General features: G+C 54.7%; 5 protein-coding genes across 6 annotated transcripts in view; 2 read left to right on the top strand and 3 right to left on the bottom strand.

The window, feature by feature from the left end:
• Positions 1-7,820: 7,820 nt before the first annotated feature.
• Positions 7,821-72,318, bottom strand: GAK (cyclin G associated kinase; the record flags this gene model as incomplete). Of its 2 annotated transcripts, XM_080697140.1 has the most annotated exons (28): positions 7,821-7,922; positions 8,072-8,248; positions 9,008-9,156; positions 9,495-9,713; positions 18,383-18,499; positions 20,223-20,345; positions 20,727-20,897; positions 21,256-21,714; positions 22,409-22,555; positions 23,663-23,856; positions 31,942-32,021; positions 32,291-32,408; positions 32,662-32,856; positions 35,392-35,525; positions 36,463-36,585; positions 37,261-37,409; positions 37,983-38,032; positions 42,691-42,814; positions 44,138-44,228; positions 45,974-46,086; positions 46,462-46,597; positions 48,858-48,947; positions 53,470-53,595; positions 58,909-59,051; positions 62,239-62,353; positions 63,628-63,687; positions 64,842-64,903; positions 72,174-72,318. In XM_080697140.1, 28 exons carry the CDS (start codon positions 72,316-72,318, stop codon positions 7,821-7,823), a joined length of 3,912 nt encoding a protein of 1,303 aa, XP_080553266.1. The 2 variants fall into 2 exon arrangements, with proteins under 2 accessions (XP_080553266.1, XP_080553267.1); XM_080697141.1 differs by lacking the exons at positions 62,239-62,353; positions 63,628-63,687; positions 64,842-64,903.
• Positions 72,319-78,071: 5,753 nt separating this feature from the next.
• Positions 78,072-88,196, top strand: TMEM175 (transmembrane protein 175). The gene is made up of 8 exons (XM_080697804.1): positions 78,072-78,130; positions 81,023-81,074; positions 81,405-81,440; positions 81,879-81,962; positions 82,320-82,484; positions 85,156-85,234; positions 85,453-85,588; positions 87,425-88,196. Exons 1-8 carry the CDS (start codon positions 78,087-78,089, stop codon positions 88,104-88,106), a joined length of 1,278 nt encoding a protein of 425 aa, XP_080553930.1. The 5' UTR covers positions 78,072-78,086; the 3' UTR covers positions 88,107-88,196.
• A 1,831-nt stretch (positions 88,197-90,027) lies between these two features.
• DGKQ (diacylglycerol kinase theta) lies at positions 90,028-102,293 on the bottom strand (the record flags this gene model as incomplete). Its single annotated transcript, XM_080697301.1, has 23 exons — positions 90,028-90,123; positions 90,345-90,497; positions 90,574-90,685; positions 90,771-90,917; positions 91,001-91,101; positions 91,398-91,573; positions 91,820-91,968; positions 92,211-92,362; positions 93,948-94,063; positions 94,460-94,498; positions 94,776-94,926; positions 95,140-95,201; positions 95,347-95,401; positions 95,521-95,611; positions 95,692-95,933; positions 96,076-96,176; positions 96,257-96,331; positions 96,411-96,564; positions 96,767-96,892; positions 96,970-97,055; positions 97,296-97,395; positions 99,723-99,802; positions 102,044-102,293. The coding sequence occupies 23 exons, from the start codon at positions 102,291-102,293 to the stop codon at positions 90,028-90,030; spliced, it is 2,814 nt and encodes a 937-aa protein (XP_080553427.1).
• A 17,072-nt stretch (positions 102,294-119,365) lies between these two features.
• The window catches only part of IDUA (alpha-L-iduronidase), a gene marked incomplete at both ends in the record, with an annotated part of 13,911 nt that continues 3,838 nt past the window's right edge, over positions 119,366-129,438 (top strand). Inside the window, 2 exons of the mRNA XM_080697300.1 lie at positions 119,366-119,511; positions 120,015-120,155. Of these exons, the coding sequence (XP_080553426.1) occupies positions 119,366-119,511; positions 120,015-120,155 (287 nt within the window). The remainder of the gene's footprint in view (positions 119,512-120,014; positions 120,156-129,438) is intronic.
• Positions 121,041-123,813, bottom strand: SLC26A1 (solute carrier family 26 member 1; the record flags this gene model as incomplete). Its single annotated transcript, XM_080697139.1, has 2 exons — positions 121,041-122,576; positions 123,223-123,813. 2 exons carry the CDS (start codon positions 123,811-123,813, stop codon positions 121,041-121,043), a joined length of 2,127 nt encoding a protein of 708 aa, XP_080553265.1.

The raw sequence follows: 129,438 nt of genomic DNA, 5'->3' as shown, positions 1-129,438 counted from the left end.
CCAGACACAGGGGATGCACATGTGGGACTCCACGTGCAGTGTCCGGAGCACACTCACAAGACAGAGCCCAAATGAGGGTTCTGGGCTGAAGAGGACGTGGGGTGACTGCTGGTGGGGATGATCCCTGAGGGAGGTGAAAGAAGGTTCTGGAAACAGACAGAGTAGCTGCACCTTGTGAATACACGTGGCACCTCTGGGTCCTGCACTTTCGTATGCCCCATACGCTTTGCAGAATTCACCTCAGTGAGGAGAAAATCCCCAGGGCCTGTCCTGGGAAAGGACTTGAGGGATCTGTTAAGCACACTATGTGCTGCCCTGGCTGAAATGTACAAAACTTTATTCTCTAACAAAAAAAGGGGGAGCTGGGCAAGGGCAGGGCGGCGGAGGACGCGGGGCGGGCAGCTCCGCCAGTGTGGCTCATGCAGCAGCACCCACCTGGCCGGGCCTCGAGGCGATGCCTGCCCAGCACCAAGAGCCATGGCGTGGGCCCAGCCGGCCCTGGCTGTGGAGAGGTCCAGCAGCTCTTGGGCCTTGGCCTCCCAAAGGACAGGGAGCTCTCCACTTGGCTCCTGGCCTCTCAGGAGCAGTGTCCACTGTCCACCAGATGCAAGGGCCAGCATCTCCCCTGCCCACCAGGTCGCAGTCAGGCCCCTGTCCCTGGTGCCCAGGGCCATGCCCTCCCTGGATCCTGAGGCCCCAGGGCCCACAACAGCCGGGCCACAGGCCAGGACTCAGCCACCTTAGGGGTAAGCAGTGGCTGGAGCCTGGCAGCCACTGGGTCAAGACCAGGCTCCCTGCCCCCGCCACCCACAGGGAGCACAGTGCCACCCTCTTTCACAGGAAGGACAGTAGGACCAGAGCCCTGTGGACCCCACTGCAGACCCCTCTGCCAACTGGCATGGCTCCCTGCGGACCTCGCGCTGCTGCCTCCTCCCACACAGGCCCCAGAAGGAAGGACTGGTGGTTCTAAAGGTGAACCCCTGCTCTTGACATGCAACTCCCCCAGCCTCATCCCTCATCTGTCCTCCAGCAAGCTCCTTGACCACCCCCACAATCCCTGCTGAGGACGTGGCCACAGGGTGGAGTGGGCTGTGCGGTCCATGGGACTGAGGAGGGTGCCAAGGACAGGGCTACTGAGCTGAGGAGGGGCCATGGAGCCAAGGAGTGGTCGTGGTGCTGAAGAGGGTCTCTATGGGGTTCAGAAAGGGGCTATGGTGTTGAGGTCTTTGAACTGAGGAGGGGCTCTGGGGTTGGAGAGGGGCCATGGAACTGAGGAGGCTCCCTACAGGATCGGGAGAGGGCTATGGATTAAGGAGGGGGCTACGGGATTGAGAATGAGTCTTTGAATTAGGGGGCACTATGTGGCTGAGGAGGGCCATGGGGCTGAGGAGGGTTTCTATGGTGTTAAAGAGGGGACCATGGGACTGAAGAGAAGTCATGGGGCTGAGGAGGCCGTGGGGCTGAGGAGGGTCTTTGGACTGAGGAGCGTTGTCGGGCCAAGGAGGGCTGTGGAGTTGAGGAGGGCCGTGGAGCTGAGGAGGGTCTTGGGCTGAGGAGGCCCATGGGGCTGAAGAAGCATCAGTAGGGAAATAATCAGGGAAAGGGCACAGGCTGGCTCCAGGTGGCCCAGGGATGGTAGGGTCTCAGGAAGCAGAGGTCAGGGCCACAGTCACCATGACAACAGACAAGCCTGGGAAGCCATGGGGCCTCCCAGAGCTGCAGAGGAAGGTCAGATTGTAGGGGACTCTGAGTCCCACTCAAGCTCGTCTTCAGGAGGTATAGCTCTCAAGCCCTCTCTGCTGTGACCTGGGGAACCTTTGAGGGGCTGCTTTCCAGACCGCCCAGTGCCAGGGTGAGCTGTTGGTATGACTGATTCCTACCATGCCCTGTGTAGATTCTGTGGCCAGCGTTCCAGGACCCTGAGACACTCAAAACGCCTCCTCCCTCTCCTTTGGCCAGCCCGCCCGGCCCCTCCCCACCCTATCTAAGCCCTTGGGAGGATAGAGCCGGGAAGAGCTGGGGTGGGGATGTTTTAGGTCCAGACACCCACCTTGGCAGACAGAGCCTCGGGCTCAGTTGAGTGGAAAGAGGAGGAGCTGGAAGTCTATAGGGCCTGTTCCGGTTTCCCAGGCCCAGACATCCTGTCTCAGCACTTCCAGGGTAACCCGTGGGCCGTCGGCACCCGGTGCTGCCTCTGCAGCCTTTGTGGTCTGGGGCAGGAGGTGCTGGTCAGCATTTCACAGGAGACTGAAAGACAGATGGCCTCCAGCAGGGCTGGAAGCCAGGAGGAATGCAGCAGAGGGCAACACGGGGCCAGCACGCTGCAGCCTGGCTCTGGGCTTCCCAGGCGCCCTAGCGCACCAGCGTGTGGCTTCACTTGAGATCAGCCTGCAACATGTGTGCGTTAGCTCAGCCGTTTGCTGAGCCCTGTCCCCGAGGAGAGGCCCGCAGTTTTCTCGCTGGTCCCTGAGGAGGCCCGTCTGAGTCTGCTCCAGGTGTGGTTCTTACGGATGAAGCTCGGTAGACACTTGTGTGAAGTGTGGGGAAATGTTTTTATTTCTCCCAAGCAAACATCTTAGTGTGTAATTTAGTCACATAAATATTTAGCTATTTATTTATTGGTACCAGGGATTGAGCCCAGGAGCATTCTACCTCCAAGCTACACTCCCAGTCTTTTTTTATTTTGAAATAGGGTCTCAGTAAGTTGCTGAGGCCAATCTTGAACTTGCAATCCTTTCAGTGTGGGATTACAGGTGTGCACCACTGTGCTCTGCTTATTTTTGAAAATGCCAAGCTGTTTTCTAAGTGGACGGAACCATTCTGTTTTCTTACCAGTGTCTTAGGGTCCCAATGGCTCCTCATCTTGCCAATACTCGGCGTAGACAGTCTTTTTCCTTTTCCTTTTGGTGATGGGGATGAAGCCCAAGGCCTTACACTTTCTAGGCAAGTGCTCAAGCACTGAGCTAACTCCCTAGCCCTTTTTACTGAGTCAGTGGTCCAGGCTGGCCTTGAATTTGTGAACCTCCTGCCTCAGACTCGTTGGGATCGTGGGCATACCTATGCATAGTCGACACTCTCATCTTTACTATTTCCTTTCTTCAGTTTATCTTGGGTTTAATTTACTCTTGATCTTGGCCTTCTTTCTAATGTAACTAATGCTATACACTTCTCTCAAGCTTCACTGTCTCCCACAGATTTTGACACATCGATGTTCATTTTCCTTCAGTTCAAAATATGTCTACTTTCTCTGTGCACCTCCCCTCCAGGGGCTGTGTGCTAAACGAAGGTGGTAGGTAACTTTCAGGGCCCCACCACGGCCACCTCCAAGCCGGACATGCTGGTACCCAAGGTGCCTGTCAATCTGCCACCTCAGGGGCTGCCACTGCTGCCAAGGGGAAGGAGTGTGGGAGTTCAGGCCTGGGTGGCTGCGAGCCCGGTGGCAGAGGGCTGCCCAGGGCTCCAGAAGGTGGTGAAGGCCCGGCCTGCACACACCTGCTGCACCCTCAGGATTCCTGCTGACCCTGCACCTCGGGACACTCCTTCAGATTCCTTCCCCAGGGGTACCCAGCACCCCACCCAGGCCCCCGGCCTGCCCTGCATGCCTCTGCAGAGACGGGCTCCTCAGTGAGTGCTGCGCCCTGCCCAGCCCCTCCCACCTGAAGCTCCCACCCACCCTGCCGTCTAGGGAACCCTAACATGCTGGGCTCCCCCAATCAGTCCCTTTACCACCAGGGTTTATTTCTGAAGGTCTGAACCTGCACAGGATGGAAGGAAAACACAGCATGGTGGAATGGATTTGAGGAGCTTTGGTGAGCGAACTTGCCTGCAGACTCATCGTCACCCAGCACAGCCGTCCACCCTGGAGACAGCTTGCATTTGCCGGAACCATACATAAGATGGCCAAGCAGCCCACTCTCCCCTTCGAGGCGGCATCCACTGAGTTAATCGAGATCAGTTCAGTGGCGTGTGGCAGCTGTCCTTCACCACTGCTCAGGCCTCGAGTGTGGTTGTCCGTCTACCCCCTGGGCGCAGTGGGTAGCTGACCCAAGCCAGGGACAAATCTGCATGTTCCCACCTTGGTAAGCTCCAGCAGGGGGTGGCAGGGTCTACTGCAAATCTGGATTCATGCAGCTGTCTGCGTGGTCTCAGAGGTGATGTGGCACCTCACGCGGTGTCCATCTGACCAGTGATGTTGGCCATCTTGCAGAAGTCCCTGAGACAGCAGTCTGCCTCAGCAGTCCCTCCAGGCGTTCAGTGTGGGCAGCCCATCTGTGCAGGAGAACTTGACCAGATGAGCCTGTGCTCACCAGGAGACCCCAGCAAGGCCACGGCTCGGGCCAAGTACGGACTGGGGACAGGACCCACACCCCAGGGTGTTCCCTGTGCAACGGTGTCTGTGCCCATGCACCTCCTCCATGTGCGTGTGCCTTCTACACACAGGAGCCCACACCTCTCTGCAGACGGGTGGGGAGAAGGCGTCTTGATGGCAGTGTGTCTCAGCGTAATCACAGTTACTCCTGGGCTTGAGTCTGCTTGGATGGGGCCCCTCCCGTGCTCCCTTTACCTGGACAGGTTACTGTCCTGGACATGCCACCCAGTGGCTCAGGCTGGCCTTGGCTTCCCCAGGGCGGGGAGGGCAACAGGGCGCTGGCCCATCCTGCAGGTGTGCGAGGCAGCAGGTGGTGGGAAAGGCACCCAACTTTTAAAATGGAGGGATTCACACTTGTCATCCTAGCATTTGGGAGGCTAAGAAAGGAGCATCATGGTTTGCAGACAGCCTCAGCTACTTAACGAGACCCTTTGCAACACAGTGAGACCTTGTTTCAAAGTAAAGAAAAAAAAATAGGGCTAGGGATGTGGCTCAGAGGTAGAATGCCCCTGGGTTCCATCCCCCCCCCCAAAAAAAGGCGGAAGGACTTAGGGTTAATTTGGTCTGGAAGAGGGAAGGGATTCGAGTAGTTGGCAGGAGAGGTCCTAGGAGAAGCCAGGTAGTAAAGGCGCTGGAGTCAAGGCCTGCCCCATCCCCAAGACAGTAGGGACTCAGAGAGGCTACTGCCCTAGCCCACATGTCCAGGACATAGTCCTGCCCTATGTCCCACCCGGCTGACCCCATGGACTCTCAGGTCTCAGTGTGTTGGAAGATCCAGGCCTAGGAGACCTGCACTGGGGCCCTGTGCCAAACGCCAGCCCCACAGAGGTCCAGGCTCCCTGGCTCCCGCCAAGTGCCCCGGGCCCCATTGAGCCAAGCTGGATCCAGAATGACCTTGATGGGAACATCTTGGCACCTATTTAGGTTGCTCATTATTTTTAAAAGAGCTTAATGCTAAAAATAGCAGTGATGCATAACAAATGGGAGTCGTTATTCTCTAAATCAGAGGGCAAATGACAGAATCAGGCCTGCAGCCTCCATGGTCTGCTCAGGGCCTGATGAGGGGTTCAGTGTGGGAAGGAACTTTCAGAGTTCAGGCCTGTGGGGGGCAGGGGCCCTGAGCAGCTCCTAAGGTGGCCACAGAGTGACATGGGACCACTCCAGGGTGTTCAAGGCAGAGGTGGCAGAAACTTCCGGTAACAAGCCCATCCCCTGCTCTCAGGGGCCCTGGCCCCGTCCATGGTGGAATCCTGGCATCCACTGAGATCGGGGCCCACCTGGCATCTACTCTGAGCCCTGCACCAGGTTTTCTTTGTGAGGGACACAGGGGAAATGGGGGTCTGTCACTAAAGCCCCATCCTTAGTCCAGAGCCCCACCACAGGCTTTGAGCTGACACAGAATGTGGGTGCCAGGGACACCCAGTGTGCACAGGGGCTGTCCTGTGCCCCCTACACCTCAAGGGCTGGCTTCCTCCAGCACTGGGCCTACCACGGACAACCCAAAGAGGCAACAGGGGAGCAGAACAGTGGTCTGAGGGGCTGCCCCCCCAGCCGCCAGCCTGCCACGCCTCAGCAGGACTCCCTGACCCCCAGCTGTCCTTGGCCTCTGCGCTTCCACCAGCTGCCAATCCACAGGCCACAGGCCACCGAACACACGAGGTGCCAGGCTATTTCCTAGCTGTCAGCTCCCAACACTTCTAGGTAAAGACAACCCCTGGGACACGTTCTGCGGGACTCCTGACACATGTTTCCTCACACACTTGGTTGTAACAAGGTGGGGGGCAGCCCCTGGTGCCTGTGTCTTCGTGTCCCACATCCAGGGTGCCTGTGCCTTCCGCTGGAACTGATGACTCGTGTTTGGGATGAGCACTGTACAAGGGCCACCAGGGCTACAGCAATGGTCTGGCCTTAGTCACCAGGAGGCTAAAGGCCCAGTGCAGGCAAACATAAGTGGCCCAGGCCCACAGACAGAGCTGCTTAAGAAACACGGGAAGCTGAAAAGGTCACGTCTGACAGACAGGGCCCCAAAGGATGCAGTCTCAAAGCCCCAGCAGTGCATCTAACCCAAGCGATGGAGACCATCTAAGAAGTTGGGTTTTCTTTTGAATTCCCTGAATAATATAAACTCCCAAGACCTGGCCCAGACCCAGAACAGCCACCTCAGCCTGGAAGGCAGAAAGGTACACAGGCTCTGGAGCTAGCCGTCAGTGCAGATACAGCCTGATGCAACCACAGCCATCTTGAGCTGCAACCGCCAGGACTGCCCTGAGTAACCCCAGTGGTTCTTGCTGCAGTTTCCCAGCACACTATAAATAGACGGAACCATTAGAACACTGCGTGGGAGCACACCAGCCTCTGATGTCCGCTTCACTCAGACCTGGCTTGGGTGGGGCCTTTTGTCCAGCCTCATACACCACACCTTCAGACCAAATTGTGGGCCTGCTGCCTGCCTTTGGTCACATAGCATCCTGTGGCTGACCCCTGGATTCTAGACTGGGGTGCTCTGGAGGAGCACACCCCGGCCCACAGACATGATCATGGATACCCAGGTGGAGCAAGCAATGAGGTACCTGCTCATGGCTCTGCCACACACAGTGACTGGGGCCAACGCTCACATGCTCACCCGAGCTGTCCTGCTGCAGGGGACTACAGCCATGACCTGAGGTCACCTGAGGTCCAAGCAGGCCCTGATCCAGCCAGCACAGCAAGCTCTGAGCAGTGACTTGAGTCCCAGTTGGCAGCCCACTGTGGGCAGGAGGAGTCCCAGGGTCCCTGAGAGGAGCTCTGATGACAAGCTGGGGCACAGACCCGGAGCACCCCGGGCAAGAGACTTGATGGCTCAGCCTAGTCTTCCTTTCAGTCAAGTCTCCAGAACCTTCCTTCAGCAGAGCAAGGACGGTGTCCACCTCTGGACATGTTGGTCTGTGTCTGATTCCAGGTCAGAGTCAAGACCTGATGCCCCAACAACAGGTGAAAACAGGAAGAAATGGCCACAGCATGGGTGAGGAGCCACACCCACACTGGAGACGGAAGCAGTCATCGGAAAATAGTTTAATTATGTACAGACGATCATCAGACTGATTACAAAGAGAGATGTGAAAGCACACTTCGGAGTCAAGAAGTGACGGCGTATCAACAGGCTCCGCTCGGAGGTGACAGCCACCAGACCCCAAATAAATCACAAACAGCGACAAGTGCGGGAGGCGCACAGGCCAACAATTCCTCTGAGACAAGAAAAAGGCGAACAAGACACAAAGCCAGCGCTCTGGAATGCTTCCCTCTGTGCTGGGGGCGGCGGCCGCCCAGACCAGGACCAGGCAGCAGGGGCAGGCGATGCGGCCCTCGGTCGGTTGGTCGGTTGGTCGGTCGGTTGGGCCTCAGGCCCAGGCCTCACGTCAGGCCAGTGGCCTTTGCTCCATGAGCTGTTTCTGCAGCTACAGCTGTCAGGGCCTCAGAAGAGTGGCCGGGAACCCTGATTCTCAAACTCAGACCAGGCGTCGCTCAGCTCCATGAAGATCATCCTGGCATGCTGCTCGTACGGCTGCCCTGTGGCCTGGGGAAGGAGGGGTCATGTGCACGTGTGTGTATGCACACGCACAAGCAGCACGCCTGGCCTGCCTTCTCCGCACTCTCCTGGACATGAGGAGGGAAGGCAGGCAGACTGTAGCAGGACAGAAAACTGCACGCTGCCAGCATACTCACCTTGTCGGGGTGCACCACCAGCACTGCACGGCGGTACTGCTTCTTCACCTGCCCTGGGGTCACCAGGTCAGCCATGCTCACAGGTGTCCAGCGGCTTTCCCCGTCCCACAGCACTGTGTGCAGCGTGGACAGCAGTGCACGGATGTTCCTCTCTTTGCCTTCCACCCAGTCGAGGAGCTGTGAGGGACAGCAGTGCACACACTGTCTGTGGCTGTGGGGAGGCACCATGGGGATCTGGCAGCACCCCCACTGTGCCCAAGGCAACAGGCAGGGGCAGGGGAAGCACCATGCAGGACACAGATGGCCTACCTCGCCCACTGCCCAGATAGCTCCACCAGACCAGGCGGCTCAGGCTGCAGCAGCCAGATGTCATGAGCAGACCCAAGGGGCCAGGCTCAGAGGGATGCTCACACGGACACACATGGCCACCCATCCATCTTGGGCCCACGTCTCAGGGCCCAGAGGGTGAGCAGGTGGCTGGTGGCCTGTCCATTGATCCCCCAGTGTCCAAGGCCACGACCACACTTGAGTCCTCCAGAGCTATGCAGGATGCATTTTGGGTTCCTGGTGGGACACCCTGACCACCAGGCTATGATGTGTCCCTGTCAACCCATGGTGAGCATCCTTGTTGGGACCAAAGACCAAGCTGAAGCTGCCCTCCCCACTAGCAAGTCAGATGAAGACTCATTTGTGCAAGAACTTCAGGCCCAAAACGCCACAGGTCTGACCTGGGCCCTTCCCCATGGCTCTGGAAAAAGACCAAGTGTGTCCAGAGCACCATGAGCCCCACTGGCATCTGCCTCCCTCCCACCCACGGAGCTCCCCAAAGCAGGTCTGCAGCCACACCAAGGCTTGGTGCCGCCCGCCTGCCTCAGGCCTCTAGGGCCTGCCGGTCCACTGGTGTGGGCTAAGCACAGCAGCCCTGCAGGCACCTACCTTCAGCTTGAGCGGGTCTGTATCTCGGGTGAGGTCCTGCTTCCTCATCTCTGCAATGGTCTTTGGCCCCTTCTTGTCGGACTTGGAGGAGAAACCTTGATTAGACAGCAGATCTTCAAAATCATTTTCTGAGACCTTCGGCTTTTGGGCTGGAAAAAACAAAGTTTTAATAGAGACACTGGCCCATTTCTCTGCCCACTCCTACTCGTCCCCTGGGCGGGCCTCTATCCTGCTCCTGTGATAGACAAGGGAAGAAACCGCAGCCCCATAGGCCTCTCTGACAAAGCAGGGAGCCGCTCAGGCTGAGAGCAGAGGAGCTGCAGGTGCACTGGGAGACAGACACATTTGAAAATGCTTCCTCCCACCATTGGCGAGGGCGAAGCAGACCTGGCCAACATGGCCTGCACTCTAGGTTTAGGGTTCCTTCTGACAGCGTCACCCTGGGGCAGGCCTTGTGAACCCACTGCAGCAACGATGTGGAACTTACCAAAGCTGGGAGCACGAACTCCCCTCTCCTCACGGCCCCCGATCACACTGAAGTGAGCCGTGTAGCTGGCCCTTGGCTGTGCACAGGCTTTTGGGGGTGGCTTGGCTTGGGGAGTCCATGAAGTAGCCTGGGCTGGTGGCCGACCTGTCTGCCAGGAGCCCTTGGGAGAGGGAGCTGACTTGGGAACAAAGCCTCCAGTGGGGAATCCAGCAGGTGAGCCTGGGGAGACAGAGAAGGACACTCACCAGCTGCCCACAAACTAGCTGCCATCTATGTGGCAGCCACTCCAGGCAAGGGGAACAGGACATGCTCCTAGAACCAGGTGCCCATCACTCAAGTCTCTGGGGTCCCAACTGCCCAGCATGGTGCAGAGGCAGCATGCCCTCCATCAAGGTCAGATCCCAGCACCTCACCTAAGTCCACGAGGGTCAGGGCCAGCCACCTCCTCTGTGGGCACCACTGTGAGGTAACTGTGCAGCTTGCGTGCCTTTCCCCACAACATGGAACCCCACGAGGGGAGGAAGCACTGGCCTGCCCATCCTGCACATGCACCAGGGCTGCCAGGACATGCATCCATTTCCCTGATGTTGCCATGCCAAGAATGTTCCAGAAACAGAACCAACAGCCAGGAACCTTTCCGATTGGTTCTTTCCACCCCACACAACATCTATCTGGGCTGTGTGTGCATCCAGTCATTCCCTTTTAATCGCTGAGAACGATTCGTGGTGTGGAAGGAACCACCAACCATTTGGTCATTGACCTGCCAAAGAACACCTGTGCGATTCTGCTGTCTGCCCATTACAAAGATTGCTTCTTTCAATGATGCTCACTTTGGGTTTTTGTGCACATGAGTTCTGGTCTCTCTAGAATAGGCATCAGGGCTGTGTTGCTGCGTGTTCAGTTTTTTTTTTTTTTTTTGGGTGGCACTGGGGTTCCTGGAAACCCTTCTACCTCCGGGTTACACTCCCAGACCTATTTTATCCTTTTTTATTTGAAAATAGGGTCTCTTAAGCCAGCGCGGCTGGCTTCGAACCTGCGTGATCCTCCTGTCTCTGCCTCCCAAGCACGGGGATTACAAGTGTGCACCACCACGCCTAGCTGTTTTTATATATTCTAAATATGTGTCGCTGGACATGGTGGTGCACACTTGTAATCCCACATTTGGGAGGCAGAGACAGGAGGATTGTGGTTCACAGACAGCTTTAGCTACTTTTATGGAGGCACTTTGCAACTCAGTAAAACCGTTTCAGCTAGGCATGGTGGTGCACGCTTGTAATCCCCGCGCTTGGGAGGCGGAGACAGGAGGATCGCGCAGGTTCGAAGCCAGCCTCCCTGGCTTAAGAGATCCTGTTTCCAAATTTAAATATATATATAAAACAGGTCTGGTAGCCGGGCGTGGTGGTGCATGCTTGTAATCCCAGTATTTGGGAGGCTGAGACCGGAGGATCATGGTTCGCAGACAGCCTCAGCTACTAAGGGAGGCCCTCTGCAACTCAGTGAGACCTGGTTTAAAAAAAAAAAAAAAAAAAAAACAGGGCAGGAGGTGTAGCTCGGAGGTCGAATGCCCCTGAGTTCCATCCCCAGACCCGCAAAAATAAATAAATAAATAAATAAATAAAAATAAAAATAGGTCTGGGAGTGTAGCCCGGAGGTAGAAGGGCTTCCAGGAACCCCAGTACCACCAAACCAAACCAAACAAAACTAAACTAAAAAAAAAAACCCTGTTTCAAAATAAAGAATAAAAAAATAGGGCTGAGGCTGTAGCTTAGGGATAGAATGTTCCTGGGTTCCATCCCCAGTTACCCCCCCCCCAACACACACACACACAGAGTGTCAAATATATGCTTAGGAAAAAATTCCTCTCAATTTGTCACTCAGTATTTCAGAGTTTTGGTGAGGTGGTATTAAGAATTCTGTGTTGCCGAGCATTCTGGCACACACCTATAATCCCAGTACTTGGGAGGTTGCGACAGGAGGACTGCAGATTCAAGAACAGCCTCAATAACAAAGTGAGGCTCTCAGCAATTTAGCAAGACCATTTCCACATAAAAAACAAAAAACAAAAGGTCTGGGGGTGTAGTTCAGAGGCAGATTGCCCCGAGTTCAATCACCACTACCAATAAAACAACCCTCCTATTTTCTCCTCGGTTGCACAGCTCTGTGCTCACACATCAGGTGTGTGGCTTTAGTCCACTGCTGAGGCACGAGGGTCAGGGTGAGCCTGTGAGCCTGTGCAAGCTCAGTGTTTGCGTGCCCCTCCTGGCTGCTGGTTGCACTTGTGAGCTCGCTCTCAGCTCCACTGACTGCGTCTATCCACTGCTGACATCCCACCCTGACTTCTACAACCAAGGAGTAAGCCTCACAGCCATGGAGAGGGCTTTTTCCTTTATTCTCCCATTACAAAATGCGTGGCCATTCTAGTTACCTTGCCTTTTCCAATAAAGGTGACAATAAGCACACTTGTATCTATAACATTCTTAGTTGGGATTTTGACAGCAACCATGTTAAGCCTGATGATCAACAGGCCCAGGAAGAAGGGCCTCCTTGCGTGCCAAGTTCCTCATGGAACAGGCTCTCCTGACCTCAACTCTGGCTTCTGTCTTCATGCTGCTTCTGTAGTTTTACCACACAGGTTCTATGCATATTCTCTTAGAGTTATACTTAAAAGTTTCTTTAAAAAAAAAAAAAAATACGACTTCCGGGAAGATGGCGACGGAGAAAAGCGGGGCTTATGAGTCCCGCTAACAACCAATCTCTATTACCACAAAATCAGCACCTTTCATAGCCAGAAAACACCATCAGCAGAGAAACAAAAAAATGTAATTACAAGGGACAGATAAAAAGAGGGCTGGAAAAACGAGACACCAGAAAGAAACCAGATTGCAGTGCTGCGGCTGGAGCCACAGCGTGGAGCGGAGCGGCACGCCATTTTCCCTTGCAGCACCAGGCCCCAGAGAGGAGGGGAACTCAGAACGGAGCTCAGAGCCACAGAGAAGATATGCTGGCCTCACGCACGAGGACGCGGCAGCAGCGCCTTACTGCCGGCAGCATCAGCAAATTTACCGGACGGCACCAGACCAACGCACTCAACAGCCCACTAGGCTCCAGAGAGGAGCAGCGGACAGCGAGCCAAGGTGAGTCACTGCGTAACAGCTGGGTGGAATTCGGCAGATTTTTCGGCACAGGGAGCGTCTAAAGCTCCCAGGGGCTGGGCTCAGCACACCCTGCAGGGACTCAGAGCGAAGCTCAAAACCAGAGAAGAAATACGCCAGCCTCACGGTCGAGGGCGTGGCAGTAGTGGCATATTGCCACCGGCGGCAGCAGCAGCAGCAGCGAATTCACCAAGTCCACTACAGCTCCATCAGCGCACTCAACAACAGTGAGTCAAATTGTGGCCCTAGAGGAGAAATCCCAACACTGCACTCCCATGGACTTGACCCAGTGGGGGAGGGGCGGTGGCAGAGATATCACACCATAGGAGAACGCCCAACCTGGCACACCCCCCCCCACCATGGTCTAAAGCAGCCTCAGTTGACCCCTGGGTCTGAGACTCTGTGATACAACCTAGTAAAGGAGTAGTGGGGACTGAGATACCACAGACTCAAGATCCACAGCACCTTAAGTGAAGTCATAGTGACTCAAGGGAAGAACCCAGAGAAGGCACAAACTTCTGAAATCATGGGAAAGAGGAATAACAATGGAGCAATGAATGCCCACAACCCCATATCATCAGAACCCGATAAAACAGAAATTCAGAGATTTCTAGAAGATCAGATCAAGAAAATAACTGTAGAAATAATAGAGGTGTTTCGAAAAGAATTCAGAGAGAGCCAAAAAGAGATAAAGCATGCAATTAATGAAGTAAAGGCCTCAATTCAAAGTACAAACAACCGATTAGACCACATGGAGAATAGAATCTCGCTCCTAGAAGATGATCATTCAAAAAATGAACACATAGTTTCTAATTTAGAAAAAAAAATCCGACAGCAGGAATCTGACATTGAAGAAATATGGGCCCATTTTAAGAGAGCTAACCTAAAATAATTGGAATAGAGGAGGGAAAAGAAGGTGAAACCAAAGGGATCAACAATCTCTTCAAGGAAGTAATAGCAGAAAATTTTCCAAACATAGAGCAAGAGGTTGATACACAGGTCCAGGAAACTTATAGAACTCCCTTTAGACAGGATCGGAGAAGAGGATCCCCACGCCACATAATTGTCAAAATGACCAATGTGGAAGCCAAGCAGAGAATCTTAAAGGCAACAAAAACAAAGGGCCAAGTGACATTCAGAGGCAAACCAATTAGAATCACTCCAGACTTCCCAAACCAAGTCATGAGAGCCAGAAGGGCTTGGAGTAACATATTCCAAACTCTGAAAGAAAACAACTTCCAGCCAAAAATTTCCTACCCAGCAAAACTTTCTATCAAATTAGATGGAGAAATAAGAAGCTTCCATGACAAACAGAAACTGAAGGAATTTGTCTTCAAAACCAGAGCTAGAGAAACTACTCAAAGAGATTAATTACAAAGAAGAAATAGGTAACACACACCAGAACCAGAGAAACAAGATTTTCCATCCAACAGACAACTAAGATTGGTTATCTGTGGAGATTCATTATTTATGTTAGTCTTTTAACGGTATTGTTTGCCTTTATTGTTGTTAATTTTTAGGATTTCTAGTTGGAATTTTAATATACCTTCAGATATAGCATTTGGAAATATTTCATCCCATTCTATCAGTAACTTTTAACTCTGTTTACATTGTCTTTGGATATACAATATTTTTTTATTCTTTAGGGAGTTTGTTTATCCTTCTGTTGCCTGTGCCACTGAAATCATATCCAAGAAATCACTGCCAATTTCAATGTTGCGAGGTTTTATGACCCAGATTTTCTTCTAAAAGTTTATAGTCTTAAGATTTATATTTAGGTCTTTTATCTATTTTGAGTTAATATTTGTATATGGGATTAGGTAAGGGTCCAATTTTATTCTTTTTCATGTAATTATTATTTTTCAACAATATTTAGTTAAAAGATTATTATTTCCTTCACCAAATGTTCGTGGAAACCTTGTCAAAAATAACTTAATATATGGAAGAATTTATCTCTAGGCTTTTATTTAACTCCAATGGTTTATATATCTGCATTTAGAACAGTACTACACTTTCAATTATTGTAGCTTTATATGATTTGAAATCAGAAAATATACATCTTCTAGCATTGTTCTTTTTTGAGATCGTTTTGGGTATCTAGAGTCCATATTCCGTATTAGATTTTTTTCTGAAAAATAAATAAATAAATAAATGTATGATAGTTTCACCTAAAAAAAGAAAAGAAAAAATATTCTCTGGTAAGAAAGAAAGCAAAAAGAAATATTGATATGTTATCTTTAAGTCATCAAAAGCTTGGTATCAGACAAATGAAACTGTTGTGAGATTATCATTGTTAATTTTGGATAAATTGCTATAATACTAGATGTCAACCATTAAGCCAAGCATGGGAAGGAGGGATGGGGAGGGAATGGGGTGGGATCGGGTGGGGGCTGACTGGGCGATGTGTGCATGTATGTCTACAAAAGTATTTTTTTATCCCATTATGATGTATGAATACAGTGCACTAATAAAAATTATTTAAAAATAAAAATAAAAAATAAAAAAAATTACAAACTGGGCGTGGTGGCTCACACTTGTAATCCCAGTACTTGGGAGGCTGAGAGAGGAGGATAGTATGCCACCACAACCGGTTTATTCTTTTATTTTGTAACAGGGTGTCACTAAATTGCTGAGGCTGGATGTGAGCCTGTCTCAGCCTCTCAAGTACTGGAATTACAAGCATGAGCCACCAACCATACCTGGCTTATCTTTTATTTTGAAACATGGTCCAACTAAATTTGGAGGGCCTCGCCAAGTTGCTGAGGCTGGCCTTGAACCTGTGATTTTCCTGTCTTAGCCTCCAAAATCCTGGGATTATAGGCATACACCACCATGCCTGGCTCCTTATTTATTTATTTATTTATTTATTTATTTATTTATTTATTTATTTTTTGTGCAGTACTGGGGATGGAACCCAGGGGCATTCTACCTTTGAGCTACACCCCCAGCCCTATTTTTTGTTCATTATTTGAAACAGGGCCTCACTAAATAGCTGAAGCTGGCTGTGAACCTCCTCCTATCTCAGCCTCCCAAATACTGGGATTACAAGCATGTGGCATCAGGCCTGACTTGTCTTTTTTTTTTTTTTTTGAAACAAGATCTTGCTAGGTGGCTGAGGATCTAAATTGCTGAGGATGGCCCTGAACCTGCAATCCTCCAAGTAGTGGATTACAGATATATATACCAGTGCACCCAGCTAAACTGTACTGTTAATAATTTTGGTTTGTGTCATTACTAGCAACCAGAAATAAAAACGATTTTTGTTGATTTTGCATTCTGTAACCTTAAACACACAGTTTCTGCCAGGTGTGGTGGCACACACTTGTAAATCCCCACGTTTGGGAGGCTGAGATAGGAGGATCGTGCAGGTTCGAAGCCAGCCTCAGCTACTTAGTGAAGCTCTCAGCAATTTAGTGAGACCCTGTTTCCAAATAAAATATAAAACAGGGCTGGGAGTATAGACCAGAAGTAGAAAGCCTCTGGGTTCCAACCCTAGTACCACAAACAACAACAACAACAACAACAACAACAACAACAACAATAAACCCCACAGTTTCCCAGAAATTTCCTACAGACAACCCTATCATGTGCAAACCGATTTCATGAAGCTTCTGGTGCCTTTCCTTGCCCGAGGGTGGCGGCTGGACCTGGAAGCTCAAGTGACAGGAAGCCATGTGCCTCGTGCCTGACTTCAGGGGAAATAGGTTCTTCCCTTAATAATCTACCAAGCCAAGAACTCCCTCTCACTGCTGGCTTGCCGAGGTGGGATAAGGCCCTGTGCTTGGTCACCTGCTCTTCCTGCATCATAGACATATCAGGCAACTGCGCTTGGCCATGTAACAAGGCAGACTCTCTCCTGGATGAGCACTGGCAGTGGATGTGGTTCTTGTGTGTGCTCACACCTTGTTGAGGGTTTCTGTCTCTGTGCTCTCCTGTGTTGTCTCTGATTTGGAATCAGGGCTTTGTAAAACCATCAGGAAACTGACCTCTCTTCTAAGAGGCTGTGTGGAATTGGTATTCTCTGAACACTTGATGAAATTCTCCAGGGAACCCATCTGGGTCTGGAGATTTCCTTTCTGTGAGGTTTTGCACTATGAATTTGTATTTTCTATATTTACAGTGAACAAGTGTCAAATTATCTGCTTCCTACTGGGAATCCTGTTAGCACCTGGCCTTGAGGACTTGGTACACTTCGTCTCAAGGCTGCTGGTACCCTGGCACCCTCGAGCTCTGGGCAATGGTGATCCCAAAGGGTTGTGGGCCCTGGTAACTTGGGCTCTCTTCCTCTTCTTGTCACTCTTAAGAAAAGTTTATTAATCTTTCCAAAGAGCCAGGTTTCTGTTTCACTGATTTTTTACTTCTTCCCTGTTGCTTATTTTTGGTTTACCTTGCTTTTCCCCTGAAACTTCTGGAGGTGAGTGCACAAGTCATTAATGGAATGCTTCATCTTTCCACGACAAGCATTCCGTGCTGTCAACCCCCTCCGCATGCAGTGTCTTCTGTGTCTTCATTCAGTCCAGAGCACTGCTCGGGGTGCCCCTGACTCTGCAATGCTCCTCTATCTCAGTGTCAAGAGGCTCCCTCTACCATGCTGCCACTGATTTCACAAGGCCATGAGCTCACACGATGTCCACCCCTCCGCCCTGATGGGAGGCACCACCACTGGGTGCCATCTGTGGACAGAGGAGCAGCCTCTCCAACTGTGCTCTGTACTAGTTCTTCCATCGGTCTCAGCGTTGCTTCCTTTAGGTGGCTGTTTTCTGGGGGTATGTACATGAAGAGTGGCCCCAGGCCACGTGCCCAGAGAACTGAAGATTGACAGGCATGTGGGTCTGAAAAGTCCTCTCCTCCCTCAAGCGCCAAGTGTGGACAGTCTCAGAGGGCAAGCACTCTCCCAGGGAAGGCCATCTCCCAACCCCACCCTACTCTCAGACTAAACAGAGAGGGAAAGATAAGTCAGCAGGCAGGTGGAAACCCTCATGGAGATCCCAGAAAGACTGCAACCTGAACCGCGAACCACGAACACAGAGTAGTGAACAGACACCCCTAGGAAACCACAATCAGCAACAAAACAAACCTGATTTGACCCCTGCAGAGTGCACAGTGCCTGGAGACCCAGCACTGTGACACCGTGTATATGAGAGCTCAAGGGATCGGGCACAGGGGGAGAAACAGGAAACGAGCACAAGGAATCTCCCGTAGCCTGGTAAGGTCAAGCACCTAGCATGGGGCTGTGGGCAGAGCCAAGCCACCACCAAGCCAGTCAGGCTCCCTGGGGAGGAGACGCCCCAGCAAGGCCCTCCAGCAACAAGCAACCTTGTCACCATCTGGGAACTCCCCATGCCTCCAACCGCCAGGGATCAGAGGGCAGACACGGCCCCTTCCTCCCTCAGACAGAGGAGTGGGCGTCACCCCAGACCAGCTCAGACTCCAGGTATGGGTGGTAGCTGACCCGAGGCAGGTCTGGAAGCTGGAGGGAGCAGGACTTGGTGCTGCTGCCCTTTGTGGTATGTGCCGAGGCAACACCCAGAATTGCCTCACAGATGCCCACACCGTCCCTGCTGCCCAGATGCCCCATGGCCCCTCAGCAGAGGCACGCTTCTCAGCTAACCAGTACTTGAGATGGGTGCAGATGCGACCTCTGGGGTCCCTGGGCTCTAGGCTGGTGCACACACCCTAGAATCTGAGCAACCGAGAATGTCTCTCTCAGGCCACATAGCATGCCCCACACCTCACCTTGGAGGCCAGAGCTGAGGTCACCCAGATCAGCAAACGGGTCCAGGCTGGGAGGCTTGGTCTGGCTGGGCTGGGGGCCGGGTGGGGCTGGCTGACCTCCTGGAGAGAAGAGGGCACCTAGAGAAGGGTGGAAAGTGTTAGGAAGGCACATCAAGTCAGAGCCATCTGCAGTCTTACAGACAAACAGAAGAGGATGTACAAGGCCGCCCAGAGCACACTGACATGAGCAGCCCCCTACTAAATGCCCATGCTACCCCTTCTAGAAGTAACCAATCAGTATCAAGAACCAAGAAAATGCACAAGTCATTCAGACTTTGTAGTAACACTTGCTAGAATCTAGCTAAATGTGAACAGTAGCTGGGCATGGTGGTGCATGTCTGTAATACTAGTACTGAGACTAGACTGAGACAAGAGGATCGCAAGTTCAAGGCTAGCCTCAGCAACTATGAGATTCTGTTTCAAAATTTAAATAAGGCAGAGGTGTAGCTCAGAGATAGAATGCCCTTAGGTTCAATCCCCAACCCAAAAGAAAGAAAGAAAGAAAGAAAGGAAGAAAGAAAGAAAGAAAGAAAGAAAGAAAGAAAGACAGAAAGAAAGAGGTAGAAATGTGAAGTAGTCATAATACAACTTATAATAGTACAAATTTGAGGATATCTGAAGTATAAAATCATAAAATAGTTAAGTAAATTATTGCACAACCATTTGATAAATATTCTGTGAAAAAGGAGCAAAGAACATGAAGTAATTCTCACAGTGAAGGAATCTCAATTAAAAACACTGATGGCCAGGCGTGGTGGTGCACACTTGTAATTCCAGCATTTGGGAGGCTGAGACAGGAGGATCACGGTTCACGGACAGCCTCAGCTACTTAGTGAGGCCCTTTGCAATTCAGTGAGACCCTGTTTCCAAATAAAGAATAAAAAAATAGAGCTGGGGGTGTCTCTTGGAGGTAGAATGCCCCTCAGTTCCATCCCCAGTACTGCAAAACAAAACAAAACAAAGCACTGACGACTTACAAAATTAACAAAATGCTTTTAAAGTTTCCCTCTAACTCTGGCGAGAAACCAAAGAATTGCTCTTGAGCAAATAAATGAATGAACAGAGGGGAATGTGTCAACAACTTGTAAATAGGATTGTGTGGGACCAGAAGGTGCCAGCAAGATAGAGCTGTGCATGCACGAGGAGAGATGTTCACAAATATGAACCACGCACTCGGCACACACCGACAGCCCCCGTGACAGCCCCGTAATATGGGCAATGGCGCAGAGACGGCCTCAACCTTTCACAAGGGCCCTCCCTTCACAGAAGTAGAGAGCTATGGGACAAGAGCACCACAGTGGGAGCTGGGGTGGTGACATACACCTATGATCCCAGTGCTTGGGAGGCTCAGACAAGAGGAGCGCAGGTTTAAAGCCAGCCCCAGCAACCCAGTGAGGCTCTCAGCAACCTAGCGAGACCCCATTTCCAAATAAAAATTAAAAAAGGGCTTGGGGTGTAGCTTGGAGGTAGAATACCCCTGGGTCCAATCCCCAGTATCAAAAAAGCACCAAGGTGCCATACACAAATGGTAATCCGCAGTAGAGGAGGCACGAAATTATGTTCCATAACACATCTGCCCTGCAGAAAAAGAGAAAACAGGACCAGCATGCCAGGGCTGCAAGAGAATGGCTGCGGTACTGCAATCTAGAGTGAGCAGGGAGAGCCTGACAGCCACTAACATACCAAGCCCTCCCGCCTCCTGAGGGAAGGCACTAGTCAGAGCACACAGGAAACAAGACACTTGTGTGGCCATAGCACCCGCCACCCTGGAAGCCCAGCCCTGGTGGGGCTAGTGTCTTGCCTTCTGAAGCTGGTGTGGGGGCCGGTCCAGGCACAGAAGGCTCAGCCCAAGTATCCCATCCTCCCAGCAGATCTGGGTGGCTAGACGAGGCTGCTATCCTGCTGGGCTCTGCTGGCAGACCCCCTGGAAAGAGGCAGAAGGGAGTGTGACGCTGTGCGGCTCACACAGGCCTTCCTCTGCCACATCCACAGCCCTGGGATGCAGTGTGGCACTTCTGCTGGTACACAGCCGCAGGTGGTGCTCTGTGCACACTGGGGCCAGCAGTCCAAGATGAGGCTGCCTTCTTCCTGGGGACCCTGCAGATGTGTCATGTGGCCACTGAGCTGACCAGATGGACCCACGGGACAGGTAGCCATGCAGCCTAACCTCAGGAAGTCCCTCTCCACCCACAGCTCCACTCTGCCCCCTGCCCCCCGGGGTGGCTCCCAGGAGCCTGCATGAGGCAGGAGCTGCAGGCCCCTCAGCAGGAACTCTCACCGCCAAGCTTGGTGTACTGGAACTCACCCAGATGCAGGAAGGCTGCACTACAGGACGGGGGTGGGGCGCTGTGGGTGGCGGGGAAGGCAGGTGGGGCCACAGCTGAGTCAGAGCTGAGGAACTCGCCCAGGAGATCAGGCTTGGTGCAGGGCTGGGGATGGGAGTCCAAGGGCAGCCGGAGCGGGTCAAATGGGTCCCCTAGGAGAGACGGGTAGGGAAAGGACAGTTCGCCCTGAAGCATCAACCCTTTCTCCTGAGGACATGGGGGCACAGCCCTCAAGCCTTCACTCTCCACAGGTAAGCCACCCTGTGCCTCTCAGCAGCCCAGCTCACAACTTGGCCATCTGTGGGTAGCCACCCACAGGGACAGCAGCGCTGCAAGGCCAGAGCCAGCAGTTCCGGCGTGGGCTTGAGTCATGGGAACTGGCCACCCTGCAGTTGCTGCACAGGGAGGTTCTCCTTCTAAGTGCTCTCTAGGTAACACTGAGGCCACGGGAATGGCTAACCCCGGCTCACTCACTGCTCAGCTGGCCCTGAAGCACGCATGTATGCATACCAGTGGCAGGGGGTCCTCCTTGTGGGGTGCTCTGTGCATTCAGGGGAGGGGCTGGGCTTGCCAGGAGCAAGTCCTCTGGTGGACCCACTGGAGCAGCATCGGCTGGCCCAAGGAGGCGACTGAGCAGGTCGGCGTTGCTGCTGGAGGGCGCTGTGCAGGGCTGTGAGGGAGGAGCCAGCCCCAGGTTATCTTCACAGTGCAGCCCCAGGAGGTCCACACCATCTTCCTGCTGCACAGGCTCCTGTGGCGTGGCTGGTGTGCCCGGAACAAATACCAAGCCTAGCTGGCTGGTGCCTGCTGCTGGTCCCGCCGTGTGCTCCCCAGCCTCAGTCTGCCTGTCCTCGCCGGGGAATGGTGGCTCTTCATCTGAAGCTTCACTTCCATCTCCACCTGCAACCTGGACAGACACACTCTCCCCGGGAGAGATGTTTTCCACACCAGTCTCTGCTTCTTTCTCCTCTGTGAAAAGAAAACATACCAGGGGCCGGTGGACCCACACGCCAGCGTGGCCAGAGCTGGTAACAGGTCAGATGCCTCAGCAGGACCGGGCTAGGCCAGCACCAGGGTCCTCGCTATGGTCCTTCAGCCAGGACAGGGTATCCCCAGGGCCAAGCTTCTCTTCCAGCTCCTCCTGAGCCCCAACTTTAAGTAGGGTCCACTGCCGCCCTCCCCAAGGCCTCACGTGCCCCTGTCTAGTGGGGCCTGTGCTACAGCACCCCTAGGGAGGCTCTGGGGGTGAAGGCCAGGGTGTCAGCGCCCAGGTGTTCTGTTGTCGCCTCAGGGGAGTGAGAGGCACAGGGGCTCTGGGGCAGGGACAGGAACCCGTGACTCACTGGTCCTCTGCCCAGGTCTCTTTTGTACCCAGAGACTTCCAGGTGGGGCTTACTTATCAGACTGTTTGACCTGCTCACAAATCATTCAGTGACAGCTGGAATCAGTATTTCAGGCTTTGTGGGCATACTCCTCATTTAAATGAAGAAACTATTCTCACTTGTACACTATTATAACCACCAGCACGTGTGGTCCACAGCCCTCCTGAGGTGGCCCTGGCGTTGCCCGCCAGTCCTGAGGCTCGCCCAGTGACAGACAACCTCCGGGCCACTTGGACCACTGGATCCACATGAGGGTGGGATAGGGCTGCACCTCTGCTTACCCTGCCACTCCAGCGTGTGGAGAAAGTGGTTGGCGTCTGTGCTGCTACTCTGCGGTGAATCCGACTCTGAGGGCTCAGCCTCTGGAGACCCCGCCTCGGCGTCATACTGGGCTGTGGAGCCCGGCTGCCGGGGGAGCTCTGGCTTGCCTGCCAGGAAAGGGACAGCATCAGGCCATCTGCAGCAGCCCACCACTTCAGGGGGGCTACAGGCAGCAGGGTGAGCAGGCCCAAGGACCCCACAGCAGCAGTGCCAGAATGGCAGGAGCCGGTCTGCAAGCAGACCCCACGGTCCTCTCAGATGCTGCGCCCCCGGCACAGCAAGCAAGGCACATGGCACCTTACACACACTACACACGAGTATGGTACACATGTCAGACACACGTGCACACATGTACATATCACACACATGCACAGGAGCACACAAACTCTTTTCAGGGACACTTAACTGTCCTCATATAAGAAAATGTAAGAAGTGCAAGCCAAGGCCATGAAGAAGTGTGCCACGGCAGCAGGACTGTCACTGGCTACCTGTGAGGGGCTCTGCTACTTTAGGGGCTGCTCCAACAGGAGGACAGACACCCACACTGACCAAGGGTCACCACCAAGAGCCACACCCTCTCAAGGTCACCTATGACATGGCCATTGCTGGGCATGGGGTGCAGGCCTTGGGAGGCCAAGCCAGGAGGGTCACAGGTTAAAGGACAGTCTTGGCAACTCAGCAAGACCCTGAGCACACGAGAGACCTTGTTCCAGAATAAAAGATAAAGCACTAGGGGTGTAGTTCGGAGGCAGAGCACCACTGGCACCAATCCCTAGGACACAGAGAAAACACGGCCGTGCGCAGGACAAGCAGTCAGCTGGCTGGCAGTGCAGACCTAATCCTGGCTGGAATCCCTCCACCCGACACGACGACCCCAGAGGCAGAATCCAGGGCTCAGGTGCTCACAGGACACTGCCTCACCCCAGGGAGCGGGGCTGCTTCTTCCACCCCACACAAGAACAGACTTCCTTGTAGGCAGGGCGGCCAGGCGTGGGCTACACCCATGGGAGATCGGGCCTCCCCTCCCTGGTTGCCGCAGCTGTGCCCTCCCCCAGCAGCAAATGCACATTCCCACCATTTCCTGCGCCACACAGCGCACACCTGAACCAGGTGCTCTGGAGCTCGGCCCACAGTGGGCCACTCCCAGAGGTGATGGTTGCAGAACTGGGCCACTTTGGGGAGACAGGACTGCCATTCTGCCGGTGGGGCCTTACCAAACTTAGACAGAATGTCCTGCTGCTCCTCCCGGCTGGAGAACAGGATCTTGGGGTTCAGCCCCCTCATGCTGGCGCTCTCCCATGGTGGGGCCTCCTGGCTCAGCCTGTCCCTGGGTTCCACCTCCACGTCCAAGCTCACTTGGAATAGGTCTGGGTATTTCTCTTGGATGTCGCATGCGTCCAGGTCATACCTAGTTACCAACAAACACCAGTGAGGACCGCCTGGGAGGCGCTCTCTAAGTAGCTTCCCACTCAGAGGGGTGTTCAGAGCCACTGTCTGCTTCAGCAAGCGCAGGTGCATGGCCTTCCTGCCCACAGGACCCCACCCCAAGGCTGGCACATCCCAGAGTCAGTTTTCAGGCTCCTAGGGACGGGCAAGGGTTTCCTGACGACTGATGTCAGAAGATGCGAGTCCACGGAGGCCAGAACTGGCTGAAGCAGAGAGGACTGCTGCCATGCGGCACAGAGCCCCTGCACCCGAGCAGGTGGACTCTGCGAAGCAGGCCTCGTCATGGGACCGGGCGCCGTCATCCTCACTCCCCCACTGAGCACATGCTGCGGATGCTCAGTCAGTCCAGAGCAGGCACTTTGAAAACTTCAGGGCAGTTTTCCATAACAGTGATGTTTACCCTAAAATCTCTAGCTACTACCAGATGCTGATAGACAAGACCTCAGGGGGTCTACTACCAGAGATTAGAATGTGACTTGCTGTGCCCGGCGAGGCAGAGGGACAGGCAGGGAGACTAGGGCGCTGTTGTGGGGTCCCCAAATGCCACAGGGGCAGCTGCCCAGCAGCAAAAGATAGATATGCCAGGTGCCAGCAGGCAGCAACCTCAGGCCACTCAACCCAAATGTCCTAATTTGGCAGCTTCACAGCACCCTAAGGCTTCCAGTGTGTGCTACAAATTCCATCTGGCTTTTCAGCTGCCTACTTACCACCCAAAAGCTCTACACAGCACACTAAGGCTTTATACATACCCCCTCAAACCTAAAGAAAGAAAAAAAAAAACAGTAGCAGTTGTACCCTGGGAGGCTGCAGGGGAAGAGCTGCCTGCTCCTGGCTCCGTGGTCACTGACACTGGCTACGGAGGGCCAAGGAGCAGCGTGAGGTGGTGGCTTGGGTGGCAAAGCGCTGGCTGGCTTTGCTTCTGACTAGGGCTCGCTCCTTCCTGCCAGCATGATCCCCCCATGTGTGCAGAATAGTGAGCAGGCCCTCTGCCCGCTCCTTCCACCCTGCGTCCCCTAGACAAGAGGCAATGTGGTGCCTGTGCCCAACTAGGTGGGGACGGCTAACAGAGAGCCGGCGACCACAGCGAGAAAAGAACGAACCCGCCAGCCACGGAGCCGAGGGGCGAGGTGGCACACAGCCTTGGCTGAGACACAGGCAGGCAGGCAGATTCGGCACTGCCCATCTCGTCTCCCAGCCCAGCTCACCCACTCACCCACAAGGCAGCAAGGGAACGAGGGCTGTGAGCTGGGACGGGGCCTGCACAGCCTGGACTTCAGGCCACTTCTGGCAGGCCCCAGTTGGTGACTATGTCACAATCCCAAGGCAGCACACTGACACCCACTGGGGACCCTCACACAATCCCAGGCCACATCAGACCTGCTATGCATCCAGGCACCAAGGACTGACTGCTCGGGCTCTTCTGACAGGAAGCACCTGGCCATTCACTCTCAATTCTCCCACTTAACAATGGCTCAGCTACCTCTGAAAAGCACAGCATGGTGCCAGGCCAGCCACATACCCTCTCAGCTCCATGTTCCCATGCTCTAGCAAGCACAGGGTGCCAAGAGCACCTCAGCAAAGCCGACATCTGTGTGGCCAGCACACCAGATCAATACACTGACGCGCTCTAGGCGCGTCTCAGGAAACGCGCATGCTGGAGCAGCCATCCTGACCACGAGTGCTGGGACGTGGGCCTCCTGGGGGTGACCCGGCCGTGCAGCTCAGATGCCACTACAAAAAGGGCGCGAGTGGCTGGCTCTCCCCAGCCCTTCTTCCCCAACCCCAGGAGCAGACACAGCCAAACAGGCCTCATCAGATGCTGGCACCTTGGACTTCCCATCCCAGACCTGTGAGACGTGAATTCATCCTAAGGTCCCCAATCTCGGATCTCCAGTCTCAGCAACACAAACATACTGACACAGTATCATTCCTTTCTGCAGAGGCCTGATCTGCACCTGTGCACCCATGGGAGCCAGCCTCTGGCGCTGCACACCACAGGACCAGCCTGAGGGAGCAGGCCTGGACAGCATGCTCTTCGGCCTGCTCTTATCTGCCTACTTCATACCAGTAGGCGGTGTCCTCCCTGCCAGGTGCTCTCCCTTCCACTGCCCGATACCTGGTTCCTTCTAGCTTGAGCCATTAAGAGCAAAGCAACTCAAGGCACTCCCTGAGAGGTCTTGATCTGGTCTCTGGGTGCGCACTTCTCCAGGGCACACTCAAGGAGAACAGCACTCAAGCAGTCTCCAGCTCCTCACCAACGTCTGGCCCTGCCAGTCTGTACTAAGCATGGTCTTCACAGCACACAGTGGCTCCACCCTCATTTCCCCCTAGGACTAAAAGCAACAAGATGGTTTTTCATCATTCCCCAGTCACTCAAATGTCCTCACTGCAAAGCTCCACCAAGCCGTGCACATCATTATTTGTGATTATCTTGGTACTGTGGGTTGAGTCCAGAGGCAGTCTACCTCCGAGCTACATTCCAGCCTATTTTACACTGTGAAACAAAGTCTCCCTAAGTTGATGAGTGACCTCTCATCTCAACCCTCCAGGTGCTAGGAGTACAGGCATGCATCATCCTGCCCGCTGTCTTCCCCTTTTTTGCGTATGTGGCACTAGGGCCTGAGCCCAGGGGCATTCTACCTCTGAGCTACTTCCAGTCCTTTATGTTTTTCCTTTGAAATTGGGTCTCGCTAGGGTGCTGGGAGTCCAAGTTGCTGAGGGAGTCCTCGAGCCCATGAGGACAGGCTGGAGGACTACAGGCCACTCCACTGCACTAGTGTGCCTGCCTTTTGATGCTGACGTGGCCACGTCCGCTGGCTTGCTGCTCATTTCCTACCATTCACACCTGGCTTTGCTTCTTCACCTCTTCACGCTCACTGGGGTTAGGCACACATTCTGTGTTCCCTCTCCTTGATTTGCTCGTCTGAAGCCCACACGTGACTGCTTCCGGGCCATGGAGACTGACCAGCAGGCCTCGCTGGCCAGCTCTCCTGGTGTTGCTGACAACCCCTGCCCCACCACCACATAGGCCTCAAGCCCACAGTAACATGCTACCGTGCCTGCGGGTGTGCCTTCCCTGCCAATCCCTGCCACACCTGGCCAGCTCTCCTCTAGATGGTTCTCCAATGGCCTTAGCACATCCTGAAACGCCAAGCTCTGCTGACCACTTATGCCACAACACACTTCCCTGGCCCTCTGCATCCCAGGGTAATCCCACTGGACAGAGAATGCCATTCCTTCAGATCCTGGCCAGCCACCAGCCTTGTCCTCTGAAGGTCATGCCCAGGGTGGCTTCAGCAACTTAACCATGATGTTCTGAGGTAGGAGCTTCTCTCTTCTCTCTCTAATTAAGATCTTGTTTGACATTTGCAGGGCTCCTGAATTTCTGGTCGCCTCAGCTGTTCAGGAAGGGTGCTGCCATGGTTTCAGGAGCCGTTTCTGCTCTGAGGCTCAGACAATAGAGCACACCAGGGCCATCCAACCTCCACTCTCTCCACACCCATTCTCTATCTGCATTGTTGCTTTGGTGCAGCATCTTGAGATTTCCCTACGATCCAGGGTCCATCCTCTGCTAAACACCTCTTCCAAGTTCTTCATTTTCCAGTCCTAGAATTTCCTGTCTCCTCGTGGTGAATCCCCCATATTTGCCGTTTCCTCAAATACACTACCTTAGTCTGCTTCCTGTTGCTGTATGGGAACACACAACCCACTTACAAAGAATAAAGGTTTACTCTGCTCACTGTTCTGAAGGCTGAGAAGTTTGAGATCAAGAGCACAGCTGGTGAGGGCCCTCTGGCTGGGGGAGAAGGGACTGCAGAGTCCTGGGGCAGCACAGGACATCCTGAGGTGAGACAGAATGTCCTAGCCCAGATCTCTCTTTCTCCTTTCATAAGGCACAGTCCCAGTGGATTAGGCCCTGCCCCTGTGGCCTCCTTTAGCCTTAATCACCTTCCAAAGATCCTACCTCCAAATAGATTAAGTTTCTGCCCACTTAATACTTTACGATGAGCATTAAATTCCAGCAAGAGCTGGGCATGGTGGTGCATGCTAGTAATCCCAGCATTTTGGAGGCTAAGACAGGAGGATTGCAGGTTTACACCCAGCCTCAGCTACTTAGTGAGGCCCTCTGCAACTGAGACCCTGTTTAAATATAAAGAATAAAAAATAGGGCTGGGGATGCAGCTTGGAGGTAGAATGCCCCTGGGTTCCATCCACAGCACACACACACACACACACACACACACACACACACACACAAAAAAAAAAAAAAAAAAAACCCCAAAAAACAAAACAAAAAAAACTCCAGCAAGACTTGGTGCAAACATTCAAATCAAGCACTGCTAACTGTAGTTATTACAGTCCCTGGTTTACCATTCCCAGCATCTGCATCACATAAGTCCTTGGCCCTCTTCTCTTCCTCTTGGTCTTCAGTCATTTGGTCTATATAAAATAATTTTTTAAAATGCTTCCATTGAGCCGGGCGTGGTGGTGCACGCTTGTAATCCCTGCGCTTGGGAGGTGGAGACAGGAGGATCGAAGCAGCCGCGGTGGCTTAAGAGGCCCTGTTTCCAAAAATAAAATAGGTCTGGGAGTATAGCCCGGAGGTAGAAGGGCTTCCAGGAACCCCAGTACCACCAAAAAAAAAAAAAAAAAAAAAAAGCCTTCATTGTGATCAAATGCCCCTGGGTTCCATCCCCAGACCACCCCCCCAAAAAAAAGAATGCCTCCATTGTAAACCAGCTCTGGTGGCCCACTACTGTAATCCCAGTAGTTGGGAGGCTGAGAAAAGAGGATCACAGGTTCAAGGACAGCCTCAGCAACTTTAGTGAGACCCTGTTTCAAAATAATAAAACACAAAAACATAGGGCTGGGATACAGAATGCCCCTGGGTTCAATTCCCACTACCAAAAAATAAAAATAGAAATATCTTCATTATAGCAGAGTATGGTGGTGTATACCTGTAATCCCAGTACTTGGGAGACTGAGACAGGAGGAGCACAAGTTTGATACCAGTCTCAGCAACTTACCAAGATTTTGAGCAACCTAGTAAGACTGTTTCAAAAAAAAAAAAAAGAAAGAAAAAGAAAAAGTCTAGGAGTGTAGCTCAGAGGCAGAGTGCTCTTGGGCTTAACCCTCCAGTACACACACACACACACACACACACACACACACACACACACACACACGCCTCCACTGTGGCTGAAAACACAGCTGAATAGCCCTCCAGATTTAAAAGAGAAGAGTAAGCCAGGCCTGGTGGTGCACGCTTGTAATCCCAGGACCTGGGAGGCTGAGACGGGAGGATCGTGGTTCACGGCCGGCCACTTCGTGAGGCCTCTGCAACTTAGTAAGATGCTATTTCAAAATAAGGAATAAAGCTGGGTATGGTGGCACATGCTTGGAATCCCAGCATTCGGAAGAGGATGATGGTTCACGAACAGCCTCAGTACTTCGTGAGGCCCTCTGCAACTTAGTGAGAAGATCCTGTTTCAAAATAAAGAATAAAATATAGGACTGGGGATGTATCTCAGAGGTAGAACGCCCCTGGGTTCCATCCCCAGTATTGGCGGGGGGTGGGGGGGATAAAAATAAGGCTGGGGATGTAGCTCAGAGGTAGAATACCCTTGGGTTCCATCCCCAGGAGGATCACAGGCTCATGAATAGCCTCAGCTACTTTGTGAGGCCCTTCAAAACTTACTGAGATCCTGTTTCAAAATAAAGAATAAGGCCGGGCGTGGTGGCCCACGCTTGTAATCCCTGCGCTTGGGAGGCAGAGACAGGAGGATCGCGCAGGTTCGAAGCCAGCTGCGCATGCTGGCTTAGGAGACCCTGTTTCCAAATTTTAAAAAAATGTAGAAATAGGTCTGGGAGTGTAGCTCGGAGGTAGAAGGGCTTCCAGGAACCCCAGTACCACCAAAAAAAAAAAAAAAAAAGAATAAAAAATAAGGCTTGGGGTGTAGCTCAAAGGTAGAATACCCCTGGGTTCCATCCCTGGTACCATTAAAAAGGAGGAGGAGGAGGAGGAGGAGGAGGAGGAGGAGGAGGAGGAGGAGGAGGAGGAGGAGGAGGAGAGGAGTAAGGCACCAACACGAGACATGACAAAGGTGCGCAGGGTGAGACAGCACACACATGGACAGGCGGCCCCAATCCTGGGGTGCACCCGTGGCAGGCCCTGGCCAGGACGGGAGTCCAGAAGGCCCCCACTGGCCCTGAAGCTGCCCTGGCTAGTGAGAGCATGAGAGATGTGGAGGCCCTGCCAGACCCAGACAACTGTCCAGAAATGAGCCCTGCTGCGTGAGCCCACACTCCCCATCTCAGCAGCAGGTGAGAAGCACACCAGCAGCACCACACACCAAGAACACTGCCCTGCCTGGACCGCTCAGCCCTGGTGTGGTGAGCATTCTACCTCCAAGCTACATCCCCAGCTCTGTGATTTATTCTTATTTTAAAACAAGGTCTCATGCCGGGCATGGTGGCGCACGCTTGTAATCCCCGCGCTTGGGAGGCAGAGACAGGAGGATGGTGCAGGTTCAAAGCCAGCCTTGCTGGCTTAAGAGACCCTGTTTCCAAATAAAAATATAAAAAATAGGTGTCTGGGAGTATAGCCCGGAGGTAGAAGGGTTTCCAGGAACCACAGTACCACCAAAAAAAAAAAAAAAAAAAAAAAAACTAAAACAAGGTGTCACAAGGTTGATGAGAGTCTCATTACTTGCTGAGGCTGTCCTTGAACCTGCGATCCTCCTGTCTCAGCATCCCAAGGACTGGGATCATAAAGCGTGCACCACCATGCCCATTTTGTGGTTTTTATTTATTTTTTTGTGGTACTGGGATGGACTCCAGGGGCATTCTACCTCCAAGCAATACCCCCAGCCCTATTTTGTATTCTTTATTTTGAAACAGGGTCTTATGGAGTTGCAGAGGGCCTCACTAAGTAGTAGCTGAGGCTATTTGTGAACTGCGATCCTCCTGTCTCAGCCTCCTAAATGCTGGGATTACAAGCATGTGCCACCATGCCCAGCTTTGTGTTTTGAAACAGGGCCTTGCTAAGTTGCTGAGGCTGGTTTTGAACCTACAACCCTTCTGTCTCAGCCTCTCAAGTACTGAGATTTCAATTGTGTCGCACTATACCCAGCTCTGTACACCTTCCTTTTTTTTGTGGTACTGGGGATGGAACCCAGGGGCCTTCTATCTCCAGGCTACACTCCCAGACCTATTTTATATTTTATTTTGGAAACGGGGTCTCTTAAGCCAGCTAAGACTGGCTTCAAACCTGCGTGATCCTCCTGTCTCAGCCTTCCAAGCGTGGGAATTACAAGTGTGCGCCACCACACCCAGCTATGTACACCTTCTTCTTTTTTTTTTTTTTGGTGGTACTGGGGTTCCTGGAAGCCCTTCTATCTCCGGGCTACACTCCCAGACCTATTTTTACATTTTTATTTGGAAACAGGGTCTCCTAAGCCAGCGCGTGCGGCTAGCTTCAAACCTGCGCGATCCTCCTGTCTCTGCCTCCCAAGCGCGGGGATTACAAGCGTGCGCCACCACGCCCGGCTATGTACACCTTCTTTAAAAGCAGACTGAAGCCGGGCATGGTGGCTCACGCTTGTAATCCCAGTAGTTGGGAGGCTGAAACAGAAGAATCGTGCAAGTTCAAAACCAGCCTCAGCTTAGTGAGACCCTGTTTCCAAATAAAGTATAAAATAGGTCTGGGAGTATAGCCCAGAGGGAGCATAGCCCCTGGGTTCAACCCCCAGTACCACTAAATAAATAAATAAATAAATAAATGCAGACTGAGCCTCCAGATGGGTAAGCACATTGCCTGCAACTTCAGTGGGGTGCAGGGTGGAAGCCCCCTGGGCCTCCGAGTGTCTCCGGAATAGAAACACGATGGCACCAGTGCAGGCTAAGAACCAACATGACAGATGCCCTTATGCAGCACACACCTGCCAGCCTTCTCTGGACTGACCCTGTGTGCATGTGTTTTAACACCTGGTTCTAGGTTCCTGTCCCTCTCCAGCAGCAGTAGCAGCAAAGTGTGACAGCAACGTACTTTGCAAACTTCACAGTGGTTGCATTCCGAGGTACGAAACCCGTGTGAAACTGAATCTGGAACATCTTCATGGACGCCATCTGCAACAAGGCACACGAGACTCAGCTGAGGAGGGAGTCAGAATTCAGTCTGCAGAGAGCCCTCTTAAGAACACCCAAATGGCCGCTGTTAGGCATCAGGGCTCCTGCACGCTGCTCGGGGCTCTGGAGCACAGCAGGGGCAAGGGCTGGGGAGATGCCCGTGTGAGGTCACGTGTGGGTTCTGCAGCCATGGTGGGGTGGCCCCGGGCCCACCACGAGGTCAGCCTGTCACTCCTGGGGGTCAGATGGCAGCCTACAGCAGCACTCACCTTGGCCTGCAGCCTCCCTCCCAGGGTGGACCTGGCGTGGTAAATGATGATGAGCACGTCCCCTTGAACTGTGATGCCCAGGGGGATGACTGCCTTGCCATCCTCGATTTTAAACTCCCTGAAAGACAAGGAAAAACTCTTCCTGTAAGTAACAAACGTGGCAAGAATCTGAGCTCTTCTAAAGCACCACACTTAACCCTCATGGTGCCAGATCACCATGCGGGAGAATGTGTGTGCACAAGCACGTGCACCCCACCCTCGGGGGAGATGCAGGAAGGTGAGGGAATTCCTTCCCATACTGCTAGCTCTGCTCCCTGGGTTCCCGCTCAGGCAACCCATCAAGTTGCTGAGTTGACCGCCTCTCCACTCACCTCATCCTGTCATACTCCTGGGATGTGGTGGTCACACGCTCGTCCCCCACATAGACCTCACAGAAGGGTCTGCAGCCATTCCTCTGCTTGCTGAATAGTGGCACCGGGGTCATGACGACAGACTTCACCAACATCGGTTTGCTGTGGGGTGTTATGGGCTCCTCTGCCACCATGTCACATATGTACTCGATGTACCTGAAGGCAGCACACACCCACATCACGTCCCCAGAATTTCTTTCTTTTCAAATATAAGTATATAATGGTATAAATTTCCCTTGAAACAATGTTTTAGTTACTCCTAACAAGTTTGAAGTTATAATTTTTATTCAGTTCAAAATATTTCTAAATTTTCCTTGAGACTTCCTCTTTGAGTTAAATATTTAGGAATGTTTTTAGATATTAACCTGTTATTGATGTCCTAGTTTGATTCCTTTATAGCCTGAGAACATATTTTATATGAATAGTTTCAACTTTTTAAATTTGTTAGCTTGTTTAATGGCTCAATATAGGATCTAATTGGATGTCTCCTATGCACTTGAAAGAAACACTTATTATCTATTGGTAGAATGCTCTGGAGTTGTAGGGGCTAACTGGCAGCTGTTCACTCGCTCTGTGGGGTGCCAAGAGAAGAATGCCGAACCCCACACACTCTGTAACCGTGGAGTCTGTCCTGTCCAGCGTTGACACGGCTCCTCCGACTTTCTTCTGGGAATGTTCCATGGGACAGGGTCTCCCTGTGCGTCCCCTCTGTGGGAGTCTGTGAGGAGCAGTGTCCTGCTTCCATCGACACAGTCAAGGAATGCCACCCTCCTACAGGTTCTGCCCAGCAGCCCAGGAAACAGGAAACTACAACAGCCACAAGACTTGGCATGTGTTCTGCTCAGCAGCAAAAAGAGAGGGCACTAAGCCCTTCAGCCACAGCAAGCTTCTGCTGCCACAGTGAGCCTGAAAGCAAAGGCAAAACTAAAGGAGAAGCGGGTGACTGCAGCTGGGCCATCAACTGCAGCCTGTGCAGCCTGAGGAGGATCAGCACCATCCTGACTCACTGGAAAGCACACACACGCATGGTCTGCCCTGGCCGCAACAAGTGGTGCCACATGCCTGCCCCCTGCAGAGTGCTGCTGGTCCCTGCTCTCCCACCAAGCCGACAGCCAGCTCCTAACCATCTGCATGTCACCATCACCAGATCAGCTGTCTTCTACTTGTTCCCAGCTGTCCTTGGTTTCTATGTCCTTCTGCTCTTTTACCTTCTCTTGATGAAACATTTTAAATCATATTTTCACTTTATTTCTTTTGTTGACTCAATTGTATTACTTAAGAAAACTTTACCAGTTGCCCAGGGTTTGTTTTTTTCTTCTTTTAAATTTTGAGACACTGTCTCTGGGTCTCTGTGAGTTACCAAGGCTTGCCCCAAACGTGTGGTCCTCCTGCCTCAGCCTTCCTAGCCACTGAGACCATGGGCATAGACACTGCGCCAGCTTGCCCAGGACTTCCGATACGTTTCCTACTTGCATGCTTCTCTTTCTGCATGTGGCATCCTTTTCCTCTGGATCAGATTTTCCATTCAGTCTTCAGCACAGAGCTGCATGATGACCAGTGTGATATGCCATGACTGGCTTCAGGCAGCGACTCTGTCTCCAAACCTGCTTAGTGTCCTCGGAACCTCCTGGACCTGAAGCTGGGCAACTGTCATGGATTCTGGGAAATCCTAGACTTTTTTCTTCAATGTTTCTACTCCCCATTTTCTCTTCTGGGATCCACTTGCACTTATATGCAGCTGTTTGTAATGGTCCAGCAGCTCTTGAGTCTCTGGTCTTCTGCTGGTTTCCGTCGTCAAGCCTGCTGCCGCACCATGGCTGAGTGGAGCCTACACAGCCTGTCCTGGGCCTCTGCTGTGCTTTCGCTGCGTGCTTTTCCTTCCATCAAGCACCCGCTGCTCTGCGATGTGCTCAACATGTTGGAGGCCCTGCCTACGTCCACTGGCTGCAGGTCACTGGCTCACCAGTCCAGGCCCCTGCCACATTCTGGAGCCATGCTGGCTTTGCCCTGCTCATGTACTCTTGGGATCTCCACTGTCCTGTCAAGGTCCTGCCCTCCTGGGGAGGAAGCTGCCCTAGATGCTCCAGAGGCCCCACAGTGGAGTTTGTGCCAGGCAGTGGCTGCTTATATGTGGGCATCCAGAAGGTCACTGTCACAGCAGGGAGGTGGACGGGGTGAACATGTGTGGACATAGTTGGCAAGTGCAACAGCCCCAAAAGACAGGATGGAGAAGGCACACAGCTAGCTGCAGCGTCAGTAAGCCGCTCCCCGTCAGCTGCAGGTGGAGGTCGGCGCTGCTGGGGCCCAGCAGTGCAAGGCTGAGTGTCTGAGAGGCCTATGTGTGCATATGCAGCCTCGCTCACAGCAAGAAGATGACATGTCATATCAGTGCACACCAGAGGGTCCCCAGCATACTCCCACATCACCTCCATGGCCACATCAGGCTTGCTGGATAACCTGGGAGCTAGAGGTAGGCTGCCATAGGCTGAGAGACCCAGTCCCTGTCAACCATACCAGTCCCTGCTGGACCCGGAAGGCACAGATGAGGGCCAAACTACATCCACATGGTGCTGGCCAGGACTTGGGGAACCCGTTGGGTCAGCACAAGCCCAGAAGGCCCAGCTGTGGCAACAACAAGGCCAGCGTCACCCAGGGCCATGGAACTGAAAGCGCCCTAATACCCAGCAGTACCTTTTGTGGGATGGCCAGATGCCTGGTGGGCAGCGCTTCATGCTGAACATGTACACAGCGGCCTCCGCAGTGCTGAAGAGACGACAGTAGCACAAGAAGGCACAGACGGCCACGGCAGACCCAGCTCTCCCATCCTAGGAGCAAAGGATGGAGAAGGCACAGAGCTAGCTGCAGTGTCAGTAAGCCGCTCCCCGTCACCTGCAGGTGGAGGTCGGCGCTGCCGGGGCCCAACAGCGCAAGGCTGAGTGTCTGAGAGGCCTATGTGTGCATATGCAGCCTCGCTCACAGCAAGAAGATGACACGTCATATCAGTGCACACCAGAGGGTCCCCAGCATACTCCCACGTCACCTCCAAAGGCCACACATGGCTCCTGAAGGGTAGCTCTCCCATCCTAGGACCAAGGGACACAGGACCCTGCACACACAGATATCTATGTGCAGGGCAGACCCAGCTCTCCCATCCTAGGACCGCGGGACACAGGACCCTGCACACACACCCTGGCAGCTGAGCAGTACCTGTCCTTTCTGGTTTGGGAGCATATTCAGGAATGTTCATAAATGTGCTCACTCATAGTTCAGAGACCAGCAGAGGACAAGCTTCTTAATAACCAAGCACAAGGGCTGGCCAGCAACCATCACTGCCCTGCCCCACCCCACCTGCTGACCCTGCCATGCTTCTGGAAACGCCTCAACTGCTTCCTGTCAGGTGCCATGCCTGGGAGGGAGGTTCACAGACCCTTCTCTCCCTCTGTAGACAGAAACCAGAGACCAAGATGGCCCTCTACACCAGAAGCAGTGGGGTCAGAGTCCCACATGGCAGTGCCCCTAAGCCAGCTGTATAAGTCATGGCCCCAAAGGAGGCCCTGGCAAAGCAGCTTCGCCCATACAGGCAGAAGAGGGCAGGAGCCCTGTAGTGTCCTGTGTCCACCAGGCACTCAACCCCAGAGTGAAGGACTTTCCTCTGGTTACAGTGCGCCTCTGTCCTGACCAGGTTAACAACAGTGCCCACCTAAGGACTAGGACTTGCTTCTGGTTGCACAAGTACATGAACCAGATGGCACAGCCACTTACCACGCAGTGCACGACACAGACGTTCCTGGGGTCCTGCCGGAGCCAGGAGTGCATGTTCCTGCAGATGGCATACAGGCTGTGGAGGTGGGGCGCCCGTCTGGCTGCCCAGCCACACTCGGAGACCTGTGGGGAGGATCAGCTCAGCTCCTGCACCAGCACCATGACTGTGACATGGCTCTGCACAGCCACAGCACCCCCTTGCGTGCCCACGGCATGCAGCCCTGGTCTTGCAGAGGGACTTCAAGGGATGAGCTGGCCTGGCGCTCTCAGGCAGGGGTCCCTTGGGCTGCCATTCCCATGTCACGGGACCAGTGACCCTAGGCTCTGTGCCACAGGACCCAAGGCAAGGATGCTGCCAACAGAACCACCCTCTCCTAGGCTTGGGTCAATTAAACACTGTGACAAGTTCTGATACTTATTTACCACAAGAACCTTGTAGCAACATGCTCCCCTGGAGGTCTAGCAGCAGTGAGCCAGGAAGCAGGGAGGGTACACACTGGGATCCTGGTGGAGCAACAATCTTTCTCAGACACAAGGAGCCCCACCAGGTTTCTCCTGTTCTATGCTGTAGAGCCTGTTTAGAGGAGGCCGGCCTCCCTGGGCCCAGCTGTTTCTCTGAGTCCTCGGCCTTCCCCTGCAGCTCACCCTGTCAGAGACCCAGTACTCCTTGCAGGCCTCTTGGGTGAGGCCAGGATCAGTTCGATACTCAGCTAGGTGGTGGCTCAATCACCTAAAACTTCACTCAAATGGGGGAAGACTGCCACAGTCACACCAAGACAAAAGCCAGGGGCCACTGACCCGGTTGTGGAACTTGGAAGCCCGGTATGTTCTTGCAGACAGGTTGTAGACAGCATAGTGTCCTGGGTGTTTGGCATCCAGAAATAACCGCACATCTTCTATGTTATTTTTGATTGCTGACTCCACGCCTTCGGCTGGGAACGACATCACTGAAACAGAGCAGTCCCATCAGCCACCATGGGGCTGCTCCCAAGAGCTGAGCTCACCTCCAAGCCAGCCAGCCTCCTGGAGCTTCGCCAGCCACAAGCTGGGCAGCTGGACACACTCAACATCCTCCTCACCCTGTGGACACCGAGCCTACTGCCCGAGGTACACAGACCCACCCCACAGAGACCCTACCCAGCCAGCCACAGGGGATTCCAAGGAGGGCTTCCCAGACAGCCCAACTCCAGCGGGGTCCCCAGTAGTCACAATAAGCTTTTCCAATTAGTTTTTCTGCCTGAAGACCCAAGTTTTAGCTGTGCTTTGCCTCATTTCATCCCCAGGGCTCCACATGGTGCCAGAAGCGGGGCCAAAATGGCTTGCTGCTTGCATAGGCCTGGAGGGATGCTGGACACTGGCTGCCCACCTGTCATCCCTGGGGATGGTGCCCGAGGGGACAAAAGGCCCCTGAGCTGCATTCGTCCAGCCCAAGGTCCCCGAATGGCATTTGGCACCTTGTAGGCTATTTTCAGACTGGGAAGGGTCAGAGGTGCATCCTGCGCCTGACCTGGCAAACATACCAGCAATTCTAGATGTGATGTAAGATATGTCCAGATCGCCCTTCGCATAACTGTAATCAGAAGAAGAGCACCCGATTACTACAGGAAACATTCAGCAGTTGAGCCCTGGGCTTCCAAAGGACCCTCACTGGGGCCGCACACCTTGATGCTGTGCATGTGATCCACCCATGTGCACACAGGGTCCTGTGTGCATGTGCTCTGTGGAGCTGACACCCATGCCAGATGTGTACAGATGTTAACACCTGCATGTGGTGGAGGGGCAGGCCCACAGCAGGCTTGACCCATCTTTCTTTTCCTCTTTCTTTTTGCAGTATTGGAGACTGATGCAGAAGCACTATACCTCCAGCCCCTGGGTGGGGGGTACTAGGTATACAATGGCTTTCTACCTCTGAGCACTATACCCCTGCCCTTTTATTTTAGCCTCCCAAATATTAGGATTACAGGCGTGCACCACCACACACAGTCCTGTCTTTTGTGTGTGTGTGTGTGTGTGTGTGTGTGTGTGTGTGTGTGTGTGTTTGTATGTGTGTTTTTCCAGTTTTGAGACAGGGTCTTGCTACATTGCTGAGGTTGACCTTGAACATGCGATCCTCCTATCTTATTCTCTCAAGTACTGGGATACACTGCAAGTCACTGTGCCCAATCCATTTTACTACTGTCTTAGTGTTCTCCAAAGAAGCAACACTGGGAGCTGTTCTTGAGAGAGATGGCAACAACGGTAAGGTCACCGAGATGGCACTCACTGGTCCCACTGGCTCCAGGGGCTAGCTAGGTACTGTGATCACCCGTGCCCCAAGTAGGCCAGAGAACACAGCAGACATCACTGGAGGGCAGAAGGGAAGCCCCACACGCCTGGGACATAACCCTGTCGCTGCCCATGGACAACTAACTGGTACAGAAGAATTATCCCCTAAACCTCTCCAGAAAACAAAACTCAAACCAAAACCGTAAAGGACTATACAGAAACTTGACAGGCTTATTCTAAAATTCACCTCGAGAAGCAGCTGTGCAAGAACAGCCAAGACATCTTCAGGAAGGGAGGAATGGAAAGGAGGGTGTCCGGCACAGTGCGCAGCACAGCTCTGGTACCCACTACAGCTGGGCAGGGAGCGGGGCAGGAAGGGTGCAGAACAGCGCTGGTACCAGGTGGGGAGGTGCTCATACTGAGGACCAGCACAGTCAACAGAGCACAGCCCACACTCTAACCCACTTGTGCAAGTTGCATTTACAGTAACCTTAACATCGGGATGTGTGTGGTAAGGGGGTTGAACCCAGGGCTGCTCTACCACTGAGCTAAACCCTAGCCCTTTTCACTGGTATTTTGAGGCAGGGACTTGCTAATTTTCCCAGGCTGTCCTCAAACTTGCAATGCTGTCTCCCAAGTGGCTGGGTTTACAGGTATATACCACTATACCAGGCTGAGTTACTCTTACTTTCTTGCAAGATACTTATATACTATCTATACCAATTTTTTTTATGAAGAAACACATAGCATATAATTGGTCCTGGTCTGTAGTTGTGTTTAAGTACATTATCTTTTGGAAATCTGTGGTCTGTGTGTTTAAATGTGTTAGCCTTTGGAAATGTCAAAGCATCAATTTTTCCTGCCTTTCCCTGTATGCTTGTTTATTGTTTTGTTTAGGAAGGCAGGCCCCCTCTGGACCCTAGGTTAATGTGTGTGTGGGGGGGGGGAGGAGATAGATAGATAGATACTGGGGATTTGGCCCAGGGGCATTCTATCTCCAAGCCACACCCCCAGCCTGACTTTGTTTTTTATTTTGAAACAGGGTCTCATTAAGTTATAGAGAGCTGGGCGTGGTGGCGCACACTTATAATCCCAATATTTGGGAGGCTGAGCCTGGAGGATCGCAGTTCGCAGACAGCCTCAGTTACTTAGTGAGGCCCTCTGCAACTTAATGAGACCCTGTTTCAAAACAAAGAATAAAAAATAGGGCAGGGAGTGTAGCTCAGTGGTTAAATGCCCCTGGGTTCCATCCCCAGACCCCCCCACACAAAAAAAGTTATAGAGGGCCTCACTAAGTTGTTGAGGCTGGCCACAAACCTGTGATACTCTTGTCTTAGCCTTCCAAATACTGGGATTAAAAGCATGTGTATCACCACATCCAGTTTAAGTAAACCTATTTTAAGTGGGTCTAAACAAACTTTTAAAATGTTAAGATTATCAGGGCATGGTGGCTGCCAAGTTGCCCAGAATGACCTCAGTTTGGGATCCTCCTGCTTCAACCTCCTGAATCGCTAGGATTAGAGGTTTGAGTTCCATGCCCAGTTTAATTTTTTTTTTTTTTTTTTTTTTTTTTTTTGGTGGTACTGGGGTTGAACCCAGGGGCATTCTACCTCTGAGCTACACCCCTAGCCTTATTTTTTTATTCTTTAATTTGAAACAGGGTCTTACTAAGTTGCAGAGGGCCTCACTAAGTAGCTGAAGCTGGCATCAGCTCCTCCTGTTTCAGCCTCTCAAGTACTGGGGTTACAAGTATGTACCACCACACCCGGCTCAAACTCAGCTTAATCCTAACATCTGATTTAATTAATGGATTAATTAATTTATTTGCAGTACCAAGTATTGAACCCAGGAGAGTTCTACCTCTGAGCTATACCCCTAGCCCCATTTTTTATTCTTTATTTTGAAACAGGATCTCACTAAGTTGCAGAGGCCCTCACTATTTAACTGAGGCTGGCCGTGAACCTGCGATCCTCTTGTCTCAGCCTCCCAAGTACTGGGATTATAAGCTTGTGCCCGCATACCTGACTTGGGGACACTATCACTGAGATACATTCTTATTCCCACCCCCTTTTTATTTTGAAACAGGATCTCACTAATTGATCGCTGAATATTGGACTTTAAACTGATCCTCCTGCCTCAAAATCCCCAAGTACTGGATTACAGGTGTATGTTTTTGCACCTAGTTTCTTCAGTGTTCAGTTATTTCTGCCACTTTAAAACACACCAGCCTGTGTTGTGCATGCCTGGGATCCCAGTACGTGGGAGGCTGAGACAGGAGAATTGCAGGTTTGAGGACAGCCTCAGCAAGTAGTAAGACTCTCATTAACCTAGTGAGACCCTGTTTCAAAATGAAAATTAAAAATAGGGTTGGAGCCAGGCGTGGTGGTGCACACTCGTAATCACAGCATTCGGGAGGCTTAGACGGGAGGATCGTGGTTCGCGGACAACCTCAGCTACTTACTGAGACCCTCTGCAATTTAGTGAGACCCTGTTTCAAATTAAAAAATAAAAAATAGGGCAGGGGGTGTAGCTCGCAAGTCAAATTTCCCTGGGTTCCATCCCCAGACCCACACACACACAAAAAAAAAATAGGGTTGGGGGTATAGCTCGGAGACAGAATACCTCTGGGTTCAACCCCTAATACCACAAAACAAAACAAAACAAAACAAAACAAAACAAAACAAAACAAAACAAAACACACCAGGGAGCCATGGCACACACTTATAATCCCAGTACTTGGGAGACTGAGACAGGAGGACTGCAGGTTCACGGATAGTGTCATCAACTTGATAAGACTCTGTCTCTCTCTCTCTTTTTTTTTTGAAACCCTGTTTCAAAATAAAAAATAAAATATAGCTGGGGGTATAGTGCAGAGGTAGAATGTCCATAGGTTCAATCCCTACTACTACTACTACTACTACTACTACTACTACTACTACACACATACACACACACACACACACACACACACACACACACACACAACTATACACACAAAAATACACTGGGGCTTATGGAACCTCATCTATTTTAAGCATGCAGCTGAGGCAGAAGGCCAAGACACAAACCCACACTCACACTAGTGCACATACACACTAGAGTACAAGTGTACACATACACTTGCCTAGTGCAGGAGACAAACAATCATGACACAGAGATCAGACAAACAAAACGAGGTAACATCAAGTCAAAGGCTGACAGCATCAGGAGCAGAGGCCGGAGGCGGCAGCGGGTCCTCCAACCCATCGCTGGCCCACAGCACCCAGCGGCAGCAGCACAGGTGGCCACAGTAGCAAGGGCCTCCCAGGAGCCTGGTCAGGCCGAGCCCCTTGGCTGCGGGGCTCACTCGGGGGACGGTGCTGTGCCAAGATGGCCTGCCCACAGCCCCGCTGTGTTGCATGTGATGGCATCTGACCATCGCTCACGCCTGCCGTGGCCAGGGCTCCATGACCAGTTTTGGGTTTTTTTGTTTTGTTTTGTTTTTTACAATATTAGAGATTGAACTCAATGGCATTCTACCTCTGAGCTGTGCCGACAGCCCTATCTTTTATTCTTTAATTTGAAACAGGGCCTCACTAAATAGCTGAGGCTGGCTGCGAACCTGTGATCCTCCTTTCTCAGCCTCCAAGTACCAGGATTACAAGTGTGTGCCACCACTCCCAGCCACGATCACTGTTTTAACAGGCCTCACGAATAGGGTGTCCCTGCTGCACCCTACTAGTACCACATGCTCTACACCCAAGACAGGGTGCACTGGCAGGGTGTAGGCAGAGTGGGCTCCCGCCCCCCTGCTGGGTGCTGCCTAAGCTCAGGGTTCAGCCCGAAGGGACCCACAGACAAGGGCTTCCCAGCTCAAATATACATCAGACCCACTCTGTCTGTGTCTGCTCTGCCCTATTGTGCAGGGCAGAGGAGGGGGTCTAGACCACAGCCTGGCACCTCCCACGCTTTCTGTATACTTACTTAGCAACAGACTGGATGACCTTGGAAGAGGTGTCCTTGAGGTTGGTGAAGAGCCGCTCTGTCCCACCCCTCAGGATGTCAAGGAACCCACCATACGGCTGGTCATACTCTGCCAGAGCCAGGCCTGCAGGAGAGATGGGACTGGGCAGGTCAGCAGCACGAAAAGTATGCAGGGACGAGAGGCACAAGGAGGCTCCACGGCCTAACGTGCACGCAGTAGCAAGCCTGACCTGGCACAGGCACATCTGACCACCCTCCCCAGTGTTTCAGGGAACTGGCTGAGGTGGGTGCAGAGGCTATGTGACTACACCTGGACACAGCGTCCAACTGGAGCGCTATTGACTATGGGGCACAGGCAAACTATGGCTGCAACTCTAGACCACGGGCACTCTGGCTATGATCTCAGGGTCAAGCCCAACAGAAGTAGACCTTGAGCCCACAGGTCCTGGAGCAAGGCCTTCAGTGGCCCAGTTATTGCTGGTGCAGACCAATTGAAGCCTCTGCTCAGCTCCAAGACCACACAGCATGCCAAGGAACTTGGCACCCTAAAGAGTCCACTCTCCCCATGACCAGTGGAGATCCATCAGCCATTGCTCTACACATGCTGGGCCCATGGGGTGTGGACCTGTGGTGCCCAGACAATGGACCAGGCAGCTGAAGGGGCCAAACCCTTCCCCAGGAAAATGAAGAATGCAGCAGGACCCAGAAAAGCTTCCCCAGCTCCAATGGAGATCAGGAGGGCACTCAGCCATGGTCATTGCAGGTCCCCTCACTGCCCTCGGGCCCTCCTCGCAGGCACAAGTCCCTCCAAGGACACTAGACCCCTCACAGACACACACCCTGCCTGAGCTGGAAGGCCTCTTTACCACACAGACCCACCTCAAACCACCAGAACTGGCCTTCCCACCGGCTGTCTATACCCTCTCCAATGGCCCTGCCCCTCACCCCCACAGGTACCCAGTGACTTGTGGCCTCAGGCACTGCCGGCTAACCTTGCCCAAAGCAGGTCTGGCCCTCTGTCCTCAGCTCCTGTGCAGATGGGCCAGGCCAGTGACCTAAGGTGGGTCTCGGGCTGCAAAGTGTTAGCTTGCCCTCTAGATGACCCAGCCTGAGAGCAACCATGTCTACCAGACTGACCCCAGGAAAACCTTAGCTGCCAGGCGGCCAGCCCTTGCTGGACACCAGAAGTCCCTGGGGCCAGGACCCCTGGTGACTCAAGCCTGCTCTCCTGGACCCTGCATCAGAACCACTTCCTCAGCCGACTTTAGTCTCGATTCTCCCCACTGTATCGCATACCACATGCTGAGTGCGTGGGCTCCGCTGAGCTGAGTCCCAGAGAAAGGGGGAGCCTTGGAAGACCTTGGAGACTCCAGCCCTGCTGTCTCCCACTACCAGAATGAATGTCCCACAGGAGCAGGTCTTGGACTCAGCAGGTCAGGATGCTCACCTCCACTGAAGCCACTGCTCACCGGGCCCCCAGAGGGTGGTGGTGCTCGGGAGGGCCCTGGGTTCCCGTAGCCTCCATTCTGTTCCAGCAGCTATAAAAGTCAAGGGCACAGAATCAGCTTCCCAGGAGAGTCAGAGCCAGTGTGCCCTTGTCCAGGCTCCTGTGCCCTCAGCCTGCGAGCCCAGCACCAAGCCTCAGGCAGGTCACCTTCTTTTGCTCTGCTGTGAGGTGAGAGGAAGGACTTCCCACCAGTCTAGGCAGAGGGCAGGTTACACTGGACAAAGGAAACCTCCATTCACAGTTCTGACAACCCAGGAGCAGCTGTGGCCTCAGGCCCATACCACAGCCTGTGTGACAGCTAACCGCAGGTTCCCAAGGCAGAGTCCTTGTCTCCCCTACTTCCTCACTCACAGCTCTGAACCGATCCTCAGGATGCCCCAGGAGCAGCTGCTGCCCTCAGGCTTACACCTGACCTGCAGGTTCTCGTCGTCCTCTCCAATTTCCTCCTGGTCCACATGCCCAGGAGTGTGCAGACCTGTGGCCCCGAAGGCACAAGCACCAGGGTCCTGGTGCAGGATCCCTCCCACTGTCTATGTGGGTGGCAATTCCCACACAGTGAGCTCGGCCTTGCAGCACAGTGTTGTCCTGGCAGACAGTCCCAGGAAGGAGCTCAGTGGGTTCTATGAGCACCTGGGTTGGGATGTGCTTGGCATCCCCCCGACAGGAGGCACCTCATCCCCACACATCCCAAAAGAGCAAGCCCCACAGCCACCTATAACCTCCAAGGCCACTGGTAACATTCTACAAGTATGGAGGCCCAAGTCGGCCCACCACACAACAAAGCCACCCAGAGACACTACATAGCTTTTGACTGTTTTCTTTGAAACTGGCCTGTCATCTCTAGACCACCTGTCAAGCTCTACAATGCCATCCACTCACCAGCCTCAGAGTTCCTGATACCTTAAAACATGCTTGCTCCCCGCTTCAGGCTTTCCTCCCTGGCACCCCATGGGGCACCACTAGCCCTGACCTCCTTCCCGTCTCTCCCTACCCCTCAGGGATGTACACCTTATGCCACCTACAGAAATCACAAATTCAGTCCCCTATCCTGCCTCTTGTCCTGGGCTCCCCATGCCTGGACGAGGACTCAGGCCACCAACTCACCTTTCTCACCTACTACACAGCCTGCAGGGGCAAAGCGGGTATCACCACCCCATTACCAAGCCCTGTTTCAATAGCTCTCAGAAAATCCTGTTTCCAGAGACAAGGGTTGAAAGGACATGACAACCAGAAAGCAGACAGAACAGAAACCACAGTTCCAGATGAGGGGCCAGAGGCAAGGTGGCAATGTCTGACCTTGGCCCAAGCTGTGCACTGGCAGGGGGAACCCAGAGACACCTGGGGCCCTACCCAATCCTGAAGAGTGGGGGCCGGGCCCCATGACTGCTCTGGGAAGGGCTCTGCAGCCAACATACCATGAGGTTCTCATGGCTTGCACAGCCTTCAACACTGTCAACTACCAAGTAGGCTGGCTGTGGGTTTGGCCTACAGGCGATGGCAGCTGAGACCACAGAAGCACAGCTGGATACCTGACCCCAGACACCTTAAGATGCAAAAAGTAACACACACCACCTGAACCGGGCAACAGCCCTCAGGGCTGTCCAGGCTGGCAGAGCGTGTTGACACGGGGCCCTGAGCAGGACTCAGGAGGCTTCAGAGTCCTGACCCTGGTGGGGCAGGAGGAGAGCGCTGCATGGCCATTAGAAGACTAAGGGGAGCCCGCGTGACAAGCAGCCCTCCAGGTCCAGAGACCCCATGGCCGCACGGCACCCTTACCTCTGTGAGGGGTGCCTTGGGGTTCACGTTCCTGGCCGCTGCGATCTCCTGCAGCTGGCGTACCACTTCACTGATGGACAGCCGCTCCTCTGGGTCGACCTTCAGCATGGCACCTGCAGCACGGCACAGCACAGCACAGCCACATATGCTCAGCAGCCCAGTTTGGCCCTGGGCCAAAGTCAGGCAACACCCGCCACCCGCCCTGGCGGAGGCTACAGATGCCAGAGGCCACTTGCTTTGTGACGATGCTGCCTTCGGAGGCAAGGGAGAGATTCACGAAGCAAAAAGCAATGACAAAACCAAAGCTATCAGAAACGGCATCTGGTGCACTGTGAGCTCACAAGCAGGACGGGCGTACTGGGAGCACCATGAAATGCCCCACCTAGACATGATCAGCACAGAGGATGAGGATGTGGGGCAGCGTGAGCCCAGCAGGGAGGCTCACCTCCCAGGCCCTGGCACCAGGTGAGCGCATAAAGGGAACTTACGAATGAGTTCGTGGAAGACTGTGTACCGAGTGTCACTTGCAGGAATTGAGTACTTCCCATTGACAATCCGGAGTTTTGCTCCATCCTCAAAAGGATGCTGCCGGAAACACAGCAGGTACAAAATGCAGCCTAGGGCCTATGGGAACAAGAAAGAGACCTAGCTGGCCTGGGGGACAAGGGGATAGCTGAGCTGGGCCTGGGGGAGGGCTCAAGTTGAACCAGGCCTGTGGGCTGGGCCAGGCCTATGGGATCCACAGTATAGGCTGGGCCAGGCCTATGGGGACAGGCTGAACCAGGGCCTGTGGGGTCCGCAGCATAGGCTAGGCCAGGGGGATGGAGGACAGGCTGACCAGGCCTGTGGGGTCTACAGCATAGCTAGGCCAGGGGGATGGGGGACAGGCTGAACCAGGGCCTGTGGGGTCCACAGCATGGGCTGCGCCAGGCCTGTGGGAATGGGGGACAGGCTGAACCAGGCCTGTGGGGTCCACAGCATGGGCTGCGCCAGGCCTGTGGGAATGGGGGACAGGCTGAACCAGGCCTGTGGGGTCTACAGCATAGGCTAGGCCAGGGGAATGGGGGACAGGCTGAACCAAGCCTATGGGGTCCACAGCATGGGCTGGGCCAGGCCTGTGGGGATGGGGAACAGGCTGAACCAGGGCCTGTGGGGTCCACAGCATGGGCTGCGCCAGGCCTGTGGGGATGGGGAACAGGCTGAACCAGGGCCTGTGGGGTCCACAGCATGGGCTGCGCCAGGCCTGTGGGGATGGGGGACAGGCTGAACCAGGGCCTGTGGGGTCCACAGCATAGGCTAGGCCAGGGGGATGGGGGACAGGCTGAACCAGGCCTATGGGGTCCACAGCATGGATTGGGCCAGGGGGATGGGGGACAGGCTGAATCAGGCCTGTGGGGTCCACAGCTTGGGCTGGGCCAGGCATGTGGGAATGGGGGACAGGCTGAACCAGGCCTGTGGGGTCTACAGCACGGACTGAGCCAGGGGATGGAGGACAGGCTGAACCAGGCCTGTAGGGTCCACAGCACGGACTGAGCCGGGGGATGGGGGACAGGCTGAACCAGGCCTGTGGGGTCTACAGTACAGACTGAGCCGGGGGATGAGGGGACAGGCTGACCAGGCCTGTGGGGTCCACAGCACGGACTGAGCCGGGGGATGGGGGACAGGCTGAACCAGGCCTGTGGGGTCCACAGCACGGACTGAGCCGGGGGATGGGGGACAGGCTGACCAGGCCTGTGGGGTCCACAGCATGGGCTGGGCCAGGCACGTGGGAATGGGGGACAGGCTACTGCCAGCCTCCGGGCTAGGGAGAAGTGAAGGCTGGGCTCGTGGCCAACAGCCAATGGAGCAGTCAGCCCTGCCTACCTAAGGAAGCCTCCAGCAACCTAAGGACAGGGTTCACATGGGCCTCTGGTTTCTGGACAGGTGGAGGATCCTGAAGGGCACAACTGGGTGGGGCAGGGAGGCTCTGCACCCTTCCTCCCATACCTCTCCCTGTAGATCTCTCTGGCCACATCCCTTGAAATATCCATTATAAAAACAGCAAATATAGCCGGGCGTGGTGGCCCACGCTTGTAATCCCCGTGCTTGGGAGGCAGAGACAGGAGGATTGCGCAGGTTCGAAGCCAGCTGCGCTGGCTTAAGAGACCCTGTTTCCAAAAATAAAAAAATAGGTCTGGGAGTGTGGCCCGGAGGTAGAAGGGCTTCCAGGAACCCCAGTACCACACACACACACACACACACACACACACACACACACACACACACACACACCAGCAAATGTAAAAAAATGCATCCCTGAGTTTTCTGAGCTGCCTAACCAGTTACTCAAACCTCAGGAGGGGTTGTGGGAAGCTCAGTTTGTGGCTGGTTGGTCAGAAGCACAAAGAAGGACAACTTGGGCATGCAGCTGGCATCTATGGTGCAATCGTAGGGACCAAGCCTTACTGACTGGGCCTGGAAAGGCTGCTCATGGGAACAGGCAGAGCTTCTGAGGCCACACACATGCTGACCATGGTGGTGAGAAGACACTCCCTTTGGTCGATGGGGATGCGGCCCTGGAGAGGAGCACAGGGCCCAGGCATTGACCAGCATGGCCAACACACTGCAGGTGGGACAATCACGCCAAGGTGCGGGGCAGGGCAGAACTGCATCTGGGCAGGTCCCACAGCTGCCATCTGTGCCAGCTCAGGACCACAATGACCGCCCAGCTGGCTCTGCTCAACTCAGCTCCACTAGAAGTCATTGCAAATGCTCTTCAGAAAGTGAAGACAGAGGAATGGAAGAGAAAGGGAGGCCACAGGAACAGGAAGGCCCAAGAGAACAGAGGCCAGAGGCTCCGGGCTCCCACAGCCCACCAAGCAGGCGCTGATATCCTGCTTCTCACCCAGATATCCTGCTTCTCGCCAATGGGGAAGTTGGAATACAGGTCTACGATCTCTGGTGTTCTGTACATGGGTGTGGTGTTTCTTGTGATCTAGAGAAAGATACAATATTTAGAGAAAAGTTAAGTGTGGGTCTTGCATGCAGCCCTTGTGACTTCCTAACCCCCAATGAGTCCCAGCCTCGGACCATTTCAGCTCCCTGACAATGTCCCCACTGCCTTTGTATTGACTTGACCAAGTCACCTCTCGTGATCACCCATCTTCCATAAAACAGCCGTGCCACCTGACGGACCCTGTTCTATTTGCTCAGCAGAGGACTGTCTCATCCCAGAAGCCTACTCTAGAGCACCACAGGCAGATGGGCCAGATAAGGGTGCCATGTGTGTGTGTGGCATGGGGTACGCTGGCAGGAGCTTCCTTCTGAATGCCAGTGGGGAACAACTTCTGTCGCAGGAGAAATGACCATGTTTACAGGTTGATGAGGTCTAAAAACTGAGACCTATACCCACTGAAGGATCACACACTTGCATGAGAAATGTAAATTTCAGGACACAGTAAACACACATGCCAACCCCAAGACCACAGATTTAGATGGGGACAGCGAGCCAATGTGCCTGGACGGTCACAAAGCAGAAAGGTGGCAGAGAAGCCGGGCGTGGTGGCGCACGCTTGTAATCCCCATGCTTGGGAGGCTGAGACAGGAGGCTCACGTAGGTTCGAAGCCAGATAGAAGGCTCCTGGGTTCCATCCCCAGTACCACCAAAAACAAAAAAGAAAGGTGGCAGAGGTCAGCATAGATGGGGGCAGTGGTAGTGGAGTTTGGACCAGGACTGCATACAGAATGCAAGAAATCCCATGGTTCCAGGAGACAGAGGGCTCAATTGAGATCGACGGAAGACTAGAGTGGCTGCTTTAAAACTGGCACCCTGCCAGGCGTGGTGGAGCACACTTGTAATCCCCGTGCTTGGGAGGCGGAGACAGGAGGATCATGCAGGTTTGAAGCCAGCCGTGCTGGATTAAGAGATCCTGTTTCCAAATAAAAAGTATAAAAATAAAGCTGGGTGTGGTGGCGCACGCTTGTAATCCCAGCATTCGGGAGGCTGAGACAGGGGAATTGCAGTTCGCGGACAGCCTCAGCTACTTAGCGAGGCCCTCCGCAACTCAATGAGACCCGGTATCAAAAAAGAATAAAAAATTGGGCAGGGGTTGTAGCTGGGAGGTCAAATGCCTCTCAGTTCCAGTCCCAGACCTGCAAAAAAATTAAAATTAAAATTAAAAATAGAAATAAAAAAAATAAAAGTATAAAAATAAGTCTGGGAATGTAGCCCGGAGTTAGAAGGGTTTTCAGGAACCCTAGTACCACAAAATAAATAAATAAATAAATAAGCACCCTGGGCAGGACAGGGAGCCCACAACCTATACAGCCAGTGGGGATACTGAGCTGATGCTTCTAGCTGTGCACTGCTGTGTGTGGGACACACTTCCAGCAAAAACTTCATCTGTGCACACTCTGTGGCACTGAATGGTTAACCCCACAAACCCACTCCCAGGAGCCACCCCTCCCCCAAGTGTCTCTGATACAGGGACACCTGTTCATGACAGGGCCATCTGTGTTCCTCACACCCAGACAGCAGGTGCACAGAGGAGACGACACAACCACAGAAACAGAGACATCTAAGTGCACCAAGGGGGCTCCCTGCAGGAGGCCAGGAAGTTGAAAAGCCAACAAAAGCCCAAAGAGCGCCACGGTGTGTCTGCTCCCATCTGGAGAGAGATTTACAAGGGAGACCAAGCAACTGCACGAACTGGGAAGCTGTAGAGAGGGGTCTCGTGGCAACTACTCTGCGAGTCTGCCACTTAAACAGGCAAACTCCAATGTGTTTCAAATAGCAGCAACCACGCTAAGGGAAGATGCAGACGGGCAAGGAGCGCTGGGTGCAGTTCTGACTGGGCCTGGCTGCAGCTGGGAAAGCTAGCCTATTGGTGCACAGCAGGCCACTCACCAAAACAGGAAGCATAGCCAGGGAGCCTGTGGGGCTCACCGGGTGGAAGCGGCTGCTGCTCAAGGACATGCACCAGCAGGTGGGCATGTCTGTTTACAGTGACAAGCACACCTGTGCCAGACCTTGGTCTCCGGACCATTTCCCCACTCAAAAGAGACAGACAGCAGATCCCAGGGCCTCCAGGTGGCCGAGAACCCCTCATGTTCCACAGCGGCAAGTGCTCCAAAAGAAAATGATGGCAACCTAGTCTGTTTTCTGTTGCCAGTGACACAAGACCCCATATAAGGTGACTCATTCAGAAAAGAGTTTGAGCCAGATGTGCTAGTGCACATCTGTAACCCCAGTACTTGAGAGGCTGAGACAGTAGGATCACACGTTTGAGGCCGGTACACAACAACTTAGTAAGACCCTGTTTCAAAATAAGATATAAAGTAGGACTGAAAGGCCGAGGCATGGTGGCACATGCCTGTAGTCCCAGTACTTAGGAGGCTGAGACAGGAGGACCACAGCTTTGCAGCCAGTCTCAGCAACTTAGCAAGGCCCTCAGCACTTAGTGAGACCCTGTTCAAAATAAAAAGTAAAACAGGGCCGAGGTGCAGCTCAGAGGTAGAATCCCCCTGGGTTCAATGCCCAGTACCTCCACTCCCCAAAAACATGGCTGGGGGTGTAACTCAGAGGTAGAATAGCCTTGGGTTCAGTTCTCTGTTCCACAAAAAAAAAAAAAAAAAAAAAGAGGTTTGCTTTGGTTCATGGTTCTGGTCCAGGGTGAGAGCCCACATCTGGTGGTGGCCTTCCTGCAGTGCAGGAAGCACTGGCTGAGGCAGGAGAGTGCATGTGCATTCTGGTCTCTCTGTTTTTCTTGGTACTGGAGATGAACCTAGGGCTTCACACATGCTCGGCAAGAGTTCCACGACCAAGCAACATCCCCAACCCTTTGTATTTTAAGATGCCATCTAAGTTGCTCAGGCTGGCCTTGAACTTGTGGACCTTTTTCATCAGCTTCTCAAGTAGCTGGGATTACAGGTGTGCCACCACACCCAGTTAGCTCTTCTTTTTACAAAGCAGCAGGGTTTGATCACAAGATTCTACCCAGGTGGCCTTATCTAATCCTCCTGTCTCAGTCTCCCAAGTACTAGGATTACAGACATAGCCAACCACCATGCTCAGGTTAAATTTCCTCTCCCTCTCCCCTATCCCCCTTTTGATACTGGAGATTCTCTCTCTCTTTCTCTTTTGGTACTGGGGATTGAACCCAAGGGCACTCTACCTCTGAGCTACATCCCTAGGACTATTTTATTTATTTATTTTTTGGTTGTACTAGGGCAGCCCTGGAGAGGAGCACAGGGCCCAGGCATTGACCAGCGTGGCCAAGACACTGCAGGTGGGACAATCACACCAAGGTGCCGGGCAGGGCAGAACTACATCTGGGCAGGTCCCACAGCTGCCATCTGTGCCAGCTCAGGACCACAATGACTGCCCAGCTGGCTCTGCTCAACTCAGCTCCACTAGAAGTCATTGCAAATGCTCTTCAGAAAGTGAAGACAGATGTGCCGGGCGTGGTGGCGCAGGCTTGTAATCCCCGTGCTTGGGAGGCAGAGATAGGAGGATCGCGCTGGTTCGGAGCGGAGCCAGCCTCGCTGGTTTAAGAGACCCTGTTTCCACATAAAGTTAAAAACTAGGTCTGGGAGTGTAGCCCGTGGGAGTGTAGCCCGGAGGTAGAAGGGCTTCCAGGAACCCCAGTACCACCAAAAAAAAAAAAAAAAGAAAGTGAAGACAGAGGAAAGGAAGAGAAAGGGAGGCCACAGGAACAGGAAGGCCCAAGAGAACAGAGGCCAGAGGCTCTGCACAGGACCCACAGCTCCCACAGCCCACCAAGCAGGCACTGCAGGCCTCACCCAGATGTCTTGCTTCTCGCCAATGGGGAAGTTGGAATCCAGGTCTACAATCTCTGGTGTTCGGTACATGGGTGTGTACAATGCAACCTGGCCACAAAGCAAGCTTCGTCTGGGCAGAACCTGGTAAACCACACAGCAGGAACTCCCTGCCCAGGGCCAGGGCTGCTGATTTTGTGTAATTTACATGAACTTTAAATGAACTCTGACTACAGGACAGTACACAAGATGTGAGGGTGTAGCCTGCCTCCTGGGGTCTCTTGGACACAGTTGCCAAGTCTCCCATAAAGGTATGTTTCTAAATGATGTTTGAAAAAAAAAAAAAAAGCCATATTTGGAATGATGGAAAAGTTCTGAAAATGGAAGCTGGTGATGACTACCAACACTGAATGTAATAATGCCACTGAACTGTGCGCTTAAAATGAATGCAATGCTAAGTTTTGTTATGTGTATCTAATGACAATTTTTTTAAAAATGCAAGGGAAAAAGCAGTCAGGAGATATTCAGAGGCATTTAACGTGAAGGGGCGGGTGAGAGGGGATGAGTCCCCCACTGTGTCTGTGGCCACAAACCAGACCCGGCGATCTGGAGTCGGCTCCAGTCTTGGATCACAGACACACTTGTGCTCACATCCAAAGAAGTACTGGGGCTAAACAAGACACAGGGAGAAGGCTGAGGAAGGGCCTCTGGGAGCACACGCTGCAGTCACCAGGCCTCACCTCTTCCTCCACCATTGCTCTCTTCTGGGCACTCCAGCTGTAGTCAGGGTAATGTGAGATGGTCGTGGCACTGCCGAAGTCACACAGCTTAATGGTCCCCTGGTTGCTAAGCAATAAGTTCTCAACCTGCAAAATTCCAGAAGAAAGTCCTTATGAACATGGGATGCAAAGCCGGGCATGGTAGTGTACGCCTGTAATCCCAGCATTCGGGAGGCTGAGACCAGGGAAGATCACGGTTCGCGCACAGCCTCAGCTACTTAAGTGAAGCCCTCTGCAACTCAGTGAGACCCGGTTTCAAAGAATAAAAAATTGGGCAGGGGGTATATCTCAAAGGTAGAATGCCCCTGAGTTCTATCCCCAGTACCCCCCCCACCCACACACACACGGATGCAGACAAAGCCAGGGCCTCAGGAAGACCAAAGAGCAGCATGGGCCAGGACCAACACCTTAACACATATCCCCTCTGTGCGGAGGTCAAGGCTGCTGGCTGCCAAGACACCTGAGGACTCCTAAACCCTGAAGTACCTCTCCTGCGGAGGTGGAGCAGCCAGCTCTATACCCACAGCAAGGCGCAGAAGCTGCTCTTGGATGGGCAGGGACGTGGAGGGTGAGCCAGCCCGAGAGGCAGGCCACACGGGACGAGATATGCCATAGGAGTTGCCAGAGAGGCCTTCTTCCAAAAAGAGAAATGCAACATCTGACGTTCTTTCTGAGCTAGGCGTGGCGGGCACGCTTGTCATCCCAGTACTTGGGAGGCTGAGACAGGAGAATCCAGGCTTGTGGCCAGCCTCAGCTACGTAGTGAGGCCCCCTACAACTTAGTGAAACCCTCTTTCAGAATAGAGAATAAAAATAAGACTGGGGGTGTAGCTTGGAGGTAGAATGCCCCTGGATTCAATTTCCAGTACCACACACAAAAAAATTCATTCTGATCAGAAGCAATATATTCATGTTTTAATTAAATACATAATTCAAAAAAAGTTTTAGCTGGGCATGGTGGCACACACTTGCAATCCCAGTACTTGGGAGGCTGAGACAAGAGGATCTAAAGAACAGCCTCAGCAAATAGTGAGATTTTCATCAACCTAGCAATACCTTGTTTTAAAATAAAAATAAAAATAAAATAGGACTGGGGATGTAGCTTAGACGCAGACTGTTCCTGGGTTCAATCCCAGTTCTGAACAAAAAAATTGATTGAGGGGTGAATCAAAGGAAGATTACTATTTTCTGACACAGAAAATTATATGGAATTCCAGTTCCAGTCCATAGTGTTAGCATGGCCAACCACACCCACTTGTCAGGTATCTGTGAGGCAGGAGCAGCTCACAGAACAGGAGATGGAGGAGGTGGCCCAGCAGAACCAACAGCCGACAGAGCCGACACTCTTAGCTCCTCAAGTCTGACCCTTTGCCAATAGTCTGTCAACTCCTGCAAGAGTGACAGTGATCTCAACTAGATCCCCAAAAGCTTTTGGATGGAACTCGACAAGCCATCAAAAAAATCTGTAGAGACCCAAAGAGCTAGAGAAGGCCACACCGGCCTAGGGAACCAAACTTAGACCTTCATGCAAGGAATCTCGTCCTGGAACAAGAGAGCCTGGCCCGACATCACCACCCAGCCAGCACTCCATGGCACCACACTCCTGACGGTGGGGGCAATGTAGGGACTGGGAGAGGGTAGTGATTCAGTGCAGGTGTGAGGGAGCCAGGCACCCACATGAGGAAGAGAGCCTCCCCTCACAAACGACCACAGCGGCCACCCCTATGCAGCAAGGCAGAACACACGAACTCCAGAGGGCAGCACACAAGAGCACCAGGAAGATGCTCCTGACCTAGGATGATGCAGACGTCTCCGGTAAGACACAAACATGCCAGAGTGACTGGTAGAAGACTCTTCCCTTCAGGAAAGAACACTCCCATCATGGGATACCTCCAGGGCAGCAGAAGTGCAGCCATGGAGGAGACGTGTGCCACACAGCAGTACAAGCATCCACACACACAGCAGAGAGACTGCAGAAAGATAGGTCGTCCGTCCCTCAAGAGGAATCCAAAGCCAACATGAAAAGACAGCCAACCTCACTGACAGCAGGAGTGCCCAAACTGCACACACCCACAAGACCAGCTGAGGCCAGGAGCCACAGAACCCTGTGTACCGCTGGACCATTCAGAGTCCGATGCACACACCTTCCAACCAGTTTCCTGCAGGCTCCTGCCCTACAGAAGATTCCCGTGGTGTGGACCAGCCAGATAAAGATGTCCAAAGGGTGCGGAGAAGCACAGTCTACCACAAACAAGAGAAGTAAAACGCAATGCATGCCACCCACAGCAGAACAGAACACAGGCATATTTCTACAACAGATGCTCTACCAGGCAGGGTTATACACAAGACAGAAAACCTCAACATTGTAACACAATGCAGAAAAGGCCATGTACTAAAGCATGTGTAGTGTACATCTCTACTCATGACACCCAGGAGCCAGGGGTCACTGCAAGGGAGGCCACAGGCACACTGGCACAGCCCACCGGGAGGTCAGTAACCCCAAAGCCAGGCTAAGCACACAAGGAGACAGACACACCACTGGTGTTATCTTCTGTTCTTACTTTCCTCAGAACAAACCCAATCTTCAGTGTGTTCTAAAGATGTAAGACTCCTGATGCTGCAAGAAAACCCAAGGAGCCACTGACGGGCAAAGGGCCACGCAGAGGAGAGCTCTCACTTCCCCACATCAGAGAAGGGCCTCGGACACAGTGGAGGCCTACGAACCTCAAAAATCCTTCTCACTAAGCCGGGTGTGGTAGCACACACTTGTGATCCCAGCATTTGGGAGGCTGAGACCGGAGGATCATGGTTCGCGGTTCATGGACAGCTTCAGCTACTTAGTAAGGCCCTCTGCAACTCAGTGACACCCGGTTTCAAAATAAATAAAAAATAGGGCAGGGGGTGTAGCTCGGAGGTCAAATGCCCCTGAGTTCCATCCCCAGACCTGCAAAAAAAAAAAAAAAAATCTTTCTCACTGAAAGCAACTAGGAGTGCTAGATACAATGGGCCAAAAAAGAAAAAGTACAACCTGGGCATGGTGGCACATGCTTGTAATCCCCATGCTTGGGAGGCGGAGACAGGAGGATCGCGCAGGTTCAAATAGGTCTGGGAGTGTAGCCCGGAGGTAGAAGGCCCTGAGGTTCTATCCTCAGTACCACCAAAGGGAAAAAAAAAAAGAAGAAGAAAAAGTACAAAGAAGAGAGAGAGAAGGAAACAAGAGAAGGAAAGCGGAGGAGAGGGTCTCTGGCCTTGCCCAGGAGCAGCCAGAACATGGTGTCTGTGGCTGCCCTGGAAGGGAACAGACAAGGGAGATGGTCCTGCGCCCCATAGGTTGTCACAGGCATCTGGCCGACTGGTTGCTTCAGACCCTGGTTCTCGAGTCTCTCCATGTTCAGGGTCATCTAAGGTTCACAGCCTGATGGAAGACCACCACCTGTGGAAGTCATGGTGACAGAACCCACCTTCAGCCAGACTCAGAACACTACCCAGAATCCAGACCTGGATGTGCTGGGGAACAAGGAGAACTACCTTGAGGCTATCCCCAGGTGAGCACACGAGTGCAGCCTCGTGCCAGGAGGACACCAGGCACATGAAGCCAGAAACTCAAAGAGGCAGCCCAGCAAGCCCATGACCAAACCCCTGCCTGGGCCAAGGTGACTACGGTTGTAGGTATGTGGCCAGGGAGGCAGGAGATGGAGAGGATACTGCCCCACCAGAGGAAGGCCAACGTGAGCTCCCTGAGGAACAGCCCTGAGTGCCTGGAGCCTTCCATGGCCCACAGGGGTCAAGGAGACTCTGATGCTCACAGGCTTTAAGAGCCATCACACTGTGGGGAAAACTGGGGAAAGCTGCCACAGACCAGACCCACACTGATGCCTGGGTAACATTCATGTTGCTGGGCAGTACAGTGCTATGACTACAAGGGAAACAGGAAACACCCAACTCTCCAGAAACCTGCACACAAGCATCTGGGCAAAAGCGGCCTTCAGGTTCATCAGAAACAGTCCGCTCCAAGCCAGGAGCGGTGGCGCACGCTTGTAATCCCAGCTTGGGGGGCTGAGACAGGAGGATCGTGGTTCCTGGCTAGCCTCAGCTACTTAGTGAGGCCCTCCACAACTTAGTGAGACCCTGTTTCAAAATAAAGGATTTTTAAAAAGAGAGGGCTGGTGGTGTAGCTCGGAGGTAGAATGCCCCTAGGTTCAATCCCCAATACCAAAAAAAAAAAAAAAAAAAAAAAGAAAAGAAAGAAAGAAATAGTGTGTTTCAGTGAGGAGGGTCAGGTCAAGAACAAGCTTCCAAGGTTCACAGACGCTGGATTGCTCCCACAAAGCCTGTTTTTGTTTTTGTTTTTGTTTTTGTTTTTGTGGGGGAAGTGCTAGGGGATTGCACTCAGAGCATTCTACCTCCAGAATACATTCCCAGGCCTCTTTTATTTTTTATTTGGAAACAGGGTCTCCAAATAAGTGAGGCTGGCTTTGAACTGCAATCCTGTCTCAGCCTCCTGAGTACTGATAATACAGGTATGCATCACCACATCCAACTAAGCCTGGGTTTTAAATCAGGACAAGGGAGTAAAAACCAAGCCACAACCAGAAGTGGCACATACAGCTTAGAAAGGTTATTGTAAGAACACATAAGCAGTTCCGATGAACCAAACACACAAGCCAAAAAAAGAAAAGGCCGGGCGTGGTGGCACATGCTTGTAATCCCAGCATCTGGGAGGCTGAGACAGGAGGACTGCGCAGTTAACAGACAGCCTCAGCTACTTAGTGAGGCACTTTGCAACTTAGTGACACCCTGTTTCAAATAAAGAATAAAAATAGGGCAGGGGGTATAGCTCAGAGGTTGAATACCCCTGGGTTCCATCCCCAGACCCACAAAAATAAAAAAATAATAAAAAGATAGGAAAAGACCCAAGATGAAAGGAGTTAACTGAAGAACAAGGTGCTGATGACCACAACCACAACAAGTGTGTTGACAGTGAGGAAACGGCGTCAGCACGTGAGGCGGGTTCCCAGCCAAGCTGGCCAAGGCTGAGAATGGCAGCTCCACAGAGGGGCAGAGTGGAGGCGCTGCCTGCAGACTGACAGGCAAGGCCACAGCAGCAGCCCTGCGGATGATGTGTAGGACCCCACCACAGGGGCACTGCTTCTCCAACGCCAAGATGACCAGGACACAGCATCCACGGCAGGGTCTTGCCAGGCAATCTGCCCAGGCACCTCAGGTACAGGCAGCCAGGGAGAGCAGGGAGTGCCGGCCCCAAACCACACAGGCAATAGCGCCTGACACCAGCAGAATGACCACAGAGCCTCACCTGTTGAAGAGGCCAGCACCCTGACCAGGGGACCAGGGGACCAGTGCATGAAGGGACCCAGCCAGCACTTGGGGTCAAAGCTGGTACCTTGAGGTCTCTATGGATGATGGGCGGCTTCTGTCTGTGCATGTGCTGTACTGCTCTGCATGTCTGGTAAAAGATCTTCAGGACGGTGTCACACGACAAAGGGCCTTTGGATTCAATTCTCTTTAGAAATTCCACCAGCTGCCCTAAAAGAGACAATTGGTTTTTTTTGTTTTTTGGTTTTTTTTTTTTTTTTTTTTTGTAGTATTGGGGATGGAACCCGGGGGCATTCTACCTCTGAGCTACACCCCCAACCTTATTTATTATTTATTTATTTATTTATTTATTTATTTATTTATTTATTTATTTATTTATTGTGGTACTGAGAGTGGAACCCAGGGGCTTTTCTACCTCCAGGCTATACTCCCAGACCTACTTTATATTTTATTTGGAACAGGGTCTCAGTAAGTTGCTGAAAGCCTCACTAAGTGGATGAGACTGGCTTCAAACATGTGCAGTCCTCTTGTCTCTGCCTCCCAAGCGTGGGGATTACAAGCGTACACCACCACACCAGGCTATTATTCTTTATTTTTGAAACAGGTCTCACTGCGTTGCAAAAGGCCTCACCAAATAGCTGAGGCTGTCTGGGAACCTTTATCCTCCTGTCTTAGCCCCCCAAATGCTAAGATTACAAGAATGCACTGCCATACCCGGTCTGAGACAATTGAATGTAATCACCCTGGGGCTAACAGATGCCACGCCCACCCAGCCTTCAGGATTCAGTTCTGAGGGCACCTGCTGGCTTTTAGACAGCATCTGGTGCACCCAGACCACCCAGCTGGCACCACTCCCAGTCCTTCAGCTACTCCAGGAAGGACTAGGGGTAGGAGGGTCTCACCGTAACTCAGTGTGGGGCGCCCTGGGAGCAGGTATAGGGATGGGGTCACAACAGAGCTGGCAGAGAGCAGCCCAGGAACAGCAGGAGAAGCAAACTTAATAGTGCCATGGAGCCCCAGGGAGAAAAACACACCTGCTGCAGCTGCTGGAGGAAGGAGCAAAGGCATACAAGCACCCCAGTGCCTCCCAGAGCACACCTACAAGCCACCCCAGGCAGTGGACTAGCATGCCACTAGTGGTAGCTACAAAGCAAAACGACCACAGACACGAACTCTACTAATAGCTCCAGGGAAGTAATCGCTGGGTCTTCTTAGGTAACACGGGGCTATCCACCTGCTAACAGGACAGGACTATAGAACCTGCAGACTGGGGTGGCACCTGGGCTCCACAGCCCAGTGACCCCAGGCCTGCCATGACCCTGTGCTCATCAGACCAAGGCACCCAGGGCACTCAGGCTGGGCTGGCCACCCCACACACACAGCGCTACATAGCCCCACTGGGCGTCCACAGGCTGCTCAAACTCCACTGCATTTCCCCCTGTGGTACCCCTTCTAGACAGCCCAGGAGACCTCTTCACGTGTGCCCCACCCCCTGCAAGCCCTGCAACCTACTCTCCAGAGAGGGGTTCTTGACCCGTCTGCTCCACACACTCTGGGCCCACCTGGCACTGGAGCCAAGGCCATGCCCACAGCCAAGGCTGCAGAGCCAGCAGATTGCAGCCACCCCCTCAGTGCCCTTGTCTGCCCCCACTGTCTCTGCCACAGGACCTTTGCTCCTGCTGCACCTCCACCGGGTAGTTCTCACCCTTGTCCCTGTCAGCTCCCAGCCCAGATATCTCCTTCCAGGGGCCTTCTTTGCCCACCCCATCTCAACAGGTACCCCCTGCCCTCTTTTTCTCCCCAGCATTGGCAGCCTCCGCAACTCAACTCTGACTTCAGTGGTGCTCAAGGGTCAACCCCTAGCACAGTGGAGTCTGTCAGCTTCATCTAGACAGTGTGCAGATTCCTGGGGGCTATACAGGGCTGTGCCAACAGGCAGGTTTCAAAAGTACAGCAGAATCGGCCTATTGTCTGGAGGCAGCATCCCCAGCCCTGCCCCAGGCAGCGTCAGAGCACCATGTGCCGTGTCCCCCAGGTCTCACTGCATGAAAGGCGGGTCCCGAGGCGGGCTGGGGAGGTGGAGACAGGAGGACCGCGCTGGCGTAAGAGACCCTGCTTCCAAACAAAAAAATATAAAATAGGTCTGGGAGTGTAGCCGGAGGTAGAAGGGTTTCCAGGTACCCCAATACCACCAAAAAAAGGGGGGGACCCTGGAACCCAACTTTCCAGCAGGAACTCCACACTCACAGCCGCACAGAGCCCTGGTGGACCTCCCACCCAGTCTCAGTGGCACTCAGGACTCCAGATGTGTGTCTCAACAGCACAGTGTTCCCCCAGCCAGAATAACCTCAAGCTCTACTTGCAGCCCACCCTGAACCACGCCTGCTTCACGGGCTCTGTACCAGACCTGGAGGAAGAGGTCACCTCGAGGGGAATGAGGCTCAGGGAAAGTTGGCCAGGCTGCAGCCTGTCCTGGGAGACTGACCTCAGGGCTCCTTCCATGGACCTGCTGGCACACAGGCTTCCCATGTCCCTTGCTTCTCGATGGCCCTGGACAGCACCTGGACTGTGTCTACACACCTGACAGCACCTCCACGTGCAACCATTTGTCAACTTGTCTCACGGTGATCATGACTTTGGAGCACCAAGAGAGGAGTGAGGCAGGGGACTGGATCCTCTGCTCCCCACACCACCCAGCACGGGGCCAGACCTGCGCCCATCCCGGCCGCCTCCTCCAGCATACCGCCTTGGCGAGTGCCCACGAGTGTGTCAGTAATGGAGCAGCCTCATGTCCCTCAGTTCCCACTCCCACCTCCCAGAACCAGGATCTACACCATGCAAAACCTTCCTGGCTCCCAAAAGTAGTGAGTCGCACCAACGGGCCTTGCCACCAGTGTCGGAAACCGGATCCCAGGTGGGGCCTTCCTGGCCACTAAGGAACACAGGTCCTGGTTTGTATGTGGGAAGAACACGTGGAGACCACCTGACGTGCACCGCGCGTGACACGCCGTCAAATTACAGCAGCTTTCCTGGGTGCAACACCAGGACTGAGGCTGGACTGGAGGGTGCCCCTGCTTTCCAGGAGCCTGGAGGAGGTCACGCACCCACTAGGAGCCCCGTGACACACACACCTGACCACACAGCTACAAAGGGCGCCCCGCCAGAGATCCTCCCTGCTCACACACTCTGCATGCCAGGCACCCCGCCACCAGAAAGACACAACAGCACCCTACGCGCTGGAGCTGACAGCCCTGAGGGGCACACACAAGCCTGATCCAGGGGCTGCTTGACGCCGGCCCACTCTTTCAATTAAGACCAGTGGATTTTGAGGACACTGAGAATATTTTACAATTGCTCAAATGATGCAAAGCAACTATGCAGGCTCCAGGGACTTTACCTTTACAGAGCTCCGTGAGAAGGAGGAACTCAGCCTGCCCAGTGTCCGATTCTTCTTTTCCTATAGATGCTGCAGAACAGAACTGGACGATGTTGGGGTGGCCAGAAAGTTTTTTCTGCAGATGTCGTGTTAAAGGAGAATGTGTGTAAACATCCACAATTTTATGCACTTAAAAATAAACATAGAGCATTAAGAGACCACGGCCTTGATACCTGAAAAGTCTGTCTCAGCACCCGAGCAGAAAGGGGAGGCCAAGTGGAGGCACAAGAAGGCCAGGGCGTGGGAGGAACAAGTGCACAGCAGCAGTGACGCAGGCCAGGCGGCAGTGGGGTCCTGAGCTCCACAGCGGGAGGCTGAGCAGTGGTGTGTGCACGCTGCTCACCAGGAGGCCGCCAGCAGCCTTTGGGGTGGCCAGCAGCGAGGATGAGACCCCTGCTCAAGGAGGGCACACAGGGTGGAGGACAGGAAAGCAAAGCCTGCAGACTTGCCTTGCTGCGGGGGAGGAGGCCTAAGAGGGGGCCAATGGGAAGCCATACTGAGGCTGCAGGGACCACAGCTGTCCATACAGCTCCCGCCCCTGCCACCACAGGGACAGGGCAGCACTTCCTCTGGCCAACCCGCCTACCCACTGGTGTAGAGAAGTCTTGGGTAGGAACAATGAGCCCTTCCCAACACTCTGAATCATTCACTACGACCCCAAGAATGAAGAACAGGGAAGAAAACTCCTTTTTACTAGAAATGGTCAACAGGAAGTCTTAAAAGAACAAAAGGGAGCCCAGCATGGCACGCACGCACACTTGTGATCCCCGCACTTGGGAGGCTGAGACAGGAGGATCGCAGGTTCAAAGCCAGCCTCAGCAACTTAGTGAGGCTCTCAGCAACTTAGTGAGACCCTGTTTCCAAATAAAGTATAAAATAGGTCTGAGAGTGTAGCCCAGAGGTAGAAAGCCCCTAGGTTCCACCCCCAGTACCCAACACACACACACACACACACACACACACACACACACACACACACACACACAGAACAAAAGGCCAATTTTAACACATCAAACAGAATTTCACAAGCTGGGTGTGGTAGCACCGGACTGTAATATTATTAGTACTTGGGAGGCTGAGACAGGAGGCTCCTGCAGGTTCAAGGTCATCTCCAGCAATTTAGTGATGCCCTAAACAACTTAGAAGACCTTGTCTCAAAATTAAAAAAAAAATTAGGGCTGGGGCTATAGCTCGGAGGTAAAATGCCACTGGGTTCAATCTCCAGCACCATCACCAAGGGGAAAGAAAACCCAGGACACACAGAGCAGGCTCCTGGTGGCTGGCAGCCAGCCTGGTGCCAAGTGACCCTCCCTAACCACAGTGCTGGCCCTCAGCCCCGGGAAAGGATACCAAGAAGCAAACTTCCTGAATGATGGCTCTGTTCTTTTCCTCTTCGTCGGAGAGTAGCCTCTGTCAGGAGACAGCACATGGAGAAGGTTGAAGGCTGTTTAGCTTCCACTTTTTATAACACCACATCTCATACAGCCACCCCGAGAAGAAAAGCACCACGTCCAAGAGCGTGCAGCCTGTCTAACTGCAGTTTCACAACTGACCTGACAGGCTCAGAGACCCCGAAAGGGCCTTCGTGAGCCACGGGCACAAGAAAAAGTAAAGCAGAAGCCTCTTGTCCAAGTGGGCCGAGTGAAACATGAAAGTCATGAGGAGAGGGGACCCTCAGTAGACAAGGGAGTGCACTGTGGACAGCCGACAGCAGGCCCCTGGGGTCCACCAGGCAGGGCAGGCCACCCTGGTGCCTCTCCAAATTGGGCCTGCAGCGGCATCTCAGCACAAAACCAGTGCCACCCACCCTGCACCCAGGTCCTAGGGAGCCCCTTTCACCAAGATCCCTATTTGCAAGCGTCCTGAGGAACCACTCTGCGTGAATGACTCTGAACCCTCCTGCACCTGGACCCTTACTTGGCACACAGCCGAGAGGCTACGATCGCACCATGATGAGGTCACCTCATGCCTCCCTCCAAGGCTGACTGGCTAGCTCTCCCTGCGGCACAGAAACATCCCCATAAAGTCCTCCACCCAGGCTGGAGAAGCCGGCTCTAAGGTGAGCCACGAGAACACGGAGGAGGCAAGGGTGGCAGACATTGCCTGGGAGACATATGAGAAGTGAGACCTGGGAGCCATCTCTAACGCAGCCTAGACTTCATCTGGTTTTGTGGTACTAGGGGTGGAACCCAGGGACATTCTACCTCCGAGCTACACTCCTGGTCCTATTTTTTCAGTCTTTTTTATTTTTTGAAACAGGCTCTCACTGAGTTGTGAAGGGCCTCAGTAGGTAGCTGAGGCTGTCTGAGAACTGTGAACCTCTGGTCTCTGCCTCCCAAATGCTGGGATTTTAAGCATGCGCCAACACGCTCGGCCTCTTTATCTTTTTGAAACAGAGTCTCACTAACTTGAGGAAAATTTCACTAAATAGCGGAGGCTGGCCACAAACCTGAGATCTTCCTGCCTCAGTCTCCCAAGTACTAGGGTGACAGTGTGCACACCCCCAGCCCATCTAAGAGACCTCTTTACAATACATCGCCCTGATGCCCAGCCAGTCCTGTTACCTTTAACGCATACTCTCTGCCACTTCCCAGATCTTGAGCTTCGTACACAAACGCAAACCCTCCTGAAAACAAAGATACGTGTCAGTTCAGTACTTTAATTTAAGCTTAAAAATACCTTTACTAAGTAATATACAAACCGGATTTGTGGCCATGGACAGTAATTTGATTTCCACAAAAAACTATGGCCCAATTTCTATGCACTGCCTTTTACACGCTCCGCTTCAGAGACAGGAAGGAAAAGCCTCAGGCAGATCAACGAAGGGGAAGAAGCAGGGGAAATCAGCAAAACCAAGCCAGTACTCTGAAAGCAAACAGGCAAAACTGATGAATTCTGGGCTGACTGATCAAACACAGAGGAAGGCTGATGTAGAGGACAGATGCAGACACCTGGAGCAGGAAAGGGGCATTGCTGCGACGGATGTTGTGGAAGCCCAGGATCACTCAGGAGCCAGGCGTCATCAGGGAGAAGGGTCACAAGTTCAAGGCCAACTTCAAGTCCAAGACCAAATTCGGCAACTTGGTGGGGCCCTGTCTCAAACTAAAAAGGGCTAAGGATGCAGCTCAGTGGTAGAATGCCCTAGCTTCAATCCCCAGTACCAAAAAGAAAATCACTCATGAGTATGGGCCACAATTTTAACATGTTCTAAATTCTAATACAATATCAACAATTAAATTCAACAATATAAAACAGGGATAATATACCATGACCAGAGATGGTTTCATATTTGAAAATTAAATTCTGTAATTTTTAGGTTTAATTTGCCTAGTTTTTTTTAATAGCTTCCTACAAGTAGAAAATCACATCATGAATTTAAAACTGTCAGCAAACCAGGAACATAAAGAAATCTCCTCCTGATGGTGGATCCAGCAGCAAGGCAAGGACCTGAGCTCTCACTCTGAAATTCAACACGATCTTAGAGGTTCCTACCAGAGCAGTCGGACAGGAAAAAAGGGAAAAGCAACCAGATAACAGGAAGAAGACATTTTTATGTACAGATACCATAATCTATGTACAAACCTGATGAAATCTTAAGGGAAAAAAAAAAGGTTGTAAGATATGAGCAAGATACAAAACTCAAGCCAGGCACAGCAGCACAATCCCACAATCCCAGTACTTGCAAGGCCAAGACAAGAGGACTACAGGTCCAAGGTGTACTTTAACTTAGCAAGGTCCTGTTTCCAAATGAAAAATAAAATAGAGCTGGGAGTGCAGTTCAGAGGCAGAATGCTCCTGGTTTCAATCACCAGTACCATCACCTCCAAAAAAATAAAAAAGATACAAGAGTCAATCGTGTTTCTACACACCTAGAGTTAAGACACAGACCCTCCCCCCAATACTGGGGGTAGAACCCTGGGGGCACTCTACCTCCAAGCTACCCCCCCGGCACTATTTTTATTCTTTATTTTGAAATAGGGTCTCACTGAGTTGCACAGGGCCTAAGTAGCAGCTTAGGCTGTCTGCGAACCACGATCCTCCTGTCTCAGCCACCCGAATGCTGGGATTACAGGCATGTGCCACCACGCCCGGCTGGGTTTTGAAAATCACATATCTGATAAAGGACTTCTATCCAGGAAATAGAAAGAAAACCAGAACATAAATGTTTTTGTGTGCTTGGTACTGGGAATTGAAGCCAGGGGGCTCTACCAATGAACTATACTCCTAGCCCTATACATATTTTTTAAATTAGGCGCTGTCATTTCCTACAAATGACCTAATTTTGTTTGTCTTTATAACTAAGTAGAGAGAACTCCATTGTATGTATATACCACAATTTTTAACCTAACTGTTGATGGACATCTGGGTTGCTGTCATACTGTGGCTATTGTGAATTGTGCTGCTACAAATATGGATATACATGTATCACTATAATATTCTGACTTTAATTCTTTTGGAAAGATACCAAGGAGTAGTAAGTCTGGGTCATATGGTAGTTCCATTATTATTTTTTTGAGGATCCTCCAAACTGATCTCCATACTAGTTATACTAATTCACAATTCCATCAACAATAAACAAGAGTTCTTATTTTCTCCAGAGTCCCTAAGTTTCTCCACAACTTGTTTACTTATTTAGTATGTATGTGCAAATGTACAGTATTGGGATGAAACCCAGGGGTATTCTACCTCCAAGCTACACCCCCAGCCCTACTTTATTTTTGAAACAGGTTCTCACTAGATTGCTGAGAATCTCACTACTTGCTGAGGCTTGTCTTCAAACCTGTGATTCTCCTGTTTCTGCCTCCCAAATACAAGGATTACAGGTGTGAGCCACCATGCCTACCTCTGCCTCAGCCTTTTTTTTTTGGGGGGGTGGTACTGGGGTTGGAACCCAGGGGCATTCTACTGCTGAGCTACACCCCCAGCCCTATTTTTTATTCTTTATTTTGAAACAGGGTCTCACTGAGTTGCAGAGGGCCTAAGTAGCTGAAGCCGTCTGCGAACCACCATCCTCCGGTCTCAGCCTCCCGAATGCTGGGATTACAAGCGTGCACCACCATGCCCGGCTTTGCCTCAGCCTTTTTAATTTTTTTTTAAGCCAGGCGTGGTGGCGCACGCTTGTAATCCCTGCGCTTGGGAGGCTGAGACAGGAGGATCACACAGGTTCTAAGCCAGCCTCAGCTACTTAGTGAGGCTCTCAGCAACTTAGTGAGACCCTGTTTCCAAATAAAGTAGAAAATAGGTCTGGGAGTATAGCTTGGAAGTAGAAAACCCTGGGTCTTGTCCCCAGTATCACCAAAAAAACTAAAAATAAATTTTTTTTTTTTGAAATAGGCTCTCACTAAGTCACTGTGCATTGGCCTCAAACCTGTGACTCTTTTGCCTCAGTTTCCCAAGTACTATGATTACAGGCATGCACTACCCTACCAAGCACAACAAAAGTGTATGTGTGTGTGTGTGTGTGTGTGCGCGCGCGCGTGCGTGCGCACATGCGTGTGCTCATATGTTCGGTGCTGGGGATTGAATCTAAGGATGTCCTACCTCTGAGCTATACCCCCCATGCTATTTTATTTTTTTTATTCAGAAATTAAATTACTGAGAGCATCGGCAAATTGCTGAGGCTGGCTTCAAACCTGTAATTCTGTTTCAGTCTCCCAAGTACTAAGTATACAGGCATAAGCCACCATGCCCATGCTTGGCTCTAGCTCCAACAACAGAGATTTTTTTTCTTTTTTTTTTTTTTTTTTTTTTTTTGGTGGTACTGGAAACCCTTCTACCTCCAGGCTATACTCCCAGACCTACTTTTTATACTTTTTTATTTTGAAACAGGGTCTCTTAAGCCAGCGCATGCGGCTGGCTTCCGACCTGCGCAATCCTCCTGTCTCCGCCTAACAACAGAGATTTTAATAAGCAAAGAAACAAAGTTGGCGGGGAGTGGTGGCACATGCCTGTAATCCTGGTACTTGGGAGGCTGCCCCAGCAACTTAGCAAGACCCTGTTTCTAGATATTAAAAAAAAAATAGGGGTTGGGGGGCGTAGCTTGGATGTAGAATGCCACATCCAAGCTACACCCCCAACCCTATTTGTTGGTTCAATCCCCAACACCAAAGGGAAAAAAAAAAGAACAAAGCCAGGCATGGGGGCACATATGCCTGTAATCCCACCACTTGGGAGATTTGACACAGGAGGATCACACGTTTGAGGACAGGTCAATAACACAGCAACTCTCAGCAACCTAGTGAGACCCTGTTTCAAAACTAAAAATAAAAAGGGCTGGGTTCGATCCCCAGCTCTATAAAAAATAAAGAACAGACACATGAACAAAGATCTGCTGCTGGCAGGTAAGCACAAGACAAGCTGTTCCACTAGTGCCCACTAGGGCAATGCAAATTCAAACCTAAACACCTATCGGAACCTCTGACATTTTAAAAATGCAAGTGTGGCCGGGCGTGGTGGCGCACGCTTGTAATCCCCTTGTAATCCCCGCGCTTGGGAGGCAGAAACAGGAGGATCGCGCAGGTTCGAAGCCAACCGCGCGCGCTGGCTTAGGAGACCCTGTTTCCAAATAAAAAAATGTAAAAATAGGTCTGGGAGTGTAGCCCAGAGGTAGAAGGGCTTCCAGGAACCCCAGTACCACCAAAAAAAAAAAAAAAAAAAAAAAAAAAATGCAAGTGTGTTTTAGGATGTAGAATAACCAAAATGCTTAACACTGATCAACACTGCTCTTAGAAACAGCAAATGGCACATCCACTGGAAAACATTTGGCAATTTCTTGAAAAATTAAACACACATCAACTATGTGGTCCTGACCACGGGTATAAATGTGCAATCATAAAACTATAAAACTGCAGAAAAAATGGGCACATCCAGGCGTGGTGGCTCACGTTTGTAAACCCAGCATTCGGGAGGCTGAGACAGGAGGATCATGGTTCACAGACAGCCTCAGCTACTTAGTGAGGCCCTCTGCAACTCAATGAGACCCTGTTTCAAAATAAAGAATAAAAAAATAGGGCACGGGGTGTAGCTCGGAGATCGAATGCCCCTGGGTTCCATCCCCAGACCCGCAAAAAAGAAAGAAAGAAGAAAGAAAGAAAGAAAGAAAGAAAGAAAGAAAGAAAGAAAGAAGAAAGAAAGAAAGAAGAAAGAAAGAAAGAAAATGGGGGTTGCAAATGTAGCTCGGAGGTAGAGCACCCTGGGTTCAATTCTCAATACCAGGGGCTGGAGGGGGAGCTGTGGAGAAAAGATGAGAAAAAAAATCAAGAGCAGGATCCTCAGGAGTGCTACATTTGCTTGTACATCCATCTAACCATCTGTTTTCAGCACCATCCCATGCACCCTGTAGACACACAGAAAATCCTGGCTCAGTACAGTGCTCTCCTCCATCAGGACTGCCTCTGTGAGCTTCCGGAACTAGCAGCCAGTGCTGACCACATGACATGAAAACTCTGCAACTGTCATTCAATTCCAAATGTTCCCTGGGCCTCACCCAGCCCAGAACAATTTACAGAAATGAACGGAAACCCTTAAAAAGTGGTGTCTGGGCGTCAGACAGGTGGAGCACTAGGACTGCAACCAAGCGTCCCTGGGAGTTCATATGCACTGCACCAGCACCACACCTGGGACCAGAGTGTGCCCCTCAGAAGAGAACCCAGGTCTGCAGCAGGAGTCCCAGCTCCTGTTTGTGGCACACGAGGGCTTACTGGAGCTGCTAGTGGCACTTAAGCTCCATGACAGTCGCGTGGCATCACTTACACTTCCTACCTCGACTTACCCACTTTTCATGAATTCTGAATTCATAAGCAATAAGGCAACAGAAACCTTGCCTCAACAGTCAGAGATGCCCAGCCCAAAAGTATCCTGGATGTATTCTTGTGTTCCCATATCAGCTCCTGAGACTGGCCATAAACATCTATAGCCAAGGGTCTCCAACTGTGGCCTTCCTCATACAAGACTGCTGGACTACCCACAGCCTCTGTGTAAAGCTGCCATCCAAGAAACTTACTTAAATATGTCTCTGTAAAATACTAAAGATCTCTTACCTATTTCAATTCAGAAAGAGTCCTCACACCACCTATAAGGTCTAAAAGGAAGAAATCTAAGCCTGATCATTGCACTGATTATTTTTATCTCCCGGTTCACCTAGAGAGCAAAGGGAAAGAAACTCTCCCCACAGCCACAGCAGCCATCCACACTTCCTTGTTCTTCTTTCTGGGTGCTTCTTAACTAGCCAAAGCTTCCTGCTTCCCATGAACCTCCTTGTCCTGCCAATCAGGACTTCCCACCTGCAAATGCCCTCGGGCCTTGAGCTTGCCCCTGCCCCAGCCCCATCCCTCCTATCCTGACACTCTCTTCTGCAGGCCCCTATTATCCTGCCCCACCCCATGTGGCCTTGTTCTTCAGTCATTTGAGTCTGTATCTTATTTTATATTCCACAAAGGCAAAAACCAGGTCCTATCCACTCAGAATTCATGAAAAGTGAAAATATCTGCCCAGTATTTTCAGAATAAATGAAATAATCTGGGGAAACTCTTGTTGTTCTAACAGAAGTTAGGGAATATCACGCTTCAGAATGTTAGTGGAGGGACTGGCCCCACTTCTAAATGAAAAAGCATCTGAGATTTTTTTCACCAAATCATACCAAAAATCTGCTTCTGACCACACTCATAAACTGTATTATAATGCTTCAGCCAGCTATCCCCCAGGCCTTCTAGAATAAAGACATGAGGGTCCTGGGCCAGTTACCTGCTCCTAGTGGAACACATATAACCACAAAAGACCACCTTGAAGGCTGACCTCCCAGCCCTGAAAATTACCACAGACCTGGCCAGGGCCCCACTTCCTCTCCCCAAAGCAGTGCAACAGAATACAACTGTGTCTAGCCTGTAAGCTTCACAGCTGATCACACCTGACACACCCCAGGCACCACTAGACAAAAGGTAAAAGAAACCCAGAAGAGAAACGAATTCCATGCACACTGACGATCACCTGTGTGAGGAAGGGAGAGAACAGTGAGGAAGCTGCACCATACTGCTAACAGACTGAGTTCAAGACACACAGCTGACAGCGATATCCACCCTGCAGAGTGGTATACAGGTCATAGCTACTGCTTATACAGAATCATACACAAAAAGACATCTAGGGACAAGACAAACATTCAGACTCTAAGAGAACAGATGTACTGTAGGACCCAGCATTGTCTACCCTCCACCCTCACCAAGTTCAGCAAGACTGTGGCAGCCTCAACCCTGCCTCTGACCACTGAGAAGCTCCACAGCCCTCAGGAGAGTCCTGACTCCCTGGAATTCAGGAGAGAGGACTTCTGGTGCACAGCAGCCCTGAATGTAATGCAAAGAGCTCTGGCTTACCCCCACCCCGACCCCAGCAACACTGCTCACCTCCTGACTCCAGCCTCGGGCCTTTGGGGACCCTTCCCATGCCCATCCCTCTCAGCAGCGGCACCTGATTGAGGTCCCTGGGGTCCCAGGCCTCCTGACAGCACTGCTACTCTGCTGCGGGATCCTGGGCCTGACTCTACCCCCTCCAGCAAGAAAGTGATCAACGCACACTCAGTCACCTCCAGAGACTCTGACCCACGCGACACCCCCTCCCTGTAGCTACCCTCCCCAGATCCCAGTCTAGTGGGAACCCTGGCCTGCTCAAACCCCCGGCCCAGCGGTGACCCTCCCGGGCCTGCCCTGACCCATTCCCCAGCGGTGATGCTCCCGGGCCTGTGCTGGCCCACGCACGGGTAATGACCCTCCCAGGCCTGCCATGACCCACGGCCCCGGCAGTGACCCTCGTGGGCCGCCCCTGAACCACGACCCTCAGATGACCCTCTATGCTGACCTAACCCCCGGCAGCCTGACCGACGTCGCCGCGCCCGGCCCGGGCCTCACCCTCGGCCAGGACCCGCCGCACCCGCAGGCGCAGCTCGCCCAGCTCCACCGTCTGCCCCACGAAGTCGCTCTGGTCGCGGCCAGCAGCCCCGCCCAGGGAGCCCGGGCCCGCCAGGAAGTCGAGCGCCGACTGTAGCAGCGACATGGCGACGGCCGCTCCGCCGCAGCGGGAGCCGGGCTCGGGCACCGCTCCGCTCCGCTCCGTCAGGGGCCTCCGGCGCGCAGGCCCTCCATCTTCCGCCCGCCCGTGACGTGCGCGAGCGAGCGCGCCGCGGCCCCGCCCCCGCGCGACGGGAGGACGGCGCCTCACTTCCGCCGCGCCGCGGGCGCAGGCGCAGAGGGCCCGCGCACTTCCGGCGGGAGCGCGGGCCGCGCAGAGCGGACGGCCGCCGGTCCGCGCCAGCCCTGCCGCCGCGCGGCCGGTGCGAGGTGGCGGCGGGCCCGCCCGGCAGTCGAGCCCCTCGGCGCGCCCGGCCTCGGCGGCGCGGACGTTGGCGCTCTGCGCGAGCTGGCTGCCGCCCCCGAGACGGCCGCCTCCCAGGTAAAGCCCGGCCGGGCGCCCGCCCCGGGGTCTCGCTGCCGGCCATCGGAGCGCAGAGGCGGAGGCCCACAGACTTGCGCTTTGACCCCTCGGCTCGCAGAGTTTGGGGGGTGAAATACGAGTTCGTTGCTCCCATTGAACTAAAAGCTTAAGTTTTAAAAACCCAATTTCCCAGCTGGGCGTGGTGGCGCACGCTAGTAACCCCAGCATTCGGGACCCGAGGATCGCGGATCGCGGTTCACAGACAGCCTCAGCTACTGTGGTAAGGCCCTCCGTAACTTAGTGAGACCCTGTTTCAAAATAAAGAATAAAAAACTAGGGCACGGGGTGTAGCTTGGAGGTCGAATGCCCCTGGGTTTCATCACCAGACCCGCAAAAAAAAAAAAAAAAAAAAAAACCTCCCTGCATAACCCAAATCTTACCGTGTCCTTTGTCCCATGAAGTCGCCGAAGAACAGAAAGGCAACTGTAAGAGTAGGGATGTTTATTTTAAGCCAAGGAGAAATAGAGACTAGTGAGACGGAACAGCTTCTTTCCCATGGGCCAGCCTGCACCTGGAGCTTCTTGGGAGTAGCAGATACTTAACACCGCTCAAGGTCAATCCCAGGAGCCAAAGCTCTGATGTGTGTTACAAAGCAGTCAGAGAAACACCAGCGCCTCAGTCAAGGACGGTCTGACTCAGTCTCCTTGTTGTCTCTTATTAACCCTGTGTCTCAGGTGGCTCAGTCCCTCACTGTCTAATGTTTACAATGCCTCCCCAGCTTGTATAGAGAAGCCTGATAAGGCAATTTTGGAACCAGAGCCTGGTGGGCATGACATTCTGGCTTGCTGGGTCCCTGCCTGGGCCTGGAAGCCATGTGAGTTGCAGCCCTGTGTAGAATACTTGTTCTCAAACTCAGATTGGCTCCTAACGCCCAAAGCAGCATCTCAGCAGTTCCAGAATTTCAAGCTATTCAAGATATCTTTTGAGGTAAATTACTATCTTGAAAGTCAAATAGAAAAGGGAATGAAAGATGTACTTAAGGTTCAGAAAGTGAGGTCACAGGTGGCCTCACCAAGAAAGGTTTTATCCAAGTGCTGGGTGGAAGTTTTGCATCACCACAAGTGGAGAAATAAGTCAGTGAGGTAGGGATGGTATGTAGAGGTAACTCAGGAAGTCTGCAGAAGAGTGCACAGTGGGCCAGAACCACCAGTCTCTGGATGTCTCCTGCTCTTTGTGAATTTCCACCTTATTATTATTATTCCCATAGCATTGGGGAATCCCACAGCTGCTTTTTTTTTTTTTTTTTTTTTTTTGGTGATACTGGGGTTCCTGGAAACCCTTCTACCTCCAGGCTACACTCCCAGACCTATTTTATATTTTATTTGGAAACAGAGTCTCTTAAGCCAGCAAGGCTGGCTTCAAACCTGCGCAATCCTCCTGTCTCTGCCTCCCAAATCCTTCTGTCTCTTCCTCCCAAGCATGGGGATTACAAGCATGTGCCACCACACCCAGCCCCCCCCCCCCAGCCATATTTTTTATTCTTTATTTTGAAACAGAGTCTCACTGAGTTGTAAAGGGCCTAAGTAGTAGCTGAGGCTGTCCGGGAACCTCGATCCACCTGTCTCAGCCTCCCGCATGCTGGGATTACAAGCGTGCGCCACCACACCTGGCTGGTCTGGAGATGGAACCCAGAGGCATTTGACCTCCGAGCTACACCCCCTGCCCTATTTTTTATTCTTTATTTTGAAACAGGGTCTCACTAAGTTGCAGAGGGCTTCGCTAAGTAGCTGAGGCTGACCGCAAACCGCGATCCTCCAGTCTCAGCCTCCTGAATGCTGGGATTACAAGCATGCACCACCTTGCCTGGCTTCTTTATTTTCTTATTCACTGTGGGTCCTTTGATCCACAAAAATGTTTAATTTGGGTAAAGTTTAATTTATGTATTTATTTTGTTGCTTTGTACTTTTTCGTGTCATGTTTAAGAAGCCTTTGCCAAAGCTGGGTATTGTGGCACAAACCTGCAATCCCAGTAGTTGAGAGGCTGAAGCAGGAGGATCCTAGGCTCAAGGCCAGCTTTAACAACTTAGGAAGATCTTATTTCAAAATTTTAAGAAGGGGTCAGACATGGTGGTACATGCCTTTAATCCTCGGACTTGAGAGGCTGAGATAGGATCTCAGGTTCACAGCCAGCCTCAGCAACTTAGCGAGGCCCTATGTAACTTAGTGAGACCTGTTTCAGGATGAAAAATAAAAAGGGCTGGGAGTGTAGCTGAAAGGTAAAATGCCCCTGGGTTCGATGCCCAATATCACAAAAAGGGGTGGGGGATGTATCTCGGAGGCAAAATGCCCCTTGATTCAATCCCCAGCAGCAAAAAGAAAATATGTTGCTGAACCCAAAGCCATGAATATTTTTTCAATGTTATCTTCTAAGAGTTTTATGGTTTTAATGGTTATTTTGGGGTCTTTGATCCAGTTGAGTTAATTGTGTGTGGCAAGAAGCAAGTTCATTCTTTGACATGTCAAACTGTCCCAACACCCGTTATTGAAAAGACCATTCTTCTCCCATTAAGTGATCTTTGCACTATATTTGTCAAAAATAAAAATCATTTGACCATAACATGGGTTTACTTCTGAACTCCATTCCATTGATCTGTCTTTATGCCAGATATGGGAAAACACAAGTGTCTTTCAGCTCATGAAATGGGTGAACAGACTGGGATATCTGCAGGTGAAATTGACAGCAGAGAAAGGAAGGAAGTATATTTCTACATGTTGAGCCTCGGGCAGAAGGAGCCCGACTGAGGCTGCTGTACAGAGCTGCCCTGTGTGCAGGCCGTTGTGGACAAGGCACAGTTGCAGGTGGCAAGCTGCCAGGAAGGGCCTGCGGGGCTGGAACCCTTGGTTCCTGGTTGCGGTTGTGGTCACATGCCAGTGTGTGATAGTCAGAAACTTCCAAGTACTGGGATGGTAGGCATGTCCACCATGCCAACTAATCGTGATTTGCTTACCTGGAAGTTGTTGTTAGAAGTCCCTATCTTGAGGTGCAGTTCTTTGGGTGTTGCCTCCTGTGAGGTCTGGCATTTGCTTTCCTGGTTGGAGCAGTACCCTGCGTCGCTCCTCATCACTTCCTTCCGACAGTGCTATCTGGCCAGACTCCATAGCACGTTCTAAAAAGTAAAACCCAGGGAGACTTTCTTGAAGAACTTCCTTGGCCTGTACCACAGCCACCCTCCTGAAGCTGCTGTCCCCAGTGCCCTCCTCTGCCGCTCCTTCCCCTCCCCGCAGAGAGCATATAGCCTGTGCTCCTACACTCCCGCCCAGCAGTCTCACCTCCTGACCCCGTGGTTGCCATTTCCCATGTCGTCCTTCCTCACTCTTGACCATGCCACCCGTGGCGCCTCCCTGGGCAGTCTGAGATGTTTTTCTGTGTTTCAGGAGAGGGGCCCAAAGCCAACTCTTTGTCTCCCCCTGGAAGGGGCTCTCCTACCCTTTGGATGTGTGTGGAGCCCAGGACCTTCTGACGCCCTCCTTGACCCCAGCACCAGCCCCCCTCAGTCTCAGAGCAGCTGCTCCCCTCTCTGGTGACAGGCCTGCTCCACCTCCTCCCTCCCTGGCTGCAACACCCTGTCCATGTCGCACCCCCGCCCTGGCCGCATGTGGGCTTAGGGCCATGGTCCATGTCGCACCCCCTCCCTGGCTGCATGTGGGCTTAGGGGCCATGGTCCAGCATGGACTGTGATGCTCAGTGCTTGGCAGTGTGTGCGCCTGCCGGCCACACTGGCTGCATCTCAGCTCTTAGCTTCTAGAGGTGCCTCCTACCCAGAGGACATCCCTGTCTCACACCTACCTTCCCAAGCCTGTTCCTGACGTCAAAGTGCCTGGTCACCTGTGGTGTGGGCTGGAGCCCGCGCTCCAAGGGCTCACTCTGCCTTTCCTTGCTTAGGATGAAGGTGGCTGCTTGGCACCCAGGCCCTTCCCTGGTGGCCTGTCATGCTGAGTACCCACCCTGCATCATACATGTGTGCTTTCCCTGTTGCCTGAGGCCCAGTGCAGGTGCTCACCCCGATCACACAGCACAGTGGTGGACTCCAATGCTGCTACTCTTCGCCTGGAGGCAGGAAATTTGGAGAGGCCGCCACAGGAAGTGTCCTTTCCCACTCCCCATGCCCAATTCCCAGCCCTTGTTCCTGCATCTCTGTGGTCTAGCCCACAGGGTGGCCCCCAGAGCAGCCCACTGGCACACTTAGAGCTGTGCTTCCTCCTAGGCCTGTGACGCCGGGCAGTGGCCCCATCATGTCTGAGTCCCAGGTCCTGCAGCAGGTGCTGGACACCCAGGAGGAACGCCCCCCATGCAGGAGGGAAGAGGACGCTCACGCAGAGTGTGAGGGAATGCAGAGCTCCCACCGCATGCTGGGTTTCAGCGACGCACTGCTGTCCATCATCGCCACAGTCATGGTCAGTACGGGCCCTCAGACCTGAAGCGCTCTCGATCCCCAGCTGGGGAGGGGGGCCAGCAACTGGCTGGGTGCCCGGCTAGCAAGTATGTCTTGGTTTCTTTTGTTTTTGTTCCTGTAGATCCTGCCAGTGACCCACACGAAGATTTCCCCAGAACAGGTAACAGGAACAGGGAGAAGATGGACTTGGGTGAGAAGCTGGCCCCATGCCCTGCAGGTACCAGAGGTGGGGGCGCAGGCCAGGTCAGCTTTGAGCACCTATGATTCAGAAAGCATGATACACCCATAAGAGAGGTGTCTTAGCCTGAGATTCCAAGTTATTGACTTGGACCTACTTGCACAAGGAGAACCAGGGAACCAATAAATCATTGATGAGTTTTAACTACTTGTTAAAGTGCAAACCCCTTCTCAGGCTTCCAGGTTAAGAACTCTGCCTCTGTGGAGGTGTCCTCCCGTCCACCTCCCCTTGGAGCCTGAAGACAGCTGTGGCCCTGTAGGCCAGGTCCCCCGTACTTGTCTGTGGCTTTCGGAGCATGACACTGAGTGCATACACTGGAACTTGAACCCACAGTGATGCCTTTGGGAGACTTATTCGTAACCTTGTAAAGGGGTCCAAGGACTTGCTGGACCCTTTCCCCTCTGCCCTCCCTCCATGGTGAAAGACCCACCCAAATGCGGGACCTGCCTCTGAGGACACTTCCTGTGCCTGTCTGCAACAGGAGTTCTGGCTCAGAGGTCCTACAGCAGGGTGCGCAGGCCACAGTGGAGGCTCCTAACTCCTACTGGAGGCTCCTCTAGGGGCCCTGGAACCAGGGCCCTTGGCTCTGGGGTGAGAGGCAGGTTGTACGTAACTTCTCTGAGGGCAGTGTGCTTTTATTCTAGCAATTTGACAAAAGTATACAGAGACTTCTGGCAACCAGGATTGCTGTCTACCTGATGACATTTCTGATTGTGACTGTGGCCTGGGCTGCACACACCAGGTAGGGCCGGGCTTCTCTGAGATCCTCCGGGTCTGCGGGGACAATGGGCAGCCTCAGCACTGCAGAGGCCCGCTATTCTCAGGGGCCTGGGGTCCCTCTCTTCATCACAGGCTGTATCCCGAGGGACTGGGGTCAGCAGGCCACTCCTTCACACCCTCGCTCTGGATTCTTACTCTGAGCCTTGGGATGATGGAGGAGAACACTTGTCTGCCTGCTTTCCCGACTGCTGAGGTCTACCTGCTAGAGCTAGGCAGGATCCAGAGGGGACAGCGTAGGAGAAGGCACATGGCCCATTAGGCGCCACTTCCCCTCCCAGCTCCTCTTTCCCAATCCTGGCCCCCTTCCCTGGGAGGCTGGGCATGCAGGAAGTGCGCCTGGGCCTGGGCTTTGGCTTAGGGAGGGAAAAGCCACAGGGCCCCTGACCACCACCTTGGCCTGCCTGGCTTCCTGGACCAGCATCACCATCATTCACAAGAGGTTTCATCTGCTCCACTACGTGGCCCCTCAGCAGAAAGCTTGGGGACCTCGAGGCCCATGAGTAGCATCCGCCTGGGCTGCTCACTCCCACGGGATCACGGAGCTGCTTATTACATGGTCCTGGAGCTCCACAAATTACCAGCAGAGCTGCCATCTCTGCGGCCATGGCCCCTTTTGTTTGGCAGTCCAAGAGTGGGCTTCTGTGTCCATGCCCCAACCAGAGTTTGCTGCCCAGCCCAGGAGAAAACCGTTTTACAGTGAACAGGCAGCACAGTGTGCCACAGTACTCCTGAGCAGGGATCCGGCCCTGGCAGGGAAATCTGGGTGGGGATCTGTGGGTTGGGCTTGAGGATGACTTGTGGGCTGTGCTCGTGTTTTCTATGGTTTTCTCTGTCCTGTCTGAGCGCAAAGTCATTTCTCTGTTAAGTAGGCAGCTTTAACAGGTTTAGTTTCAGAATCCCTGAAAACGATGGGAGAGAATACTTTATTTCCTCAAGATGGAGCCCCAGCTCCCCGTGATAAGCCTTTGAAAGGTGTGCTTTGAAAAGTGTTCTCCAGAGCTAGCTGTACACATTTGTTTCTGCAAATGTGTTCTGAAAATAGCATCATGCTTTAAATTAGGAGCAAAATGATTTCCAGGGGCTCCATTTTCCTTTCTGAATTTATGAGCTTCGTATGCTGGGGAGTACTTTATATTTAGTCAAAAGTATTTTATTTATTTATTTATTTAATGGCACTAGGGATTGAATCCAAGGACATTCTACTTCTGAGCTATACCCCCCAGAGGCATTTGACCTCCAAGATACGCCCCCTGTCCTATTTCTTATTTTTTATTTTAAAACAGGGCCTCACTAAGTAGCTGAGGCTGTCTGTGAACCGTGATCCTCTGGTCTCAGCCTCCCAAATGCTGTAATTACAAGCAGCGCTGCTACGCCCAGCTAAAAACGTTGTACATTTAGCCAGGCATGGTAGCACACCCTATAATTCCGGTGATTCGGGAGGCTAAAGGAGAAGAGTCACAAGTTTGAGGCTGTCTCAAAATAAAAAGGACTGGAAGCCAAGCATGGTGGCACACATTTGTAATCCCAGCGTTTGGGAGGCTGAGACAGGAGGATTGCAGTTCATGGACAGCTTCAGCTACTTGGTGAGGTACTTTGCAATTCAGTGAGACCCTGTTTCAAAATAAAGAGTAAAAAATAGGGCTGGGGTGTAGCTTGCAGGTAAAATGACCCTAGGTTCCATCCCTAGTACCACTAAATAAAGTAAAATTTAAAAAATAAAAATGACTGGGGAGCCAGGTGTGGTGGCACATGCTTATAATCCCAGCATTTGGGAAGCTGAGACAGGAGGATCACGGTTCAAGAACAGCCTCAGCTACTGAGTGAGGCCCTCTGCAACTCAGTGAGACCCTGTTTCAAAATAAATAAAAACTAGGGCTGGAGCCAGCATGGTGGTGCACGCTTGTAATCCTAGCATTTAGGAGGCTGAGACAGGAGGATCACACAGGTTTGAAGCCAGCCTCAGCTACTTAGGCTCTCAGCATAACCCCATAACCTTGAGGTCTCACTGAGTTGTGAAGGGCCTCGCTAATTAACAGAGGCTGTCCACAAACCGCGATCCTCCAGTGTCCGCCTCCCAAATGCTGAGATTACAAGCATGTGCCACCGCACCTGGCTAGTCATCTTTTAATTATTTTTGGTGGGGGTAGAACTCAGGGCAGACTACCTCTGAGCTACACCACCAACCCTATTTTTTATTCTTTATTTCAAAATGGTCTCACTAAATTGTGGAAAGCCTCACTAAGTAGCTGAGGCCAACCGTGAACCCGGATCCTCCAGTGTCCGCCTCCCAAATGCTGAGATTACAAGCATGTGCCACCGCACCTGGCTAGTCATCTTTTAATTATTTTTGGTGGGGGTAGAACTCAGGGCAGACTACCTCTGAGCTACACCACCAACCCTATTTTTTATTCTTTATTTCAAAATGGTCTCACTAAATTGTGGAAAGCCTCACTAAGTAGCTGAGGCCAACCGTGAACCCGGATCCTCCTGTCTCCGCCAAGTACTGGGATTACAAGCATGCACCACCATGCCCAGCTTTTTTTTTTTTTTTTTTTTGGTGGTACTGGGGTTCCTGGAAGCCTTTCTACCTCCGGCCTACACTCCCAGACCTACTTTTATGTTTTTTTATTTTGGAAACAGGGTCTCCTAAGCCAGTGCGCACAGCTGGCTTCGAACCTGCGCGATCCTCCTGTCTCTGCCTCCCAAGCGTGGGATTACAAGCATGCGCCGCCACGCCCGGCCATGCCCAGCTTTTTAATGATGTTTTAAATAAAAAATACTAGACAAAGTTTTATGTGTTTGATTTGTTGGAGCCACATTTGACTGATGGCTCATCTTTTCCTGTCTTGTGTAGGTTGTTCCAGGTTGTTGGGAAAATAGATGATACACTTGCCTTACTCAACCTGGTGAGTTGTTTCTACCCTGTTGGGAGATGATTTCGTTTGTAACTTAACCCTCCTAAGAGAAGTGAGAGGGCAGGTAGCTGCTTCTCTTCGACACCCTGGCTTCTCAGCACCTAGACAGACCAAGCTCACTGGGCCTCCTAGAGGAGGGCCTGAGCTACCTCCTCCCCTCAAGCCTGTCCCTAGGGGTTCAGGCTGGGGCAGGATCTGTGCATGGGTATCGGGAGGGCTGGCCCAGCCCCCTCTGGGGAGCTGAGGGCCTGCGTATCAGCTGCTGCCATCCTGAGGTGTCTCCATCCCGGCTCTGTCACAGCTAACCTCCTTCCTCTCCAGGCCTGTATGATGACCATCACCCTTCTGCCATACACGGTAAGTGACAGCCAACTCCCTCAGCACCCCGAACCTGGCTGAGCACCACCAGGGTTTAGCTGTCCTCAGAAATGCAGACCAGCAGGATGTCAGAGCTCGGGCCACAGGACTGCAGAGAGGAGAGAAGGTTCTGAGGGCCGGCATTTGGGGTTACCTGGGGCTCTTGGGCTGGGTGCAAGAAGGGAGCTCAGGGCTGCTAGAGGCAGAGACCACTGAAGACAAGAGTCTGACACCCTGGCCCCCACCTGGCCCCCCTGCTCAGAGGACCTCTGTGTCCCTGGGAGCAGGCCCACTCCCACCCCACACCTCTGTCCCCACCCGACAGTCTTTCCTGGTGTACAGGGAGGACTGTTGTACCCCTGCTCAAGGCCTGGGAGCTCCAATAAGCTTTTGAGTTGTTCATTTTCTTTCTTCCTTTTTTTCCCCTCCCCCTGACAGTTTTCCTTAATGGTGACATTCCCTGACGTGCCTCTGGGCATCTTTTTGTTCTGTGTGTGTGTGATCGCCATTGGGGCTGTGCAGGTAGGATGCCAGGGACCTAAGGGGGGTGACTGTCATGTGAGCAGATGGAGTCCCCGTGTCCTGACCCCCATAACCCAAGAGCTAGTTCCATCCACACATACATGGGATAAAGTGTGCCCAAAACCCCAGGCTTGCTGACCAGGGACTAGGAAGGGCCTCCCCCAAGCAATAACATTAGGAGAGGGGCAGGGCTTCCATCCCTTCTCCATCTGCCCCCACCCCGAAAACTTCCAGTGCCAGCCTGCCTCTGAGGCCCCTCTGCCCGAGCCCTGCGAGTGTGTGCCGGCAGTGAGGGGTGACTGGCCTGATGCTCCCTCTGCTCATGGACAGGCCCTGCCCACCTCTCTTCTGGCACAGGCGCTGATTGTGGTCTATGCCTTCCATTTCCCTCACCTGCTGAGCCCGCAGATTCGCCGTTCTGCCCACAGGGCTCTGTCCCGGCAGCACATCCTGCATCTGGTCCTCCGGGGGCCGGCATTGTGCTTCTTGGCGGCCATCTTCTCCCTCTTCTTCTTCCCCATGGTGAGTGCTGGGATGGCCCAAGTGAGGGCTTGGCCTGCTCACAAAGTCAAGGCCTACTAATAGGCTTTTTTGGAGGCAATGGCTAATTGTTTTCTTGGTTTTGTTTTGTGGCACTAGGGATTGAAGTCAGGGACATTCTACCTCCAAGCTACATCCCCACCCCTATTTTATTTTTATTTTGAAATGGTCTCACTAGGTTGATGAGCGTCTCACTTTTTGCTGAGGCGGCCTCCCAAGTACTAGGATTATAAGCATGTACCACCATGCCCAGCTTGGCAATGGCTAATTTTATTTATTTTTATTTTTGTGTATTTATTTCTTTATTGCAGTACTGGGTGTGGAACCCAGGGGCATTCTACCTCTGAGCTACACCCCCAGGCCTATATTTTATTCTTTTTATTTTGAAATAGGGTCTCACTAAGTTGCAGCGTGCCTCATGAAGTAGACAAGGCTGTCCTTGAACCTGTGATCCTCCTGTCTCAGCCTCCCAAGTACTGGGATTACAAGCATGTGCCCCCACTCCTGGCTGTAATGGCTAATTTTAAAAAGAGTAAGAGTATGAGTCTAAAATTTATAATTCCAGTGCTTAGAAGGCTAAAACAGAAGGATTGCAGGTTTAAAGCCAGTACATAGATGTGAGACTCTGTTTCAAAATAAAAGGGCTGGGGGTATATATCTTAGAGGTCAAATACTCCTGGGTTTAATCCCTGGTATCACAATTTACAAAAAAAATGTATGGGTCCAGAAAGGAATATAGACAAGGTCTGCTTTTGAGGGGAGGAGTGGCTAAGATGGGAGGATCACAGGTTCCAGGACAGCCTCAGCAATATAGCAAGACTTTCAACAGTATTGAGACCCTGTTTCAAAATTAGAAAAAAAAAGGTCTAGGGGTGTAACTCAGAAGTAAAATGTTTCTAGGTTCAACCCCCAGTACCACAAGGGGGAAAATAAATGCCAAAATCCAGCTCTTCCCAGTTGGCCTTAAAGGCTTGTTCCTGGCACCGGGTCACCTTGAGCACTGTCTACCTCCAGGCTATACTCCCAGACCTATTTTATACTTATATTGGAAGCAGGGTCTCTTAAGCCAGTGAGGCTGGCTTCCAACCTGCGCGATTCTCCAGTCTCTGCCTCTCAAGTGCGGGGATTACAAGCATGCAGCACCACCCCCCGCTGCACATCGAGTATTTATTTATTTATTTATTTATTTAGGTGGTACTGGGGTTCCTGGAAGCCCTTCTACCTCCGGGCTACACTCCCAGACCTATTTTTACATTTTTATTTGGAAACCGGGTCTCCTAAGCCAGCACACGCGGCTGGCTTCGAACCTGTGCGATCCTCCTGTCTCTGCCTCCCAAGCGCGGGGATTACAAGCATGCGCCACCACGCCCGGCTCACATTGAGTTTTTAAACTAAAGTATCGCCAGGTGTGGTGGTGCACGCTTGTAATCCCAGCGCTTGGGAGGCTGACTCAGGAGGATCACACAGGTTCAAAGCCAGCCTCAGCAACTTAGTGAGACCCTGTTTCCAGTAAAGTATAAAATAGGGCTGGGGGTTTAGCCCGGAGGTAGAGAGCGTCCCCTCGGTACCACACACAAAAAAAATAAAGTATCCCAGGAATTGTGAGAAAAGGAGTGACTGGCATTACTGTAAGTGTTGAGTAAGCATTTCAAGAGAATTCCAAGTTTGAAACCAATGGACTGGTGAGGGCCCATGGCCACTCTGAAGGTCACTCCTCAAGGCCTGGGTAGGCAGCCGCCTTCAGTGTGAGGGGTGCCAGGTTAGGGGAGTACCCAGCGGCTCCAGCGTGTCAAAAGCACGGACACTCTGGCTAGGGCAGAGCAGAGCACCATCCTCTGCGTTCAGCCATGCCAGCACTGGCAGCGAGCCTCGGGCAGGAGTGAGGAGGCAGGGCCTCATTGAGTGGACACAGTGGAGGATACAGGCTGGCAGGCCTGGGCACAGGCGCCTGTGCTGGAGCACCTGAACGGCCACAAGGACGGGGTGGGTGCAAGCAGGAGCGGCTGCAAGGTGTTTGAGCATCCATCCCTGGTGCAGTAGGTAGCAGAACCCCATGCTTCTGCCCCCAAGTCCCCAGCGTTGACTGGACCACACTGTGCCCATCACTCCTCAGGCGTGGACACAGGGCTGTTGGGAGCAGTGCTGCTCTGGACGTGGGTGCCCAAGCTTCTCGGGTCTATCTTCAGTTCATCTGTGTATGTGCCCAGAAGTAGAACTGTTGAGTTGTGTGGCCCTTCCATCAGCCCTTCGGGGAGCCCTAGGCTGCTTTCCATGGAGGTGCACCAAGGTGCACGAGTCTGTCATCTCTGACTTTGGTGTCCTAGGCTGAGCTGGCACCTCCTGCCCTGTGACACACTCCCTGAGCCTCTGTCCACAACATGTGGCCAGTTTCATGCCGACTTTGCCCAGGCCTTAGTGGGCCCTGTCGTTTTGCTGGGTTGTAGTGGTCCTTTTGTATTCTGGATGCTCCCCCCTTGCCAGCTGGACATGGCCATCCTCACTGGGGACAGTGCCGTTGGCACGTTTCTGCCTCCATGAGACACACTCTGGTGCCTCTGTCCTTGCTGCCCTTTCCTCTGGAGGGGAGGGGGCTCTGTGTGTGCTGTGAAGCCCCTGCCTCTGCAGGCAGAGCCTGATTGTCCTGTCCCCACAGTCGTACCTGCTGATGGTGACCGTCATCTTCCTCCCCCACCTCAGCAAGGCTGCCTGCTGGTGCAAAGACAGGCTCCCGGGTAGGTGGCCAGGGCAGCCCTTCACAGGCCACGGGAGGGGCCACCAGCTGTGGGCGAGATGCATGGTGACCCTGGCCTTGCCCGCTGGGCCCAGCTCTGCCCTGCCCCTTGGTGTCTCCACCACTTCCTCTCCTGGCCCACTCATCCCCGGCCCATGGGGAAGGGGCAGTACTGGCCATGCTGGCCCCGCAGCCGCCTCTTCCCTCTCTCGTCCACAGGCCGCAGGGAGCCCCCAGCCCACGGTGGGGAGACGGTCAGCATCAATCTTCAGGACCCCCTGAGCAAGGAACGGGTGGAAGCCTTCAGCGACGGCGTCTATGCCATCGTGGCCACACTGCTCATCCTGGACATCTGGTGAGGGCCCGTCTGTAGGCAGTAACGTCTGAGCCCATGGTTCCTTTCCCTACAGCTGTAGAAAGGTGTTGCTTAGCTCGACCTTGGGTGGCACCCTTGGGTGCAGAGCTTTATGTGAGGAGGGGGAGGCCCCTCCAAGGAGGAGAGAGCCTCAGAGGTGAGCAGGGCCTGTCATTCCAGTGGCTCCCAACCTCATAGGGCGGGTCTCACACTCTCCATCCCAAAGTGTTGTCCCAAGGCAGACATTCCAGGGCACGTGTGTGTGCCCTCCTCCAAGGCCAGGTGCTCCAGGGCAGGTGATTTGTTCCAAAGCAGGTGCTCTCTCCCAGGGAAGATGCTCCAGGACAGGTGCTCCCAGGGCAGGGCATCACCCTCACACTTCAGCCCCTCCCATGTCTCTTCAGACTGTGTCCTTCACTGTTGGCTCTTCTGTGTGGTCTGGCCTGCCACTGAGTAATCTGTCAGGTGCTTAATCTTAGTGGCCACCTTTGTTTAGTGTTCCATTGGCTTTGAGTCTCCCATCCTTAAGTCTCTGGTTCCTCAGTTATGTTTTTTTTGTTTTTTGTTTTTTTTTTGGTGGTACTGGGGTTCCTGGAAACCCTTCTACTCTCCGGGCTACACTCCCAGACCTATTTTTATACTTTATTTGGAAACAGGGTCTCTTAAGCCAGCGCATGCAGCTGGCTTTGAACCTGCACGATCTCTCCTGTCTCCGTCTCCCAAGCGTGGGGATTACAAGTGTGTGCCACCACGCCTGGCTGTTTCAGTGTTCCTATATTGCATTAAAAGTATTAGAACTTCCTTTTTTTTATTTATTCCCACCACCCCTGGCACTGGGGACTGAACCCAGGGGTGGTCTGCCACTGAGCTATACAGCCCTTTTATTTATTTATTTTTGTGGTATTGGGAATGGAACTCCAGCCTGATTTTATTTGGAAACAAGGTCTCCCTAGGTTGATGAGAGTGTCACTACTTGCTGAGGCTGTCCTCAAACCTGTAATCCTCCTGTCTCAGCCTCCCACGTATAGGGACTACAGGCGTGCACTAGCATGCCCAGCCATTTATTTATTTATTTATTTATTTATTTATTTATTTGAAATGGTCTTGCTAAGTTGCCCAGGTTGGCTTGAAACTATTGTTCCTCTTGCCTCAGGTCTCCTCAGTTACTGGGATTATCACACCTAGCTAAAATGTTCTGGTATTATCTGATAGTAACTAATTTGTGAGTTAAAAGAACTGAACACACATTCTTTAGCTTCTAATCCTGAAGCTGAGATCTAATGAAAACTCTGAACAGTCTTTTCTGCCCTGCAGCCAGGCTGGCTGGCAGGGCCGTACTAGAGGCTGCATGCAGGAGTGGCTGGGAGAGCCCTACCTGGTGTTCTGCTGGTGCCGGCCGTCCCCTGCCCACCTTTGTGGAGGGACGGGCCTCTTAGGTTGCTTCAGGAGCCATGTCCTCTGCACCGCTGATAATTTGCTCTTCCTGGGCCTCCCAGGCTGTGGTGCTAGGGGACAGCAGCCTCAGCAGGCATCCCCATGGCCTCCCAGGCTTGGTCAGAGGACATTTCAGGTCTGAGGCCTGGCTCACATGTGGCGTGGAGGAGGAAGGGCCTCCACGTGCGCCCAGGGCCCCCCAGCAGACGGCCGCAGTTTGACAGAACTTAGAGATGCAAGTGAAATTTGCATCTTGAACAGTAATAATGGAGAGCAACCGCTTAGTAATCTCACTATGCTAGGTATCAGTGTAACGAGCCTTCCTGTGCCTTGCTCAGCCCAGCCTGGGCCTGTGGGCTCCTGGGGAGTCCGGTACAAACACCATCTATTCCCACTTCTCAGCGAGGACAACGTTCCAGACCCCAAGGATGTGAGGGAGAAGTTCCACGGCAGCCTCGTGGCCGCCCTGGGCGAGTACGGGCCACACTTCCTGGCATACTTCGGCTCCTTCGCCACAGTGGGGCTGCTCTGGTTTGCCCACCACTCGCTCTTCCTGCACGTCCGCAAGGCCACACAGGCCATGGGGCTGCTGAACACGCTGTCACTGGCCTTCGTGGGCGGCCTCCCCCTGGCCTACCAACAGACCTCCGCTTTCGCCCGGCAGCCGCACGATGAGCTGGAGCGTGTCCGCCTCAGCTGTGCCATCATCTTCTTTGCCAGCATCTTCCAGTTTGCCATCTGGACCGCTGCCCTGCTGCGCCAGGCTGAGACACTGCAGCCGACCGTGCACTTTGGTGGGCAGGAGCACTCCTTCATGTTTGCCAAGCTCGCCCTGTACCCCTGTGCCAGCTTGCTGGCCTTTGCAGCCACCTGCCTGCTGAGCCGGTTCAGCACTGCCATCTTCCACATCATGCAGATCACAGTGCCCTTTGCCTTCCTGCTGCTGCGCCTCCTTGTTCGCCTGGCCCTGGCGGGCCTGCGGGGCCTGCGGGGCCTGTGGCCAGCGCGCCCCCTGCCCCACCAGGCCAGCGAGCCCCAGGCTGAAGCAGAAGCTCGGTCCCAGCTCCTGCCTTCCCCTTGCTAGTGTGGAGCCCCCACCCTGGCCTGCCCAACCCCAAGAAGGGGCCCTGAGGACTGGCAGGCAGGCTTCCTTGCCACCTGGGGCTGTGGTCTTATTGCCCTGGTTTTGTTTCCATTGTGAAATATCAAGTTTTATTTTAAAGAAGCTGTTCTCCACTTTGTGCAGAGCCAAGGTGTTTCACTCAAACTCACTGTAGTGCTTTTGCCCACTCACTTCCCACTTCAACCCAAACGCGCCTCAGATGATTACCCATTGGGCTAACATTAAGTAAGGAGCGTCTGGCCCACGTGCTCAGCTGAGGCCCGAGCTCCCTCCTGCCTAAGGCCAAGCAGGACTGCCCCCTGCTGAGCCCTGCTCCCTGAGGGGCCACCACTGCCCAGCCCCTTCCCTGCCTGCGTGGAGCCCCCTAGTGGGGTTGCCAGCCCACCTGCCCCCCACAGGTTGTCATGGGACAGAGTGGCTGCAGACAAAAGCCCAGGCTGTATTTGTCCTGGATATAAGTTAGGTACATGTAAGCAGCAAGTCACACAGAAGGCCAGTGTGCTCCTGGAGCAGCCTCACTTGAGTAGAGGACAGGCACACAGACCACACTTTACAAACAATTCCTGCAGCCCAGAATCAAAGCAGAAGCGAATTCCACCACCCAGGACTTGGAGATCACAAATGACTTCAACATGAGTGTCTACAGAGAACACAGTGGTTGTCAGGGTGCATTTGTGCAGTTTTGGCAGAAGCAGGGGAAGGGCAGAGTTTGGTGGCATGGAGGCCCTGGTGCCCAGGCCAGGACTTGTGCCTTGGGTCACACATGACGCTCCGAGGTGGAGGCCCACGGCAACGTGGGCCAGGAGATGGGGCCAGCCCACAGAGGCTGCTCGCTTTGGGTTGGCCCCACAGGGTCTGGTATATGAATCGTTGGGCTTGTGGAAGTCTGGCTGGGCCCCAGCACAGTCTGCCCCAGTGTGGCCGAGGAGTCGGGTGGGGCTGGGGCTGGAGCTCTGAAGCGGGAGTGCAAGCAGCATGTATGTAAAGTGCTGCAGTGGGGTCGGAGGCCTCCAGCGTGGCTCCTCCACGGCGGTGCTATGTAGACTTCCATGGCCCGGTGCCAACCACCCGTCCCTAGGCATAAGCCATCCCACCTCGGGGCAAGGGGCACCCATGCTGGCCCATACTCTGGTGCTGCACAGATGGCACCCAAGCCCGCCTGGCCTCAGGTGCACGTGTTCCCCTGTCCAACAGTGAACGGCCTAGAAGCAGGCAGACAGACCCAGCTGTACTGCCCGGCCCTGCAACTGCCACCCAGTGTAAGCTGCCACCTGTAGCACGGAGGCAGGGGATGAAGGCAGGCACCTTCCTAAGCATGGGTGGTCCCTACCACCAGGGGTGGGGTGGGAGGGGCGGAGAAGCCGGCACAGTGCACACCTACCAGCCAGGGACACACCAGAGCCCCTAGCCAGTTGCTCTGAAGGAGTACGCAGGGACCAGCCTGGGGCCAAATAAGGTCGGAGGCCTACCCAATGGCCCATGTCCAGTGTTGCCCCACCAAAGGGGCTTGGAGGTGGAGGGGACACAAAGGAAGTTGTCCACCCCAGGGCGTGGCCTGGGCCCACCTTCTCTTACCCAGAACCTGTATGACTGATGTATGCAGTGTGGGGCCAGCTCCACTCTCCCTAGGTGCCCGGGCCCCGCAGAGGCAGCCGGCAGGCCATGCCCACTGCCACACCATCACCAGGCCAAGGAGGAATGGCCACCCCCGCCCAGCAATTTCCACGTGATGGGGAAAGAGGACGAGTGCTGGAAATGCCCTAGGACCCGGGAAGATGCTGTGGTGGGGCTGTAGCCAAGGCTGCCTGCTGGCCAGCCAGTGTGTGCACTCCTGGGTGGGTGTTGCTGCTGCACGGCCCACCCCCACATTGCCACTTTCTACTTAGGGTCCCTCCAAGGAAGTCAAGGCGTCCGCTCGGTTGTCCCTGGTGGCTCCCGCCTTCCTGGGCTTCTGCTTGGCTTTCCTCAGCATGTGCACCTGTTGAAGGGCAGGGCTGAGTCAGAAGGTGACAACAGGCTGCTGACACCTCACAGCTCTGCAAAGAAGGGCCTGGAGGGCTGCCCACACAGGCCTGCCTGCCCCACTGGCCCATCCTCAGCCCAGGGCTCATCTCCATCGAGGGCCCCAAGATCTGGAGTCAGGGAGCAGCAAGCCAGCCCCAGCCCACCTCACCTGGGCGCCCAGCCCTGGCCACACACCTTAGGACCAGCAGCAGAGATGATCATGTGCCCCGGGGCCTGGACCCAGGGCTCTCCGTCCACCTGCACAGGAGTGGCCTTGAGGAGAGTAACTCGGAAGTAGGAGCCTTGGGCGATGCGGATTCCAGAGCGCAACCCTCCCTGCACTTGGCCCTGTGTGGAGCAGGGCTGGGCTCAGAGGGGCCCCGGGGCACCACCAGGGCCTCCCCATGGGCCCACCCCTCCTCACCATGTGCATGACGCCCGTCACGCCCACCACCTCCAACAGCCCGTCATCCATACGTGGCTTCTCGAACCTGGAGTCACTGTCGGAGCCCCACAGGTCGGCCCCCGAGCCCCAGCTGCCCCAAGAGGGTGGAGGGGTGCACACAGGTTAAGCACAGGCTGAGCCCAAGAATGTGGAGCCTCTGGGAGCCCTCCCCGTACCTGGGGATGTTGATAAAGATGAGGCCCTCAATGCTGGGCAGTTCCACCTCCTGCTGCTCCACCTGCAGCCGGATCTCCTTGTGCAGGCTGCGAGAGTGGCTGATCTTCTGCAGCCCAACCCGTACATACACGCCCTTATTGTGGAACCTGCCAAGGGAACGCACCCATCGTCGACAGGGGGCAGCTGCAGCCCTGCTAAGAGCCCAACACTGGCCCCGCCCAGCTGGTACCTGCTGGTGAACTTCCCTGGCTCCTCCTCCCTTGCCTGGTGGAAGTCCAGGCTGAGCTCAGCATCAATGCCAATGCCACAGTAGTTACTCATCTGCACAATCTGGGGACAAGGGTGCTCCTGGGATGCCAGCCAGCTCCCAAGCACCCTGAGAACCCCAAGGTGTGTCCAGCTGCCTTGCCTCCAACCCACTTCTCCTTGCCCATGGCACCCCAACACCAGAGAAGAGAGTGTGTTCCCCACACATGGGTTTTACAGCCAGCAAGCCACTGCCGTGCCTTCATAGCCTGGCCACAAAGCAGGTGGTACAGGTGCCCCCAGGTGTGGCCGGGAGGGAGAAGGCGTCAGTGAACCTGGGAGACCCACATGCAAAAGCCTAGTGGGAGCCACACCCACACCTTCGGGGGCTCCACGTCCATGCCGTTCTCTCCACCGCCAGCCTCCTGAGCGTCCAGCAGGATGGTCCAGCGGTCCATGAGCACAGCATCGGCCTCATCCACAGACACCAAAACAGAGAAGGGGTCCTCTCCACTGTAGCCAGCCCCCCAGCGGAGGACCCGGCCAAGATCATTTCCTGGGCCACAGATCACACAGAATAACTCCCACGTACTACCATGGGACAGAGACCCCACCGTGGGGCAGAGACCATCACCAAAGGATGGAGACCCCACCATGGGAAAGATATCACCACCATGGAACAGAGACCCATTACTAGGGCATGAAGACCCCACCACAAGACAGACATCACCAAGGGCTTTAAGCAAAACTTAGGGCAGGAAAAGCCTTGAGGCCCCATATTCAACTCAATGGCTGACCCCACCTGTGCCTAGGGGCAAGATGGCCACAGATGGCTCCGGACAGGCCAGATGGTACCGCGTCTCCTCCAGTGCACCGAGCACCCAGCCCACGGTACCATCCCCACCACACACCAGCACCCGGAAGCAGGGCACCTGGGAGAACAGGTGGAATCTACAGCAGGAAACAGAAAGCGTGTTGCTACCATGCAGGGCACCAGGTAGCCAGGCAAGATGGCTGGTGGCTGCCCAGGCCCTGAGATAGGACTGGGTCAACTTGTTCACACCCCAGACAACCCTCTCCTTCCCAAACGTGCATTCTCAACAGCATGGAGGACTTTACGTTTCCGTCCTGGAGTTCCACTAGCCACAGAAGGGGTGTAGGGTCCCCCCCCCCACGAGGACTGACTGACTCACCCAGGAAGAGGCCCCCCATTGGTCAGCTCGAAGACTTGGTGTGGGTTCAGCAATTTGCGGAAACTGCAAAGCAGGTCTCGACCCTGGAGGCCCCCACTCTTGGGGTTCACGAACACGAGGAGGGGGCAGCAGTCTGGGGGCAGCTTTTCATGCTGAGAGGGGGCATTTGGTTAGGGTGGGGCCAAGGCCCCCCACCAGGGCTGCCAAGCAGTACCTGGCCATGGACTCTAAGCCAGAAGGCCAAAGAGGCCACAGGCTCGTCATTCCCACCACCTCACGGTGCTGGCTAATACCACTGCCAGCCAGCTGGACAGAGGCCTGCCCCGCAGAGCCCTGCACACCCTTTGGAGGTGGGTACCTCCCGGCCCCTGCCATGTGGCAGCTGGCAGGGTGTGTTCACAGGGTACCATGTCTCCCCTCAGTCCTAGGACAGAACCCATGTCCAGCACACAATCCCAAGAAACAGTGCCCAGGAATCTAGACACAGTGGGCCAGGGTGCCTACAGCAGGGTGGGGACAGGACAGACAGGCTGGCGCAGACAGGGTGGGTGGCGCACGGGCTGGGCCGTGGCTAGATGAAGGCACACTCAGGCCGTGGGGCCTGCCAGGCAAGCAGCCGCCGGCTCCCCACTTACCCACTTGTCCCGCCCAGGGTGGGCAGCTGACAGGAGAGAGAGAGAGCAAGCGACGTTGGCCTCAGGCCAGCTCTACCCACAGAGCGAGCAGGGCCAGGCCTGGGGTGGCGGGAGCCCTGACCTGCAGGGACTGAGTCTTCAGGCAGTGGGGACAGCCACCTGCCCTGACCAGGCCAGGACCAGGTGTGGACAGGGCCGGAAAGACGCCCCAAATCAGCCTAATTCTGCTTCAAGTGTTGGGCCAGGGCCAAGTGTCAGGCTTCAGTCACAGACTGCCAGGGACCTCATGGGGCCCATAGGGGCAGGCAGGGACAAAGCCAGAGGCTCTGTGTAGGTGCAAAATAGGGTCTGTGCAGCCAGGCGTGGTGGCACACACCTGTAAACCCAGTACTTAGGAGGCTGAGACAGGAGGACCATGCAGGTTCGAAGCCAGCCTCAGCTGCCTGGTGAGGCTCTCACAACTTAGTGAGACCTTGTTTCCAAACAAAATATAAAATAGGTCTGGGAGTCTCCCCTGGAGACACAAGGCCCCTGGGTTCCACCCCAGTACCACATGGGGGAAAAAATAGGGCCCATGCCTGCGGTTACTGCTCCTCAGCTTGCGCTGCCCACCGTCACCCTCCCAGGCACTGCCAGGGAGCTCCACCTACTGGCCAAGGCAGCCCAAAGCGCAGGACAGAGACCCTGAGGCCACCTCAGCAGGACAGGTGGGTACCACACTCCAGGAAAAATGGCAGACAGTTTGTTGGCAGGACGCAGCACCTTAGCTGTGGCTGCTGTGGGCCCAAGGGGAGTCTCATTCTGTGGTCCTCCCCACAGGGTGCAGGCCTCAGGTTCAGAGTGGACAGCCAGTCCTAGCCCCTCAGGGCCCCAAGGAGCAGGTCTCGCCCACCAGGCAGCCTTACACAAGTGCTAACCCTGGACCTTGGTCCCTTTGAAACAGGAAGCCCTGACCATCCTTGGTTATTGTGTGGCTTGACCACGGTGGCACTGAACAAACCCCAGCAAGCTCAAAGATGCTGGATGAGAACATGCCTAGCCATGGAAAAGCACAGGTGCCCCCTCGGGGATTTGCAAAGCCGGCCTCGGAACCACCACTCACCAGCACTTCTGGGAGCACCAGCACCATCAGCGGCCGGCCATGCACAGCCGTGTCCCTGCCCAACATGTATAGCCGCTCAGCCTCTGCAAAGCAGGCGACGTCCAGCACCACCGCACCTGCAACAGCGGCCACAGCTCAGGGCAGGGCTGCTGCAACGAGGGGCCCACCCTCTCCAGAGCTGCTTCCAGGGGCCAGGCTCAACAACAGGCCCCAGCAATGGGCAGCAGGCCCCCCGCCGCCTCCCCCACACAGCCGGGCACCCTGGGCAACACCCCCAAGAAGAGAGGACATTAGGACATCTGGACTCCCCCATAGAAAACAGAGCCACCGGAAGGATGGGTTTGGAGAAACAACCGAGTCTCAGCCATGCTTTAGCAAAAGCATCAGACAGAAACCAGGAGACAAAGCCAGGATTGTTTCCTGGGGCCGGCTCTGGGCAAGCTCTGAAGGAGGGAGGGAAAGGCGGGCTCTCCCTCCCGGCTCCGAAAGGTCCACAGGTGGGCGCAGCTCACCTTGCGAGGAGTAGACGTGGCTGATGGACACCACAGCGGCTGCAGACAAGCTTCGGTCAGGGATGCACAGCTCCAAGGCCTAGTCCACACCCAGGACACGGCCTCCAGGGCCAGCCCCCCAGGAAGCACCCACACCCCACCCCAAAACAATGCCTGCCTCTAAGGGCACAGGGCCCCAGAGGGAAGCGCAGAGCCCCTGGCCACAGAAGGTGGCAGGTGAGTGGGCAGAGGCTGTGTGGGAGCTGAGCAGGGCTGGTGGTGTGTGGAGAGCAGGAGGACCCGCTCAGCACCATGGCTCAGTCAGCCTGGGACACACCTTTGGTGGCCATGGCCTCCTGCAGCAGACTGCCGTACTCCTGGGGGGACAGGCCGGGCGGCAGGCCACCCACAAACAGGGAGACGTGAGGGCTCAAGGTCCTGCTCGCAGTCACGTAGAAGCGTGTCTGGCTCATCTGCCGCACGGACGTCTGTGGGGAGGAGCCGTGGGGACCCTGGGCAGGCCACCAGCACTGCCCTTCTCCCGGGGTGCTGGGGCTGAGCTAAGATGAGCACCAGGGGCTGCCGCCCCACGGGCCTGCCCACCCACTCGAGCCACTCCAGGATGGGGAGAAACTCCTGAGGGGCTGGGGGCAGTGGCCGAAGGCTGGCAGCTCCAGGGACCAGTGCCTGCACCCACTAACCTGCCGGATGTCCCGAAGCCGGTTGAGTAGGGGTTCCTTGTCTGCCAGCACCGTCCGCTGGACTGCAGGTTTGAGGAACACAGCCTGTCAGCACAGGGCTCTCCCTGCCTCACCAAGCCACCGTAGGACCCAGGGCGTGTGGGAGCTCTGGAGGCAGTGGGCCGTGTGTGCAGGGCCCGAGGAGCACTGCCCAGGCTGTCCACTGACCTTGCCTGCTGCCCATGAGCACCTCGACCAGCTGGAAACTCTCAGGACCCTCGACCTACGAGGCAGGGACAGAGTGTCAGGCCTGGTTCCATTCCCCAGGATACCCACAGGGACACTGGCCCACTAGGTAGGTGACCGCAGGTCAGGCTGGATCAGCGGGGCTGGCGTACACACCTGGCGTCCAAGCAGCGGGAGGACCTCTAGCACCACGGCCTGGGCTGTGCTCTGTGGGCTCACACGGATGGACACGTAGGCCACACCCACCCTGCGGGGGACAGGCTGGGAGCTCGGGCTGTGGCCCCCGCCCTGCCCCTTGCCCATTAGACCCTGCACCTTGGGCCTCACTTGAGCCAGCTAGGGTAGATCTTCAGGACCTCCTGGGTCCGAGGCCGAGCCCGGATGACCCAGGCCTCAGGAGCGGGCTCCCGGTGCCCTGAGCCTCTGCAGCCCTCCTCTTCCTCTGCAGCTCCACCACGTCCAGCCTTTCCGGGGACCTGGGCATCACCATCCAAACACGGTGGGGAGAGTGCCTGCAGCTCAAACTCCCAAGGGTCCTCACTGACACAGTAGGCCCGCAGCGCTGCCTCCTGCACGGGGTGAACGCAGGTATGGGGGAGCCAGGTGGGAGGAAGGAGTGGGAGGGGCCCAGGTAGGGAGCCAGGTGTAAGGGTCAACCCAGGTTGACTGGCACAGAGACTGAGACACCACCCTGCCTCCCCGAGCTCTTACCAGCACCTCCTCACTCCTGGCCAGGCGGGGGACAGTGACCAGGCGGAACTGGTTTCTCCTCATAGCGTCATCGCCATCAAAGATCTTCAGGGTCTGCTTGCCTGGGCCAGGAGAGGGAAGATGAGGGGCCAGGGGGCCAGGGTGCGGTGGGGACACGGTAGCAACTACCAGGGACACTTACTGGACTCTGGAGCGGCCAGCACCTCTCTGCCCGGGCCAGTGGCTACACTTCTATCCGCCCCGTCATCCCAATCACCTGCAGGATAAACAGGAACCTTGCATTCGGCTCCCACCGCCCAGCCCCAGCGCACCCCAGCAGCCACCTGCCGCCTCACCAGTCTCCGGGGCCACAGTCTCTGCGATACGGAAGCAGTGCATCTTGCTGAAGTTGCGGGACAGGAGGCGCACACACGCGGGGGGCAGGATCATGGAGCGCAGGCGACCGAACGTGCACTCGGGGGCCAGAGCCGAGGAGCACGCCGAGTGGGCCTGGGGGCACGGGCGTGAGCCAGGCACCTGGGCAGGAGGCTGGCTGCACCGTCTCCAGCTCATGGGTGAGCAAGGACGTCAGCCTCAGGGTGGAGCACACAGGCCCCGGGGGCAACCATCTCAATGGGAAGGACACCCTGCAAGTGGCCCCCATCCCCAACAGGACTGGCACCTTGGCCCGCCCAGCACTGCCCACACTCACCTGGACCCCACACCACTCGCAGCGCACCCCAGCCAGCACATCTGTGGAGCCGCAGCTCTTCCGGCAGACCTCGCAGCGTGCACCCGAAGGCAAGTTCCCCTCCCGCCAGTGGTGGAGGTACACATCCTGCAAAGAGGGGTGGTCACTGGCTCCGCACCAGCCACCTGGCCCAGCAGGCGTCGCGTCAGTGCCCACGCACTCACGTGGTCCTGGTGCCCGTCCTGGTGGCACTGACGGCAGTCGCTGCAGGCGAAGGGCACACAGTCGGGGTGAACATGCAGCTCGCACACTGGGGGGCGGGCAGGGTTAGGGCCTCTCTCGGTGGAGGCTAGGTCTGACCCCAGCCCCGGCCCCCTCAGCCCTGCCCGCTTCAACCTACCTGTGCCCTTCATGGCATTGCACACCTGCTAGCCCTATGCCCCGCGGAGCCCCACCTCCCCCATGCCTTTGACAAAATTCAGGCCGCCTTGGGCAGCAGACAGGCCTCTGGACAAGTGGTCGGTCTGGGGGCCCGGGCAGTCAGAGGTACCTTCACAACGGAGCGCCGGAGCCTCCAGGCCCTTCCGGCAGACAGTGCAGAACCTGCGCTTGTAGAGCCCACGGGGCCCAAAGCAGTGGGCGACAGGCACCTGCAGGTCAGAACAGCCTGAGCCAAGATACCGCACAGCTGGCCCCAGCGCCCACCACCACTCTCCAGGGAACCAAGCCAGGGTGAAGAGCATCGCCCTCCTCCCTGTTCACCTGCACAATCTACAGCGCAAGCCCTCCTGGGACACCTGGCCCTGGCACCAGGGAAGCCCAGCCTCGGACACCTGGAGGGGGGGCTCTGCCTTCACACGTCCACCTGGGGGCACAGGTGGAGGGGCCACCTGCCACCCACCCATCCCTCAACTGCCAGGCATGTGGCTCTTGGGGCTCTAGAGGCTCCACACGCCCACAGGCAGGCCACCTCCAGGAGGCAGTGAGCCAGTGTGTGTCGGCAGCTGCTCTCCAGGGAGCAGACGGGCCAGGTCCTTGCCCTGGCTCTGGTCCTCATCCCCACACTTACACTGACATATGCATGATAAAAGGCAGAACAAACAGAAAGACCGCACACTAGGACAGCAACTATGGGCATGTCAGAATGGTGGGTGATTTTCCTTTTTATTCGTGTGGGGGGGTATGGGATGGAACCCAGGGGCATTCAACCTCCGAGCTACATCCCCAGCCCTAGTTTTTATTCTTTATTTTGAAACAGGGTCTCACTGTGTTGCAGAGGGCCTCACTAAGTAGCTGAGGCTAATCACAAACCCCGATCCTCTAGTCTCAGCCTCCGGAATGCTGAGATTACAAGCCCGCGCCACCACACCTGGCCCCAGCCCTTTTTGTTTGTTTTTTCTGGTGGTACTGGGGGTAGAACCCAGAGGCTTTCTACCTCCAGGCTAATACTCTCAGACCTATTTTATATTTTATTTGGAAACAGGGTCTCACTAAGTTGCTGAGAGCCTCACTAAGTTGCTGAGGCTGGCTTCAAATCTGCGCAATCCTCCTGTCTCAGCCTCCCAAGTGCCGGGATTGCAAGCGTGCACCACCGCGCCCGGCTTTATTCTTTATGTTTGAAATATGGTCTCAGTTGCAGAGAGCCTCACTAAGTAGCTGAGGCTGTCCATGAACCATGATCCTTCTGTCTCAGCCTCCCAAACGCTAGGATTACAAGGGTGCGCCACCACGCCCAGCTGTGATTTCCCTTTTAAATATCTACATTCTTTGTTTTCATGATACATATATTTGAAATACATAGCTATAGTTTTTAAATTTAGTAAAGTAATAAGACATTAAGATCAACTTTAGAAAACTGTGGCCTCAGAACATCCACATGAGGGGCCATCTGGTTGGCCAGTTATCCTGAGATGGGGGCCACCATTCCCCAAACAGCATCAAGCATCTCAGGGTGGACACCACGGCCAGATGTGACTCAGCAGCTGGGCCAGCGACCACTCCCTCACCCCACCCACCACTGCAGGAGCAGGGATGGGCGAAGGGGACTGAGGGGCCACAGTATGCAAAGGTGAGGCTGACCCTTGGAATATGGAGCCCCAACACCATCAGTCCACTCTAAATGGCAGCTGCTGTCACCCACAGAATGGAAGTCCCTGCACCCTACAAACACCTGGCCCAGGCGCCCACCGCCTGTCCAGAACCCTGCAGAGAGGTCAGTGGCCAAAACCTCCAGCTCCAAGAGACTTTGTTTTTATTTAAGCCTGTTACGTTTAAGTATTTATACATTCATGTGTATTTGTGAGAAATAATAGGCCCCTGTGAGCTGGGCGTGGTGGCGCATGCTTATAATCCCAGTACTTGGGAGGCTGAGACAGGAGGATTCACAGTCAGCCTCAGATACTTAGTGAGGCCCTCTGCAACTTAGTGAGATCCTGTTTCAAAATAAAGAATTTTAAATTGGGCTAGGGGTGTAGTTTGGAGGTAGAATGTCCCTGGGTTCAATCCTCGGTACTGGAAAAAAAAAAAAAAAAAAAGCCCCTGTGCCCTCAGTGGTGACATATTGGAAAACTGGTCAGTGTCGGTGAGACCGAACATCCCTCCCCCAGGACCCTCATCCCACTTCTGGTAGCCACTCACTTTCGTATTCCCCACAACCCCCAGCTACACCCTCTCTGACGGCCTTGTTTCCAGTGTTCTATGAGTTTCGTACTCCCCACACCCCCAGCTATGCCCTCTCTGACGGCCTCGTTCCCAGTGTTCTATGAGTGGTCACACAGCTTGCTCTTTGGGGACTCCTCACCTCAGCTCAATTCCCTGGGCCCCACCCCAGGCCCTCAGCATCATCAACAGCTCCTTTTGATGGCTGGGCAGGACTCTGCCCTTTGTTTCCTACCTGAGGGCAGGGTAGGAGCACAAAGGCCAGAAAGGACAGCGGGGCCCACCTAACCACCAGAGCCCCGCTCCCCCCAGCACGTACCCGCACCAGGCTGGGCGCCATGCTCGTGCACGGGGTCTTCACATGCTTCAGGCACTTCTCGTGGGACATGAAGTTGCAGGCTGTGGGGTTGAGAGCATGAGTTGGCCCGGTCCAGCTGGCCAGCCACCCTCCCGCCCTGGGCCAGCACCAGGACTCGACCCTGCCCCAGAGCTGAAGGTGGCAGCACCCCAGCCCTAGCCCACGGGGCAGTGGGAAGCCATTCCTGCCGTCCATGGTGTTGGAGGCCAGGTGCCGGCACCAGGGGTACTGCACCCCGCATTCCCCACCCCGCCCGAGAGCCCACAGCAAGGCCTGGACCGGGGCCCCCAAGAGCAGCAGCCCTGCCCCGCAGCCCAGCTCTCCTTGCATCTCTACAGCTGCCCTCTGGGGATTCACTAGCAGGTGGGGTGGCACAGGCTGCAGCATCTCTGTACCCTGGGGGCAGCTCTGCGGGGTCACCCACCCTACCCCACGATCGCAGAGCCTCCTAACCGCCTGCAGCATGTCATGGGCCATGATGGCCAAGTGAGGGTTCTATACCAGGCGCCACCAGCAGGGCACACTCGCTGAACCCCCAAAGGCCTTGCACACTGAAGCCCCTCTGGGCGGGAGGGGCCTGGGTGCTCACAAGAGCCATGGGCATCCTGGTTCGGGGGGCAAGGTGCCCCTAGACCTCCACACAAGCAAAGGCTCAGTAGAGACAGGGACCATGGGGTGGGCAATAGGAGCTGAGAGAGAGCAGTGGGCAGCCTGTGGAGTACAGTCACAGCCAGGACAGAGAGGGGCCTGCAGGTAGGACAGGACAGACCAGGCTGCAGGGGCAAAGGACAGGACTGTCGAAACTGCCTGCAGTGAGACTGCCTACAGGGCTTCTGATGCCCAGGCCCGAGACAGGAGCCCCACTGCTGTGCCTGACTGCCCCAGTGCTGAAGGGCACCAGGCAGAAGTTCAATGGGCTAGTCCAGAAGCAGAAGCAAGCCGGGGTCTGATGAGAAGCAGTAACGAGGAGGACGGTCAAGCCCCTGACTCTTCCCCACTGTGAAGGTGTTGCCCAGCTCCCTCTCTGCCCCTGGAGGTAGCACCTGGGACACTGTGGAGGGGCAGGGCTTCCCCCACAGCCTCCCAAGCTCTGTGTGCCACCTCCCAGACGCTACCCAGGAAGGGCCTCTGCACCAAGTCCCACCACCAGCGCAGCTTGGCCCCTCAGTGAACGGCTTCACCAGGGCTGTGCTGAGGGTTCCTGATCCCCTTGGACCTGGAGTCCCACCTGCAGGCTCACATTTGTGAGGGGCCAGAGATTGGTCTCATTTTTAGAGACCCTGGGTCAGCCTCAAGCCACCAGTTTACCTTCACCACTTCTCACCTCTGCCAGGCCTTTCACCTGTGCAGTGAGCCCAGCGGCCTCCTGAAGCCCGTCCCCCTCCTGCCTGTGCATGGGCTCTCAGGGCCTAGCCTCAGACCTGGAGCTGACTCAGTCTGCACCTTGCACACTCTTCATCTCAGCGGAGCCCCTGGAGGTCCCAGGGCAGGCACAACAGTGCTTCTGATCTGACAGGGAAGCCAGCCCCATGCCAGCTGGCCAGCCTGAGGGCCATGCCCACCACACCATGTCCAATGGTAGTAGGCATCCTCTCTGAGGGTCCCTGGCCTGAGAGGCCCTGGCACAGGGTAAATGCTGCCTCCCTGCAGAGGGCGGAGGCTCCTCAGCCGGCCCTGACCTGGGGACATGAGGAGTCAAAGGTCCAAGCTCCACGCAGGCTGAACTTGGGGCAGCCTGCTTCCATGAAGGAGGGACAGAAGGGACCAGCCCTGGAAACACCCAGAGGCAGGAGGGCCGGCTGGCTGGCTTGGCAGATGGATGGGAGCCCTGTCGGGACACGCCACACCTGGGAGGAGGCCCTGGCTGGCTCTCCATGCGCCTGAGCCTGCGCAGAGCCAGCACCGGGTCTCTCTAGGTAGCTGCATGCACTCAGGAGAAAATGACCAGGAGCCGCACCCCTGGCTGTTTGACCACTCCTGCTGCCCCAGCCGCCGCGAAAAGCAGCCAGAAGTGAGACCCTGGGGAGGTCGGCCTGCCGCGGCTTCACCTCCGGCCCTGCAACTGCCCCCAAGCTCGCCTGCCCCACGCAGCCCCCTGCGTCCCAAACCACGGCGCTGCAAGGGGCGACACTGCCCCCGCCCCCGACGAGGGAGCCTAGGGACCGCGCAGCCGGAGGCTAGGCCGGGCGCGAGCTCCAGCACGGCAACGCCGGCCGGGGGCCGGGGGCCGGGGGCCGGGGGCCGGGGCGCGGAGGAGCGGCCTGAGCCAGCGGTGCGCTCACCGTCGCACAGGAAACCGGCCAGCCCCCAGACGAAGTCGGAGCAGAGGTGGCAGAAGGTGGGCTTGGTGAGCGTCACCTTCCGGAAGCTGTGGCCCGGCGCGGCGGGGCCCGGGGCTCTGGCCCCCGCCCGCTCCGGCCCGGGGCGCGCGCGGCCCCCGGCGCCCAGCACTGGGCTACAGGCCGGGCTGCCGGGCCGCGGGGCGCTGCCGTCCACCCAGGCGCGGGTCCCGGGCTCGGCCGCCGCCGCCATCTGGCCCCAGCGGCGCGAGCCCGGGCGGACGCAGGCCGGGATGCCGGGAGACCGACGCCGCGCTCCGCCCGCGCCGCTTCCGACTGCGCCGCCCACAGCGCAGGCGCGGGCGGGAGGGAGGGACCCGGCCTGCGGGTGGGGCATCGGGTGGGCGTGTCCTGTGTGGGGGCGGTGCTTTTGTGGGCGTGGTCTGTCGGAGGGGCGGAGTCCGCGATGGGGCGGAAACTTAGGAGCTGGGCGGGGTCCGAGGAGGGGCCTAGATGGGGTGGGCGGGGCTGGGGTGGGCGGGGCCTTCCACCGGACCCCGCTGCGGATGAAGAGGCGGGGGTGGGGGATGGGAGCGGGGCGGGGCCTGCCCACCAGGCGGCTAGGGGTCTGCAAAGCGCAGATCCGAGCCCCACCGGCCAGGTGGACCCGAGGAGGGCTGTTCTGCGCAGGCGCTGACTGCCCGCCTGCAGTCGCTCCGCGACGCTGAACACGTGGCCTCTGCACCTGGGGCATGCATGCCCGCAGCTGCGCGGACAGACCTTTCTGGCTAGTCCTGGATCCTAGCGAGAAGCGGCCTTCCAGGCACGTCTAGGTGGTTCAGAGTCCCAGACCCTGCCCTCCTGCCTGGTCCGCCAAGGTCAGGGCGGAGGGCAGGAGAACTTGAGGGCTCAGGGGCTGGGTCCCGCCTCTGACCAGAGTCCTGGGAAATGCGATTTGCACCGAAGCCGCCTTGCCACAGCCTGGTCACTGTCCCCACCACGGACAAGGGTAGCAGAGCCGCACTGTCCCCGCCTGTGAGCAGGAGAAATCCCCAGGGGACACTCGGCTGGTCTCGACCTCACCCGACCACCCTTGCTTCCTAGGAAAGCCCTAGCATGGCGCTCCCGGCTCTGCAATGGGGGAGCCCAACATGCAGAAGAGGAGCAGCCCAACATGCAAAACTGTTTTGTCAAGGTGGGACTGGCCGGGCTGGTGTGGGTCAGCCTGCCCCCACTGCCAGCAGCACTTGGGTCCCCGCTCCCGGGCCTGACCTGAACTGGAACTGGGGGGGCCTGGACATCATGGCCAAGGGACTCAGGGGACCCTGCCAGGATGAGGAGGGACCGAGCAGCAGACAGGTCCCAGCGGAAGAGCAGAGCAGGGAGGTGCACCCCAGGGGAGGAGCAAGGCTCTGGAGGGCCGGCAGCTGCAGAGGAAATGCAGGGAATGTGCCTAAAACCCTGCTCTCACAGGGTTTTCCTCCTGGGGCGGGGCTGCCTGCCCTTCTGTGTCCAGGAGGAGGAGGATGCCAGGGACCCACAAAGAAAGGAGAGCAGGTCCCTGAGAAGCCGTGTGGGTGGGGGACTCTGTCCTCTGTCCCTTCCGGCCTCCCTCTCGGGCTGCAGCAACGGGCAGGGCCCTGGGCAGAACCCAGGATGCAGGGGACCAGCCTGCCTTCCTGGAGCAGCCTTCAGGGCAGGTGGACCACAAACCGAAGGGTCGACAAGCCCAGAAATGTCACTGCCATGGACGGGACCAGGGCTGAGTGACCAGGAAGCTGAGGGAGCGGCATCACCGACAGCCCTCCCCTGGCCTGGCAGTCGGCCAGCCTGGGGCCGCGCCCTACACTCTTCTAGCCTCTTCAGCACCTCTTCAAGGTGACCTTGAGCTCCAGCCTACACCTGGCCCGCCTACTTGGGGGGGGCTGGGTGTCAAGGTCACCAGAGCCCACTCCCAGAGCCCACTCTGCCTGTGATTTCTAAGGAAGAGCAGTACCCACAGGCATTCCTTTTTCAGGAGAAAATAGACGTCTTAAAAAGGACAACCCACGTCTGACTGTTTCTGCCAGAACTGTAACTGTCTTCTGACCCAAGATGTTAATTAAAATAGCCAGCAAACGATACTTCCATCAGTCCCTCCCACGCAAGAGTGTCCAGGAATGTCTTCCAGAACAATCGGCAGCTTGTCTTGGAAGGCGCCTTCAAACTTCAAACCTCTGGGCCAGGCGTGATGGCTCACGCTTGTAATTCCAGCTTTCGGGAGGCTGAGACCAGAGGATCGTGGTTCACGGACAGCCTCAACTACTTAGTGAGGCCCTCTGCAACTCAGTGAGACCCTGTTTCAAAATAAAGAATAAACATGTAATCCTCACGCTTGGGAGGCAGAGACAGGAGGATCACGCAGGTTCGAAGCCAGTCGCGCTGGCTTAAGAGACCCTGTTTCCAAGTAAGAAAAAATATAAAATGGGTCTGGGAGTGTAACCCGGATGTAGAAGGGTTTCCAGGAACCCCAGTACCACCACCATAATAATAATAATAATAATAATAATAATAATAATAATAATAATAGAAATAAAATTTTAAAAATAGGGGAGGGGATGTAGCTTGGAGGTCAAATGCCCCTGGGTTCCATCCCCAGGCTCACACACACACACACACACACACACACACACACACACACCAAAAAAAAAAAAAACTTCAAACCTCTGCCTGCGCACAGAGCCTGCAGATGGGGACTGCCTGTCCCCACGTCCTTTGGGGGTGGTGGTCTCTGTGCAGGCCGTCAGGGCTGTGACCCCTCCAGTCTGCCCCTTCCCTAACTGTCTTAGGTGAGCTCCAGGACAACACGGGGTGGGGGTTTGGTGGGCATGGCATATTCCTCACTGCTCTGGAGGCTGGAGGTACAGAATTGGGCCATGGCATGGCTGGGTTCTGGTGAGAACAGCTCCTCTCCCCACTACCCACAGGAACCACTGTGTACTTCCTGGTGAAATTGTGCCCCCAAGTTTATATACGGGCGTTTTCAGCACCTCAGAATGTGACCTCATCAGGAGACAGGGGCTTTACAGAGATAATCAAAGTAAAACAAAGTCATTAGGGTGGGCCCCAATCCAACAACACTGGTGTCAAAAAAAGGGGAAGCTTGGGCTCAGACTCTCAGTCAGAGAGAACTGTGTAAAGATGCAGGCAGACGCATACCTTTGTGTGTGTATGTGTGTGGTACTGGGGATTGAACTCGGGTATTCTATGCCTGAGCTATATCCCAAGCCCTATTGCATTTTTATTTTGACACAGGGTCTTGTTAGGTTGATGAGAATCTCGCTACTTGGGGGAATGGGTACTGGAAATTGAGCCTAGGGCATTCTACCTCTGAGTTACACCCCCAGCCCTATTTTATTTTTATTTTAAAAAAGAGTCTCAGGCTGGGCATGGTGACGCACGCTTGTAACCCCAGCACTTGGGAGGCTGAGACAGGAGGATCACACAGGTTTGAAGTCAGCCTCAGCAACTTAGTGAGGCTCTTAGCAACTTAGTGAGACCCTGTTTCCAAATAAAATATAAAATAGGTCTGGGAGTATAGCCTAGAGGTAGAAAAGTCCCTGGGTTCCACCCCCAGTACCACCAAAAAAAAAAAAAAAAAGAATCTCACTAGGTTGATGAGAGTCTCACTACTTGCTGAGGCTGTCCTCTGACCTGTGATCCTCCTGACTCAGTCTCCCAAAAACAGGGATTACAAGCATGCACCACCAAGTCTGGCTCAGGTGATGCTTCTACAAGTCATAAAGCGCCAGGGACCAGCAGCTGAAGGCAGGTGGGGACAGACTCTCCCTCCAGTCTCAGACCCCCACACCTTGATCTCAGACTCCCGCCTCCAGGACGGTGAGGCCCACAGCTCTGTGATCTGAGCCCCTCAGTCTGCTGCTTTGCTATAACAGCCAGGGGACCCACAGGCACATGGGGTGTGCTGGTCTGCGCGGAGCGCGCGAGCTGGAATCCCAGCACACACCAATTACTCTTTGGCAATTGGTCCCTTCTCTCTACATTTTGTAGGAGTGCTCCATGGATCAGTCTGCTTAATTGAGGCTGCAAATTAAATTGTGCACGATCGCTGCTACCCCATTGTAGGCATGGTGTAGTGCAGCTTCTTTATTCTGTGTTGTCTATGGGCTTGGGTTATTCCGTTATTCTGCATCTTGGCTGTTGTAAATAACACTCCATGAACATTCTCTTCGCTGGGTGTGGATGCCACATGCCCAGGGAGCCACACACAGCTGGAGTGATGGGCATGGACACAGGGCATCCATGTTCGCTTTAGAAAAAAACACCAAGGCGTGTTCCCCACACCCACACAGAGCACAGTCTGCACCTGCATCGGTCCTGTGGAGACCCCACTGCTGCCCACGTAGTGGGCCTGGGGCACTCAGTTTCGGGATTCCAGGCAGGGAGTGGGAATCTCCCTACAGCAAGGCAGCTCGCCTCTCCAAGGCCAGCTCGGGAGTGAGGCTGTCACTATCCTGGCCGTCTTCCTCCCGAGTGTCTTGTTCGTACTGACCATGTAGGAGTTCTTTACATATTCTAGATGTGGCTGTCTTACCAGTCAGTCCACACTCGTTGCATACAGGACTTCTGTGGGTTATCTACATATTTGTGTGTGTGTTGGGTACTGGGGTTGAATCCAGGGGTCTTCTACCTCTGACATACACCTCCAGCCCTATTTTAGTTTTTATTTTGAGACAGTCTCACTAAGTTAGAGAAGGCCTCACTAAGTAGCTGAGGCTGCCCGAGAACCTGTGATCCTCCTGTCTCAGCATCCAAGTACTGGGATTACAAGCATGCATGACCACACCCAGCTTTCTCTACATTTTTTAAATTTTATTGTCTTTTTAACAATTTTGAGATATCATTTTCCCAAGGAGATAAGAGATAATTCAGACCCTCTAGCACAGCTGATTTAAAAACAAAGAGTCAGGCCCGCGTGGTGGTGCACGCTTGCAATCCCCGCACTTGGGAGGCGGAGACAGGAGCCAGCCACTCTGGCTTAGGAGACCCTGTTTCCAAATTTAAAAAAGTACAAAAATAGGTCTGGGAGTGTAGCCTGGAGGTGGAAGGGTTTCCAAAAACCCCTGTACCACACACACACACAAAAAAAAAAGTCTATTCAGGCGTGGTGGCACACACCTGTGATCCCAGTACTTGAAAGGCTAAAACAGGAGGATTACAGGTTCCAGGACAGCCTCAGCAACTTAGAGACCCCATTTTAAGATAAACTAGGGCTAGGGCCAGGATGTAGCTCAGTGGCAAAGCACTTGTTTTACAGATGTGGCACTGAGTTCGATCTTCGGTTCCAAAAAGAAAAAGAAAAAAAAAGAAAAAATAGGGCTGGGGTGTAGCTCAGAGGTAGAATGCCCCTGAGTTCAATCTCCAGTAACACACACACACACACACACACACACACACACACACACACACACGAGTGTGACTTAACCCACAAAGTGTCGCTGTGGGTTCCCCACTGTTTACAGGACACACCTGTGGAGGCTGCAGGACAGTCTGGGTTTCCTTCCTCTGTGAGCTGGAGGGTTCCGTCAGCTTCTCTCTGCGGTGCCTAAACGCTCCCCACAGGCTGCAATGCAGTCCGCCCGTTGCTGCTGCGGGCTGGGCCTGCTCCTTCTCCATGTGGTACCCCTTAATCCTTTCCCCAAAGCTCCTGTGACTCACTCTATGTTGCTCAGTGTCACGGCGTTCCTGGAAGCTGTTTTTTACACCAGGATGTCTGGCCTTTGATTCACTATGCAAGGAAGTGGCTGGGAAGAACATAAATAAACTCCACTAAGCCCCGACTGACGTTTCCACAGCTCGGCTTCCCCTTGGCCAGGTCCCCAAAGCCCCACCACTCCCCAAGCCCCCGCAGCAGGAAGGGGAGCTGGCGCGGCCAGAGGCTGCCACCGTCACACGTCACTCAGATACATTTAGCTTCACAGTCACGTGGCTAGGTGCCAAGACCCTGCGGCCCTGAGAGGGGCTCCCTGAGAGGGGCGCCCTCCTCCTGGGGAAACTGACTTCACTACCCGTCCCTCCCAGGGTCCTCCTCACCTTTACCAGTGCCCTGCTGTCTCTGAGCCTTTCCGGGAAAGTCTAGGATGTCATCCACCCACGGGGCAAAGACCCCGGCCATTTCCAGCTCCCAAAGCTGTGTCCCTGGCTCCTGCATCTCCAAAATCAGCACCTGCATTTAGAAATGGGCTCTGGTCAGTGTGGTCAGAAGTACAGGCAGAAAGAGATGGACGGCTTACATTTCCTAAAGGGGAACCCCGGCAGAAGGAGGGAGGGCCCTGGCCCTTTATTGCGGGTTATTTCCAGGGGAGATGCGGGTGGAGCAGAATAGGTTTTCCAAGTGAGCTCAGGATTGGACGGTTGGTATAGCTTCCCGGATGGCCTAGGGTGGGGCCATTGGCTCTGTGTGTGGGGGTCTGGTGAAGGCTGTGGGCTCTGGGGAAAGGGGTATGGATTTGCTCTCTAGGAATTAGCCAGCTTTATCTGGGATCAAGGCCCCAAATGCCAGAACAAGAACACAGAAATCAGCTGGTGGTGACACAGACCTGGGATCCCAGTACTTGGGAGGATGAGACAGGAGGATTGCAGTTTGAAGACAGGTTTGGGTCTACGGCCATACCACCCTGAACGCGCCCGATCTCATCTGAAGACAGGTTTGGGGGACCCTCAGCAACCTAGTGAGACCTTGTTTCAAAATAAAAAACAAAATAGGGCTGGAGGTATAGCTCAGAGGCAGAATGCCCCTGGATTCAATCCTCAGCACCAGAGACCAAAGCAAAGGACACGCGGCGTGCAGGAGCAAATAGTGAACACAGCCAGCGCTGACAGGAAGCGTACCACGCACAGACGAAAGTCAGGCCTCAGGAGAAAAAACAAGAGTTTGTCTTTGTGTTAGAGAAAAGGAGAAAAGGGGCCTTGGACAGCCAACAGGTCCCTGTCCTCCACTGTCCCGGGAAGAAAATGAAACTGAGACCCAGGGGGGCAAGTAAAGGTTCAGTGTCTCTCATTGCAGAAGCTCGGGAGTGATCAGGATACCAGGGAGACACAGGGAAACTTTTATTTTATTTTGGTAATGGGGATGGAAACAAGGGGCATTCTACCTCTGAGCTACATCCCAGCCCTATTTTTAATTCTTTTTTTTTTTTTTTTTTTTTTTGGAACCCAGGGCATTTGACCTCCGAACTACACTACCCCTGCCCTACTTTTTTTTCTTTTCTTTTCTTTTCTTTTCTTTTCTCTTCTTTTCTTTTCTTTGGTGGTACTGGGGTTCCTGGAAACCCTTCTACCTCCAGGCTACACTCCCAGACCTATTTTTCTATACTTGTTTATTTTTGGAAACAGGGTCTCTTAAGGCAGCGAGGCTGGCTTCGAACCTGGGTGATGCTCCTGTCTCCACCTCCCAAGCGTGTGGGGATTACAAGTGTGGGCCACCACGCCCGACGTTTATTTTTTATTTTGAAACTGAGTCTCACTAGGTTGCAGAGAGCCTCACTAAGTAGCTGAGGCTGTCTGCGAACCACGATCCTCCCGTTTCAGCCTCCCAAATGCTGGGATGACAAGCGTGCGCCCCCGCGCCCAGCTACAGGGAGTACTTCAGGTGATGGAGGAGAAAGCCCAGCGTAGCCAGGGAGGCAGTCCAGGAGAGGAGGAAGGAGGACGATCGCTGAAGGACCTACTCCCCTGGCATTATGTTCATGTTGAGGATGCCCATGCCAATCTCAGTGCCCTGCATGGGTAGTGGGGGAGGGAGATGGGCAGCGGACAAGCTCTATGTGCCAGAGACTGCAGTATTCACTGGTTGAGCTGCTGCAGTCCACCTGCAAGCTGACAGTGCTTCCTGGTGCGTTGCTGCGGCCTGCTGCCCAGTGTCCAGTGGGGTCAATCTCAGCCTGCCTCGGCCTTGAGGGGGCATGGCACACTTCTCCAGGAGGCCTGGGATGTGTGGCTGCCATCATGCACCTTGGAGGGAAAAGCCCAACTCACCCCCTCTCCAACAACACAGAGAAGAGACACAATGCAGCCCTCTCAACACTCAAGGCACCCTCTGGGTTCTGGAATCTCTGCCACACAGATACCCCAAATAACACATCAAAATCATACATCTCAGCCGGGTGTGGTGGCGCACGCTTGTAATCCCAGCATTCAGGAGGCTGAGACAGGAGGATTGCGCAGGTTTGAAGCCAGCCTCGCTGGCTTAAGAGACCCTGTTTCCAAATAAAATATAAAATATTTCTGGGAGTGTAGCCCCTGGAGGTAGAAGGGTTCCATCCCCAGTACCACCAAAAAAAAAAAAAAAAAAGAAGACTAAAAAATAGGGCTGGAGGTATAGCTCAGAGATAGAATGCCCCTGGGTCCCGTCCCCAGTACCGCCAAAGTCCTGCATGTGTAATTTCATTTATTTTTTTTTCATTTTATACATTTTTATTGGTGCATTGTAATCATACATCACATTGGAATATAAGACTTGAGAGGATATACAAGCACACATCATCCAATTATCCTTCATCCAGTCCCCATCCCATTCCCTCCCCCTCCCTCAATCCCATGCTTTTTTGGTGATTAACTTTGATACATATGTTTATGGACCTCCTGCTTTTTTTTTTTTTTTTTGTGGTACTGGGGTTCCTGGAAGCCCTTCTACCTCCGAGCTACACTCCCAGACCTATTTTTACATTTTTATTTGGAAACAGGGTCTCCTAAGCCAGCGCACGCGGCTGACTTCGAACCTGCATGATCCTCCTGTCTCTGCCTCCCAAGCGCGGGGATTACAAGCGTGCGCCACCACGCCTGGCTACCTCCTGCTTTTTAAAGAGGCTCCATCCTCCCCTATTCCATACCCTCTGATTGGTCACCTTAGTTGCTTCACTATAGGGCCCTTTCTATAGCTCGACCACTTCCTGTTGCCCCTTTCCTCCTAGTTATTGCTGATTAGGGGAAGCATCTGGTTTTAATTTTCTGCGATATTTCTCTGTGCATGCCACGTCGAAAATACCGATCCCACTCTTGATGGCCCCAGTTGTGGCCTGGCTACCCGGTGGACTGATCCAGACCTCGGCTGGCTCAAGCAGGGGCCTTGCCTCATGGGAGGCCCCGGTTCTGGCCTCTCTGGCCCTGACACTGGCCTAACCCCTCAGCTGGCTCTGATTCCGGCCTCAGAGGCCCCAGCACCAGCCTTCCTCACGGCAGGCTCCGATGTTAGCCGATGGCCCCGGCATCGGCCTAACCCCTCAGCAGGCTCCGATCCAGGCCTCGGAGGCCTCAGTAGCGGCCTTGCTTCATGGAAGGCTCCGATACCGGCTGCTGGCCCTGGCACTGGCCTAACCCCTCAGCAGGCTCCGATCCTGGCCTCCGAAACCCCGGCACCGGCCCTGCCTTGTGGCAGGCTCCAATCCTGGCCTCACTGGCCCCAGCACCAGCCTAACCCCTCGGCAGGCTCCGATCCCGGCCTCGGAGGCCTCAATAGCGGCTTTGCCTCACGGAAGGCTCTGATACCGGCCTCGCTGGCCCCAGCACCGGCCTAACCCCTCGGCAGGCTCCGATCCTGGCCTCAGAGGCCTCAATAGCGGCCTTGCTTCACGGAAGGCTCCGATGCCGGCCAGTGGCCCCGGCATTGGCCTAACCTCTCAGCGGGCTCCGATCCCGGCCTCACTGGCCCCAGCACCGGCCTAACCCCTCGGCAGGCTCCAATCCCGGCCTTGGAGGCCTCAATAGCGGCCTTGCCTCACGGAAGGCTCCGATGCCGGCCAGTGGCCCCAGCACTGGCCTAACCCCTCAGCAGGCTCCGATCCCGGCCTTGGAGGCCCCAGCACCGGCCTTGCCTCATAGCAGGTTCCGGTCCCGGCCTTGCTGGCCCCAGCACCGGCCTAACCACTCGGCAGGCTCCGATTCCGGCCTCAGAGGCCTCAATAACGGCCTTGCCTCACGGAAGGCTCCAATGCCGGCTGTTGGTCCCGGCACTGGCCTAACCCCTCAACATGCTCCGATCCCGGCCTTGTTGGCCCCAGCACCAGCCTGACCCCTCGGCAGGCTCCGATCCCGGCCTCGGAGGCCCCAGCACTGGCCTTGCCTCACAGCAGACTCCGATCCTGGTCTCACTGGCCCCAGTACCGACCTGACCCCTCAGCAGGCTCCGATCCCGGCCTCAGAGGCCTCAATAGCGGCCTTGCCTCGCAGAAGGCTCCGATGCCGACCAGTGGCCCCGGCACTAACCTAACCCCTCAGCAGGCTCTGATCCCGGCCTCGGAGGCCCCAGCACTGGCCTTGCCTCGCAGCAGGCTTCGATCCCAGCCTCGCTGGCCCCGGCACCAGCCTAACCCCTCAGCAGGCTCCGATCCCGGCCTCGGAGGCCCCAGCACTGGCCTTGCCTCACGGCAGGCTCCGATCCCAGCTTTGCTGTGTCCGTCCCCAGCCTCACCCCCTGGCAGGCTCTAATCCGAGCACCCTCTTCACCCAACTATTTGTCCCACGTTCTCGAGGGTGCGTGGTGGTGGTAGCATTCTGCCTCTGGGGTCATTACTTCAAAGGTTCCAGGTGTAATGCATCAGATCTCTGCCTCCCCTGAGTACTGGCCACTGCCTTTGCCCCTGCTTCCACCATTTCAAATCTTTCCCAAGCTCTTTTTCCACTCTGAATGTTATCCAGTCTTCCTAAGCATGCATGACGGTAGCATTCAACCTTTGGTGTAATTTCTCAAAAAAAAAAAAATAAATAAATAAATAAATAAGGTTGGTAGGCTCCGATTTCTGCTTCTGAATACAAGTCTCCACTGCCAACGCGGAAACCACTTTCAGCACCACCTTTCTCCTTGGTCTCCGCTAAAGTCTCTCTCCTTATAGGTGATGTCCAAGATTCTTAACAATGTAGAGAAGAAGCAGTTCTCCTTAGCGGGGAATTTTTCCAATAATTCCAGTTCATTTGGATAAGTTTTGTCTGCATCTCCAGTATCCTGGCATCCGCCACCTCCTTGACCTCTCTCCGATATTTTCCTTTTTTCTTTTTCTTTTCCTTTTTTACAGGGTCCTTCCGGGTGGAGAGGGGGGTTCACCTAGGGGCGCCCCGCCAGCGCCTGCCCACCCGCCCAGGGTTGGGGCCAGGGGCCTATTTATTTATTTTTGTGGTACTGGGCATGGATTTTAGAGGCATTCTACCTCCAAGCTACACCCTCAGCCCTATTTTTTATTTTTTACTTTTTTTTTTTTTGGAAATAGGTCTCACTGAGTTGCAGAGGGCCTCACTAAGTAGTAGCTGAGGCTTTCCATGAACAGTTCTCCTCCTGTCTCAGCCTCTTGAATGCTGGGATGACAAGCGTACACCACCATCTCGGCTCCTATTTTTTATTCTTTTTTTTTTTTTTTTGTGGTATTGGAGTTCCTGGAAGCCCTTCTACCTCCGGGCTACACTCCCATGGGCTACACTCCCAGACCTATTTTTAAAATTTTTTTATGTGGAAACAGGGTCTCTTAAGCCAGCGAGGCTGGCTCCGAACCAGCGCGATCCTCCTGTCTCCGCCTCCCAAGCGCGGGGATTATAAGCGTGCGCCACCACACCTGGCCTATTTTTTATTCTTTATTTTGAAACAGGGTCTCACTGAGTTGTGAAGAGCCTTTCTAAGTGGCTGAGGCTGGCTGTGAACCTATGGCCCTCCTGTCTCAGTCTCCCAAATGCTGGAATTACAAGTGTGCACCACCACGCCCAATTGCATGTGTCTGATTTAAACCGTCCCAGATTCAGGCTGATCCTCTGAGGCCCTCACAGCTGGATGATCCAGGATAATCTCCCATCTCAGAGTCCTTAATGCAAGGGCACCCGCAAAGCCCCTTTGCTCCGCAGGGTGAACGGAACCACCACAGCCGGCTCTCCATCTTAATTTTATATGCTTCATTTTGAGATTTTTTTTTGCTACTGGAGATTGCATGCAGGGGAATTCTATCTCCAAGATACACCCCAACACTTTTTACTTTTAATTTTGAAACAGAGTCTCACTAGATTGCTGAGATTCTTACTAGGTTGCTGAGGCTATCCTCAAACCTGTCATCCTCCTGTTTTAGCCTCCCAAGTACTGAGATTACAGGCATGGGCCACCTCACCCAGCTGAGCTGAAATATATTTTTGCTGGATTTAGAATTTAGCTGACCAATTATTTACCTTTGAGACTGGGAAGTTCTCTTTTTGCTATTGGTTTGGTGTTTTTGTTGAAAAGTCAGTGCTGACTTTGTTCTCCGGCACTTTGAAGGTAACAGGTCCTCTCCTCTTCTTGCTTCTAACATTTCTGCCCTTGTCCTTGGCCTCAGCTATTGTATGTTTTTGTGTGCATGTGCGTGCGTGCATGCGTGCATGTTTGGGCAGGGGCTGAAACCAGAGGTGCTCTACCACTGAGCTACACCCTAGCTCTTCCTCCATCTCCTCCTCTCTTCTTATTTTGGTACTGGGGATTGAATGCTTCGAGCTACACCTCCAGCCCTTTTTATTTTTTTATTTTGAAATAGAGTCTTGCTAAATTGCTGAGGCTGGCCTCAAACTTGCAATCCTCTCCTGTCCTGCCTCCCAGGTACTGGGATTGCAGGTGTGTACCACCAAGCCTGGCTCACTGGTGGGCTTTTGAGCAATAGACGGCACATATCCCACGCTGTAAACTGGCCCGACTGTGTCTTGGGTGGCCTTCCCTTCCTGGTCCAGGATCCGCCCTGGCATCAAGCCTACTGACTTTCGCTGGGCTGATGTTTCTGTGAGGAATGTACACTTTTCTTCAGGAAGCTAGCTGGGTTAGCTGATTAACTTGATTCACTCAGATCTTGGTGGGATTCATGGAAAGCTTTAGTCCCTGGGAGAACACAGCTCTGGCCCTTGGCTTTCAGGGTGTGGCCCTGTGGGACCCTGGTGCCTGAACCCGGCTACCCGTACTTCCTGCAAGGCTGCCGAACTCTGTCCAGCTTCTGGACTGTGCTCTCACAACTGGACACCACTCCAGTCTGGAGCCGGGTGCAGATGCTCCCTGTAGCACCAGGAACTCTCTTCTCCCTGCACCCCTGCACCCCTGCACCCCTGCACCCCTGGGGGTTAGCGGCTCTCTAGAGGAGGGCTCTGCCCTGGGCTCCCTTCTTTCCATTTTAACTCAGGCTCCTTAATGCTTTTGGGGTTGTTTAAAAATAGTTTGTGCAAGCCAGGCATGGTGGCGCATGCTTATAATCCCAGCATGTGGGAGGCTGATACTGGAGGATCTAGGTTTGAGGACAGCTCCAACTATATAGTGAGGGTCTTTGCAAATCAGTGAGGCTCTATTTCAGATAAAGAATGAAAAAAATAGGGGTAGGATAGGGGTAGGGGTGTAACTCAGAGATAGAATGCCCCTTAGGTTCTATCCCCAGTGCCACACACACACACACAAAAAAAAAAAAAAAAAAAAAAGTCTCATGCAGGTTTTAAGCTGTTTTCTTAGGCTTCTTCAACTGAGCACCTCATCTGCGGTCCTTCAAGGCACTCCTGTGCAATCAGCTCTTTCTCACCTTCCCTCCTCTTTCTTGCCTTTCAATTTTTCCTATTAATTTTTTATTACATTTTCTCTCCTTGATGGTTTGAAATTTATACACTGTTTCTCTTTTAAATGGTGAAACATTTTACCTTGTAATTTGAATTTAAGACTTAGTATGCAACATCTTAACCTTCTGCCCCTAACAAAAAGGCCCCAGAGCCTCCGAGGCCTGGATCGGAGCCTGCAGAGGGGTTAGGCTAGTGCTGGGGTCAGGGAGGCCGGGATTGGAGCCTGCCATGAGGCAAGGCCAGTGCTGGGGCTTCCGAGGCCAGGATAGGAGCCTGCCGAGGGGTTAGGCCGGTCTCAGGGTCAGCAAGGCTGGGATCGAAGCCTGCCGTGAGGCAAGGCTGGTGCTGGGGCCTCCGAGGCCGTGAGCGGAGCCAGCCGAGGGGTTAGTTTGGTGTGGGGTCCAGCGAGGCCAGGATCGGGGCCTCCCATGAGGCCAGGCCATTACTAGAGCCAGCGATGTCAGGATCAGAGTCCTCCAGGTGAGGTGCCAGGCCTCTACTGGGGACGTCAAGAGTGGGATTGGAACTTGCAATGCTGCATGCACAGAGAAATATCACAGAAAGTAAAAACCAGATGCTTCCCCTGACTAGCAAAATCTAGGAGGAAAGGGGCAACAGGAGGAGTTGTAGAAAGGGCCCTATAGAGAAGCAATTAAGGTGACCAGACAGAGGGGATGGGATGGCGGAGGATGGAACCTCTTTAAGACTCATGAGGTATGTAAACAAATGTATCAAAGATAATTACCAATCAAGCATGGGATGGGGGGGGAGGGAATGGGATGGGGATTGAATGAGGGCTAATTGGATGATGTGGGCTTGTATATCCTCTCAAATCTTGTATTCCAATGTCATGTATGATCATAATGCACCAATAAAAAAAATTGAAAAAGAAAAAAAAAAGGCCCCAGAATTCTAACAATTTACAGGTTTGCTACTGTCTGCAGTTTGGGTTCTCTTCTATTGATCTTTCTGTTTCTGTTACTATTATTTTATACAATGTTTTCTTGGAATCCCACACATATCTTGGGCTATTCTGGGCAATTTTTCCTTCTTATTAAAGAACACACTTCAGAAACCCCCTCGATACAGGCATCTTGGGGAGACTGCCTATGTTCTTTCATCTGAAGGTGTTATCAGGATAACCCTTGTGTTAATCCCTCTTTTGTTACTACAACAAAATACCCAAGGCTGGTTAGCTTTATAAAGAAAAGGGGTTTATTTAGTTCCCAGATTTGGAGGCTGTGCAGCAGCCTACTGCTGGCTTTGGTGAGGCCCCTGGCAAATGGCGGGGGCCCACACAGGAGGAAGATCACATCACAGATCAGGAAGCCACAGAGAGGCTGTGGCCCTACAGTCCCTTCTTAGGCAGCATCCCAGTGACCTCCCACAAGACCCACCTCTCCCAGGTCCCACCTGGACCCATCTCTCAATGGTTCCCCCAGAGTCACACTGAGGACTGAGCTCCCACACATGAACTTGGGGGTGGGGGCAAGCCGCAGCAGCCGCTCTCCTGAAGTGACGCTTACAGGTGACTTCAGCCAGGACTTCCGGCCTCTCCTGCTGACTGCCGGGTGCGGCTGGCAGCACAGGCCTTTTCTTAGCAGGCGAGCTGGCCCTGTCCTCTGGGGGCTCTTGAGCTCTGCACTGTACGTTCATAAAAAGAGCCCCTTTCTATGGATTCCACTTGGCACCTGTCCTTGACATTTCTTGGGTTCAAGTTTCCCCTGAGTTACTGCTTAGCTTTTGTTTTTGTTGTTGCTTTTTTTTTTGTCATACTGGGGATGGAACCCAGGGGCATTCTACCTCTGAGCCAAACCCCTGCCCTATTTTTTATTCTCTATTTTGAAACAGGGTCTCACTGAGTTGCAGAGGGCCTCACTAGGTAGCTGAGGCTGTCCGTGAACTGTGATCCTCCTGTCTCAGCCTCCCGAATGCTGGGATGACAAGCGTGCGCCACCACGCCCGGTTACTCCTTAGCATCCTGACTCTCCGGCTCCACTGTACTTTTGCCCAGGACTCTAATCACACTTTTTTTTTTTTTTTTTGGTGGTACTGGGATTGAACCCCAGAGGCATTTTACCTCTGAGCTACAGCCCAGATCTACTTTTTATCCTTCTTTCCGTCCTTCCTTCCTTCCTTTCTTTTGGTGGTACTGGGGTTCCTGGAAACCCTTTATCTCCGGGCTACACTCCAAGACCTATTTTTTATATTTTTATTTGGAAACAGGGTCTCTTAAACCAGCGTGGCTGGCTTCGAACCTGGGTGATCCTCCTGTCTCTGCCTCCCCAGCATAGGGATTACAAACTTGCACCACCACGCCCAGCTTTTATTCTTTATTTTTAAAAAAGGGTCTCACTGAGCCGGACGTGGTGGCGCACACTTGTAATCAAGTCACACAGTAACTCAGTGAGACTCTGTTTCAAAATCAAGAATAAAAAACAGGGCAGAGGGTGTAGCTCGGAGGTCAGATGCCCTTGGGTACCATCTCCAGACCTGGAAAAAAAAAAAAAAAGAAGGGTCTCACTAAGTTGTGGAGGGCCTCACAAGTTGCTCAGGCTGGCCACGAACCTGCAGCAATCCTCCTGTCTCCGCCTCCGAGCCTGGGGGTACGGGCTCACGTGTGCCCACCTCACCGGGCTCGAGTCACACACTTCTGCTTTATTCTCCGAGCCTCTTGATACCTCTGCTGGCTTCCTAACCTTCTCAGACCTCAGGCCTGTCTGCAACCCTGCAGAGCTCTGAATTTGGCAGGGGCCTTGCACCCCAGGAACGTGGCCACAAGGCTCCCCCTTGCTGACACAGGGGGGTTCTACCATGGGTCCCTTCTCTCCATCTGTAGATTTTTCCTTTCCAGCTCTGTCCTGATGGCTCCTGGGTTAATATCACCACACTAGGAAACTGGTAACACTGGCTGGCTCAGGACTGGCCTTTGAGGTTTGGGGAGGCTGGACAGTAAAGGGCTTCCATTCCGTTGTGAAACTTGGTTTTGGAAGTACACGTTGCTATATCCTACAGTTCAAATAATATAGTTTACACCTCAATCCCACCTCCTCAGGGCATCTAGGACCAGCGGTCAGATGTCCACTAGAAGTCCACTTGGGCCACTCATGGTGGCACATGCCTGCAATCCCAGTACTTGGGAGGCAGAGGCGGGGGAGGATCACAATTCAAGGTCAGTCTCAGCAACATATTGAGACCTTCGGCAATTTAGGGAGACCTTGTTTCAAAAAGAAAAAGGGAGCGCCGGACGTGGTGGCCCACACGTGTAATCCCAGCATTCAGGAGGCTGAGACCAGAGGATCGCGGTTCGCGGACAGCCTCAGCTACTTAAGGAGGCCCTCCGCAACTTAGTGAGACCCTGTTTCAAAAATAAAGAATAAAAAAATTAGGGCAGGGGATGTAGCTCAGAGGTTGAATGTCCCTGGGTTCCATCACCAGACCCGCAAAAAAAAAAAAAAAAAAAAAAAAAAAAAAAAAAAAAGGTAAAAGTGGCATTTGGCTCCTCAAAGGCTGCGCACACCTGCTTCTCCCAGAACACAGGAAAGGGGCCCAAGCCCAGGGCTGTCAGGCCAGAGCGGCCTCTCCCAGATTTGCCAGGGGCTGGGGCTGCCCCGGGCGCCGAGGCCGGTGTCCTTCCAGGCTCCGGGCCTTGCCGGGCCAGGCCGGGGCGGAGCCGCGGGGACGCGGCGGTCACGTGGCCCCGGAAGGCGCCGGCTCCCCGCGCCCAGGCCCGCCATGCGCGCCCCGCGGCTCGCGCTCCTGCTCGCCGGCCTCCTGGCCGCGCCCCCGGCGGCCCGGGCCGAGGCGCCGCACCTGGTGCGCGTGGACGCCGCCCGCACCGTGCGGCCGCTGCGCCACTTCTGGAGGAGCACGGGTTTCTGGTGAGCAGCCCGCCTAAGCTAAGGCCGGAGGCCGGCCCTCCAGGCCCTGCCCCATCTGGGGACCCCCTTCTCTCCTAACCGCTGCACACCGTGTTCCGGCGCAGCAGAGCTTTTACCTGCGAGAGCCCTGTGCTGGAGGCCCCGGCCAGTCCTGGGCTTGCCCAGTGGCAGCAGGCCCCTCAGCCCATGGCTCAGGGTGCGCTTGTCCTGGAGTACCCCCAGGAGGGCACCCCAGGGTGCTGGCCCTGACCCTACCCAGTCTGTCACCAGCACCCCAGGAAGACTGGAGATCTTCTCTGCCTGGCAGGACAGGGCCAGAGTGGCAGTGTGGCTGTCCTGCGGGACCCCCAAGGACAAGTTGTCCAGCCTTCCTGCGAAGGGCCATTTTGTTATTCACTGGGCGAATGCGCACCCTCCCTCTGCTGGGCTGGGCCGGGCCGGGCCGTCAGGTGGCAGGGCACAAGGATGTACAGTGGCTGCAGCACCCCTTGTCCCACCCCCAGCCCCCCGCTGCCTCACGACCAGGCTGACCAGTATGACCTCAGCTGGGATCAGCAGCTCAACCTGGCCTACGTGGGCGCTGTGCCTCACAGTGGAATCGAGCAAGTCCGGACCCACTGGCTGCTGGACCTCATCACAGCTAGGTGGGTTGATGGGGTTGTCCTGAGGGCTGTTGGCCGAAGCCCACCTTGCAGAGACGCGAGGGACCAGCTGTGAGCACAGGGCAGGGCTGGTGTCGGGAGGGACCACCATGGGAACAGAGCTGGGGCTGCTCTGAGGACACATGGCCCCTGTACCTCCTGGCAGAGCGTCCTGCTGGGAAGGGGGGCACCCCGCCTGGATTGCCAGGGCCTGTGTCCTGGGGCGCAGCCTGTTTCCACCTGAGAGTTGCCGTTGAGGCTCAGGGCCAGCTGTTACCTGCTGTATCTGGCTTTGTATGGGGGCCACGTGCCCACACAGCGTGCCACTGGTCAAGCTGTGCACAGACGCCGAGCCTGAGGCCTGCGTTGAGGTCTCGGTGGTCACATCACCTCTGGCTCCATCTCTGGACCAGGCCCTGGAATTGGCCCTGCCCTGTGAGGCCCCTCCGGAGTGAGCACGAGGTATGAGGTGCACTTGGGTGTAGGTGGCCTTTCAGAAAATAAGACCGGCTTGCCCTTGGTCACGAGTCGGCTCCTACTGGCGAGACAGGGGCTCAGCAGGTGGGGGAGAGCTTGCCCTGTTGGCACCGAGGAGGCCCTGTTAGTTGACTCTGTTCAAGTAAGACAGTGGAACAGAGAAGAGGCCTGGCATGGCACTTCTGAATGGGCTGAGGGATCGTGGGTGCTGGAACCTGGGCCGAGCTGCCGGGGTGGCAGCACTTTTCCAGGAGGTGGAAGTTCTTGGTCACTGAGCGTTGAGTTCTCGGGGGTCTTCAAGAGTGTTGCCTTTTCCGGCCAGGGTTCCCTGACTACTGTAGGGAGAGATGACCCAGAGGTGCGTCTCTGTTTCTGATGACTCCAGCCGACACAGAGCAGGGCGTGGCCCTGCTAGAGAGTGGAGTCGGCAACCACCAGCTCCCCCTGGTGGGCGCGGGCGCGGGCCCGGGCGGCCTCCACAGCACAGTGCACGCTGGGGAACAGCTGCTCCTCCTCAGGCCTCTGGTCCTCCCCGAGGAAGCCCCCTCTCCTGAGAGCGTCCCTCACAGGCGGGCTGCAGCAGGCCAGGAGCAGGGCCACACCCAGGGCCTGGTAGTCACGGCGCAGGTCCCGTAGTGTGGCCATGCCAGCCACGTCCAGGAAGAGCACTGGGGCGCAGTCGATGACCACCGTGTGGAAGCCAACCGCCATGGGCACCAGCCCAGCCCTGCTGCTCAGGGAGCCCAGGTCCTTGCCATCGGCAAGGTGTCCCTTGCCAGCCCCCGCCTGTGGGCCCCGCTCCTTCTTCCTGGCAGCCAAGCGCCCTGCATCCAGCCCTGTGAGGCTGTAGAGTGACCGCAGGAAGAAGTCCTTGTTGGCATAGTAGAGCGGCCCGGCAAAGCGGAACACCCGCACCCCAGGCTGAGGCACCAGGCCCTCGAACTCTGTGGAGTCTTCGTAGAAGGCCGAATCCCCGATGCGGGCGAGTAGGGCGGCCCGCGGGTGCTGTGTGCGGCCGGCCAGGCTGAGCAGCGAGAGGAGCACCCCAGCCAGCAGCCCTGCCTCCGTGGTGACCAGCACACAGGTGGCTGCGGTGACCACCCAGACCAGCGCGTCCACCGGGCTCAGCCGCCACAGCTGCGGGAGGTCCCTCACCTTGCGCAGGGCCCCCCGGAGGCTGACCACGATGATACAGGCCAGCACGCTCCGCTGCAGGTGCCAGAACAGGGGTGCCAGCACCAGCAGCACCAGCAGCACCACGGCCGCGCTGACCACGCTGGACAGCTGTGTCCGGCAGCCAGTAGCTGTCTTCACCAGGGTCTTGGACAGTGCGGCACTCGTGATATAGCAGTGGAAGAAGGCGGGTATCACGTTGCAGCAGCCCACGGCCAGCAGCTCCTGGTTGGCGCGGACAGAGTAGCCGTGGCTGCGGGCGAACATCTCTGCCAGCGAGATGGAGAAAGTGGAGCTCACCAGAGCCAGGGACACGGCGTCCAGCGCCACGCGCTGCACCAGCCAGGGGTCCGGCACCCGTGGAGCCTCGAAGCCAGTGGGGATGGCGCCGGCCACTCTAGAGCCGAAGCGCTCGTGGAGCCTCCCGAAGTGGGAGACGAGCGTGGCCGCCATGATGACCAGCAGCTCCGTGGGCAGCGGCACCTTCAGGCGGTGCCGGTAGCGGTCCGAGAGCTCCTTGGCCGCCAGGAGCACTGCCAGGCACACGGCGCTGGTGACCACGTCGCACACGTTGGCCTGCCCCACGCTGCGCAGCAGGCTCAGCCACGTGCGGAGCACCATGCCCGGGCCCTGGTGCCGGGGCACCCGCACGCCCAGCAGGTGCCTGAGCTGTGAGGTGAGGATGGTCACGGAGGCCCCCATGGCGAAGCCGTCCAGCAGCGGCTGGGAGAGGTAGGTGGACACGAAGCCCAGCCTGAGGACACCCATGAGAACCTGTGGACAGAGCGCAGTCGCTGCAGAGGCTTGGAGAGAGCCGCGCGCCCCCTGCACCAGCGCCCGCAAAGCCCCAGGACACGGCGCACCACTGATACTGGCTGTCCACTGCTGCTGCCACTCACTTCCGGATGGGACCCCTCCAGCCCGTGTTCCACGCGTGCGTGCTGGGGACACGTATTGCACGTGGACAGGCCATGGACGCCCACCCTCACCCTCTTGCTGCAGAAACCAGCTATTTCAGGACCAGGGCTCAGGCGTCAGAAGGCAGCCCCTTCCCCTGAGTCTGCACAGGCGTGCCCTGCAGGTATGGGACTCACGGAGGGGCAGGTCCACAGGCCTGACAGGAGCCAGACAGGGTCCTAGGCCGCAGAAAGGAGCCCACCCCAGGTCCTGCCTGGGATGAAGCTGCAGCTGGCCGTCGGAGCCACAGCCATACTCTGCCCACCCACCCCACCAGGCCAGCTCCCGCCTCCTTCCTCCCATACCCATAGGTGCCCCAGCCTTGCTCTGCCCTCCAAGGCCCTGGCCTGAGGCTGAAGGCCCCCGCGCTGGCCCTGACCTGTGCCCTCCCTGGGCTTCCCTGGTGGTGGGCAGCGAGCAGCTGAGGGGGCCCTGAGTGCCGATTCAGCTGGCCCCGCCTCACCTGATAAATCCCGGCCACCAGAGTGAGGGCGGTGGCGACGCGGATGGCGTGGCAGTCCCGCCCACAGCCCTGTGGCCCGAGCAGCAGCATGGCATCCGAGCTGTTGAGGGCAGTGCCGTTGTCCCGGGGTCCCGGGCTGTCTTGGGAGGTGTCAAAGCCAGCCAGCTGAAGTTCACGGTCCACCACTTCCCCCACCATAAGGCACAGCAGGCTAAAGATGCCCACGGAGATGTGGCGGGAGGTACCCATGAGAAAGTAGATGAGGTTGGCAAAGAAGGACGTGTAGAGGCTGTAGATAGGCTGCAGCCCAGCCAACAGGGAGTAGGCAATGGCCTGTGGCACCAGGATGATCCCAATGACCAGCCCGGACATGACGTCACCTGCCAGGTCCTCCCGTGGCCGGTACTGGCGCAGCCAGCGCGAGGCTGGAACCAGGTCCTGCAGCAGCGCCCGGGCTCGTGGCATGCTGCAGGCACAGCCCCGCCACAGCCTGGCCTTCAGTGTCTCCAGCAGGCCCTGGGGCGCAGGGGGCTGCCGGCGGACCAACACCAAGCCCCCATCTTGCCGCAGCGGCTCAGGGTACACCTCCATCCTGCAGCACCAGGCACCGCGACCTACAAGGGGAAGCTGTGGTCAGGCCTCATAACCTCGGTGCTCAGGGCCCACCAGATCTTTGGTCTAGCCCAGGCAGAGACCCAGTTCACCCACCCTGGGGGACAGCGAGGCCCAGGGCTGCGCCCTGTGGGAGGTGCAGGGCCTCAAGCTCCGAACCCTGTCCAGTGCTCAGGCATGGTGGACCGGCATCCCGTGGGCTCTGCAGCTCTTTCCTGAAAGCCACCCAATGCCTCACGAAGGTCACCTCCCCAAGAGGAGTAATGGACTGGGCCTTCACCTGCACACACCGGCCATGGCCTGAGGTCAGAGGCAGGCACGGTCTACTGAGCTCACTCCGGCCGCTCCCTGTCCACCTCCCTGGCTCCCTGGCTTGGCAAAGGGCCCTGCTGTCCACCCCATGCCCACACCAGAGCGCCTCCCCTGTTCCACCCTCACTGGTGCCACTCCTGTGCCACCACAGCCCTGGGGCTGGCCGAGGGTTTCCACAGAGGGCCTCCTTTGCGCTGCCAGACCTCACGTGCCACCCCAGAACTGTGCCCATCCCACCAGCCCTCCTCGCAACGAGGAACATGAATGTGCTTGGAGGTGCCCTGCCAGCCTGGCTGGACAGTGGGGGGGGGCGGCTGGCATCACCTGCCCTGCTCCAGGTCTCTAGGACATGGGTACACTTTCCTGGGTACCGAGTCCTTCCCAGAATGCACTAGTACATTGTCTAAGTTCATGCTACTCTGCCAGTAGTCAGCTGGCCATCCCGAACCAGGAACGTGCTGGGTGTTGAGGGCAGCACTTAGAGGCCACCTACCACACGCACGGCCTTGGTCTGCTGTTTCAGGCTCCAAAGTACCTGTTTTGAAAGTCCCCTCACCGTAGTATTAAGCAAATACCCAGTTCCTTTGGAGCCCTGAACACCCTGGCACCTCTGTGGGGTTACTGCTCATGGTGCCTGGCCCTGCAGCTTCCCAGGAGGGCAAGAGGTAGCCCCAGCTGGCCAGAGGCTCAGCGCCTATGAGATCCCTGGGCACCTAAGCTTACCCCAGACCCCCAGGGCCTAGGCACGTAGGACCGGGACTATAAACGCCACCTGCCTTCTGCCTGAGCGTCCCCCTAAGAAACAGTGGGATGTGGCCTTCTGCTCCTGCCTCTGCCCAGTAACGCCTCTGCTACGGCAGGTGGCTGGGACACAGGTACGATTCTTACCTGGGGGCGCCTCACGGGCTCAGTGGCCAGGGGATATCAAGGGTTGAGGCCTGCTGGTGGCTGGACCTCCGAGACTTGGGCTTCTGTTAGCGGAAGAGAGAGCAGAGCGGCCCGTCTGACACTGACCTGTGGGGAGCACTGTGTGTGCTGGGCCTGCAGTTAAATTATTTACCCCAAAGATAGCTGAGTCATGGGTTTCCCTCTGACGAGTGTTACCTGAGTGGCTAAGCCAGTGAGCTAATCCTGAGAGTTGTACTGTAATCAGAGGCTCACGAACAATTACAGTTGTGTGGGCCTCTGATAAGCTCTCGGCCTCCCAGGAGCCGGGGCACCAGATGCTGCCTGCCAGGAGACATGGTGAGGAGGTGGCTGGAGCCGGGACCTGATGTCTGGGGGCCCGGCCAGAGGCAGAGGCATACCGAGCTCAATTCTAGGCTCAGAGTCAAGTGCGGTGACCCCACAACTCATGATGGGGCTGAGAGAGGCCAGCCCCTGTCCACCTGCTGGATATCTGCCCCATTCTGCAAGGAGCTCGCTCTGACCCAAGCTGGAACGAGGTGGGGGCATAACAGCTGGCTCGGCACGGTGTGGCCACGTCCCAGCGTCTGCCCCGTGTCCTTGTGTGGGAAGCAGACAGAGGCTGCGGGGGTGTGTGCACGTAGGCCCTGCACGGCTGAGGGTGGAGGGCTGCCAGCATCAACACAGGTGGCCCTCATGCCTTGGTGGCAGGGGTCTGGGCTCAGCTGGGCTCTAGGACCAGCCCACCCCGAGTGCGGTCAGACATCTGGTTCCCGGGCACCCAGCTTGCTTCTCTGAAGCAGGGTGGGACCTTGCCTTGTAGGGCTGGTTTGAAGATACATGGCCCCTTAGAAGGAGTTAATCCAAATTGGGGGTGGCCACCGGTAAGGGGCCGAGGGTGAGGGGCCTTTCAGAACCTCAGCCCCACCCATCTGAAGGGAACGGCCACCACTTGAGGGCAAGCGGGCATGGTGCTAGGCTCCTGTAATAGGTGCTGGCGGCCTGGTGCTCTCCCATCCTGAGGGAGGCCCACAGGCTGGTGGGCAGGTTGGCTCAGCTCTGGATCCTGAGACAGGATCCAGGATCAACAAGGGCCTTCAAGTCCAGCGGGGTCTCTGGGGCGCTCCAGTCCCCATAGATGTCAGGGATGTGGGGGGGAAACCCCAGAGGTAAGCTGCTCCACCAGGGCCCACACTGGGACCCCTCCAGGAAGCCTCTGGAGCCACCAAGCCCCCTCTGGGCTCCTGCGAGCTGTGGGCCTGGCCAGGGAAAAACAGAAACCTAATTTAGGGGCAAAATGGCTGTGCAATACGGGTAGAGTGGCCAGAGAGTGGGAAGCATCCAGAGCTTGCGAGATCTCAGCCCCCAGCCAATGCCCACTCCTCCCTCACCAACTCTGACTGCTACCACTGAGGGCCCTGCCCTGGGCCCCAGGATCTTCCATGGCCCAGAGGCCTTGCAGGGCCTGGGCCTCCTTCCCCACCATTTTGCCTCTGCTTGCCTAGCTGGGGGGAGGCAGGCGTCCAGAGCTCTTCCTCAGTCGTGTGATGGGTGAGTCATTAGTCCCTCCCCAGCAGATAGGGACAGCTCTAGTGTGGTGTGGTTCAGGGAGGGTAATCTTCCCCGTTAGGGGCAGTTGGGAACTCCCGAGGAGACCACTGGGGGCTGGCCCACTCCCTTGGGTCTCCAGGAAGGGGGTCCTGGGCCCACAGCTGGCCAGTCCAGTCCCCTGGTAGATACACAGGAAAGTAGCCGCAGCTGAGGTCACTCCTGCCCAGTGAGAGGGCTGCGGGCCGGGGGGCCTCCAGCCTTGGTTTCTCTATGCCCTGAGGTCAGCTGGGCCCACTGAGTTGCAGATTCCCTCACTCCTGAGACTTGCGGTCGTCCAGCTCAGGCCGACACGCTTGTCCAGCCTTGTTGTAGTCTGGTGGTTTTCTTAATTTCATCATCAGATCCACTGTTAGACACTTGAGTATGTTTATTCGTAAAGGAAACACCACGTCCCCAGCATCAGTGGAAAGTCTGGGGTAAACAGGCCCTGGGACCAGATCCATTCGGAGTCACCTGCCACCCCAACCCCGGCCCGGGGGGAGTGCTTCCGGGCCGAGCCAACACCCCAAAGCCCCCACCCGAGCGCGAAGGGTGTCCGCGGGCGCCCCGCCCGGCACGGGCCTGGCTCCGCCCTTCCGCCCCAGCCCGCCGGCGCGCTCGCCCCCCCGCCCCGGCCCGCCGCCCGCGTGCCCTCCGTCCACGCCCGCGCCCCCGCTCCCCCCGGGCGCCGCGCGCACTCACCGGGCCGCCGTGGACGCGCCCTCGTGCTCCGCGGCCTGGCCGGGCCGTCCGCTCTCTGGCCAGGCTGCTCCTCGGGGGCTCTGGGGGACCACGCACTTCCCTCTGCGCGGCCCCGCTCCAGCTTAGACCTCCCCAGCAGAGCCAGGGCGGGGGGCGGCGGGCGCGCAGTGGGACGGAACGACTGCGCCCCGCGGTTCCTGGCACGGGGTGGCCCCTGGGGGTATCCCGGCGCCCGGGCATCCCTAGCCGGCCTTCGGGTCCATGCAGGGAGCGAGGCTGGGAACGTTTCCAGACGGGTCTCCCCGGCCCGCCCAGGACACTGAGCCCCGGAGGCGGTGCCTTCTGCCGGAGTGGGTGCCACCAGTTTATAGTGCAGGGACCCGAGGCTAAAGCTGAGAACCCGTCCCTGTCCCCATACCAACACCTCGGGACTTTGGAATCCTTGGGTGCAATGCATTTAATATTTATCCAAGTGCTTGCTACTGCTTTGTTTGCTACCGGTTGTAACCTTTTATAGGGGGTGGAGGTGCAGTGAAACCCCTGCTGTGCTGGGCCTGGGCAGAGGGGGCGCCCAGGGCAGGGAGGGGCCTGGAGCTGCAGGAGCTGGGCAGTGGGTGGAGGCCTGGCCAGCCTCTTCCCTGACCTACGGGAGGGGCACAGGTGGAACCCAGGAGGCCTTGAGCTGTCCCAGCCTGCCACGCCAGGGGTCAGTGCTCGCTGGCTGGCTGTGGCTGTGCAGAGCTGGTTAGGGCCAGATTCCACTGTCCAGTGCTGGCCCTGGCCCTGACCCTGTCCCTCCCTCACCATCCCAGCCAACAAACCCCTGTTCACCCGTGGGGCTGTGTCCTTGGGAAGCCCTCAGACCCTGGCTGGTGCCTCTCCTCACCATGCCTGCCCCTCCCCTGGGCTCACCTGGCGGCTGCTCCCCCACAACCTAGCCCCAGACTCAGTGCCAGGGGCATGTTCTACCTACCCCTCCCCCAACACCCTCAGGCCGGGAGGTCTGAGCACGGATGCCCTCACCTTGACCCGACTGGTCAATTCCAACCCCAAAAGCAGGCCCACGCTGAAATCCACCCACTGCCTAGGACCCGGCCCAGCTCACCTCAGATATGTCAGTAGACTGCCCCACACCTCGAGAACCGACCTGCTCCAGCCCCTTCTCAGGGCTTCTGCAGCACTGCCCAGTCTGGGCACCATGCCTCCTTCTGGCTCCCAATGTGTGTGGGGGGTCACCAATCTTCCTGCTCTGACTCCAACTTATCTGCCACAGGGATGTGTGTGTGTGTGTGTGTGTGTGTGTGTGTGTGTGTGTGTGTGTGTGCAATACTAGGGATTGGATCCAGGGGTATTCTACCCACGGCCCTATTTATTCTTTATTTTAAAACAGGTTCTCACAAAGTTGCAAAGTGTAAGTAGCTGAGGCTGGCCAAGTACTGGGATTACAAGCCTGCACCACCAAGCCCAGTCTTACAGGGATATTTTTTCTTTCTTTCTTTTTCTTTCTCTTTCTTTCTTTCTTTTTTTTTTTTTTTTTGCGGTATTGGGGATGGAACCCAGGGGCATTCTACCTCTGAGCTACACCCCAGCCCTATTTTTTTATTCATTATTATTATTTCTTTTGCAGGTCTAGGGATGGAACCCAGGGGCATTCTACCTCCGAGCTACACCCCCTTGCCATATTTTTTATTATTTATTTTGAAACAGGGTCTCACTAAGTAGCTGAGGCTGTCCATGAACCATGATCCTCCAGTCTCAGCCTCCCAAATGCTGGGATTACAAGCGTGAGCCACCACGCCTGGCTTTTATTCTTTACTTTGAGACAGGGTCTCCCTGAGTTGCAGAGGGCCTCACTACGCAGCTGAGGCTGGCTGTGAACCTGCGCCCCTCAGGTCTCAGCCTCCCAAGGTGGGGATGACACGCGTGCGGCACCGTGCCGGCCTTACAGGGATCTTCTTAGTGTCATGGTGCTGCTGTACTCAGCTGTCGACATCCATCCTCACAGGGTCTTGAGTTCCTGTGTGACCTCACCTCCCACATGTACACCCTGGCCAGGAGTTCAGTCCTACCCCTTTGTGAGTCTGCCCCAGGGGC

The sequence above is a fragment of the Muscardinus avellanarius genome, assembly GCF_963383645.1.
Source record: "Muscardinus avellanarius genome assembly, chromosome: 6".
Taxonomy (NCBI): Eukaryota; Metazoa; Chordata; class Mammalia; order Rodentia; family Gliridae; genus Muscardinus; species Muscardinus avellanarius.
This window is presented reverse-complemented; position numbering and strand designations above follow the sequence as displayed.

Coding starts and splice junctions, on each gene's coding strand:
- TMEM175 (XM_080697804.1), top strand. CDS start 78,087: ATGACATTTCTGATTGTGACTGTGGCCTGGGCTGCACACACCAG. Junction 81,441..81,878: donor TCACCCTTCTGCCATACACG/GTAAGTGACAGC, acceptor TCCCCCTGACAG/TTTTCCTTAATGGTGACATT. Junction 82,485..85,155: donor CCCTCTTCTTCTTCCCCATG/GTGAGTGCTGGG, acceptor CTGTCCCCACAG/TCGTACCTGCTGATGGTGAC.